The sequence below is a fragment of the Patella vulgata genome, chromosome 6 (genome assembly GCF_932274485.2).
Source record: "Patella vulgata chromosome 6, xgPatVulg1.2, whole genome shotgun sequence".
NCBI classification, from domain to species: Eukaryota; Metazoa; Mollusca; class Gastropoda; family Patellidae; genus Patella; species Patella vulgata.
Window position 1 is genome coordinate 7654017 of NC_065884.2, and position 138187 is coordinate 7792203.

The 138187-nt window shown below is 37.8% G+C and overlaps 3 protein-coding genes across 3 annotated transcripts in view; 2 read left to right on the plus strand and 1 right to left on the minus strand.

Annotated features, from left to right (window-relative positions):
- Positions 1-17647, minus strand: part of LOC126824951 (ephrin-B2) — a 303899-nt gene extending 286252 nt beyond the window's left edge. Inside the window, exon 1 of the mRNA XM_050554414.2 lies at positions 17122-17647. Within this exon, the coding sequence (XP_050410371.1) occupies positions 17122-17252 (131 nt within the window). The 5' untranslated portion in view covers positions 17253-17647. The remainder of the gene's footprint in view (positions 1-17121) is intronic.
- A 37797-nt stretch (positions 17648-55444) lies between these two features.
- LOC126824928 (uncharacterized) lies at positions 55445-99723 on the plus strand. The gene is made up of 6 exons (XM_050554382.2): positions 55445-55970; positions 83810-84575; positions 85378-85487; positions 87042-87188; positions 89993-90203; positions 92787-99723. The coding sequence occupies exons 1-6, from the start codon at positions 55893-55895 to the stop codon at positions 93044-93046; spliced, it is 1572 nt and encodes a 523-aa protein (XP_050410339.2). The 5' UTR covers positions 55445-55892; the 3' UTR covers positions 93047-99723.
- A 4066-nt stretch (positions 99724-103789) lies between these two features.
- On the plus strand, positions 103790-121351 carry LOC126824210 (histone-lysine N-methyltransferase, H3 lysine-79 specific). Its single transcript, XM_056101687.1, has 12 exons — positions 103790-103875; positions 104294-104773; positions 106402-106515; positions 107686-107830; positions 109886-109995; positions 110767-110958; positions 112203-112330; positions 113972-114066; positions 116216-116270; positions 117928-118287; positions 119913-119979; positions 120358-121351. Exons 2-12 carry the CDS (start codon positions 104367-104369, stop codon positions 121349-121351), a joined length of 2667 nt encoding a protein of 888 aa, XP_055957662.1. The 5' UTR covers positions 103790-103875; positions 104294-104366.
- Positions 121352-138187: the final 16836 nt, after the last annotated feature.

The following is a 138187-nucleotide window of genomic DNA, read 5'->3' on the forward strand; positions in this document are numbered from 1 at the left end:
ATATTTCTCATAAACAGTGATTAAAAGTTAAGTAAATTCTTAAGGTAAGTTGGAGGATACTTTGTTAAACTGGGGCCTGTTTCACGAAATTTTAACTAAGATAATGTCCAAATTTTAGTAATTTGATTGGATAATATTAGACAAATTTCAGTGCTTAGCCAATCAAAATTGAAGTATCTCCTAAAACCTGGATTTTATCTTTAGTTAAGATTTCGAGAAACAGAGCCCTGGGTCCTGGTCCAAGAAACTATCACTAAATAGTGACAAGTGTCGTATGTGCTTACTGTTTCTTGAACACCTAATATCACATAGCTAATAAACGTTTACAATACTTTTGTATTCAATATAAAACATATGAAATCAGAGACATGGAATATTTATTGTACTGGGAAAATCTGAGATGTGGAATAGTTGTTATAGAATTAAATATTATATTTAATGTAAAACATGTGACAATGGGATAAAATCTGATAATCTGTTTATAACATATATACATACACCCTGTTAAATTACTCCCCATCCCCCACTAGATGGCGTTATATTTACACAAACTTAACGACATACCATAAACAAATCGTAACTCGAGGTGGCAAGAAAAATACATCTACTAATTATTCGCTAATTAACCTGACATTATAAAAACACTTGTAAAATTCGCCAGGTTATCTGTCAATATCGGCACCGAGTCCTGACATTTCACGCTACAGCCATTAAAATGGCAAGCCGTACAAGGTATCATGGGAAGGGAGATAAAATCGTTCAACATACTAGTATATATTTCTGTGGGGGTTAAGGTGCGGTCTGGTCGTTAGTGTCTATAATCAGTGGATATAGACTTAGGTCTGGTCATTACTATCTATAATATCAGTGGAGTACATGTAGGTTGAGGTCTGGTAGTTTCTGTCTAGTCATAAAAGAATGTTTTCACTCCCGAGTTGGACGCTCATTGTTAAAGGTCATCAGATAGGTCTGGGGTCTGTTTCACGAAATTTTAACTAAGATAAAATCCAAATTTTAGTTATTTGATTGGATAATATTAGACTGATTTTAGTGCTTAGCCAATCAAAATTGAAGTATCAACTAAAATTTGGAATTTATCTTTAGTTAGGGTTTCGAGTTGTACCATGTGTTAGTCCCGAAATGACTTGGTTTGTGTCATGTGGATCTAAGACCCATTTCTCTCTCTTTCTCACTGCCAAAGACCCATATAATATGCATATGCAAATTATTGAAACAAAATTGAACCATATCACTTAGTTGTGAATTCTCTCTCTCTCTCTGGATGGCTGCATCATAAGGTCTGTCATTGAGTCAACTGAGGTTTCGATTCCACGGTTATACGTGACAAGGAGTAGGGTAGCCTGTCCAACCTCGTGGGTTTTCTCCAGGTTCTCCGGTTTCCTCCCACTGCTAAAACCCCTACGCGCAAGAGAATTTTGAAATAAAATTGAACCATATGTTAGTCCCGAAATGACCTAGTTTGTGTCAAGTGGACGTTAATCTCTCTTTCTCTCATGTTACCAACCACTGATGACTAATAGGTTCAAGTTCAGAATGATTTTGACATGTAAAAGTCCAGAGTAATCCATCTAAAATATTCCTGAATTGATATTTTTCATTTCAATTTAAAAAATATGATAAAAATATCAAGAGGAGATTATCTCTAGGATTAGATTCAACTCCATTAAAAACAGACAAATCCAACATTTATAGGAGTTCCTGTTTTCTTGCAGAATGTACGGAAATTTCTAATTCATTTCTGAACCATTTTTTAACTGATATTCCTTTGGAAGATTAAAAAGAATTGAAATGAAATGGGCATAAGCCATACAGTGTGCTATGACGGAAATTTTGCCCGGGCAGCGGCACTATCGCCTACTCTTATATCGAATTCCAACTGCCAAGGGATCTTTTACGTGCATTCCAATGTATACACGGGTCCTCGGGTTTTTCATCTCATCCGAAGGACTAGACTTGGAAGATTAAACTTTCACAATATAGTAAAATAGAGTTTAACTTCCTATTTGTCTGCTACAACTGGGCTAACGAAGACGGGCAGAGTGTGCTATGAGGGAAATTTGTAGCACCATGGGTCGTCTGTCAGACGTGGAGAGCAGACAACTCATAAAAGCGGACACCACATCTGGCTTATAACCCATGCATCATTTCTTAATTCATATTTTATATTCGTCTAATACAATTTCGCATAAATTATCAAATAGTATTACAAATTTCGCTTCCTCTTACACAAGGCTCTTTTACCTGCACACTATAATAGACTTGCAGAAAGTATAACTTCCACAGAGCAGAAATAATGACAAACGTATAGATTTAGTAGCTAGTCTCCTGGAGCTAAAAACGTGTAGAAAACGTCACTCAACCTGACACATGGAGAAATAAGACCAGCAGTTTTACAGTGACTAGTGAATTATTAAACATATGATTGGTTACAGCTGATGGTGTATATTATCAATTTAAATATTTCTTTATAGATCTTTTAGCGGCTAGCTATTACTAAAACTACCGTCGGTTGGCCGAACTTGTCCATGTAATAATGTCTTGCAGGTAATTATTGCTTCGTCTGCCACACTATTACTCATGCGGCAACTCATTTGTCCAGAATTAACGAATAAATAATTCAGACATCTTTCGTACATCGTTTTGTCTAAGAGACAACTAATGTCAATGGGAAATACTTAAGTACAATTTGGTTGGCAAGCTTATTGAATGGGCTGAAATAGTCACAAGAGATTGAAATATAATCACATTGAAATTATTTCACACATTTTGTTAAGTGTTTTCTCAAATAAAACTGTATTCCTAAAGATAAAAGGTCATAAAAATAAAATTAAATATGTTTTAACATTTACATGACCTGATAAATTGTTTCAATGGCATTCAGAACTGTAATATACAGGACACAAGTGTATTTGAGAGAGAGAGAGAGAGAGAGAGAGAGAGAGAGAGAGAGGGAGGGTTTAACCTCCACTTAACACAAACTACTTCATTTCGGGACTAACACATGGTTCAATTTTATTGCAATAATTTGCTTGTGCGTCATATCTTTAGCACTAAATGTGGGGTAAACCAGAGAAAACCCACGAGGTTGGACAGGTGACCCTACTCCTTATCGCTTACAACCAGGGAATCGAAACCACGCCACTTGACTCAATGACAGACCAACCCCCTTGATTTCAATTCAAGTTAGCGTAGATATTAGATATTGTCGATAAAAAAAAAATACAAATACCGATTGGCTACTTTAAATCAGGGTTTATTTACAGTAACTAGAACAGCTTTGAACCTTTTTGATCCAATTAATCCTAAGTCAACGTAAGATTCTCTTTTAGGAATTGAACTTTCATAAATAAAATAAAACTCATCAACTTCTTTAGAAGGATTTCAAAACATTTGGCCAATTAATTCAATACTGTTTCCATCAAAGATAAAAGGTTCTTATCTTTCATGTGGATAGATTAATACACTACGAAAAACCCACAAATTCTTGACTCCTAAGTCTGTTTTTCTTTTATACAGAGAGTTTATTAAAGGAATCTTCAAAGCCGAGGTGATAACGATCGACTTGTGATAACATCTCAAATCAAAGTGTACAGCCGCAGACTGAAGTGTCATTTCTAAAAGAATCATTCAATTTGGTATTAAAGTGAGCTTATGTGCGATCAAATTATTATCAAATATCTGAGTAAATTTGAATTGACCTAAGAGTGGAGTTAATTATTAATGGTGTCATGACAGTTGGGAATATTAAGATTGTCTCGTCTCGTCTAGCCGAGAGTCTTTCTGTGGAGAGATATCCATAATTTACATAAGTGACAGACGTAAAGTCGAGATCAACATCTTAAAATAGATTTTATAATATACTTTATCAATTTGTTATTGTTCTTTTGGTTCTCAGATAGGAAATAAATCAATCTTTAAAAGAAAACTTTGTCGTGTTAATCCGGGTAACTCTAAATTTAATGTGGGTAAAATTAATGATTCAGAGAGAAACAGACAGACAGAAAGATGGAGAAAGAAAGAGGGACACATACTACATGTAGGTCATTTTGGGACTAACATATAGTTCAATTTTATTTCAATAAATCGCTTGCGGTAGGAAACAGGCGATGCTACTCCTTGTCACATACGAGCAGGGATTTGAAACCGCGCCGTTGACTCGATGACAGACCTTATGATCTAATGTGCAAGCCTCCACTAAAATTAATGATTCCTGCTTTGTTTCTTGTCAATGGTAAGAAACAGTATCTACTCATTCGGAAGGGACAAAAACCAAGGTCCCTTGTACACATTGGTATGCATATCATAGAACCCTTGACAGTTGGAATTTGACGAAGAGTATGTCAACATGCTCGCCTTCAATAATGCTTTCATTTTTTTTTTCCTCATAAAAAGCGTCATGGTTATAATTTTAAACAAAAAGTGTTTTTGGCATTAAGTAGGTTTTTTTCTTTTTTTGGTTCCTTTTTTTTTGTTGAAAGAAACTGAATTTTTTCAAAAATCAACAGCAAGCATCTAAGTTTGACAAGATATATATCCACTATTTATATCCCAAGAATGGCTTATAAATTATGACCATGACAATAATGTAGACTTAGTAATTTAAAGATTCTGATTTTAATCATGAAATAAAAATTACCTCCATTGTCCACCTTGTTTCTACTCGACAATAATTAATGTAAAATGTTTATACCTGTAATTACTAGGTAGGTATAATTAATGATGATTGTATTAGAACAGTCAATGTTTATATTGTCTTGTTGATGTCTTTATATTCATGTAATATTACATATACCTTGATGGCAGACACGAGGACACTACAGACAGAAGGACTAGCTGTTCTATAATTTACAGCCTTTTAATTTAACAATAATCTTTACTTTATAATTTACGACCTTTTAAATTAACGATAATCTTTACTTAAGTTGAAGAGAGTTTTGGTGAGGTATGGCAGAGATTGGATGTAGATTTTGATAGGTTAATCAAGGAGTAGTTATATTAATTTATGACCCCTCTTACATACAACAGCCCCCTTTAATAAATACAGGCTGTAATCTAGTCCTTCAATATATCTTACATTAATAGAGAGAGAGTGAGAGAGAGAGAGAGAGAGAGAGAGAGAGAGAGAGAGAGAGAGAGAGAGAGTCTAATCGGTCAATATATCATACCTCAAGATATCCTACCCTAACATAAATATCCACTGATTCTTTTAAAGAGCTGGACTTTTTGTTTCTAATTTCTATATACCAATTAAAAACCAAAATAATGTAGCAATCACATGCTCTATAGGGGTCTTTATAAAAAAAATTTAAAGAATAATAAAATCATTATTATTATATTTTTGGGTAACAAATGGGGTTTATCAATCATTTTAGTTAACTTTTTTAAATTTGTCATGTATTTTAAGGGCCGCCCTGCCCTGTATGTAAAGTTTTCACCCTCGCCAAATTCTCGGAGGGCTGGGATGGCCCAGTGGTCTAGATTCCAACGCTTCAACTTCTAGATGGCCAGTCATCTCTGGCTTGCTGTAGTGGTTTCGATCCCCGATGAGAGTATATGTGGTTTGGAGATAGGGGCAGTTTCTCAACCTCGTGGGTTTACTCCGGTTTCGTCCCACAGGAAAGACCCCTGCGCGTACGGTTAGATAATAAAAATGAAAAATAAGACAACTTGTTTGCGATATCACCTTCGGTGGAAGCGGACATTAAACACTAAGAACAACAAGCCAAATTCTCCTTTTTATAACACACAACTGATTTCATGTTCTCATCAAAAAATAATATATTTTTTCACCTAGTGACAGAATCCTAACTTGTATTGTTGCCTGTGTTTATTTATAAACTCAATATTGACGGTACAGTTTATTTGTGTAAAAGATTGCGCTATTTTCGGATCGTTATTTTTTAATCCCCTTTCTCCTCATGGCTCTTCATATAGATGTACCATGTACAAATAACAATTTTACCAAATTAACGTTAACTAGACGGTGTGGAGAGATGCAGAGTTAAACGGGGAAATTCATTTAAAAATAATCACCGAAAACCGTTTAAATATTAAGAACAGCTTGCTAGGGTAATTACGCTAACATGCTGTATATATGAAAACATTCTGTTTTAATCAAATTCCATGTAATTAGTTTTATTGGTTGTACTTGTAAATTTACAATCCGAGAGTTTCACGGCCGACAGGATGTTGTATTATTAAATTATCGTAAATTAACGAAAGATTCAAGGATGTTTTATGGAATTAGATCAAAATTAATATGAGCTTTATTTTGTAATATGTTCCATCTTTACTTGCTAGGTTGGTGTAGGATAAAACTTGTTTCATTTTTTAAAAATTTTATACGACTTCGGTTTACAGCAGACGTGAAAACCACCATCTTTATTTTGTAATATGTTCCGTCTTTATTTGCTAGGTTGGTGTAGGATAAAACTTGTTTTATAGTTTAAAATTTTTATATGACTTCTGTTTAAAGCAGACGTCAAAACCACCATCTTTGACTATTATACCCATTTCATCAATCTGATTCAAATACAGATATATATTTCGTTTTTTCTTTTTTATATGCTTTCGATGGCCTCTACTACATAAAAATCTGACCAGTTGTAATGGGAGGTCATGTCAGATGTCATACGAGCGGCTTTTGACCCTATGACATCAGACATTTGATTAACCAATCAGCGTTGATGTTTCTAATAGGATACCCACAGTTCCGTGCATCGCATGCCAAGAACTTGCTGCAACAGACCGTTTCATTGGCTAATCAGAGTACCATTTTATTTTCTGATACCCAGAAACTATAAGAAATATTTGATTGAAGTTTGTTTTCAATTCCAACTTTTCAAAATTTCTTAAATGTTTCTTAAATTAAATATTGAAATTTCAGAAATCAAGTCAAACCATCTCATTATCGTACAATCAAGGAACAGTTCAAGGTTTTCAAGGAAATAGATCTAAAATCATGTCAAGTAGATTAAGTGATATACAATTAAAATACGGAAATATTCTCAAGTTATTTTACATTTAAACTCATTAAAAATTGTTTAAATTTGCCGTAAAATGAACTTAGAAACTCCAGAAGCTCTGTAAACATTTTTACAAATTGTTTATAATTGCCTAAAATTAAATTTAAAAACATTTAAGTCAAGAATGTAATTAATATCAGCTTTGTTTATTGATAAATTGTTTCAGTGGCATTTAGTAATTCAACTGGAATACACAGGCCACAATTCTCTCCGGTTGGATGTGACAAGGAGAAGGGTCGCCTCTCCAACCTCGTGGGTTTCCCCGGGTCCTCCGGTTTCCTCCCACTGCTATACAAGAGAATTATTGAAATAAAATTGAACCATTATGTTAGTCCCGAAATCAACTAGTTTGTGTCGAGTGGATGTTAAACCCCATTTCTCTCTCTCTCTATCAAAACTAACACAGTTATATGGGACAACAATCACTGGTTCATTATACACAAGCGCGACATTTCGACAATTCTATCGAAGCCAAGTCAAAACGTCGCAGAGTAATAAGCAGTAATTGTATTCCATAGAATAATGATCAGTGTATTTGTTTTTTGAATAACCCATGCATACATTAAATTAGTTTATGGGAGAGAGAAATGGGGTTTGACGTCGACACAAACCAGGTGATTTTGAGACTAACATGGTTCAATTTTATTTCAATAATTCGCTTACGCATAGGGGTCTTTAGCAGTGGGAGAAACCCGGAGGACCAGGAGAAAACCCACGAGGTTGGACAGGCAACCCTACTCCTTGTCACATACAAGAGGGCAATTGAAAAACCACACCGCTTGACTCTGATCCAACGCGCACATGTTAACCATTTGGCCACCCGAACCCACTTAATTATTTAAATTTATATTCTGTACATTTGAATCTTATCAAACAGGCAAACAATGAAAATCCACAATTTTAATAAAAACATAATTCCTTCAAATCTTGAAAATAAATCTTGAATTTAAATATCCTATGAATCTTTTCAAGGGCCAGCATTAAATAGATTTCAAAAAGTCAATCATAAATCCAGGTGAAAAGTTCAAATTTCAATACAAATCTGTGTTTTCAATCAGAGAGAATTTCTGCACTTTCCTTTGGAGATTTCAAATCTACTATCTCTGTATCATGTGAAATTTGCCAGGTTTCTTTCATACATGCAAATACCAATCTAGCACATGCGCTCCAATCTAACTCTTAGTTCCGACTTCTTTTATAATTTTAAATCTCGAAATACGATCACATGTTAATTATTCATGTCCATCATATGTTAATGAAACTGGACGTTATCTATTTAATCTAGACTTGTACATCCAGTCCTCTACATCATGTCCATCATATGCTAATGAAACTACATGTAGATGTTATCTATTTAATCTAGACCTGTACATCCAGTCCTCTATATCATGTTCTTCATACATATATGTTAATGAAACTGGAGGTTATTAATTTAATCTAAACCTGTACATCCAGTCCTCTACACCATGTTCATTATATGTTAATGAAACTGGACGTTATCTGTTTAATCTAGATCTGTACATCCAGTCCGGTACATCATTTATAAATCTGAAAGCTCATTAAAACCAACAGGAGTCAATATCAAACCCGACAAACTTTCAGGAGTATATCATACCAATATCCTGGTATCCAATTACCGCTGTAAATTAAATCTCTCAAAACAAATTAATGTTAAGAAAATTAAAATTATTATCTAGTTAAAGTGTCAGAAACCAATAAACCTATTAAAGATGCTTATTTTAGATCTTTATTTTCCTAAAAGATTATCTTTCTTGTACTTAAAATAAAATGTTTATTCGCGGATTATTAATTTGTGATAATTTATATTTCTGAAGGATTATTTCAACATTTGGAATTTTAAATATTACCATATAAAAACTTGTCATGTAATTTTATAATTATTTTTATTATTTCAAGTAAGATATCTTTAAGACAGTGAAGGGCATCGAGCTCATCCTCTGTATCTTTTGTCAATACACATGTATTTAGCTCTCAATTTTTAAAGATACATTATTCAAGGGGTAATTTTGCCTATTGCAGGCCTTTCTTTAGGCCTTAAATATTTTAATATAAATTATTAAATAGACATTTATTAACATGAAACACCATAATTGACTCTTGATGACATCGGATGCTCAAGATTTTAACTAGATTAAAATGGTTGGGCCATTTAATGATTTCATTTAAAAATGGAGGAGCGAGTCTAAGCCTCAAATATACCAGTACCGTGGTTACGATAATGCACACATCTTCTCAAAACATACTACAAACTTGGCTCAGAATATTATAACAAGAACGACCACCTCTTTACCTAAATCTTACATAATGTATCTTTAATTGAAAATTAGCGGATATTTATCGATTTAACAGTTTTATCATCAGCACCCCTTCTGTTCGCTTAAGTTATTACACATTAAAACTCTCAAATTGTTGGGAAAACTTCTGACAGAAATCCTGAATACATAATTAATGTTAAACTTAAATAATGATGCCCTGTGTTAGTCTGTAAGAGGGTGCCGGGTACTGAGCCCACCCTCAAGTTATTACGCATTATAACTCTCAAAATTTAGAATAAACTTCTGACCAAAATCGAGAATACATTTTAATTGAAAATCTAATTAATTAAATATCAATGAATTTTATCAGAAGCTCATAACCTTATCTGCAATTAACTAAAATCAAAATGTACTCTAGAGATAATGTAAAAGTAGAGGTTATTATTAATTGATGTCCACATGGCTGCTAATTAATGTTTAATTGTTTAGTTAATTAATTAATTAGATATCTTACTATTAATTATTTACACATTTTGGTAGTAAGAAGGTCCCTATTATGGGTGTCTGTTTACATAATAAGGTCTTTAATGTTTTATAGGGAGAGTTACTCAAGGAGGAGGGGGGTCAATTAATCAAATGAGCTTGTTGTTGATTATATAATAACGACAAAAGATGTTGATATAGCGATAAGCTACTTATTAACGTAAGGGATATCAACCACAAGGTTTAAGGTGTTATATGGGGATTGTGCTAATACATACACTCTTATACTAATATAGCCTACCACACTTAAAGGGGCTAAACATTTTTTCAAAAGGATTTTACGAAAGGATAAAATGATTTTTTGAAAGAATAAAAAGATTTTTAGAAAGCATAAAATGATTTTTTAGAATAAATAAAATGATTTTTAGAATAAATAAAATGATTTTTAGAATGATTTTTAGAATAAAATGATTTTTAGAATAAAATGATTTTTAGAATAAAATGATTTTTAGAATAAAATGATTTTTAGAATAAAATGACTTTTAGAATAAATAAAATGATTTTTAGTATAAATAAAATGACTTTTAGAAAGCATAAAATGATTTTTAGAAAGCATAAAATGATTTTTAGAATAAATAAAATGATTTTTAGAATAAATAAAATGATTTTTAGAATAAATAAAATGACTTTTAGAAAGGATAAAATGATTTTTAGAAAGGATAAAATAATTTTTAGAAAGGATAAAATAATTTTTAGAAAGGATAAAATAATTTTTAGAAAGGATAAAATAATTTTTAAAAGATAATTGGGTTACTGAACTATGGTTTTATTGATTTATATTATATGCTATCTTTCTAAATTCAGCTAATACACACATAAAGCACATTCTTTGAATAACATTAAGTAATTGGAATATAATCAATTAAAACACTATTTATTATTGATAACAATTACTATAGTTTATTTCACTGCGATGTTTCAACAAGATTTCACAAGTCGTTATCAAGCATATACGAGCATAACAAAAAAAATTCATTTTTTGTGTTGATGTATGCTTGATAACGACTTGTGAAATCTTGTTGAAACATCGCAGTAAAATAAACGAAACTAATTGTTATTCCATAAAAGGTCCAAAAGTTTTATTTTAGAAAGAATCTATCTTTTTTTAAATTAATTTAAAATGATAATTGAACTACTAAAGTAAGGATTTACATCCGTCTAAATTATAGTTCATTTAAGGATCTTATCATGTTTATGTTTTTTTTTTAGAAAGGATCTATCTTTTTTTCTTAATAAGTTTGAAAAGACATTTGAATAACTACGAAAGCATGGATTGATTGATTTATAAATCTGATATCATCCTGAATTTATAATATTTGTACCTGAATTAAAACAAGAATAAAACAATCAAAGGTACTTTTATTAAAAGAACATTCCATTTCCAAAAGTAGTCAAATTGATAAAATCTGTATTTTTTGAAAAATAACAATTTCTGTATTCTAATGGTAATCTATTGAGGAATGTATGATGTTAAAACCTTCAAATAATATGACAAAAACTTGGATCTAATAATTTGGAAGAGACCCTTCAAATAGGAATTTCTTAAGTAAGTTATACTAAATATGCCAGTCAGACTTTGTGTATAAATCCAGTAAATCCCTTATATTAGTAATGGCCTGTAAACCCCCCTGTATATTACTATCAGCTTTATTTCTACTATGTAACATGATGTAATAAGTGAATATTAAGAATGACAAAGCTGGTATTATTATACAGTGAGAGTGGGATATAGAAGGTGACTAATATCATATCATAGTTATACTGACACAACACATCATGTCCAATAATATACCATGGTTTAAAACATTTTATACCATAGTTATTGGTACATGTTATAACTGATATATCACATTAATATACCATGGTTTCCAACATTTTATACCATAGTTATTTGAACATGTTATAACTGATACATCATATTAATATACCATGGGTTTCAAACCTTCTATTAGTAAATATACATTAATATACCATGGTTTTAAACATACATGTTATAACTGATATATCACATTAATTTACCATGGGTTTCAAACATATTAGTAAATATACATTAATATACCATGAGTTTCAAACACTTTATACCACAGCTTCATGTCCATGTTATAACTAATATATTACATTAATATACCATGGGTTTCAAACACTCTACTGGTAAATATACAATATACCATAGTTATTCAAAACAATACTATTTGAAGGATAACAGTTTTCTCATTTCTTTAGTAAGAGAGAAAGAGACAGAGAGTTTAACGTCCATGACACAAACTAGATCATTTCGGGACTAACATGGTTCAATTTTATTTCAATAATTTGCTTGCGCGTAGGGATCTTTAATAGTGGGAGGAAACCGGAGAAAACCCACGAGGTTGGATAGTAAAAGACCAAGTGTATTCAATATAAACCATGAATATACACGGCCCCATTGATTTGTTTTACAGGCAAATCTAATTACATATACTTTCAGAACTTTTCTTTTTCTCAAATTTTTATTTTTGTCAATTTTTATAGTGTTTTTGGTTTCAGATATGAGCGTAATGACATTCATACTATCCTTACTTTTCTTCTCTAGAAATTTTTTCTGTGTTTAAATTCAGTCAAAAAACAATATGAGATGATTTTATTTAAAATTAAAGATAAAACTGAACGCATCAAAATAAAATTACCGTCAGTTATAATCTGTCTGTTGATTTGTGTAATTTAATTATTTTTCTATATTTCAATCGAGTCGTATTAAAGAATTATAAGATTTAATTATCTGTAACAGGACATAAGCTCTCGTAATTTGTTTATCATCTCGTATGGGATATATAGAGTTTGTATATTCTCATCAGAACTAACCACAACGACGACGCGGTGCGGGGAGTACATCTAGTAATTAATTAACAATGCTTGATTAATTTACGAGTGTAATTTGATTGGTCTAATAAACTTTTTAAACGTTAATACGATTAAATTGTCGTTATATATAAAAGATTCAATTAAAGAAAATAAAGCTTCATCCGTACAGAAGTATGGTTCTTCGTTTAAATAAAGAGCTGGTGTATTTTCTTATGTAATTGTAATAGATAATGAAAAATGAATATATTAAAACTTTCATTCAAATTACTTTATTCTGAGTCAAGTTATGTATGTCTGAAGATGTGAAAAGAGAGAGAGAGAGAAAGAGAGAGAGAATTTTTAACATCTACTCTGACACAAACTAGGTCATTTCGAGACTAACATATGGTTCAATGTTATTTCAATAATTTGGAGGACGCTGAAAAAACCCACGAGGTTGGACAGGACAGTTGACTCAATGACAGACCGTGTGATCCAATGCACACAGTACACACCTTAACCATTCGGCCCCTGCCCCCCCTCTACAATAGAAAGATTAGCTATGTACATGTATAGTGGAAACCTCGCTCATTAATAAGCAGTCATTTTATTCCATAGTTTGACCTGTGTATACCATATATCACAGCACATTAAAATAGTTTATATTTTAGATTTAGCCTTTAATAAACTAATAAACAGTTCACGAACTGACAATAATTTAATATATCCATGGTTTCTCGATTTCGTAAAAAAAAAATTACAGATGTGACTGAATTCTTTGTTAATTATCAGCCTGGATATATTTATTGATCTATATTTTTCTAGTAAAATTTATTGATTTTGTCTTTTGTATTTTATTAATTTGTGTATATTTAGTTTATAAAATTACACAAACAGTCTTTAGTTTATAAAATTAATCTGTACTTTTCATTAACACATTTAACCTACAGTGGATTCTGACATCATCTTTATTAAGAGGGTTCTGTTCTGACCTCTCAACTGACCAATCAGAATGCTGATGTGTTGAACAGGAATGATTTAAGCCAATCAGAATGAATGAGCCAGACTTCAAATAGAACAGACAGGTAATAAGGAAGTATTGAGATCTTGGTGTAAATGTAGAGTTAACTTCCATTTACAATTTACAATGAAAACTGCATAACAAAAAAATAGACGGGACAAACTGTACAAGAATACAATTAAGTAAGGTACACAATCTCAGAGAGATGGGACAAACCATACAGGAATATATTTAAGTATGGTACACAATCTCAGAGATAGGGGATAAAAATTGAAAATATTAAATACACCGCCAAAAATAAATGAAATAAAATGGGGTTTAATGTCTTACTTTTCTGCACCGACTGGGCTAATGAATACGGGCAAAAATAAAGCTTACATCATGGCCATTCTATACCTTTATATTAAAGTGATAATTTCATATTTTCTAATAAAGTCAAAACATAATTATTTCTATGTCTTTTGCTCAATAGGTTGTCAACTCACCATTATGCGATCATAGGTGTCATTCTCACACTTAAAAATCATTGACACAGGAAATAATAACATGATCCCCCCTTGTTTTCCTATTCCCCGCATAGAATAGCTATTTTCAAACGTTTGAATTTAAGTTGGAAATGATATTTTTACCAATTTCTTAACTGGCAATAGTGAATTATAGGATTATTCTTTAACAAGGTAGGACTGTTTATAGATACCATCTATTTTAAGGCTTTATTTTAATAAATTTTAAAACTATAACTTAAAAATATGAAATTGTAACTTTAAAGTCCCTGACAATATCTAATTTTTTTACGGCTTAATTTTTACGCTAAAACTGAATAGTCAAAGATACATTATGTGAGATTTAGATAAAGAGCTAGCCATTCTTGCTACATGTACAATAGTTCAAAAATAGATAATGCAAAATGAATACATTGAAAATTTCATTAAAATTACTCTATTGCGGTTATTTATTATTCCCAGAGATGAGGAAAAAAAGAATATTACTTATACTATCAAAAATAGTGTTTATAAATATACATTTATTACACAGTAAATACTATGTATATATAATGTCTGTTAACCTATTAGATCTCACATTAAATCTATAATAAATTCAAACAGTTATTAAGATGCTCACTTAACCGTGAGTCAAATGAAATTGTCCTTTTTGACTTTCATCTATTATTTGTGGTGAATGAAGCATGGACAAATAATAAGTTTGCTTGAAAGGCTGACATCACATGACAAATATAATTTATGTTCCAGTTTTTGATTAGAGGCCTACAAACTATATTCAAAATGAAAAGTGAAGTTGAAGAGAAGACTTAATTCAAAACAGGATTTTATAAATAAATTATAAGAGCTATGAGAGAGAGAGAGAGAGAGAGAGAGAGAGAGAGAGAGAGAGAAAAGAAAGAAAGAGAGAGAGAAAGAGAGAGAGAGAGAGAGAGAGATGGAGAGAGATGGACTAGGTGATTTCGGGACTAAAGATGATAATAATAAATTGTTGAAACATTTATCTTATATTTAATAGAGAGAGAGAGAGAGAGAGAGAGAGATGGAGAGAAATGGGGTTTAACATCCACTCGACACAAACTAGGTCATTTCGGGACTAACATATGGTTTAATTTTATTTCAATAATTTGCTTGCGCGTAGGGGTCTTTAGCAGTGAGAGGAAACCTGAGGACCCGGAGAAAACCCATGAGGTTGGACAGGCGACCCTAAACCTTGTCACATACAACTGGGGATTCGAAACCACGCCAATTGACTCACGTGCTAACCATTCGGCCATCCAACCCCCCTATCTTATATAATAAACAAGTGATTGTGTCCAATAAAAGTTGTGTTCTGTTAAATGTGTTTCTCAATTGCTAAAGTCAATATATATTTAAACAATTTAAAAAAACTTTTGACTTAAAACTTTAAATTAAAGATTGCAGGTGACCATAATAATATTGTTTTAAACAAAAATAGTATCAAGTAAAAATAAATTGTACAATTCTTTTTTTTTTCAAAACATGTTAGTAAAGTATAAATAAGAATAATGACACTTTACTGGTAAATTTCTGATAGCATTAAGCAAATATTTATAACATAATTGTCGCAAGTTTCACTCTAAAATGATATTTAGAATAAATATGACTTCAATGTGAAACATCATTTTTTGAAGGAATATTTTTAATAAGACATGATTTGGAGGTACCTTAATTATTGCACCTCTATCTCTCAAAGAAGAAACAAATCAGACAATCTCAATGTTTTTAGTGAATCTTTTGTAGAGCTAGGTTTTGATACGATGTGACATTACCCTTATTACTATGAAATCACCTATGAAAGGTATTTCATAAAACTGGATTAGACATAATTTGAAATTAGTCAAAAACATTTAATTTTTTAACATGATTTTGAACTAAAAGATTTTTTGATTGTGCCACCACCTTGGTTCAAACAAGTTACGGCATTCATGTTTGATGTGATTCCCATTTTTGTGTTATAGGTTTTAATCTTAAATACCTGACCCTATAACCCTAACCCTAATTGAAAGTAGGAAGTTCCATGTGGACACAGTACGGACGTCTAACCGCTAGTTTTTCGGTGTAAAAGTGATGGAAATAGAAAAGGGAGTCGGATCAAACATGATCGTCCAAGTTACGAAGTATTACATAAAAAATCTCGCTGTTATTCCAGATACCTTTGTTGTTTTATTGTTTGTGATCATCAGGTTTGTCTGATGGGGTTTGTTTAAATTGTGTGCAGTGGGGTCCTCCTGCACTTGTGTATGACATACTATTAAAAATTATTAAAATTGAAACACATTGTTAAAGGTGTGTATTATATAGTTTACTGTGATATAGGAATCAATATACACCATGTATCCAGCTTATAATACACACTATCTCAAATAACTACCGGTCCAATATACGTATATACCGTTCAATAACTTCATATACCACAGTAAATATACCACGAGTGTTGAAATTACAAAGTTCTCCAAACCCCCTCGATGTGATTTTCTTTATTTCAACTAAGGGGTAATAAATAATCTTAAATATGTTGCTATGAAGGGTCGACACGCGAGGTCTTGTATACGATGTCAGATGTTATGCCATTATAATAGGGGGTGAATGAGTGAGATACGACATCGTCGACACGACTTCATCATTTCTTTCTCGCTCTCTCCTCGTTTCAAAATATTAAACATTGACTGGATGGAATTCTATTAAAATGTCAACAACGAAAGTCAATTAACGGAACATGATCCCATCCTATTGTTCATATATTTGGTCGTGTTTTCATATCGTCAGATGTGTAAACCTTCATTTTAGCATGTTTCTTTTATTATTTGGTCTTCAAAATCAATTCTATTACATGTTGGAATGTTCCGTGAAACCATGCGGAATTTATATATAAAAACATGTATCTATATACTTACATGGGGTTTGTTGCGTTCCAATATACTGTCAGATGTCTTGGTATTCGCTTTGAAACAACGTGTAAAGTTGGAGCTAAGATTGTTAGATATAAAAGAATCCACAAAGCTGCTAAATTCCAGTTCCAAGGCATTTTTGAAAAATGTTGTATGAAATCACCTCACTCAAGAAATTAAATTCACAAAATAATATATATAAAAAAAACAACAAACAGTCGGTTCACTTTTCGTTCACTATAATATTTTCCAGTGACACTCAAACCCTGTCGTAACAAAGTTGTTATAACATTCACACAGGACAAGTCTCGCTGCTTTCCTCGTTCGTGTATTAACTATGTTCCACACTGGTTTTCATTGACTGAACACACACAGAACGATAAGCCGGGCAAATCGCAACTGAAAAATCACGTGGGCAAATGTATTCAAGGGAGATAACCGCGTATTTCACTGGCTTTAATTTGTCGGTTTAAACAGTTTTTAAAAAACAATGACGTTGTTTAACGGCTTGAATAGAACCACAACAGCAGTCTTTTTTGACTTATAATTTTTTTTTTCTACGTTTACTTAGAAAATACAGAAAAACCAAAATGTCGGAGCAACGAGAAAATGTTTAAACGAAAAAAGGTCGTCGTCTTTGCTCCTGCTAGTAGTGTCGCCTCAAAGTCAGACGTAACACTAACTTGACCGCGACAGCTAGAAGGGTCGGTCGGGTATAATGTTAATCGCGACTACAAGGGTCAAGTGAAAAGTTAATCGGGGCTACCAGACGACAGGGTTTTATGTGTGTTTTCGTGACTTTTCGATGGATGGGAACTCGACATTAGTGTACGAGTTCAGCCAAACAGACATGATAGAATGACAATTTACCACATAATTGATTTGTTTAAAAAAAAAAACTTTTAAAAAAATCTTCTTGATTTAGGATTTAGTCCTGGATAAAATTAAATTTTAACTGCACACCTAGAGATACATCTACTTCATACTTGGAGAATAGATCTCTCCCCTAAATGGCCACCATATCCAAAAATTAGTATACGTGTTTTGTAAATGGCCACTATATCCAAAAATTAGTATACAGCCTTTTTTGTAAATGCGGTTCTACTCCGTTTCACATCTGTCATACACACAAAGACTAAATAACCTTTTTCAATTTTATTAAATGGAACAAAAACCCGAGGTCCCGTGTATAACGTTGTTGGGATGGGACAAAAACCAAAGGTCCCGTGTATAACGTTGTTGGGATGGGACAAAAATCAAAGTTTCCGTGTATAACGTTGGATGCCGGTTATACATCCCACATCCCGTTAAATTCCCTTGGTTTCGATTCCCTGGTTGTATGTGACTAGTAGCCCGTTCAGACGCTTATGTTGAACTGGTTTAAAACCCCCGGGGATCCTTAAACCAGTTTAACTTAAGCGTCTGAACGCAAATGTGGGGCAAATAAACCAGTTTAAAAAACCCCTGCTCGCGACCTGTCTTTGAGAAGGCTTTTTATTTTAAACTGGTTCATCTTAGCCGTCTGAACGGGTTGGCTTAAAAACCCCAGCTCCAGCTTGCTTCGAGCATGCGCAGTACGCAGTTAGTTACATTCCTGTGAAAATATTGGGGTCAGACAGTGCCAATGTTATCGAAAGCGTGCGAGAACCGAATAAAGAATATGAAGCTACCCATGCGCAGTTAACTCTAACCTCCGACCGAAGAGGTCAGAATACGATGCTGTCTTAAAAACCCCAGCGATTATGAACTGGTTTAAAAATAAGCGTCTGAACGGGCTAACGGAGAAGGGTCGCCTGTTCAACCTTGTGGGTTTTCCCCAGCGTCCTCAGGTTTCCTCACACGCCTAAAGACCCCTGCGCACAAGCGAATTATTGAAATAAAATTGAAGCATATGTTAGTACCGAAATGACCTAGTTTGTGTCGAGTGGACGTTAATCCCCCCCCCTCTCTCTCCCCCACCCCCGCCCCTTTAAACTCCCTTTATATTATAGCACACTCATTTGCATTAAAGATGCATTATGTAAGACTTAGACACAGAGATGATTGTTCTTGCTATAATAGTTCCAAAATAGACAAGAAAAATGAAAAATGAATATATTGAAAATTTCATTCAAATTAATTTTTTCTGAGCGAAGTTATTGGTGTTGGAAGATGTAGCACAGATTGTTTATTATCGTAGCTAGGTTACTTGTTAATCTAGCCTCAACCTCACCGCTCCATTTGTAAATTCAATCATTAAATGGCGATCGTATTTCAATCCGTTTAAATCTCGACCATCCGATGGTCTAGAGAGTTGATTATAGGCTTGCCATGTGAATAAATGTCTAACTAATAATTTATTTAACATTTGAAGCCAAAATAAAAACCTGCTTTAGGCAGATTTAGCTCTTACAAAATGCATCTTTAAGCAGGTTGGTACAGAAAAGGAAAATCTTTAAAGGGACAATAACACTCTTGCTAGCTTGACAGCTCCAGAAAATAAAAAATAGCCTTATTCTAAGTACTAGATGTGTTAGTGTCCTACCTGTTGTGTAAATTATCAATTAAATCCTATTTTACTTATCCAGAGGGTTCAAAAACATTTTTAAATCCAAGTAACATTTGAAAAGCTTTACGTCAGGCTTTTCAAATCATTTAGTTGGATTTTTCCAATTTTTTAAATTAGGTGTGTTAAGATGAAATTTGTATCATCAATTAATTGGAATATTTAAAATAGTAAAATTTGTTGACCAGAATAAAGATTGGGACATATTATTCAGTTACAACAAGAGTGGTATTGAGCCTTTAATAAAATGCTCGCTTGAGATAGGAAGTATTCCGACATTGTGTATCCCTGGCTAATTCCCCAGTGTATGATACAACAGTTATTACAAGGCGTAAATCCTATATCCTATATTGGATATGACATAATCTAAACATAAAAACAACTTGAAACATAAATATAAAAATATTGTAATTTATAAAAGACAACGCAAGATAAGACAACCATCAGATAAAACCACTAAAAAAATTAATTTCAATTTTATACATTTTTAAAAATAAATGATTCTTAGGTTTTAAAAACGAAAGCACAACAAAAAAATAAAACAACAAACGATTCAACCATAGGACTAAGGGGGGGGGGGGCGAAAGGTTGGCACGTGCGTGCTGTATCATACGGCTTGTCATTGAGTCAACCGGCGGGGTTTCGATTCCCCGGTTGTACGTGACAAGGAGTAGGGTCGTCTGTCCATCCTTGTGGGTTTTCCCCACTGCTAAAGACCCCTACGCGCAAAAGAATTATTGAAATAAAATTGAACCATGTGTTAGTCCCGAAATGACCTAGTTTGTGTCGAGTGGACGTTAAACCCCATTGCTCTCTCTCTCTCGCCATTGAACTCCGTCTAGATTAGCCCAGTCGGTGAGAATAGTTGGGCGTTAAACCCCATTTCATTTCAACCTAGGACTGTTTTTAATAACAAATGTAACTTTATTCCAAACCTTAAAAGCTTGATATTACGAAGAAAAACCTTTCTCTATAAGAAGAAAGATGTGTCGATTTATTAACTTTAAATATATATAGATGGTAGATAAACTGCGGAAGTTTCTTGAAGGTGTGTAAAACTTTTAAAACGTCAGATACAGATAGTCAATTTGTTTCTAAGAAATATTAAAAATTCATATTCCCTTTTTTATATACTATGAGCCCTGCACTTAAGATATTTAGCTGACTTCATAAATAAATAGCACATATTTTACAATATTGTAAGAGCCAATATCTTGTCAAAAGAGAAGCTGGGTGAACGGATGAGAGAATCAGCATTGTGTGAATTGAAAAGGAACCATTTTGGCGACGTGCTCATTTCTAATCAGGCGTGAACTAGGGAAATAATAATCACCATTAAGGCAGAAAGATGGCGAATTTATCGGGAGGATTCAACCCATCTAGTCAGACTACCTGCTGTTAATATTCAATTAACACAACCGTCAGCGGTTTCTTTGATGTTCACCTGTAATTATTAATCCTGTACGAGTATAAGAAGATATTTAACGCTCCGTATCGTATTCAATAGTGTGTATGTTGATAATTAGTTTATATTAAATTATAAAGATTACTACTCAAGCTTTTAACTTACTAATTAGATATTAATTAAATACTTAATATGGACAGGTAGGTGGCCGGATTCACCTGCTTTTAAACTCAGACTAAATTACTGTGTATTTAGGTAAAATGTACAATAATGTGAGCCGTGTAAACTGCCTCTGTATTGTTGTATATGGATTATAATTAAAAAGCGTTTCCCTGCACATTTGCACATGCTTCGATCCCGTCAAGTCCGCCCACTTAGTAGGGGATGGGTGGCCGAATGGTTAACGCGTGCGCGTTGGATCAGAAGGTCTTTCCTTGGGTTAAGTGGCGTAGTTTCGATTCCCCTCATGTACATGACAAGGAGTAGGGTCTCCTGTCCAACCTCGTGGGTTTTCTCCGGGTTCTCTGCCCCCACCCCCCTTCCCCACTGTTAAAGACCCATACGCACAAGCGATGGCATATTGAATATATGAAAATGGAGAAGTGGGATAGAAATAAAAAACATGTTAAATGAGAGAGAGAGAGAGAGAGAGAGAGAGAAGAGAGAGAGAGAGAGAGAGGGGAGGGGCTTATTATTGAATGAAAACCATAGTTGAATATTCGCAGCTATTAAGTGAAAACATTGATAATGGATTCGGATGACAGAAGTGTAAAATCATTTCGGGACTTACATATTGTACAATTTTATTTCCATAATTCTGGCAAGGAACATCATCTAGTATTTCGGATGGGACCAAGAACGTGCACGTAAAAAACCGTGACAGTTGGAATTCAATATAAGACAAGACAAAGTTTCCCTCACTATAGCACACTGTATGGAACATGGCCGTCTTCATTAGCCCAGTCGATGCGATTGAAAGTAGACAACTAAACCTCATTACATTTGGTTATCTCCACCATCTATGAATGTTGATTTATTAAAATTGTGATGAAAGGTCTGGTAGAGCTAACAGATGTTATGATATGATATGATCAGTTCAAGTTTGATTGATGGTCAATATCCGAGTGGTCAGCTGGGTGTAGGTTACACACCATACGAAACGTATGCTTTCTGTCTACAAGTATCTCCACTTAAAAACAGGCACGGAGCTAGTTGGCCGACATTGCAATTCCTACATCGAGAATTTTAGTCGAAAACACTATGTATTTTGCTTCCATTTTCATATTGAATGAAATCGAAAATGTATATTTAGCATTTGTGTGTATGAAAGATGTAAAACGAATTAGAACCGCATAACAAAATACTACCCTAAGTTTTCAATATGGACGTCATTCAAAACAGATATCAATTCGCAAAGTAGATAGTTGTATGTGTGCAGGATGGGTTATCCACTATATTGACTAGATATCTACTGTGAATTATCTTCAATAACGCCCACTTGTAAATATTATTAACCTGATACCCTCTTCATATCCTGGTCATCCGGCTGTTTACCGTGGAGATGATTCAGACGAGGAATTATGTCAATTTGACAAACAAGTACACAGGTCACTTATAGAAATATGAAACCAGGTATACACGTTAATGGAGGGAGATTTACACACCTGGTAATTCGATGAATGACTGAATGGAATATATATTTTCTCCTGTGGCGGATCGAGGGTGTGTGTGGCGGGTGGGTGTGTGTGTGTAGGGGGGAGGGGGCATGTTGTTGGCTGATGTGATGTAACTGATGACACTTAATGTTATATTCGGGTCATTGACACTCGACTTTTTAAAAAAAAAAATTTTGGGAGCGAACCACCCCACCCCGTCTCACTGCTCTAACCTGGCTAAATCTAATTGTTAAGGCCAGCTCAATTTTTGTCAGGTCGCTGAGATGTATATACGGTTAGGGTACGTGATCGTTGGCGATATTGTAGGTTAGGGTTAGGGTTAGGGTAAGCATCAATTGGGGATAAGCCCAGGGTTAGGTTTAAGAATGGGATTAGCGCTAGCCCTTTTTACATCTCGTGACCTATGACGAAAAATTGAGCTGGCCTTATCATTTAGCACTAACCCTCTAACCTGATATTTTTACCCGGAGCGACCCCCCCCCCACCAACACCCTTCCCTTTACCTAATATTTTCTAAAATCCCAGGGCCCCGTTTCTCGAAATCTTAACTAAAGATAAAATCCAAATTTTAGTAGATACTTCAATTTTGATTGGCTAAGCATTAAAATCATTCTAATATTATCCAATCAAATTACTAAAATCTGGATTTTACCTTTGTTAAATTCCATGAAACAGGCCCCTGGTTCCATTTGTCATCGTGTAAGTTCACATAGTTAAAGATAATTAATAGAACACGATTTCTATGGGAAAACAATCACTGATTTTAGGAGCCACGGTAGCTAGTTCGTTAAGACGCTGGATCGCTAGCCTGGAGATCGGGTGTTCGATCCCTGTATTGGCCGAGAAAGTTCATCGTGATTTTCAGACGTGGTTTCCCCTTGTAAGTGGTGCAGAACGGAGGGCCTGACAAGGACAGCTGTCTAGTCCTTCGGATGAGACGAAAAACCGAGGTCCCGTCCATAAATTGGAATGCACGTAAAAGATCCCTTGGCCGAATGGTTAGCACGTGCTCGGTGTATCATAACGTCTGAAATTGAGTCAACTAGCGTGGTTGCGAATCCCATGGCAAGGAGTCGGGTCTCCTGTCCAACCTCGTAGGTTTTATCCGGGTCCTCCGGTTTCCTCCCACTACTAAAGACCCCTACGCGCAAGCGAATTATTGAAATGAAATCGAACCATGTGTTAGTCCCGAAATGACCTAGTTGGACGTTAAATCCCATTCTCTCTCACTCTCTCTCTCTCTCTCTCCCCTTAAAGATAATTGTCGGTAAGATTTCAGGCTGACTGTTCAACGTTTCTCTCATGAATATTCATACATTATGAATATTCATACAGAAATATTATCCAGTGTATAACGACAAATAACAACATTACTCGCGCATAAAACATCCATTTCAATTTTTTTATTTTGTAAAAAAAAAAATAAAAAATACACACCACAACGCTAAGTCACCCGGACCCGCTAAAACCACAAACACGAAAAAAATAACACTGATTCAAAATTAGCACACTGATTGAATTTAGTGTCTTGAAGAAAAGATAATTAGTTTTTGTGCGAACTCGTGTTGAAGATCTACTTGAATATTCTGCTTTTGTCAGTTGGGTTTAGGTTGTCTTTGTCTTCGTAAATCATCCCCTCACCGAGGGCACGTGGCCTCCTGATTAGATCTCGTAACGAAGGCATAAAACCGCCATATTGTTAGAATATTATAATTTTTACACAATCAGCTTTATAAATTGTATAAGCCCTTTGCTCCCCTGGGTCGTTGGCCATCGTTCTTTAATCATGTTTTTAGTCAAATATTAATATGAGGTTAGGTCTGAAATATGAAAGAAAATGGGGTTTAACGTCCTACTTTTCTGCTAATTAGGACGGACATACGTCATGGAGTGAAGGAAATTATGCCCTGATAGCAGCCGTGCAATTCCGACTGTGAGGGGTTTTCGGTTTTTCGTCCCATCACATTGACTAGACACCGCTCTTGTCGGAACCCCCGTCCTGCACCGCTGACAAAGGGAAAATCACGCAGGAAACTCCCGAGGAACTCTCGGTCAACAATGAGATTAATTGAATAGTTAATTTGCTTTGTGAATGTTACTGAGAGATAGAGAGAAATGGAGTTTAACGACCACTCGACGTCCACACATCGTTCAATTTTATTTCAATAATTCGCTTACGGGTAGGGGTCTTTAGCAGTGGGAAGAAACCGGTAGAGCGAGAGAAAACCCATAAGGTTGGACAGGCGACCCTACTCCTTGTTACATACAACCGGGGAATCGAAACCACACCAGTTGACTCAATGACAGACCTCACGATACAGCGCGCTCGTGCTAACCATTCGGCCATCCAACCTCCCAATTCGGTTTGTGAATGTTGAATCTATCTGTACATAATTTAAATCATCTACTTAAAACAGGGGTCTAATTAATATATTGGGTAGTAAACATTCCAAACATATATTATTTAATTTTTCTTGACCTTTTTTTTCCTTTTGAAATTAATACTGGCCTTATAGTATGTATATATATAGGCCAAGGGGGACTACTCTATCTTCATCCGGCTCCGACGTCTCCGTTCCTGTTTCTCTCGAAAAATAGAAATGAAATGAAGAAGGCCCTACGCCATGCAGTGGTGTGCTATAAGAGAAATTCTGTTCGGACAGCGGCGCTACGGCCTACACTTATATCGAATTCCAACTGTTCTTTTACGTGCACGCCAATGTATCCCACTGCACCGAACGACTATACGTTGTCCTTTGTCAGGCCTTCTGTCCTACACCACTGGTAAGATGAACCACGCCGGAAAATCCCGTTTTACTTTTCTGGCCAACACCGGGATCGAACACGGGATCTCCTTCAGGTTAGAGTTCGTAGTATCCGAACGACTAGACAACCGTCCTTGTCAGGCCCTCCGTCCTGCATCCCTGACAAGAGAGAAACACGCCGGAAACCTGGATGAACTTTCTCGGCCAATGGACGGATCGAACACCCGACCTCCAGGTTACCGAGTCAACGTCTTATTCACTGAGCCACCGTGGCTAAAAGCAGTGTGTGCGACCACCTTGTAGCTATAACATAGTGAGTTACTGGCAGCATATTTAAAATGATAAGTTCTATTTGTAGAATATTGTAGTTGTTGTAATCACGTCTATAGATGTCTACATATAAAACCCATAATTCGTCTGTGTCTGTCGAGGTCACGATTTGATCGAGATTAGACTGATAAGCTTATAGAGAGATTGTATGGAGGGAACTAGGGGGAGATGATAGTCGGAGTAAGAGTTGATTGGTGTCGTGTGGTGAAAACATGGCCAGAGATTAGCTGTAAATAACCCCCCCCCCCCGACTAAACTCACGGGTTGCATATCTTCTTGTCTGTCTGTTAGTTGTTTTTCTTTTTAACCTACAAGTCGGATATTTCTCGTGTATCTCTGAAGTCATAACTAACTATATATAGGAATATTTTTAAACTTTCATTCAAATTATTTTATTCTGAGCGAAGTTATGACTGTTTGAAGATATAGCATATATTGTTTATTATCGTAGCAACGGTACATGACAACCAAGACTAAGACTCGATTGTCCATTTCGTCGTTAAATGTTTAAATCTCGCGGGTGTTCTAATCCATTTAAATCTCGACCATCAGATCATCTAGAGAGTTAATTATGGGCGTGTCATGTGACTAAATATCTAAATAACTATATAACATTTGAAGACCTGCAAAAGGCAGACGCAGCGCTTACATAATGCATCTTTAAGGACATGCGAGTATTTAAAAAAGGACTACAACTTGCAGGGAAATGAAAGCAGGATTATTATTACTTTAATTATTCAAGACACATAAAGATGGCAGTGTGAAATGGGGTATTGACCGGGATAATGAAGACGGGCAAATACTATACACTAGTGTTTGCCATGAAATTTGGCCCGTACACTGGCGGCCCCACCAACGCTTCGTCAAATTTCAACTTTCAGGGATATCTTTACATGCACACCAATGTCTTTACGGGACCTCGTTTTTTTTGTCCCGTCCGAAATACAATACGTTTTTCCTTGCCAGACCCTCGGTTCTGGTGTAGTCGCAGATAACTAGGGAGGTCATTGGATGACCACAATACAGTGTAGGAACTTTTTCATAGCCGAATGGTTTAACGCGTTTGCGCTAGATCATAAGGTCTGTAAATGAGTAAAGTGGCGTGGTTTCGATTCCCCGCTTGTACGTCGAAGATAATCAGTAAGGTCACTGGATGATCACTGTGCATTGTAGAAACTTTTCCGTCTATAAGAGAGAGAGAGAGATCGAGAGAGAGAGAGAGAGAGAGAGAGAGAGAGAGAGATGGGGTTTAACGTCCACTCGACACAAACTAGGTCATTTCGGAACTAACATGGTACAATTTTATTTCAATAATTCGCTTGCGCGTAGGGGTCTTTAGCAGTGGAAGGAAACCGGAGGACTCGGAGAAAACCCACGAGGTTGGACAGGTGGCCCTACTCCTTGTCACGTACAACCGGGGAATCGCCAGTTGACTCAATGGTATAGCTTATGATACAACACGCACGTGCTACCGTCTATAAGAGAATGCGAACACTTATGCACATAAGTTAGGATTGTAAACTAAAGGGCATTAATTCCCCCGTGTCCTCTTATACATACAGTGCCATGCCGACCTTTAAAACGTCTCCATGACGATCCAGCAAAAACAACCATTTCACAAACACATTAACACTAAACAAGACAGACGTTAAATTGATGAAGCAGACGTGAATAGTTCGTCATCGTTGTTAGTTTCAATAATTAGAAGACGTGTGAAAGATATAAATTAACTATCATATATGACCGTCTGCACGACATACATTGTATAACAAATATCAAATATGGCCAACGTGACGACATAAAACAAAATCTTTTTTTAAAGGCCCCATATACGTACGCATATGTAAGTCCCGAAATGACATAGTTTGTGTCGAATGGACGTTACCCCCCCCCCTCTCCCCCACTCTCTCTCTCTCTCTCTCTCTCTTTCTCACTATATTAATGTAGGATATATTGCCGGACTAGATTACAGCTTTGACTATCAATATATTAAAGGCTCTGAACAAAGTTTTCATTTAGGCCGACTAAGGGCATAAAGGCATACCTGCTAATTACAGGCCTACTAATTAAATACATAAAGGTAGGACTACTAATGATATAAAGGTAGGCCTTACTAATGAAATAAAGGTAGGACGACTAATGATTTAAAAGCAGACCTAGTAAATACATAAAGGCAGGACGACTAATGACATAAAGGTAGACCTAATAATTATATAAAGGTAGAAATGCTAATGACATAAAGGTAGACCTAATAATTATATAAAGGTAGAAATGCTAATGACATAAAGGTAGACCTAGTAAATACATAAAGTGACAAATTAGTTGTAAAATGTCGCATTTCCTCTCCATTTCCAACATAATTATCAAGCGTCCACGATTCTGAAAGGGTGAAATGTGAACTTTTACTAAATCATTTAGCAATATAATAATATTTTCGCACTGTTGATACGGGCTCGACAACGTTCATTAGCTGGCTTTTGTCTGATTTATAAAATGGCCGCCAATACAGCGGAAATAATCCACTGGATATTTTATTAATACGATAATAACCATGACGGTCAGGACTGATTAACTCCACATTAAAACTAGATGAGAGATATTGTATATCTCGGTCGCTTGTCTCATTTCAAACCAATTAAACAGCTTTTTAGGTAGGCCTTATCATTTCGCTAATACATTAAGTATTAAATTCGCTGATTGTTATATGAATTTTATCGGGCAACATCTAATGTTTCACGACTTAATCCCTACTAAAATATGCTCAAATTGGTTATTCAACATTTAATTCAGAAAATAAAATCAGGGATTACGGTGGCTAAGAGGGTAAGACGCTGGCTCGCTAGTCTGGAGGTCGGGTGTTCGATCCCTGGCCGAGAAAGTTCATCCGGATTTTCCGACGTGGTTACTCCTTGTCAGTGGTGCAGGAAGGAGGGCCCGACAAGGACAGTTGGAATTCGATATAAGAGTAAGTCGTTGTGCCGCCGTCCGGGCACAATTTCCCTCATAGCACAGTTCGGAGCAGAACAATAGGACGTTAAACCCAATTTCATTTCAGAAAACAAAAGCAAAATACCAACGTTAGATAACGTCCCAGCTTGGATTCACTAATTTGCACGTAAAGGATCCCTTGGCAGTTGGAATTCCATATAAAAGTTGGCTATAGCAAAAATTCCCTCATAGCACACTGTAAGGCGTATGCCCGTCTTCATTATCCCGGTAGGACGTTAAACCCAATTTCATTTCACCTCTTCGAAAATGTTCCGATGAAAGCTTTCTGGGACCTTATTTTGGCTCGGGCCGCTGGCAGTCCAACCAATATAAACTTTTCTCCGTTCAGCATGAACGGTTATAAAACTAGAATTAGAACGATTCGATGAGATAAAATCATTAGGTTTGACATACTTCTTCTCGTGTACAAGCAGGGATCGAAACCACGCCACCTGACTCAACGACAGAACTTATGATCTAAACGCGTAGGCGTTAAACTTTTCGACCACCCAACCCCTTGATATATAACACGCAGACCATAAACACAATCACAACAAATTATAACACATTGAAAGTGCACTTTCCCAGAGTTCGAACTAAATTTATTAAGGAAGGAAACGAAAAAATATTAAACACGAAAGCTTAGTATCCATTATATGTAGAGATGTCTAGCTGTTTCAGTAAGTAATAATGGTGTTTATGTCTCATATCAAGACCCCTGGGCGCCATTAACACAATCACACTCAATTATCATGATATCAAACAGAATACTGTTTATATATAGATGAGGAGCTGTGGTGAATCAGTGGGTAAGACGTTGGTTCGCTGGGGAGGGGGGGAGGGGGATAGTCGAGTGGATGAGCATTGAATTAAAGGTCTGTTATTGAGTCAACTGGCGTGGTTTTGATTCCCCGGTTGTAAGTGACAAGAAGTAGTGTCGCCTGTCCAGCCTCGTGGGTTTTCTCCGGGTCCTTTGGTTTCCCCCCACTGCTAAAAAGAACCCTATAACCATATGACCTATAGTTTGTGTCGAGTGACCGTTACCCCCCCCCCCCTCTCTTTCCCCCCACCCCTCTATCTCTCTCTCTCTGTCTGTCAAAGGACGATAAGAGCAGAACAGAAGGACGGTAAATTCAATTTCATGTCGTTTCGTTTTTGAACCGTACCTCAAAAATGAGTCAGCGGCTTAAAACTAAGAGTGGAATGGAAATATTACGCATGCAACTTTTATTAGTCATATCAATGGAGAGGTAATAATTTGTAATGCAGGCGTTTTTCATTCGACAAATGAACTTGAAAATGTTTTAATTTACAATTTCACAAAAATCGAAAAGTGTGAACTTGAAACTGGCAATACGACGAGAGAGAGAGAGAGAGAGAGAGGGAGAGAGAGAGAGAGAGAGGGGTGAAATAAAATGGGGTTTGATGAAGACGGGCATACGCCATACAGTGTACAATGAGGGAAATTTTGCCCGAACAGCTTCGCTACAGCCTACTCTTATATCGAATTGCTACTGTCAAGGGATCTTTTACGTGCACGCCAATGTGTACACGGGACCTCGGTTTTCCGTCCCGTCCGAACGACTGACAGCTGTCTTTGTCAGACCCTCATCCTGCATCACTGACCATGTGAAATCAATGCAGGGATCGAACACCCGACCTCCAGGCTAGCGAGCCAGCGTCTTACCCACTTAGCCACCGTGATCCCCAGAGAGAGATAGAGAGAGAGAGAGAGAGAGAGAGAAGGGGAGAGAAAGAGATGAGGTTTAACGTCCACTCGACACAAAGTAGATCATTTCGGGTTAGCTTTTTCAATATTTTGCTTGCGCGTAGGGGTATTTAGCAGTTGGTTAGAAACCGAGTGACCCGGAGAAAACCCACGAGGTCGGACAGACGAACCTACATACAACCGGGGAATCGAAACCACGCCAGTTGACTCAATGACAGACCTTATGATACATTCGGCCATCCAACCCAACCAACACGACAAGAGCCATCAGTTGATTCAAAACGACTCACTTGTTAAATGTTTCAGACAGATTGAATAGATCTCGCATGATTAAATAAATAACTCGAATAACGCAGAGATTAAAATCTCGCCGGCTTACGTACATTTTATCTTAGAACAATTCGTGACTAATTTAACTGTAAAAATAAAAGCAACACGCAATCTTGACGCCAAATGATAAAACACTAATAAATAAACAATATACAAGGTAGGCCAGTGTATGTTATAAAATGTAAAAAAATACGAAAGTTCTATATGAATCAGGAAGCGGACATGACGTCATCGCAGCCATCTTGAAATTGGTGTCGTCATATCAAAAATTAAAATCCGTCAATCAATTTAATGATTTATAAATTTAAATATTTTATTTGATGATTTGTGGACATCTTATTGACTAGACTGATTCATAGACTGTAAAAAATTACAAGCGGTCTGTATGAAACCAGAACGGGCCATGATGTCATCACAGACAACTTGGAATTGTGACGTCATATCAAAAAAAAAAAAAGTCCGTTAATCGGTGCTGACAATTTTTTTTATTTTTTATTTGACCATTTATCATCATAATTTTGTGTTGTATTCAATGTGGTGGGTACCATTACAATTATCAACGCCCAAGAAAAGAAATGAACGTGGCGTCTTGTTCTGTGCCAACCAGACTAATGAAGACGGGTATACGCCATGCAGTGTGCTCTGAGACGAATTTTGCCCAGACAATGACGTGTCCACCTACTCTTATTATGATTTCCTACGGTCAGTGACCTCGTGGGTTATTGAAATAAAATTGGACCATGTTAGTCCCGAAATGACCTACATGTAGTTTGTGTCGAGTGGACATTAAGCCCCCCTCTCTCTCTCTCTCTCCCTCTCTCTCTCTCGATCTCTCTCACGTAACAACAAGAGACTATATTTATATTATATCTTGAATTAAGCCCCATCTCTCTCTCTCCTCTCTTTCTCTCCCTCTCTCTCTCTCGCTCTCTCTCACGTAACAATAGAGACTATATTTATATTATATCTTGAATTAAGCCCTCTCTCTCTATCACGTAACAACAAGAGACTATATTTATATTATATCTTGAAAAAAAACCAACATTTCACTGCCGAAAAAAACTGTTTCTGAAAGGTGAGTCTCACCAGTATCGGATATCGTACACGAGACAGGGTCTGGACACCCCCCCCCCCTTCCTTCCCTCCATCATTGATATTATTAATCCAAACACCAAACAACAAGAGACTATAATATTATTTATATTATTTATACGTCAATATGTTTAACGCTGAATTATTCCACATATTCAATTCATTTGTTTGATTAATCTGGGAGTTTACACTTGGTGGTTACCCCCAGTTCTTCAAGTTTGTCACGATAACTAAGAAATAATGTAATGAAAGGTATTTATTTCTAGCCATCTCACTATAGAGTTAATTGTCTTCATCTGTTTTTTTACATTCCTCCACCATCAGCATAAATTTAGAGAAGAAGAAAAACAAATTAAAATTTTAAATAATTAATCGACAACTGAATGTGATGGAGTTCAACAATCCACAGTTAATATTGGCGGTTGGTTCTAATTTGAATTAGGGCGAACTATGATTCTAAGTTAAAGTAGAGTAAACTGTGAGTCAAATTATTAGGTAAAGGCTCAATACCACTCTTGTTGTAACAGAATAATATGTCCCAATCTTTATTCTGGTCAACAAATTGCACTATTTTACAATATTCCAATTAATTGATGATACAAATTTCATCTTAACACACCTAATTTAAAAAATTGGAAAAATTCAACTAAATGATTTGAAAAGCCTGACGTAAAGCTTTTCAAATGTGACTTGGATTTAAAAATATTTTTGAACCCTCTGGACAAGTAAAATAGGATTTAATGGATAATTTACACAACAGGTAGGACACTAACACATCTAGTACTTAGAATAAGGCTATTTTTTTATTTTCTGGAGCTGTCAAGCCAGCAAGAGTGTTATTGTTCCTTTAAAGTAGGATAAACTGTGAGTCAGATTCTAAGTTAAAATAGAACAAAATGTGAGTCGGATTATTGGACGTATTTCCATGTTGGCTTTTCTATTTCTTTTCATTTCACCTTTAGATTCGGACACTTCGTGGGGAAGCCGTGGTGACTCAGTGCGTAGGGTGCTTGTTCAATAACCAAGCCGTGGTGACTCAGTTAGAAGGGTGCTTGTTCAATAACCAAGCCGTGGTGACTCAGTGAGTAGGGTGCTTGTTCAATAACCAAGCCGTGGTGACTCAGTTAGTAGGGTGCTTGTTCAATAACCAAGCCGTGGTGACTCAGTGAGTAGGGTGCTTGTTCAATAACCAAGCCGTGGTGACTCAGTGAGTAGGGTGCTTGTTCAATAACCAAGCCGTGGTGACTCAGTGAGTAGGGTGCTTGTTCAATAACCCGGAGGTCCAGTGTTCTATGCTGGTATTGACCGAGAAAGAACCTTGTGATTTTTCACCATGGTTTCCCTCCATGTTAGAGATATATAGGGGCTAGTAAGTATCAGAGTTTAGTCGTCTCAGACCTTTCGTTTCCCCGGTTTTACGTGACAAGTAGTAGGGTCGCCTGTCCAACCCCATGGGTTTTCTCTGGGTCCCTCCGGTTTCTTCCCACTACTAAAGACCCCTACGCGCAAGCGAAGTATTGAAATAAAATTGAACCATGTAGGCCGGAGCGCCGCTGCCTGGGCAAAAATTCCCCCATAGCACACTGTATGGCGTATGCCCGTCTTCATTAGCCCCATGAGTCGGAGCAGAACAGTAGGACGTTAAACCCAATTTCATTTCATTTTTTTTATTTTCATTGAAAATACCTACCTGTATATTTAATCTGTCAAGTATATGAAGATATTACAGGTATTTCTGTTACCTGTGTTAATGAGATTATCTAGCAGGTAAATACCTATTGTTTAAATTATCTACATAGTGTGATATAGGTGCAGTATATTAGTCGATTAGCTGACGGTACATCCTCTGTTTGTTCACATCTGACATTTCCACCAGCGACGATCAAATCTCTTGATGTCAATGGGTACAAACTGCATGTTTAAACATTCTATCTTATTGACCAAATCACTTCAGATGGCGTTAGATTCAAACATAGAAATTTGTTTATTTGAAATGGGGTTTAACGTCTTACTGTTCTACCCCGACTGGGCTAATGTAGACGGGCATGCGCCATACAGTGTGTTATGAGTCACACTTTGTACGAACATCCGCCTACTCTTATTTCGAATTCCAACTGTCTAGGGTTCTTTTATTTGCACGCCAATGTGTACACGGGACCTCGGTTTTTCGTCCCATCCGAGCGACTACAGGGATCTCCAGGTTGGCGAGCCAATGCCTTTGATTCGCACATTGATACAGGTTATGTTTACTCGTCCTAGAACACCGGATAACACTTCTCATATTTAAGATCCCAGTGATTGTTGTGTATGAGGCATGGTATGCTTACACAATATAGTAAGTAGTTATTGTGATTTGGTCGTGTGAAACGCTTTCCTGTTTTTCACACTGGGATAATGATATTCCAGGGAGGAAGATGGTTAGTGGACAATAAGAAGGAATTATTACAAACAAATTAAAAACAAATTCAAAACAATATACACACAAATTAAAAACAAATTACAAACAAATTACACACAAATCAAAAACAACATACACACAAATTACATACAAATTAAAAACAACATATTCACAAATTACAAACAAATTAAAAACAACATACACACAAATTACACACAAATCAAAAACAACATACACACAAATTACATACAAATTAAAAACAACATACACACAAATTAAAAACAATATACACACAAACTGCACACAAATTAAAAACAATATACACACTAATTACATAACATTTAAATATCAAGAACTTTTATATAATACAGCAATGTAGAATATTTATAAACGGATAGATATAAAAATATAGAACTGTTATACGAATAGACAGCCGGTCAGTGGCGCTTAACGCCCGCTTCCACCTAGGTTGATATCGCCGACAAAGCGAACAGACATTCGTTCGTTCCGGGAGTTTTACGTCCACTTCCACCGGGGGTGATAGGAGCACGTGGCTAAATGGGTAAGACGCTGGCTCGCTAGCCTGGAGGTCGGGTGTTTGATCCCTGCATTGGCCGAGGAAGTTCATTCAAATTTTCCGGCGTGGTTTGGAATTCGATATAAGAGTAGGCCGTGGCGCCGCTGCCCGGGCAAATTTTCACTCATTGTACACTGTATGGCGTATGCCCGTCTTCATTTCCACTGAGGGTGATATCGCAGGCAAGGCGAACCGACATTACAAGCGTCGTATATATTATAGTAGGTTAAGTGGTAGATATAAGTCTATCAGGTGTTAACACACAACAAAATTCTATGGAATACAAGCTATTTGAAGGGGGTGAGGGGGTTGGATGGCTGAATGGTTAGCATATCATAAAGTCTGTCATTGAGTCGACTGGCGTGGTTTCGAATCCCCGGTTGTACGTGGCAAGGAGTAGGGTCGCTTGTCCAACCTCGTGGGTTTTCTCCGGGCCCTCCGGTTTCCCCCCACTGATAAAGACCCCTACGCGCAAGCGTATTATGAAAATAAAATTGAACCATATGTTAGTCCCGAAATGACCTAGTTTGTGTCGAGTGGACGTTAAACCCCATTTCTCTCTCTCTCTCTATTTGAAAGGTTTATTTCAGCCACGTTTCGACGAGGGTTCTCCCGTCTGCATCAAGCAAAGAACTTTCACGTATCGCGTGTTGTTATTGAATGTTTCATCAATAGATATGAACATGTTGAAATGTTTATCTAATATCAATCACTGTAAGTATAGCTAAACATCCTATGATTGAACGATATTGAGAGAGAGAGAGAGAGAGAGAGAGAGAGAGATGTTTAAATATTTATCTAATATCAATCACAGTAAGTAGTTAATCATCCAATGATTGAACGGTATTAATGATTTATTTGCTAACGGAAATGAAGCAAGGTGCCGCACTGTGTACAATCATACCGCCCAGTCAGTTTAACGTTCAATAATTAGCCGGGGAAGGTGCGTTACTTTTAGAGAATTTCTGTCCGTCTTACCGGTTCAGTCGTAGATTTATCTCAAAAGAGGATTTATCGCCAACGACAAACGGGTATTAAGAACGGAATGAAGTAATTCTTGGACCAGTAGTTATTTTTGCCGAGTCCTCGTGGGTTAGAGGGGATAATGGAGAAAACTTTGCAAGGGCTCCGGCGTTTCTGGCTACATTGAAAGTAAATTTATATCTGTTAACAACATAGATAATTCAATTAAATAAAATGTTTTAATCTTCTAAATTGTTAAATAAATACATCATAAGTACATAAAGCCAGCGGATTCTTTTTCCTCGCGGTTTTTTTTTCTATCCTTACTGATGACGCCAAACATCAGTCAGTTGGACCTCCTGTTTTAACTTTATTATGACAAAGGGAGAAGATGACCCGCCCTCTCTTCTCACGACAGCGAGTTTATAAATGTGCTTTAAGGAACTTTTGGTATCCGAGGACCTTTTTTTTTTAATTTGTGTTTTTAACAATTTTCAAGTGTAAATAATTTAATTAAATCAACCTGTCCATAATATAATATTTAATGTATTGGACGTTAAATCTTTAACAAACAACAACAACAACACAGATCTATATTTCGTTTCGTTTTTTTTTATACTTTCAATGGCCTTCACTACATGAAGTAGTAAAGACAAGTAAAACGAAATTTTGAACTATAAAAAACGAAACGAAAAAGGACCCGTGTTTTAATCAGATTGATTAAAAATTCGTTAGTTTTTGATCCACGTTTTTATTTTATTTAAATATGAAAAAAGTTTTAAAGGTCCCCTAGCCATCGCTATTAACGAATAAGAAGGTGCGAGGGCAGTGTCCGTGAAGCGGTATAGCTGCCCGGGTAAAATTTCCCTCGGAGCACACTGTATGGCGTATACCCGTCATCATTAGCCCAGTCGGAGCAGAACAGTAGGATGTTAAACCCAATTTCGTTTCGTTTCATTTTAAAGCCCCCGGTTGAACTTGACAAGGAGTTGGATCGTCAGTCCAACCTCGTGGGTTTTCTCCGGGTCTTCCGGTTTCCTCCCACTGCTAAAATCCCCTGCGCGCAAGCGAATTATTGAAATAAAATTGAACCATATGTTAGTCCCGACATGACAGGGTTTGTGTCGACTGGACGTTTAACCTCACCATCTCTCTCTCTCTCTCTTTTTTACCATTGATAATAATATGGTCTTCATACAATAATAAGTCCCCCCCCCCCTCTGTCTGTCTCTGTCTCTGTCTGTCTGTCTGTCTCCCCCTCTCTCTCTCTCTGTCTCTCTCTCTCTCTGTCTCTCTCTCTCTCTTATTTTAAAGCGGTATAATATCTCGCAAGCCGTCTTGTAATGCCCATGTTGACATCGGTATGTTGTTGAAAGACACAAGCATTCTAATAATGTGAAACACGCCTCAATCCTTCTAGTACATTATAACATGTTGTATTATGATCGTGTTGACAAAATCCTTCTAGTACATAACTAACTATATGTTGTATTATGATCGTGTTGACTATTAGCTAGGGGATTAAGGGTTAATAAGTACCGACTATTAACTAGGGGATTAAACAAGGGATTAAATATGAATCATTGAAGAGACTACATCTAACACATTACAAACAAATGACTGTTTATTTAAACTGACCAACAGGCTATCTAGGTAGTACACTAGTACAGGGCTAGCATGCAGTAGGTTTATATACCGTACATCAAATGAAATCAACCTCCCACGTTTCTGCCCCGACTGGGCTAATGAAAACAGTAGATTTATCCACCGTACATGGAATGAAATGGGGTTTAACGTCATACGTTTCGGCACCGACTGGGCTAATGAAGACGGGACAAATGCCATTTCGTCTGCACAGCGGCGCTACGGCCTTCTTTCGAAATCAAACTGTCAAGGGTTATTGTACGTGCACGTGTACGTGCCAGAGTAGCTTTCCCAACAACCAAGCTCTTCACCACACAGATCCCCACTTCTTCCCGACTCCGACAAGAAAATCCGATCGCCTACCAAAACATCACCAGCTACAACCAATTGATCTCCACGACACCTTCACCAAACGCCACAACATTACCAACCTTCAAGGGCAAAATAGAACTGAAGGGTAACGACGCCATCCACTGGAGCCCAGACACGGCCAGAGAGATCATCAACTGCTGGATGAGGAATTTAAACTAGGATTAGGGAAAAGGAATGAGACGCCGTCTTTAGGACAGACAGTTGTCAATTTGAGCGACAGACTTCGCAGCCCCCTAGAAATTAACATTCTTGATAAAGGCCTTAAATTCATCCCAACCCCCACAATAACACCCATAGACCCCATCACCCAGGCAACCGATCGCTTCCAAAGAACACTTTCATTGACGTTTTTTTGCAGGAACAAACCCGGCAGAGGTAAAAAATTATTAACAGAAAAATCCACATGGAAACCACCTAAAAAGTCATTATCACCAGCCATCCTAAAAACTTTCGACGAAATGAACACAGAAATATCATCCCTTCAACCACAATCACAAAAACCAAACCTCAACCGATCAACTAAAACAGCATTAAAGGCCCTCAAAAAAGACAAAAACATAATAATAAAGAAAAGCGACAAAGGCTCGTGTTGTGTCATAATGAATCGCGCAGACTATATCTCAGAGGCAGAAAAACAATTAAGTAAGCCTATACATTACACTAAATTAGACCAACCCATCTTTAAGGACACCGCAACTTTAATAAACAACATCTTACATGAATTGCAAGACAAGGAATACATAACAGCAAAACAATATGATTATCTATCTGCTAAATCCGACAAAGATATCTCTATACACTACCAAAAATACATAAAAATCCAGAAACAGCGAATCATACAACGTATCACAATATATAGACCATTTCTTATTACCCCTAGCATGCCAACACCCATCCTACCTAAAAGACACTAACGATTTCATTCACAAAATCAAACAGTTAAGAGTCCCCGAACACACTATTTTAATATCCATCGACGCACAGAGCATGAACACGAACATCGATAATAACACGGGTATTGAAGCAGTTAGGAAAGCATTTCTTAGGAACCCGCAAGCATCCAGGCCGGACGAAGAAATCCTCAAACTACTCGACATTTGTCTGACGAGGAATGACTTCGCTTTCAACGAACAAGTATACCTCCAGTCTTCCGGAACTGCGATGGGAAAACGATTTGCCCCGAGTTATCCAACCTCTTCATGGCGTAGTGGGAAAGGGAAGTTCTGCCGCTCTGCCTATTAAAACCGGATTTTTCTATGGGCGCTTTCTAGATGACGTTTTCATAGTCTGGACGTACACACTAGACGAATTTTGGACGTTTTTCAACATTCTGAACAATCATCATCCATCTGTCAAATTAACCGCAAATGTAAGTCATAACAGCATAGATTTTCTTGACACCACCGTCATTAAAAGTGGCAACACCAAAAACACCGGCCAACTGGAAACTAAAGTATTTTTCAAAGAAACCGATACACATCGATTATTGTTCAAGAGCTCCTTTCACCCCAAACATACCTTCTCTGTCATCATAAAATCACAGATTTTCCGTTTTCATAGGATATGTACTCCGAAGACCGACTTTGAGTCAGCATGTACGCTGGTATTTAGCAAACTAAAAGAAAGGGGATACTTCAAACGCTATCTACGTCGTATTAAAAACAACTCTCTAGCTGAACTTGCCGCTAAAGAAACAAATAATATGCAATCAGCAGTTACAACCAAAACTTGTGGCCATCCAAGATGTCAAACATGCAAAATCTTAAACATATCCGACCATTTCCATAACAAAACATCTGGCACACAATTCCCAATATTAGACCAACTTTCATGCAGTAGTTCAAATATAATTTATCTAATTTCATGCAGACAGTGTGACAAGCAATACGTATACAGGGGAGACTCAAAATTCACTTAGGGAAAGAATTAACGGCCAGCGATCAGACATAGTCACCAAAAAAGACAAACCGGTCTCAATTCATTTCAACCAACCAAATCATGACATTTCTGATCTCATTGTCACGCCAATAGAAAAGACCAAGAGCGACTTTGAAACTACAGAAGAAATTAAAACGTTTAGGCTAACAAGAGAAAAATTCTGGATTGACAAATTGAAAACAACAGCTCCCCTAGGTTTGAATATTCATACGGCTAGCGCAATAGCCCCTTTTGTAGTTCCATTTAGCGCAACAGCAGCAAGTGCATCCAAAATCATCAGAAAACACTATACTGATCTCCAAGAAAATCACCCGAAAATATTCACACAGAAACTTATAATTGCATATTCTAAACATAAAAATCTGAACGATATCCTAGTGCACAGTAAATTAGATTAAATAAGACCAGTCACCACCCTAACCCAAAACAAACCACATATCAAATCCTATCCCTAACCGTTAGTAAATAAAATCAACTAGATATAAAAATCCCTAGTCCTAACCCGGTAATGTGGAACAAGCACGATTTTTTAAAGAAAAAATCCAATTCGTAGTAGGAAACACACTAATGTGGCTCTCCCCCGAGAGCCTCAAATTTATTATTTTTTTTCTTCAGAAACAAAAATACCAGAATACCAGAAGTACCATCCAAGGAAGACCATCAGCGCTACCAACACCAAAAACAGTGAAATCACTTTTGTAAATTAATCTAATGTATTGTATGTATTTTTAATAAAACTAGGAAATATCGCGAACTAACTTTTCATCATCCTAGGTCAGTGCTTATGTGGAGACTTAACCGCTCCCCCAAATTCTTAAACCTAACCTACAATCTCGCCAACAATCACGTGCCCTAGCCTTATTTAAATCTCAGCGACCTTGACAAAATTTGAGCTGGCCTTAATAAATAGATTAAGCCGTAAAGAATTATTTTGATCTAGAGGAATTTGATGTATAACTGAAGTATCGCCCACGTGGATATTAAATAGCATAGTAATATCGATTATAGAGTATAGTAGATCATTATACTTACTGGCCTGTTAATCTACATATAGGGATTAACTCATACCAGTCACTAGGCTTTATACTAATAATCTTTAAGTAGCATTTAGCGATCGGGAAGCACATTAACAAAACACAGTTTTTATGGGAAACAATCACTGGTTTATTCTAAAAGCACAACGTTTCGACAAGACTTAGTATCCTCTTGTCGTTATCAAGCCCGAAACGTCGTGCTTTTAGAATAAAACCAGTGATTGTTTCCCATAAAAACTGTGTTCTGTCTATACTAATAACAGAATATTATATTAATGGCTTGAGAGAGAGAGAGAGAGAGAGAGAGGAGAGAGAGAGGGAGGTGGGTAGGAGAAGGGAGGGTTATTATTGTATAAAGAACATAGCTGAATATTCCACACGTATTAAGTTAAAACATTGATAATGGGTTCTGATGACAGAATAAGTGTAAAATCTGTTGATGCTGTGGACGATTATAGTTTTATAAATAATATTTATATAAGTCTGGAAGTAGTTTTATATAAGTTGCTTGTTACTGTATCCAATCTATTCATATTATTCCATCTATGATTGTATATACAAATTCTGAATAGATACTTTTTAAATCATATAAGTCTGTAGGCTAAATGATGGCGGGTAACCGCATATTTAGAGCCGTATTCCCCTTCCTACCCCCTTTTCTGATAGAGAGAGATGTGGTTTAATTTTATTTTAATAATTCGCTTGCGCGTAGGGGTCTTTAGCAGTGGGAAGAAACCGTAGGACCCGGAGAAAATCCACGAGGTTGGACAGGCGACTAACGAGGTGATGAATTTTAATCCAAATAGACATTTATTTAATGGCCAGGGAAGCGAAATCGTCGGGATAAACAAAACGTTTTCCGAAACTTGTCAGACATGAGTTAATAATTGATCAAAAACTCTCAAATGTCCAGCCAAATATAGAATCATAAGCTTTGAATCGTGATACTGTATATCTGTAAAGGCGCTGAGGTGTTTTCCTTTAATACATAATTCATATAACTTTACAAATTTTATAGACTGCTTTATTTTCTTGACATGAACATAAAGGAAATTTCATAAAATATTGACGTAGTTAGCTCCCAATAGCTTCGTGTCTCGGTCGGTTTGATGCAGGAAGCCAGAATACCTAAACCTGAAATCTCATTGGTGCACAGATTGGGGGGCATGGAGGGTTCGTATATGAAGGTCGATAAGGATTGTCCGTGGAGGACGAGAAGGGCTAGTCAGTGGAGGTCGATGAGGGTTTGTCCGTGGAGTTCGATAAGGGTTTGTCCTTGGAGGTCGATAAGGGTTTGTCCGTGGAGGACGAGAAGGGCTAGTCCGTGGAGGTCGATAAGGGTTTGTCCGTGGAGGACGATAAGGGTTTGTCCGTGGAGGACGAGAAGGGCTAGTCCGTGAAGGTCGATAAGGGTTTGTCCGTGGAGGGCAATAAAGGTTTGTCAGTGGAGGGCAATAAGGGTTTGTCCGTGGAGGGCAATAAGGGTTTGTCCGTGGAGGGCGAGGAGGGCGACATTTTAACTCCTGAATCGACGATTTTAGTCGAAAACACAAAGTATACTTCGAGAATTTTGTTAAGTATTTATTCTGCTTCCATGTAATAAAATTGAACAAGTTTATTTAGTTTGTGTGTGTATGACAGATGTGGAACGGAGTTAGAACCACATTACAAAACAGTATACTAATGTTTTTAATATGGCGGCCATTTAGGGCAGACATCTATTCTCGAAATATGAATGATCTCTGTGTGCAGAATGAGTCCATCCCTGATCCCTGAATGTCTCACTCGACCAGACTAATAGATATATCGTGATGGGGGGGGGGGGGTTGATGGTCGAATGGTTAGCACGCGCGCGCTGTATCATAAGGCCTGCCATTGAGTCAACTGGCGAGGTTTCGAATCCCCGGTTGTAAGTGACGAGGAGTAGGGTTGCCTGTCCAACCTCGTTGGTTTTCTCCGGGTCCTCCGGTTTCCCCCCACTGCTAAAGACCCCTATGCGCAAGCGAATTATTGAAATAAATATAAACCATATGTTAGTCCCGAAATGACCTAGTCTGTGTCGAGTGGACGTTAAACTCCATTTCTCTCTCCCCCCCTCTCTCTCTCTCTCTATATATATATATATATATATCGTGATGGGCCGTTTAGTTTCGGATGTCCAAACATCTCTTGTAAACACGAAAAACGATACCCATTCGGATGTCCAAACATCTCTTGTAAACACGAAAAACGATACCCATTTATTTTCTGGGCTAACAAATTATCACTCGGCAAACCTCGGCAGATTCCGGCACCCTTCATTCGTAGAATCATCCGCGGTTTGCCGAATGACAAATTATTTCATGGGAAAATCTATATTGATAATTTTAATATGGCTAAACAGCAAATCAAATTATTTTATTTGGTAAAGTTAGCAGACGTGATGAAGTAACGTGATACGTCACGATCACACTAATACCATGACAACAAACAATGTTTTATTGGTCCGTTTGTCAGGCCTTTTAATAAAAAAATCATCTCCATTTTAATGTCTCGGGTGTGATAAAACACAAATAGATTATGTGCTAGTCTTTTCTAAACATCGAACTAATTAAAAGTCTAATATTTCATAATTCCCGATAAATACCCTTTGATAAATCACTCTTCTAAATGTTTTGGTTTATAAATTAATGACGTTATTGAATTTCGTCACGAAAGCCTTATATAGACCTATATCTATATACGGCATTGTTAGTCATTTTGTGTAACTTTACACAGGGGCGTGTGCAGAGAAATGAGCAGGGGAGGGGTGGGGTGGGGTCCTTGTTCCGGTGGGTTACCCCCCCCCCCCCCTTTGAAAATTTTGAAAGTTTAAAGTCTGAAGGAAATGTACTGTTTTAAATGTATAGGCTCTCCCCCATGCACTTTTCTAGGTCTCTCTTGTATAGGCTCCACATGCCCCCCCCCACCTCCTTGACAGGCGCCTGTTACATTTATCGATTTTGAATTCGATTGCCCTTTGGGACTATATTGTATGATTGGTACTATATACCATACCATACTAAACTTAGGCTGTCAGTTTACAGTCAGCTCCGCTCGAGAACAGACACTAAGCTAGTTGACCGACATTTTAAGTCATAAATCGACGATTTTAGTCGAAAATACTGAGAATTTTGAGAAGTATATATTCTGCTTCCATTTAATAAAATTGCAAAGATTTAATAAGTATACTTCGAGAATTTTGTTAAAGGCTCAATACCACTCTTGTTGTAACTGAATAATATGCCCCAATCTTTATTCTGGTCAACAAATTGTACTATTTTACAATATTTCAATTAATTGATGATACAAATTTCATCTTAACACACCTTATTTAAAAATTTTGAAAAATTCAACATAATGGTTTGAAACGTCTAACGTAAACCTTTTCAAGTGAAACTTCGATTTAAAAATATTTTCGAACCCTCTGGACAAATAAAATAGAATGTAATGGATAATTTACACAACAGGTAGGACACTTAAACATCTAGTACTTAGATAGAGATATTATTTTTTGTCTGGAGCTTTCAAGCCAGCAAGAGTGTTATTTACCCTGCTTCCATTTAATAAAATTGAAAAAGTCTAATTTAGTCTTTGTGTGTATGACAGATGTGAAACGGAGTAGAACCGCATTACAAAACAGTAAACTAACTTTTCCATATGGCGGCCATTTAGGGCAGAGATCTATTCTCAAAGTACGAAGTAGATGGATGCCTCTGTGTGATGAATGATCGAGAACGGGTCAGCTTTCAGGAATTTAATGTTATGAATGAGTAACAAAAATGAAATTGCAAGATCACAACACATGGGAGACAACTCTTATCGTGTAATTTCGCACGGGCGAAGGAGAAAACTGAGTTAAATAAAAAATTAAATTATTCATATTTTTAAATGAATAAATTTTTAGAGCTACCAACACATTTAATAGTTAAATCCTAAAATACAACCAAAGATGGTCTTTTTTACTGGTTCTTGATCTATTGCAGGGAGATAACTCCAATTGGGGAATGACATCAGGATGCAGACCACCATTAATGAAACTGGGCTAATGAAGACGGCCATACGCCATACAGTGTGCTATGAGAGAATTTTTGCCCGGACAGCGGCACTACGGACAGCGGCACTACGGCCTGCTCTTCTATCGAATTCCAACTGTCAAGTGATCTTTTACGTGCACGCCAATGTGTACACGGGACCTCGTTTTTTTTGTACCACCCGAACGACTAGACCGCTGTCCTTGTCAGGCCCTCCGTCCTGCTTCACTGACAAGGGGGAATCACGCCGGAAACCACCATTAATTTCCCCATTGACTTCAATGTTAATTCTGGCCTCTTTGCCCACCTCCAACTTTTCCCCAAATTTTCGTTGGGTCGAATGCTTTTCACTACAGACAGGGGAACAAATGGTCACGTCTTTGCACTACAATTTGTATGAGGTTGACCATAAAATTTTTGAGATACACAAACTTGAAGAAGCATATTAAAACCATGCAACTAGTTGCCGTAGGTATCACTGTAACTAACCTGATAACTCTGGTATCCTTCCGCCTCAAAATCATGAATATTTACCAAAACCTGGCAGAAAATGTTAATTCAAACCCTCTACGTTCATTCTAGACCCAAAAATCAACAAAAATGGGCATGCAAAAGGGGAGAGAAAAAGACAGAGAGAGAATTGCTATAAATAGACGAACTAGTGAAATTAAATGGTGGGTACCGAGATAGTGAAATTTAATGGGGGTCTGCCTCCTATATCAGGCAAATAAAACTTTTAAAAATACTGGTTAACAAAATGTTTCCTTTCTAATTCATACTAAAAACTTCATAACTGTAAAAGAAAATGAAAACGAAAGCTCAGGCTACAAAAACAGCGTTTGTTTAAATAGTATTAACAACGTTCAAATAAAATCTTGGACAAACAACATACAAGAAATTGTAACAAATACCGAGACACCATATGTAACGAAAGTCACCACGTAAATACTACCACACCAATCGAAAAAACGCGAGCGCGACGCTTGTATCTCGTGTAAATTATGTCGAGTTTAAACAGAGTTATCTTTCTTTATTTGTTTTTAGCTGAACATACCTGAAAGGTGAAATAATCCTTTTATTATCAATGGTAAAAGAAAGATACAATTAAACATGCATTATGGAAGAGCTAAATTTGCCTATTGCCGATCTTTCTTTAGGCCTTAAAATTGTTATCTGAATTATTAATTAGACATTAATTAACTTACCAAGACCATAATCAACTGTCTGTACCATCGGATGCATGTGATGTATAATGGGTTTGAATCCATTTTGTGGTGGATGACATAACCGTAAAAATGGATAATCAAGACTTTCTTTATTATCGTAACAACGGTAGTAATGACACTTGAAGCTAGCCTAAAATTAAATCGCTAATATCCAGGGGCCTGTTTTACGAAATTTTAACTAAGATAAAATCCAAATTTTAGTAATTTGATTGGATAATATTAGACTGGTTTTAGTGCTTAGCCAATCAAAATTAAAGTATCTACTAAAATTTGGATTTTATCTTTAGTTAAAATTTCGTGAAACAGGGCCCAGGTTCAGGGCGAAGCAATTTGAATGAGATTTTCAGCATATTCTCTTTTCATTATCTATTTATTAACTATTGTAGCGAGAACTGTCAACTCTTTATCCAATCTTACCTAATGTCCCTTTGGTATAGCCCTTCATATACTCCCCATTGTCTACTCGATCATAGCCTTATGTCACTGCCTGTCTTCAGTAGCCCGGATGGGGCGGAAAAATAAAACCTCATCCAAGAAAATGTCATTCAGCACACACTATATATGTTTTTGCAGCATTCAACCGTGGACACGATCGACCAGGCTTAAAGGAGCTAAATCGCCAATATTTGGGACCTAGAAATTGACACAAATGGGTCGCAACGCATATAATAATGTAATATGAATGTATATATAAACTAATCAGTATGTTCGGCGAAACACGCCAGAAGTCTCAATCGAATGACAATCTCTAGCGTCTATTTATTCCAATCTACACCGATAGTATTTATTGGGCATGCTCTCCAGATAAGAATATGGTGTCTCCGTTTGACATGTCTTTGTGGAATATGTCTAGCCTCGTTCTTCGAGTCCTTTGTTAAAAATGGCGCTGAAACGCATTATAGAAAACGATTCGTGTACCAATGGTTAAATGTTTATTTTGTTTTAAATATTGAATATCAGAAGTCCATCTTTTCATGTTTTCAATGTCGAAGAGTTTGGATGATGTTGAGTTAGAGACTTAGCTACTTTAAGACTATATATCTCGAATGTCACCTGGTGAAGAGAAGAAGGGGGGGGGGGCGTGTTGGGGGGGGGGGGGTGATGTTATACAGTACCACGAGGTTAGAGCCTGGATCTTGTGTAGATCTGATAACGCTTTACGTCACTGTCCCCGTCACTGTCCTTCCTCTGATCCAAGACCTACGTTATTAACATGTTCTCGTAGCTAGGGCATGGTAGATAAAAAAATTACTAAAATGTATATTGAGGTCTGATTATTTAGGGAGGTTGTGTGTTTGTTCAATTATGATGAATCGAGACTTGAAACATTCCAAATTGGTGGGGAGAGAGAGAGAGAGAGAAATGAGGTTTAACGTCCACTCGACACACACCAGGTCGTTTCGGGACTAACACATGATTCAATGTTATTTCTATAATTCGCTTGCGCGTAGGGGTGTTTAGCAGTGGGAGGAAACCGGAGGACCCGGAGAAAACCCACGAAGTCGGACAGGCGACCCTACTCCTTGCCTCGTACAACGAATCGATGGGATACGAACACTTGACGTTCTGATTGGACTAAGTCTCCAGCGTCAACCACAAACGTAACTAAACTAATGCAAATGGTCGGTTTGCCGCAGTAAAAGTTCACATTGGCCATATATACCCCCCCCCCCCCCACACACACACAGGAGAAGTTTTATTTTCTATAGTCCATGTTTGTCGAAAGTGTTAAGTTATGCTAGATTTCCACTATCACGATTCGCGCTACGATTGAAATGGTGGAGTAGTCGTGGGGATCCTATCAGGTCTTATCATGGGTCAGTCGTAGCAATCGAGTTGATCATGATCGTATCGAAACGCATCCGAACGAATCGTGGACGCAATAGGGACAACCCTATTGTAACGCATCACCCTTTTTCCTAGACCACTGACAAAAGTAAACTACGCTTGAAATTCCCGAGGAACTTTCTCGGCTAACACGGAATCGAATAAAGGATCGCCAGGTTAGTAAGCCAGTGTATTACTCGTGCTTATCCACTTATAAAGTGATCTAAATAGTAGACCAAGGTCAATTATGTCAATTTTTGTAGTAGATAGGAACCGATTATCCGGTTATTAGTGGAAATACAATTCCTAAGGGCAAAGCCAATGAAGTCCCCGCAGTCCTAACGACATATCAAACCAGTAGCCGCCATTGACGTAAGGATTTTCTAGCCTTAAATCATAATCTTAAATAATAACCCCTCCTATATTCCATATTACAGATTGCTCCCGAAAGAAGACCGAGTATTAATCCACAATGACCGGAATTTATGGCGGAATGTTGATTGTATTATTAGTAAGAATGAAGGTTATAACTTGTCGACATAAGGCCTATATGAAGATCGTGGTAAAACTGGTTATATGATTAGCCTAGGACTAGAAATAGTACGGGAGATTGTCATCAATTGTAAACACGTGGGTATATAATTAGCCCAGGACTAGAAGTAGCACGGGAGATTGTCATCCATTGTGTACACGTGGGATTTAATCTTGAGTCTTTAATAACACAATAATGTATGTTGTATAAACCATTTAACGTGGTATTTGTATCAAAATATTCGATTGGTCTTGTTATCAACCTTGACCTCGTCCTATATATGGTAAGTTATTCCAAAGAAGAATGAAAAGAAAATCGTTTCTAAAGTAAAAGCATGGATCAACCTAATTACACTTTGTTCCGTTTTTTAAAATCTGATTAAAATACAGATCTATATTTCGTTTTTTTTTTTATATAATTTCGATGGCCTCAACTACATGAAGATCTGACCAGTTGTAGTGGGGGTCGCCTCAGGGGTCATACGAGCGACTTTGACCATACATACGTTCGATGGCCTCTACTGCATGAAGATCTGACCAGTTGTAGTGGGGGGGGGGGCTTTTGACCTTATGACGTCAGAGATTTGATTAACCAATCAGCATTGGCGTTTCTAGTAGGATACCCACAGTTCCGTACACGGTTCGCCAAAAACTCGCTGCAACAGACCGTATCATTGGCTAATCCCTCACATCAACCAGAACGCAGGTTATATAACAACTCTTCCAGAGACTAGTGTAGTAATGACAAGTAAAACGAAATTTTGAACTATAAAAAAAAGAAACGAAATAGGATCTGTGTTTTAATCAGATTGGTATATTTATTTTTCCATACTACATTTTAATTTATAGGTTTTGTGATAGTTCATTGGTACTGGCCACTTTGAAGCGACAGGGGCCGTTGTGAATTCGTTCGATTGTTGTTGATTGCATGGAGAAAGTTAGAAAACAGAGCAGTGCTTTCTGTGAAAGATTCTGGCGTTGCCCTTCCCATCCCTAACCCTAAACCCACTAGATTCACTCTTCGGTGTACACAATTCCAATGATTCATCACAAAAGGCAGCATGTAGATGAATACGGGCAATTTGATCAGTCAGTAAGTTCACGTGATTTGACGCGGACTCAAAAGAAATTTAATTAGGTGTCAGTGTAACATAAGAAATAAAACGAAACGAAATTGACGGCTGGTTTTCACCAGAATGAGAAATAGAGTAGCGAAGGAAGAGAGAGGGGGAGAGAGAGAGGGGGGATGGGGTTTAACGTCCACTCGACACAAACTAAGTCATCTCGGTACTGACACATGGTTCAGTTTTATTTCAATAATTCGCTTGCGTGTAGGGGTCTTTAGCAGTGGGAGGAAACTGGAGGACCCGGAGAAAACCTACGAGGTTGAACGAAGACCCTACTAGTGGTCACGTACAACCGGGGAATCGAAACTATGCCAGTTGACTCAATGACAGACCTTATGATACAGCGCCCACGTGCTAACCATTCTGTTATCTACCCCACCTTACTAGCTTTAGAATTTATTGCTAAGTCACATATTTTTTGTTGGTTTAGTGACCTGAATAACAAATATAACCATGAACACCCCTCTCCCAAAAGACTCGACCGGTTTTCATTATTCATGCTGATGCATAAAGGTAGGATGTTAAACCCCATGTCATTTTGAATGTCATATCCTCTTTAGAGTTGACTAGATCATTATTCACAAGTCTGTGTTTTGTCCACGTTTTTTTTTATAATTAAAGGGACATATTTATGAGAGTAAATAATAATTAAAATTTTAACTTATTTTAATGCTCAGTGGTCGAGTTGGTGGCAACTGTCTCAGCGCCCTCCTAGACATACATAACTTGATAACCGAGCGTTACGGTTGTAGACCAAGAGTTCCTGGGTCATATTTCCGATCATCAAGTCTCTTTGGATGCTAATGGTAGATTAATGCTCTAAATTTGCCTCATTTAAATCGTCTTGGTGGTTGGAAAGTGAAAAACTGTAACCGGAAACGCCACTCTCCGACCAAATTCTCCTTCCTCACGTTGCCAATATAACCCCGTAATAAACAAATACGAGCGTACGGTGGGAATGCAAACGAAGATGACGTCATCGCAGTACACATTGGCGTGCATGTAAAAGATCCATTGACAGTTGGAATTCTATATAAGAGTAGGCCGAAGCGCCGCTGTCCGGGCAATATTTCCCTCATAGCACACTGTATGGCGTATGTCCGTCTTCACTATCCCGGTCAGGAGCAGAACAATAGGACGTTAAACCCCATTTCATTTCATTTCATTTCATTCCCTTTAAACCAAATACAAGAATTGATAATATATTTACGTCTTACTTCTGACATGAATCATTTTTAACACTTATGAATTGATAACGTCCTGTTGTCGTCATATTGAGTACAAAAAACCCCCATACAACAATTGATGATGCTAGAGCAATGTGGACATTAACAAGTGTCGTTGTTTTTAACAAAATTTTTTTTTTTTTTTTCAAATAAATCCATTTTTAAAAGATTTATTCCTTTTTTATCATTTTATTATTTTTATCGCAGTATAATATGTCAATCTTATTGTTCTGGTCTAAAAATATCCAAAAATACAATTTTTAGCAGATTTTGAAATGGCACTTGTTCACCTTCTTGCACTAGTATCCTCAACTTATCATACAAATGAAATGGGGTTTAACGTCCTGCAACTTATACAAATGCAATGGTGTTTAACGTCCTACAACTTATCATACAAACGCAATGGTGTTTAACGTCCTACAACTTATCATACAAACGAAATGGGGTTTAACGTCCTACAACTTATCATACAAATGCAATGGGGTTTAATGTCCTACAACTTATCATACAAATGAAATGGGGTTTAACGTCCTACAACTTATACAAATGCAATGGTGTTTAACGTCCAACAACTTATCATACAAACGCAATGGTGTTTAACGTCCTACAACTTATACAAATGAAATGGGGTTTAACGACCTACAACTTATCATACAAATGAAATGGTGTTTAACGTTCTACAACTTACACAAACGAAATGGTGTTTAACGTCCTACAACTTATCATACAAATGAAATGGGGTTTAACGTCCTACAACTTATCATACAAATGAAATGGGGTTTAACGTCCTACAACTTATACAAATGAAATGGGGTTTAACGTCCTACAACTTATCATACAAATGAAATGGGGTTTAACGTCCTACAACATATCATACAAACGAAATGGGGTTTAACGTCCTACAACTTATCATACAAACGAAATGGTGTTTAACGTCCTACAACTTATCATACAAACGAAATGGGGTTTAACGTCCTACAACTTATCATACAAACGAAATGGGGTTTAACGTCCTACAACTTACCATACAAACGGAATGAAATGGGGTTTAACGTCCTACTGTTCTGCTCCTAACCTGGGCTAATAAAGACGGGCATATGCCATACAGTGTGCTATGAGGTAATTTATTGCCCGAACACCGGCGCTACGATCTACTCTAATATCGAATTCCATCTGTCAAGGGTTATTTTACGTACATGCGAATGTGTACACGGGAAATCGGTATTTCGTCCTGTCCGAACGACTAGACAGCTGTCCTTGTCAGGCTTTCCAGCCTGTACCACTGACAAAGGGCGAAACCATGCAGGAAAATCTCGAGTAAATTTCTTGGCCAATATCCGGGCATCGAGTTTTCGTCCGACCAGAAAAAATAGATATTATTCCTTTTTAGGCCCTCCAGCCTGCACTATTGACAGGGGGAAACCACACCGGAAAACCCCGTGGAAATACATTCGATTTATCATACTGCATTTGGTGCCATGGAAAACAAAAACGACACTGTTATAGTATTGTTAAATTTAATATGGACAAATAAAATCTTTAGCTACTGCCAATTATGGATTCATCATTCTCTCTCTAGCTAATAGTATTCTAGTATTTGTATTGTTCCATTTTGCTTCAAAATTTAACTGTATTAACGTTAAATTTACTAACGTTACAGTAAGTTGGTGTTCAGTTGAAATGAAATGAAATGGGGTTTAACTACGACCTTCTTCTCTTTACCAATACGCATTGTTTAATTGACATGCGTACTAGCTATGAATGGTTTAAAGTGTTAGCCCAATCATAATGGCCAAACTTACTATTAAAAGAAAGCTCACAAGGAAGTAATTAGATACTCTCGAAGAAAACAATAAAAATTAAATTATAAGAGATCTTATTTTATAAATGAATTGATGTGTACATGTCTTGTCTTTTAATATACGTGAAAAAACGACGGACGTAAAACCCCATTCTATTTCAATTCATTTCATATACAATTACAGAATTTAATAAAATAACAATTACATTAAATATAATTATGTCCGCTTTTCTTATCTTTATCCAGCTTTATCTAAATAAAATATAACAACAAGGTGAATTTCAGTACTGTTTGAATGTGTGTATGTGTTTGAATGTATATACGTCTTGTTGTTGGGACGCTTTAAATGATTTGTATACAGAAACTGTTTTCTGGTCTTTTATTGTTATAACAAAAGTTATGAATAAAGATATGTTTATAACGTTTACGCACATGTTAACATGTCAAAAATAACAACAAAAAAATGTTTTACAAAAAATCCATGAAATGAAGTAGGATTTTACGTCCTATTGTTCTGCTTGGTCTTGGCTTATGATGGCGGACAGCTGCGTTGAGGCCTACTCTGATATCAAATTCCAACTGTCAAGGGTTCAAATGTTTATAAATTAAATTTTAATTTGACATGCATATATTATATCGTCTGAATCCTAAACCAACTCATCACATCATTCAGTTATAAGTAATAGCAAGTGTCGTGCGGGATCTAGTGTATGCTTACTCGTGATATTCCAATTGTCGGGGGATCTTTAACGTACTGCCAGTAGTATAAAAGGGTCCACAACTGGCGTATTATACTAACCAAATGCAAGTTTGATTCGGGTAAACCGTGACCAGCACTTTTGTATAGTTCATCTTCTTGGTAAAAGCTCCTCTCCGTAACAACTCCCTCGGTAACAACTGCCCTTTGTAACAATTGCCCTTGGTAACAGCTCTTCTCGGTAACAACTGCCCTTGGTAATAAATCCACTTGGTAACAACTCCCGTTGGGAACAGCGCTTCTTGGTAACAACTTTTCTTAGTAATAAGATTCCTTGGCAGTTGAAATTCGATATAAGAGTAAGCCCCGATGCCGCTGTCCGGGCAAAAGTTCCCTCATAGCATACTGTATGGTGTATGCCCGTCTTCATTAGTCCAGTCGGAGCAGAACAGTAGGACGTTAAACTCAATTTCATTTCTATTACGAATAATGACCAAGGAACGTTAGTTACATGGTAAATCGATTTACCGTACAGTCCAGGCTTAGCACTAAATGATAAGGTCAGCTCAATTTTACGTTATAGGTTAGGTCTCGGGATCTAAACAGGTCCAGTGTTAATCCCAACCCCTAGCCCTGGACCTATCCTCAATGCTTACTATAACCCTAACCCTAACCCTGACCAACAATCTCGCCTACAATCATGTGCCCTAACCTTATTAACATCTAGGCGACCATGACGAAAATTGAGCTGGCCTTAACAAATAGATTTAGCCGACTAAGGAACGGTTACATGGTAAATCAATTTACCGTATAGTCCAGTTATCTGTACCATATTGATTAGATCACGTGACTAGAACATACAGCAAACACCTGATAAAAAACCTTATCTTACAATGGCCGTCGTGTTTTTTATCAACGTATTAAAGGGATACTTCACCGACAAGAGAGAGAGAGAGAGAGAGAGAGAGTGAGAGAGAGAGAGAGCGAGAGAGAGATAATACGAAAAAACCGAGGTCTCGTGTACCCATTGGCGTGCTCGTAAAAGAACCCTTGGCAGTTGGAATTCGATCTAAGATTAGACCGTAGTGCCGCTGTCCGGGCAAAATTTCCCTCATAGCACACTGTATGGCCATCTTCAATAGCCCAATTCAGAGCAGAACAGTAGAATGTTAAACACCATTTCATTTACCAGAAAGGTAATATAGATAATATCCAACTGCAGTGTTCAGCTCATTCATAAAGTTGCAAGGGATCCAATTTAAAGCATCTTCAGCAGTAAAATTGTCCAAAAAGCCCATATGTCAACATCCCATTCCGAAATCTGTAAAACCATTCGTTCAAACGTCTTCTGTAAAACCATTCGTTCATTCGTTCAAACGTTTTCTGTAAAACCATTCGTTCAAACGTCTTCTGTAAACCATTCGTACAAACGGCTTTTTACTTTTGCTTATGTTTATGTAATTAGGATGACATATTTTAAAACCCTAAAAAAATTGGTGCGTTTTATTCCGACCTCATTTTGATTGATTTCCAGTTTGTCTTTAGCACACAATGGTAATTGCAGAAAATTGTCAAACTTGATTAGAATTCTAGAAAATCGTCAGATTGAGTAGAATTATAGAAAATTTTGAATAACATAAAGACATGAATTATAGAAATTCGTGAATTATAGAAATTCGTGAATTATAAAAATTCGTAGATTATATAGAAATTCATAGAAAGTCGTTAATAATAGAAAGTCGTGAATTATAGAAAATTCGAGAATTATAGAAATTCGTGATTTGAATGATAAAAAAATTTAATTGGAATTACAGAAAATCTTTAAACATAAATCCGAATTTGTGTAGAAATACTGACGATACACCTGTTATATGAGCGGACTGACTCTTTACTGATCATTTAAAATCTTGTATGGTTGTAATTTTATTGTTTATGATAAGGTGTTAGAAATAGGTGATACAGTTATACAATGACATTATAGTCAACAGACTGGTACAATAATAACTCCACATAAAACAGTGCAAGAAACATTTATCATTTCATCCGTTAGAAACTAACCAACTATATAGCGACAAGAGACTCGTGTGTAATATATATCCTACAGCAACGACAGGGAAATGTTCATCGAGACTTTTTACCTAACCGTTTAGCCGATAGACGTAACACCATCGTGACCTGTGCACGGTGCGCATATAACTACCTTAACGGTGGAACGTGCAGTGGCAAAGTGCGTGTTCAATCAGCACTGTCCGCATGACGGAATAACAGAGAGATATATACAAGTTTATTTCACCGTAGAACAAACTCTTGTTAATTTATCTCTTGTGTTTAAATCATCCAGTGCCGTGTAGTGTGGTGTATGCTGACCTGTGTGTAAGGAATAACTCCTCAATCCTGACTACCTTGTAATGTTTATGTTAAGTGCCGGCCAATCGTTTTCTGCGTTTAAAAATCTACTTTGAAGCGAACAGATACGTAGATAAAATATAGATAGGTATCTAGCAATGGAGTGTAAAAGTGCGCGTATAAAAATGTGGTCTCTAGTGTGGATAAGTTTTCTAATATTTTTAATCAAAGTTCAGGTAAGTTTCAATTTAACTTTCACCCAGACATCCATTTTGTAACCTTGGCTTGACATTAACCCATCACCTTTCGGCAATCGATAATTTTATTTGATTTGGAAATAAATCAAATGAACTGGACGTGGATCAAAATGACGTAATTTATATCTAGGCCTACTTTAATTAATATCGATTAGATGATCTATTAAGAGTATTCTATACATTTGCTATTTTTCAATAATGTCGCGTCAGACATTATATATCGAGACCTGAAATTGAAAATGTTAAATTTGCGGGTTTTTCATTGCTAGCTAGTTGTTGTATTTGGCAACGTTCCACAACGGTAACCTTGCACCATTTGTCACCTAAGAGATGCAGTCGTTTAGATATTTTTTTATTTTGTCATCAGCTCTGTTCAAAGTGAACATGTTTAAGATCGAAATCCTCGAGTTGATAAGAAATTTCTTAACTGGGTTAAAAGAATGGAGAGAGTCTAACAGTCTGAAAAAACAGACTTGACAAAATATAACATCGCGAAGAAAGGCGTGAAGAATGATAAAAAGAAACGAAACGAATTACGGTTGAACATCTCATTAAGAAATTACTTTATTATGAGACTAATTAAACTTCTATTATGCAAGAGCTAAATCTGCTGGTCTTTCTATGAGCCTTAAATGTTATATAAATTATTAATTAGACATTAATTAACACGACAAGAACATAATCAACGCTCCATGCCTTAGGATGGCTCCGATTTTAAGTTAAGTAGATTAGAATGGTTCGGTCATTTAATGATTCAATTTAAATATGGAGAAACGAGGCTAAGACTACAATGACCAGTGCGGTGGTTACGATCAATACACACATCGTGTGAAAACTACAACCGTTGATTACGTAACTTAAAATAAAGTAATTGGAATGAAATTTTCAATATATCCATTTTGCATTTTCTTTTTTTAAAATATTATTGCGAGAACGGTCAATTCTTTATCCAAATCTTACATAATGCCCCCTTGATTTATTAATTGAAAATGAAATGGTGTTTAGCGTCCTAGCTTTCGACTAAACTAACGAAGACCGGCGTTACTACCTACTCTTATATCGAATTCCAACTGCCAGGTGCTCATTTAGGCGCATGTCAATATGCACACGGCACCTCAGGTTTTCGTCCCATCTGAACGACTAAACACTATCCTTGACACTGGTTCCTCCCACTGCTAAAGAGCCCTACGCGCAAGCGAATTATTGAAATAAATTGAACCATATGTTAGTCCTGTCCAACCTCGTGGGGTTTCTTCACACCCCCCTCCCTCTCTCTCTCTCTCTCTCTCGCTCTCTCTCTCTCTCTCTCTCAGAATGATCAAAGTTCAATAAAACCAGACCTTTAACACCACCTTTATCTTTATCAGGTTTAACGGCATGGAATTTTTTAATCCACTTCTGTTAACAACCCAAACAAAGCTTGAAATTTACAAAAATCAATTCACAAAATTTGTGCTCAGAGGAAAAACATGTATAATTAAAATGATTTTATGTTGAAGTAAAGGTTTCAGCGTATAAAAACATTTAGATTTTATGTTTATTCACTTGCCGCAACATATTTTAAAAACAACAGAAAAGATAAATTTATGGAGAATATCCCGAATGATCTTTTTCTGGACCATATGCACCAGCTATGATTTTGTTTGTTCGCTGTTGTTTGTGGTGTGGTCCACCTGAACATGTGAAGTAGACAATAAATAGTGTTGATTATTATTGTGGTACGTGTGTGGTCCTCGGTCTACTAGTTTGCTGTTGTGTGTAGGGCCCCCCCCCCCCCCTGTAATGTTATGTGTTGTGCGGTCCTCCTGTAGAGTGTTTTGTGTAATGTGGTCCTCCTATACCAACTAATCTACTAGTCTGTTGTGTGTAGTGTGGTCCTCCTGTTGTTGTGTGTAGTGTGGTCCTCCAGTAGTTTGTTGTTATGTGTAGTGTGATCCTCCTTTTGTTGTTATGTGTAGTGTGGTCCTCCTGTACCAATTACTCCACTAGTCTGTTGTGTGTAGTGTGGTCCTCCTGTTGTTATGTGTGGTGTGGTCCTCCTCTAGTTTGTTGTGTGAGGGCGGTCCCCCTGTTCCTACTAATCTGTTGTTATGTGTAGTGTGGTCCTCCTGTACCAATTACTCTACTAGTCTGTTGTGTGTAGTGTGGTCCTCCTGTTGTTATGTGTGGTGCGGTCCTCCTCTAGTTTGTTGTGTGAGGGCGGTCCCCCTGTTCCTACTAATCTGTTGTTATGTGTAGTGTGGTCCTCCTGTACCAATTACTCTACTAGTCTGTTGTGTGTAGTGTGGTCCTCCTGTTGTTATGTGTGGTGTGGTCCTCCTCTAGTTTGTTGTGTGAGGGCGGTCCCCCTGTTCCTACTAATCTGTTGTTATGTGTAGTGTGGTCCTCCTGTACCAATTACTCTACTAGTCTGTTGTGTGTAGTGTGGTCCTCCTGTTGTTATGTGTGGTGTGGTCCTCCTCTAGTTTGTTGTGTGAGGGCGGTCCCCCTGTTCCTACTAATCTGTTGTTGTGTTGTAGTGTGGTCCTCCTGTACTCATTTATTAGTTTGTTATGTATACTGTGGTCCCCCTGTACTTACTAATCCACGTGTTTGTGTTAAGTGGACATTAAACTATATTTCCCTCTCTATCGTGTCAATATGTTATTATTTGTAATAAAATCACTATATCTAACACTTGTTATAATAAAACTTCTAGATATTTACATGAAACATCTCTTAGTTTTAAGATAATCCCTAGTAGTGTAGATATACAGCTCAGATAAGATAATCTTAACACCAACAACTGACTCAGAGAGAGAGAGAGAGAGAGAGAGAGAGGGAGTTTAACATCCACTCGACGTCAGTTCGGGACTAACAAATGGTTCAATTCTATTTCAATAATTCGCTTGCGCGTAGGGGTCTTTATTTAGCAGTGGGATGAATGAAACCAGAGGAACCCGGAGAAAACCCACGAGGTTAGACAGGCGACGCTACGCCTTGTCGCGTACAACCGGGGAATCGAAACCACGCCAGTTGACTCAATGACAGACCTTATGATACAGCGCGCACGTGCTAACCATTTGCCCCTCCCCCCCCCCCCCCGACTGACGTTTAATCCAGAACAAACTACAATAATGTGAAAGTTGATTCTCTAAAGGAATATCAGTCCATCCCACAAATGATCCATTTTTCTTCAGTAATGATAAAGGTATGGTGAATTGAAAATTTATCAACCCCTGACGGCCACCAGACGATATATAGGATATAGTCACAACAAACCAGCGCCACTGTAGATTTTCAACGTTCTCATTATAATCCGGTTTAATCCAAGCCGAGAGATTATCTTCCGTTGATATTATGATTGTGTTTTCTATTTTAAATTTCAATCTGGTTAAAACACAGATCCTATTTCGTTTCGTTTTTTTATAGTTCAAAATTTCGTTTTACTTGTCTTCACTACACTAGGATATAGAAGAGTTGTTGTATAACCCCATGTTCTGGTTGAAGTGAGGGATTAGCCAATGAAATGGTCTGTTACGGAGAGTTCTTGGCGTGCGAACTGTGGGTAAACTACCAGAAACGTCAACGCTGATTGATTAATCAATGTCTGACGTTATAGGGTCAAAAGCCGCTTGTACGACCCCTGACGCGACCTTCCCCCACAACCGGTCAGATCTTCATGTAGTGTAGGCCATCGAAAGTATAAAAAACGAAACGAAATATAGATCTGTATTTTAATCAAATTGTCAAAAAAGCAAATGACGCACGGAGACCTTTAGCATCAAAATTGAGCGTTCATTTGTGTTTTGTATTAAAGACGGAGTTTAAAAGAAATAATAGACTGATTTATTGGTTACTGGGTGTAATCCTAAACACAGATAATTTATGAATGTCACCAGTTTTAATGTTTTTTTAAAAATAATGATTGCTGATAAATTGAATACTCTCGTAATTTATAACTGAAACTGATAACGAAAATAGCCTTTTATAAAATTAAAAATACATTATGCAGGAGCTAAATCTGTCTATTGCAGGTCTTTTCTTTAGGCTTGAAATGTTATCTAAATTATTAATTAGACATTAATGAACTTATCCAGGCCATAATCAACTCTAGATGGCATCGCTAGCCTGTGATATTTACTGGATTAGTATCCGATTTAGTGCTAAATTTTCATTCATGATTTAATCATGAAATGGATAATCGAGACTATGTTTTTACCGTACCGAATTTAGTAATGAAGCTAGGCCGAAAATCTCGGTTCAGAGTGGATCAATTTTACTGAAATTTTCAGCAAATTCAATTTACAGTATCTAGTTTTTAACTATTATAGTGAGAACTGTCAGCTCTTTATCTAATCTCCCATAATGTATCTTTAAATATAAATCAGCCACATTAAAACACGAATCCACGTTCTCTCATATGTATCTTTAAGTATCGTTAGCTCCTAAGATGTCAATGATGTCGGACCCATAGCTAAAAGTTTTTCGGGTATCGTATACGAGGCATGGTATTCTTACTGTTTCGAGCACACCGGATGCTGAATTGTACAGGATTGACTTATATAGTTAACGCCTTGATTCACATTGGCTCAGTGTTGGCCGAGCCGAGAAAGTACCTGGATATTTCTTCAGCGTGGATTCCCCTTGTCCGTGGTTCAGATGGGAGGGTCTAGCTATGGAACAGTGCCTGGTCATTCGTAGGGTACAAAAAAACCTAGGTCCCGTGTATACGTAATCGAATCCTCGACACATGGTATTCGATTACGAGTGGACGGAGAGTCCGCTTTACCCCATAGCAAACTGCATGGCATATGTCTGTCTTAATTATCACGCAGGGGGGGGGGGTGAACGGCTTATCACGTGATCGTTAGATCACCAGGGCTGTTATTAAGTCAAGTGTCGTGGTTCCGATTCCCCGCTTGTACGTGACAAGGAACAAGGTAGCCTGTTCAACTTCGTGGGCTTCCTCTGGATCCTCCGGCTTCCTCCCGCAGCAAAAGACCCCTACGCTCAAGCGATTTATTGAAATAAAATTGAACCATATGTCAATTTGGTTAATCTCTCTCTCTCTCTCTCTCTCTCTCATAAGGGTGACAAGGAGTAGGGTCACCTGTCAAACCTCGTAGGTTTTCTCCGAGTCCTCCGGTTCCCTCCCACTGCTAAAGACCCCTACGCGCAAGCGAATTATTGAAATAAATTTGACACATTGTGTTAGTCCCGAAATGACCTAGTCTCTCTCTCCTCTCTCTCTTTCTCTATCTCTCTCTCCTATTGTGCCAGTTGGTGCAGAAAAACAGAAGGACGTTAAACATCATGTTATTTCATTTCCTGTTATAACATACTGTTTTTATATCTACATTATAACACCACCAGTAAAAATATTCAAAATGAAATCTGTGAAATATGTATTAACTGTGTATATCTGTTGTATATAAAAACAGCCCAGTCTCATCATCTGTTGTTGTATATCTAAGTCAAAGTTTTATTGTTTAAACTAAACTATAGATAAACTCAACTGGAACTAAACTTCTCCTAAAACTTGAGAAAACTCGCCGTTTGTTTATAAACATTAACTTACCGGTGCGTGGTTATATTTTAATTAATTTAAAAATCGGAACATCTGAAACATATATTCTTTCAGTATGTTATCAGTGGTTGCTGGTCTGTAGAGTACTAGCGTCGGTAGTGTATCTTTCTTCTAAAGTACCCGACCCCCGCTAACCCTCTCCTCCTACCCTTCCAAGTCATTTAACCTTGAAGATTTGTTGATAAACATTCTGAAGATCACAGACCAGCTTGAAAGGTCATGTACCCCCAATTTGACCAGCTTGAAAGGTCATTTACCCCCAATTTGACCAGCTTGAAAGGCCATGGGCCCCCAATTCGACCAGCTTGAAAGGCCATTTACCCCCAATTCAACCAGCTTGAGAGGTCATGGGCCCCCAATTCGACCAGCTTGTGAGGTCATGTACCCCCAATTTAACCAGCTTGTAAAACGACTTGGTTATATTTCTAACCACAGTAGCCACAGGGGGAACCACGCTGGTAAATCGGGGCGTACACTAGAATCGAACATGGGGCCTCCAGGTTAGCGAAGCCAACGTACATTGTTTAATAGTACAATTGTTAAGAACAAGAAAAAAAAAGAGCGATATAAATTAAATAATAAATAGTTAAAAATCGCATTATAGAAAAATTCTTAAACATACATTATGCAAGAGATAAATCTGCCTATTGCAGGTTTTTATTTAAGCCTGAAATGTTATATAAATTATTAATTAGACATTTTTTAACAAAACAAGACCATAATTGACTCTCGATGGCATCGAATTCTCGAGATTTTAACTAGATTAAAACGGTTCGCCATAAAATTTAATTTAAAAATGTGCACACATCTTGCCAAAACTACAAACAGTGATAACTTGGCTGAGAATGAAGTAATTTAATGAAATTTTCAATATTTTCTTTTTTTTATCATCTATTTTTGAATTATTATAGCAAGAATGACCAACTCTTTATTAAACTCTTAACTAATGTATCTTTAAATGTTTGATTGATGAAAGTAATTTGTTTTAAAACATGCCCAAATACTCTCACTGGAGTCTTCTTTTGAATTTCAATATGAGTACTCATCCTTATGAATAAAAAATCGAAATGGAAAGAAAGTTAGTCCAATCCTATACAGAAACCCCGTCTTCATTCATTACTCCAGTCAGTTAAAAAAAAAGGGTGGGTCATTAAACACCATTTCATTTCATTTCCAATGCAGAAAAGTGTAAAAAAGAATGCTTGCTTGTCTTGTGTCTTAAGTTCAGTAAGGACAAAAATAGCCCGTCTCGTGCATGTCACCAAATTTTAATACGGTGATAAATGATGGCGGAAACAATCGACCGCAGAAGAGAAAGATATTGGCTGAACTTAAAGGCCAAACATATCCTGCCACGTGAATGTCACCCAAAGTTATAAAATATTCTGACGGAAATATTGAAAATATTATGTTGACTGAAATACATGTAGTACCAAAAGAGAAAATCATCACAGAATATTTTTTAAAATGAAATGAAATGAAATGGGGTTTAACATCCAACTGTTCTGCTCCGAACTGGGCTAACGAAGACGGGCGGTTACACGGAACCTAGTTTTGGTCGACGGGTCTTGACAGTGGCGAGACGATTTACCCAATACTACCCAATGCTACCCAATACCACCCCAATACTACCCAATACTATCCAATGCTACAATATAGATATGCACACTTTGCATCATTATGTTGTAGTATTGGGTAGTATGTGGTGATATCGGGGTGGTATTGAGGGGTACTGGTAGTATTGGGTAGAACTGGGTAAATCCCTCCGCCGCCTTGACAGCAGCGCTATGGATCACTCTTTAATTCTATTTCCAACTTCCCAGAGATCTTTGGCGTTAAACCAATGGTATAAACAGGATGATATCTGTATTTTTCTGAAAATCTAACGTGTCTTTAAACTGTAAGGATTGGGTGGTCGATTGGTTTAACGCATACACTTGGGTCCTCCGGTTTCCTCCCACTGCTAAAGACCCCTTCGCGCAAGCGAATTATTGAAATAAAATTAAACCATATGTTAGTCCCGAAATGACCTAGTTTGTGTTGAGTGGACGTTAAACCCCATCTCTCTCTCTCTCTCTCTCTCTCTCTCTCACTTGAGTATATAAGGTCTGTCATTCAGTTAAGTGGTTTCAAATCCTCGGTTTCTCCTGGCATAATTTGTGTCCAGTAGACGCCCCCTCCCCCCCCCCCACGCTCGCTCTCTCTCTCTCTCTCCTCTCTCTCTCTCTCTCTCTGTATTTAATAATAATTACAGGCCTATCCTTTAAGAACATCGACTTCCAGATAAATTAATTTATATGACAAGCTATAAAGCCTGTATAAAAATATCACATGATTCACCTACATTGGCTGAATTTGACAAATTCAAAAGTTAAACTCGTCTTTTATATAACAGTAAATTAAAATGTGGGAAGATTTACACCAGAAACGTCATCATGAATGGTAAGATTTGTCTGACATGGTTTTTATAAGATAAGTTTTATGTCAAAGTCAAGTAATGTCACACGATTTTAACAATCGCACGTATAGGTATATATATGTAAATTACTTTCAGTTCAAAGTCAAAACTCAAATTCATTTTAAAGGCAGAGTTTTAGACCATACAGAATCAAAAGGAGATTTTGGTCCAAACATTATTCAGATAGATGAAATCAAAATTAAGTTTACATTGTTTACACTGCCATCTTTAAGTGTCTTGGATAAAAAAGTAATAATAATTAAGTTATGACAATGTAAAATTTAAAGTTTACGTTGATTTTACGCTGCCATCTTTAGGTGTCTTAGATAAATAAAGTAATAATAATTTTGCCAGCCCACTCATCATAAATACTTCGCTATATTACGAATATATGTGTCAGCAACAACAACAACACAACACAACAGCAACAACAACAACATCAATAACACAACAACAACACAACGACAACAATAACACACCAGCAACACAACGACAACAATAACACAACAACAACACAACAACGATAACAACAACAATAACACAACGACAACAACAACAGCAGCAACAACAACAACAACAAGTATAACAACAACAGAAACAAGAATTCTATACGTGATGTAATCACATAATTACATGGTTTTATTATAAAATAGTATTATATAATAACAAAAGTCTTTATATTAAAATATAAGGGGGTTAGGTGGTCGAATGGTTTAAAGCGTGTCCTTTAGATCGCATGTTCTGTCATTCAGCTTATTTATTCCTCGCATGTATGTGACAAGGAGTAGGGTCGCCTGTCCAACCTCCCGGTTTTTTTCTGGGTCCTACGGTTTCCTCCCACTGCTACCCGCAAGCGAATTATTGAAATAAAACAACCATATGTTAGCCCCGAAATAAACTAGTTTGTGAGGAATGTATATTAAACACCATTTTCCTCTCTCTATATATATATATATATAGGGAGGTTGTGCGGTCTAGTGGTTTAACGCGTGCGCGTGAAATCACAAGGTCTGTCATTGTATTCCCCGCGTGTACGTGTCAAGGAGTAGTTTCCTCTGGTCCCCCCGGTTTTCTCCAAATGCTAAAGACCCCTACCTACAAGCGAATTATTGAAATAAATTTGAACTATATGTTAGTCCCAAAATGACCTAGTTTGTGACAAATGCACACTAAACCCTCTCATATGGTCATTCGGTTTTCTCACACTGCACAAATGAATAATTGAAATAGAGTTGTACCATGTGTTAGTCCAAAATTATCTAGTTTGTGTCAAGTGGATCTGGAACCCCATTTCTCTCTCTTTAATTCTCACTGCCAAAGACCCATATGCACATGCAAATTATTGAATCTCTCTCTCTCTCTCTCTCTCTTCAACATGTCTTAAATTAGTCTGGGAAGTGTTATCATGTGTTCTATCCTATCTGAAGCTGAATATCCTGATTATATTAGCCCTCATTATCCTGTATAGAATTTTCTTCTGTGTCTACTTTTATACATCAGAATTTTGATAATGTCGAAGAAAGTTGGAATGATAACCTAGTTTGACCTGATACACGATAACGACCACTATGGTTGGTTTGCACGGTGTTCACAAGCTACATTGAGATTAATTAAGCTGTAAAATGAAGTCGGCTATTGCCTAAAGACCATGTCGGTGACAGAAATGCGCCGATGCGACTAATAAAGATGGGAATGTGCCATACGGTGAGCTACGAGGCGTTTCCATCTGCTCCGAATCGAATCCCGATTGTCAAAGTTTCTATTATAAGCACAGGACCGCGGTGTAATTCGTCTCATACGCGAGAAACTAGGCTCCTTTCCTTTCCAGATCCTACATGCTTCATGTGAACGACCAGGCGTCTTTCCTTGCCATATCCTCCATGCTTCATGTGAACGACCAGGCGTCTTTCCTTGCCAGATCCTCCATGTCTTATGGGAACGACCAGGTACCTTTCCTTGCCAGATCTTCTGCCATTCTCCACGGATAAGTGGAAACCGGACTGGGAAATCTTTAGGAAATATCTGAGCCATTCCCACTATCGAATCAAGGACAGGCCTTTATGAGATATGTATGATAATGATAAAAATGTTAACGATTTGACATTCGTAGAATTATTTTAGAGTAACACTATCCCTAAAAAATAGACTTTATTTAAAACAAATCAGCTTATTGTCTGAAGACCATAGTTGAATATTCACACGTATTGACGTAACAACATAGTTGAATAATATATCTGATAGAATTGAACGGAGTGACAGAAAGAAATCGGTTTATAATCACTCGACACAAACAAGGTCATTTCGCAACTAACATATGGTACAATTTTACTTCAATATTTCGCTTGCGCTTAGGGGTCTTTAACAGTGGAGGGAACCGGAAGACCCGGACTAAACCCATGATGTTAGGAAGGTGAGCCTACTCCTTGTGACGTACAAGCCTGGGATCAAAACCACGCACCCGGACTCAATAACAGCCCTTGGGATCTAAAGTGCAGCCCTTAGCCCCCCCCCCCCATCCAGAATTGAACGAAATATTTCCAAGGATTTGTTATGTCCATATTTAGTGTATCGTATAAGACACATTACAAGGTTTTTGGTGTACTGCATTAAAACGTTTTTCTGTTGAGAGAGTAGAAAAATACAGTTGTTTGATTAACAGATTAATGACATGCATTCTCGTGATGAGCTTGGGGCATTGCAAGGACCGAACGGCACATGCACTAGCTTCCGTATCTTTCAACTAGCGTTATGATTGCAATAAAATGTAACTTCCCTCTTGTCACTATCTTTATATTCTTAGAGAAGGAGACAGGTACAATAATTTATATCTGTTTGTATCGATCCGTTCTCGTCAATGTCATATAAGGTCATTAGTTACAGATACTGTCACGTAGCTATATTGATAACAAATCAGTACGATAAACTAACTTTTATTTTCTTACTTTCAATATGTAAACAATAAAAATAAAAAAACAACAACATCAATCCTCTTTTCCTTTTTCCATATCTTTTTTAATCGACCTTGAACTATAGTTAAAATACAAAGTCCATGGGGTTTAACGTCCTACTGTTCTGTCCCGACTGGGTTAAAGTCCAATAGACGAATACGTCAAAATAGAACAAAACCTAAGTGACGGGAAGTGCTAACGTTGTATTCAAAGCCGCTGATTATTTTTTGCAATTTTTCCACAGTAAACATGAGAGAGAAATGAGGTTTAACCTCCACTTACCACAAAATAGGTCATTTCGGGAATAACGCATGGTACAATTTTATTTCAATAATTCTCTTGTGCGCTGAGGTTTTTAACAGTGCGTAGATTCAGGACGACCAGGAGAACATCTGCGAGGTTGGGCAGGCGACCCCTACGCCGTATCACGTTCAGGCTTGCAATCGAAACCATGCCACTTGACTCAGTTCCTCTGCTATTAAATGTTTTAAATTTAACTAAACCATGTATTATGATCCTGGGTCATGAAGACTGTAAAGTGGTCATTGTGAACTAAGAGATCCGCTACCTGCGTTAGACGACAGCTAGCTTTTGTTTAGTTTTAGAGCGATAATTGATTTAACCATCTATATATATATGTGTGTGTGACATAAAACAAGGAAATGGAGTTAAAATTATTTGACTTGAAGACATTTTTATTGGTCTCAAGTCAAATTCAGCCGAAAATTAAATAAACAACAAACACAACATATCGATAGACATGCCTTAAAGGAGATGGTCCACCGATTTCTACGTCACACAACATATCGACAGAAATGTTTTAAAGGAGATGGTCCACCGATTTCTACGTCACACAATATATCGACAGAATTATTTTAAAGGAGATGGTCCAGCGATTTCTACGTCACACAATATAACGACAGAATATTTTTAAAGGATATCAACGTCTACGTCACACTAGACTAAATAATATCTTTAAGCAATTATCATGATCAGTTTGTGAGAGTACATGTAATGATTTGGGATTTAACGTTTTGCTTATCTGGGGAAACCTTCTCGGCCATCGAACCTGGGACGTCATGGTTAATGGGCCATCAACATAACCACTGAGAATATGTTAGGGTACGACTTACAGTTCAACCTGATACATAGAAACAAACAAATGGACCGATTAATTAAAATTATCGCAATTTTTAAACATGGACGCTGTACGAAGACGTCATTTCGGGACTAACATAAAACTAGGACATAAACTCTATTTCATTTAATTCTATTTTAGAATATGAAAAAATGTGGGTCATCTCCTTTAACATAAAACAAACACAACCAATGTTGGATATACATGTAAATAACAACAGAAAAATATCCTCTCATGTTGCTGTAAAGCGATTTATTTATCTGTGTATTTGTTTGTTTACTATTTAAATTAATTTATCACAAGCTCATAAACAAATCAAACTTCCCTCAAAATAAAACCTACCCAACTTAACAGGGTGTGGTGTACGCTTGATGGTCGTTAAAAGTAGGAGTTGATCGTCAAGGGCCTTCAAATAGAGAAAACGTCTGGATAAGCAAATAGACTGGACAACCTGCTCTAATACGTCAGACTAGCTCTTACGTCATATAGCCGTATATGGTCAGAATAGTTAGTTATGAAATGACCTAGTTTGTGTTCAGTAGACATTAAACCCCATTTCTCACTCTTTAAAGATTTAACCAAAATTATTTCAAAATGCCAGACATAAAGATAAACTAGTTTTTTTATGAAATGACCTGGTTTATGTTGAATGGACATTAAACCTCATTTCTTTCAATCTTATTTTGATCAGTCTGTGTAATTAATAATGAATGGATTTATGTTATACTTATGGCGGTAATAAGTCTGGAGCCCAGAATAATATGTCGCTATAAATCAGTTTTAATCATATAAAATATTTATAACAATTTAAACTCTGGTATTTATAATCTTCTTCAATAATGCTTGATGTTTATCCCTCTTTTACGTTAATTTCTATAAACTATGTCAAACTTTAAACACTCATAACTTTGCACAAAAAATGTAATTTGAATGAAATTTTCAATGTATTCACTTTTCATTATCTATTGTTGAATTATTCTAGCAGGAACGGACAACTCTTTAATGCCCTTTGTTTATCTTTCTATTATATTATTTACTATAAACTATGGACGCTGGGGGGGTTGGATGGCTGAATGGTTAGCGAGCGCGCGCTGTATCATAAAGTCTGTCATTGAGTCGACTGGCGTGGTTTCGAATCCCCAGTTGTACGTGGCAAGGAGTAGGGTCGCCTGTCCAACCTCGTGGGTTTTCTCCGGGGCCTCCGGTTTCCTCCCACTGCTAAAGACCCTACGCGCAAGCGAATTATGTAAATAAAATTAATCCATATTATGTTAGTCCCGAAATGACCTAGTTTGTGTCGATTGGACGTTAAACCCCATTTCTCTCTCTCCCTCTATGGACGCTACATTTAGTCAAAACTTCAAACACTCATAACTTTGGACAGAATAAAGTGATTTGACTGAAATTTTCAATGTATTCACTTTTAATTATCTTTTGTTGAACTATTATAGCAAGAACGACAAGCTCTTTATTCACAATATATTCATTTTGTATTATCTATTGTTGAACTATTATAGCAATAATGGCTAGCTCTTTATCTAAACCTTACATAATGCATCTTTAATTCACAATATATTCATTTTGCAGTATCTACTTTTAAACTACATGTATTATAGCAAGAACGACCAGCTCTTTATCTAAATCTTACATGACGCTTCTTTAAATCCCAATCTATTCATTTTCTTTTTTAAACTATTATATCAAAAATGGCTAGCTTTTTTTTTTGTTATCTAAATGTTACATAAGTATCTTTAATTCACAATTATAGCAAGAACGATCAACCCTTAATCCAATTCTTACATAATGCATCTTGAAGAATTAGAGTTTTCAAGCGTTGTATTTGAGAAATATGGATGTTTGTAAAGATTTAAAAACTTTGTAGATGATAAAAACATAGTATGTTGTAACCTTGAAGAGGTTTTTTTTCCGGATCCTCCGGTTTCCTCCCACTGCTAAAGACCCCTACGAGCAAGCAAATTATTGAAATAAAATTGAACCATATGTTAGTCCCGAAATGACCTAGTTTGTGTCGAGTGGACGTTAAACCCCATTTCTCTTTCTCTCTCTTTGTTTTTTATTAATTTATAAGGATATTGGTACTTTGAGGGAATTGTACTTACTTTTACCACCCATGTATTGAGTATGTCGACTTCAGTTATAAAGAATGTTTTTATAATGGAGAATATTGGTATGACTAATCGCTTCAAAATATAAAAAAATAGTTCAAGTTAGTTGTCTAAAAATAGCGTTATAATAGGTTCGCCTGGTCATAAACTGACTGACCGTGATAATAAACTGGACAAGGCAGCGATAAACATTCGGTGCCTGGTACAGAGTGTGTTTATATAGTCCACCATGTCTGTCAGATAGTCTACAGTCAGGATGTAAACTTAAAACAAGCCATTATTTATATTATCTGTAGATTTCAGTAGCCAGTGTGATGGTTGTATATATTATATTGTCAACAATTCTAGCATCATTCTATACACCTGTTTACGCCCGAATTGATGACTGGATGGTCCAAGTCTTAGTATTATTAACAACCGTTTATCATAATGGACATTGGACTTTATCCTCACGTCTGTACTAATAGTGTTTAGTGGTCAATTTCATTTTGAAATGAAATGGAATGATATGAAATGGGGTTTAACGTCCTACTATTCTGCTCCGGTTGGGCTAATGTAGACAGGCATACGCCATACAGTGTGCCATGAGGTAAATTTTGCCCGGACAACGGCACTACGACCTACTCTTATATCGAATTCCAACTGCCAAGGGATCTTTTATGTGCACGCCAATGTGTACACGGGAACTCCGTAGCGATGACATCGAGAGTTGATTATGGTCTGGATAAGTTAATTAATGTCTAATTAATAGTTTATATGACATTTCAGGCCTAAAGAAAGACCTGCAATAGGCAGATTTAACTCTTGAATAATGCCACTTTAAGCATACTAAATGTTAAAGATGCATATTATTATAAAATTAGGAATTCCAACAGTGTAAGTAGTGGTGCGTGTATTAGTCAATTTGATTGTAGTTATTAACATGACACACAGACACTGAGACCACCACGACGCAGTTTATATTAAATAAAGGTTTAAGAAGTTTGGGTTTAATTGACCTGAACTGACCTAACCTGACCTCTCATCCTGCAAATTTAAGACGCTATTCGTTATTTGTATTATCGACGAATATGTTAAGCTTATTGGAGATGTTGTTAGACTGTGGTCTAAATGTAAAACACTAGAAGTGCTTTCCAGTGTTTGAAAACTAGATAAGGTCTGTGATCGGTTTGTTTAACTACATGTACTTCCGGTATTAAATTGACTTAGAACCAGTTTTTTTCCATTTACTCTATCATCGACTCTATCATTTAATCTATCATTGACTCTGTCATTTACTCTGTCATTTACTCTATCATTGACTCTGTCATTTACTCTAAGATTTCATCTATCATTGACTCTGTCATTTACTCTATCATTGACTCTATCATTGACTACATCATTTACGATATCATTGACTCTGTCATTTACTCTACCATTGACTCTGTCGTTGACTACATCATTGACTTAATTATTGACTCTGTCATTGACTACATCATTGATACTGCTATTTACTGTATCATTGACTCTATCATTTACTGTATCATTGACTATTATTTACTCTATCATTGACTCTATCATTTACTGTATCATTGACTCTATTACCAGAGAAACAAGGGGTAATTCGGTACCACAGATAGTTAAATAATAAAACGTTTGGTTTTTGAGCGATCTTAATGCCAGAGATGCACCCCCGAGTGTGTACACAGCCCCAATGTCTAAAATGTGATTTTGATGAACAATATCCTTAGTGATGGCAATTCCCAACAAAAACCGAGAGATACTTCAAAGGGGCAGTCAAGTAAAGTAGACCATTTTTTTCTATTTTTGTGGGGATCACGGTGGCTAAGTGGGTAAGACGCTAGCTCGCTAGCCTGGGGGTCCGGTGTTCGATCCCGGCGTGGTTCCCCCTTGTCAGTGATGCAGGACGGAGGGCCTGACAAGGACAGCTGTCTAGTCGTGCGGATGTGACGAAAACCTTGGTCCCGTGGGCAAAATTTAACTCATAGCTCACTGTTTGCCCGTCTTCATTAGCCCAGTTCGGAGCAGAACAGTTGGACGTTAAACTAAAACTTCATTTCATTGTCTATTTTTCTTGAAGATTTTAATACTAGGAATACCCCTCCTGTCTCTCCAGCGTCTAAGATGTCCCAGGCCTGTTGTCTAGTGGTGTGTAATCATAATATTACAATCTAATGTATTGTAGGACTATAGTTCGGTATTTTATGATGAACCATATGCTTAGTAATGGTATAGCGTATAATATTTACAGCACTTTGTGTATTTATTACGTTATCAATCTGTTATCATTACCGTATGGTTCGATTCAACAACAGAATAAACAAATTATAAACATGTAATATCTGTATTGTCTAGTGCAATGTGAAGACTGGGTGCTAAATGATACGGCCAGCTCAATTTTTCAAATTATATACATGTAATATCTGTATTGTCTAGTGCAATATGACGACTGGGTGCTAAATGATAAGGCCAGCTCAATTTTTCAAATTATATACATATTATGTAATATCTGTATTGTCTAGTGCAATGTGAAGACTGGGTGGTTCTTTGGTTAGTGCTAAATGATAAGGCCAGGTCAATTTGTCGTCATAGGTCACAAGATGTAAACAGGGCTAGCGCTAATCCCAACCCTGGACCTATCCCCAATGCTTACGCTAACTCTAACCCACAATCTCGCCAACAATACCAAGCCCTAACCATATTTACATCTCAGCGACCTTGACAAAAATTGAGTTGGCCTTAACAAATAGATGACTAGACTCTGTTCCTGGCCAGATCCTCTGTCCTGCTTTGACAGTGGGAAATCCAGGCTGGAAAATCCCGTGGAACTTTATCGGCCATCATCGGGCTAGAACTCGGGAAAAGGACGGAGGGCCTCGACCTGGCAAAGAACTGGTTCCAATCGTTCAAATGGGACGAAAACAGGGGCCTCACGTGTAACACTGACAACACGTTAAAGCTCTTTTCCGGTAACACAGGAGCGTAATTGAAAATGTCACCCACAGACTGTTGATTAAAAAAAATTTCAGACCGGAACCGGATACACTGGGCAAAACAGGTAATGCGCGTGTCAACTTACCAAATCTCGCTCGAGCGAGATCACGTAACTAACAAAAATAATTCTACCCACCAAATCTCGCCCAAGCGGGATTACGCGCCTCATAGAACTATTTCTATGACGCGTCTAATCAATGACGTCACATATTATTTAGTCAATGAAAATAATTCACACACATTTTTGTTCTTTTTTTAAAAACAAAATTTATGTATAAAATTTAGATCTAAATAAAAATCAATTTTGGAAAACTAAATTATTTAACATTGTTTGTATCACTTGAGAAAATTAATTATGAAGGTTTTATATTTGACAATAATCAGCTTCGCTCAATGCCTGTTATTATTCTGCTCCGACTGGACTAAAAATGCAGACGGAACACGTTAAAGATGCCCTGAAAGTTGGTGCAGGAATGAAAGATGTAAAACTCCATTTCATTTTTGTCCAGCCAGATTTTTTGATTAAACATCCCGCTAACCGCCGTGTCACTTACCAACCTGTTGAGTGTAGACGACCTTCAAAATTTTGACGAGAGTCTACAAACGAATGCTTTTCAATTAATAAAATGTGTAGCCTGTATACATGTAGTAAAATATTTGACATTAAAACTCCGGTTCATGTCAGTTTGTAGTATAACCAAGTTAGATAATTTAACATGTCTGAGATATGTTTGACCTGGTCGACTGGGAAACACCACGGCGTACAGTTCTAATCACACCAATTACAAATGTCATGTCGTCAGTGCAGGGTCATTTAACACCCCAGATAAAAATCACCTAGTTTAATGCATCACATCTATAGAGCAATCAACTGTTCATTGCTCGTTTTGATGGTGGTTTGTAAGTATGGTTTAATGGTCGAGAGCAAGACATTAAGTAATAATTATATTGATAATTCACGAGGCGTTAGCCGAGTGTTGTTTTAATATATTACGCAATGTCTTTAGCTCGAGACCATTAAACAACTTAAAATACAGACACTATCCCGCGCGTGCTTTTCAATGAAATACGTCACACGATATTTCATCTAGTATAGATAATGTACGATTGGCAAGTTGCCCGTACATTATTGGAAATAATGGTACGCCAACATCAAAGGAGAGAGAGAGAGAAATGGGGTTTAACGTCCACTTGACACAAACTAGGTTATTTCGGGACCAACATATGGTTTAATTTTATTTTAATAATTCGCTTGCGCATAGGGGAGGAAACAGGAGGACCCGGAGAAAAGCCACGAGGTTGGACAGGCGACCCTACTCCTTGTCACGTACAACCGGGGATTCGAAACCACGCCAGTCGATTCAATGACAGACTTTATGATACAGCGCGCGCACGCTAACCATTCAGTCATCCAACCCCCCCAACATCAAAGGATGACGTCACATCTGTATTTTAAAAATAGATAATTCTCATACGAAGTTATAACGATTATAAGGATTAAACGTTGTACTTTGAGGGAAATTCTTCATGGACGGCAGCGTTATTTCCGCCAACCTATCGTTGAATTGCAACTGTCATGGGTTCTTTTACGTGCACGCCAAGGTGTACACGCGGGGCCCTCGCTGTTCTTTTCCATCCAGCACCATTGACAAGGGGAAATCAAGCTGGCGAAAACCCGAGAAACTTTCTCAAATCTTCTGTCTGACCTCGTGGGTTTCCACCCACTGTTAAAGACCTAAGCTTTTGTTTCAAGTTTGCCTGTCCAATCGCGTGGGGTTTCTTCCACTGCTAAAGACCCCTACGTGCAAGCGAATTATTGAAATGCCCTAGTTTGTGTCAAGTGGACGTTAAAACCCATCTCTCTCTCTCTCCCTCTCTCTCTCTCTGTCTCTCTGTCTCTCTCTCTTTGTGTTTAAAGTGACTTTGCTATGTATTATTAATTACTTCATTGACTTTGACTTTGACTAAATGTCTACGATCTATTAGTCTAATGTCTTATTTCTTCACGTAACTAACTATCTTGTATTCACATCAATGGTCCTATTGTCATCCCTTAAGAGAATTCAAGTTCATTATTATGTTATGAAACAATAGCACAGCATCTATTTCCTCGTGCTTTTCATCTTCATCTGTGAAAACATTTTTACGAACAGTACTTGAAAAAATGTCTTTATTGTTTGTACATCGAAAACAAAACAACTGCCTTGAACACTTCCGTTTAAAACGCGTACAAAATATACACATGTTCATTACTTTGTTTAAATGTGCAATTTAATTTCAAAATTTTATTTAAACATTAAAAACAACATTACATTGGATATAATAGACCACTCAGTCCAACAAAACATGAAACGGAGAAAGAATACTACATCAACTATCGCAATACAGTGTCAAGGTCAAAGAATTGAAATGAAATGAAATGGGGTTTAACGTCCTACTGTTCTGCTCCTATACTGGGCTAATTAAGACGGGCAAACGCCATACAGTGTGCTATGAGGGAAATTTTGCCCGGGCAGCGGCACTATCGCCTACTCTTATATCGAATTCCAACTGCCAAGGGATCTTTTACGTGCATTCTAATGTATACACGGGACCTCGGTTTTTCGTCTCATCCGAAGGACTAGACAGCTGTCCGTGTCAGGCCCGCCGTTCTGCACCACTGACAAGGGGAAACCACGTCGGAAAACAAGGTTAAAGAACGACACGGACCTTGACGTCCACATCACAGACAAAAACAACAATTAGGCCCTAATTGGACGCCAACAATTAAACATACATTATGCAAGAGCTAAATCTGCCCATTGCAGGTCTTTCTTTAGGCCTGAAATATTATCTAAATTATTAATTAGACATTAATTAACTTATCCAGACCATAATCGATATCATCGCTAGTCTGTGATATTTACTGGATTAGGATCATGAAATGGATAATCGAGACTATGTTTTTTGTTATCGTACCGACTTTAGTAATGATGATCGAGACTAGGCCGAAAATTCAATAACTAAATTCTCGGTTCAGAGATGATCAATCTTGACTGAAATTTTCAGCACAGTCCCTTTACATTATCTAGTTTTTATCTATTATAGTGAGAACTGCCAGGTCTTTGTCTAATCTCCCATAATGTATCTTTAAAAAACGACACGGATCTTTACGTCCAAAACAACAATTAAATGGACGTCCACAATTACAGAACGACACGGACCTGTACGTCAACATTGTAGACAAAAACAACAGTTAACTGGACGTCCACAATTAACATAAATCAACTTCCAAAATCTCTATTTTTTAATTCTTTAAACATGTCCAGTTTTATTCTTAGTTTCTGTTTGTCTTTAAATCATGTCGTGAAAGGGTGTGCATTGTACCAAATATATTCTTTTTATGTTTTTAACTGTGTCTAAATTTAATTTTAATATTCCCTCTGACACCAGTATTCATAAAATTGTTAGATTTTCTTTTGAATTATTAAAGTCGTTCGTGTGTGTATAAAGAACGAGCATAACGGTGGCTTTGTTCTAAATCAGAATGATATGAGATCACGTGATTACATGTAACGTCACAATGAATTCAATTAAAACCCGTAAAACACTGTATAATTTGTATACAGTACGATCTGGTATCTGTCGCTGTAAATGTCAGCTAATTCGTTCCGTCAGTTTGTGACGACATTGTTTTTTTATTAATAGGTTACAATGTGAAATTAAAAAGGATTTATGTATATATGTTTGACCTTTTTGGGATTGTTATACTAGTGTGAATGGTCGAGTGTTGGACACATCGTTAGTGCACACGAAAGATCCATTCCATAATGGAATTCGAAGATAAGTTAGTTGAAATGGCACTGTCCCGGTGAAATTCTCCTTCTACATAGAAAAACAATTAACACGATGTTAGTTTCGTATTATTCCTGAACAAGATGTTGTTCCAGATTTCCTCTAAATTCCATTATATTGTCCCCTCTCATGATAACGACAGAAATGAATCCTCTTCTGATAAAAACAGAAATAAAATGAAATGGGGGTTTAACGTCCAACTATTCTGCTTCAACAGGGCTAATGAAGTCGGGGGGGGGGGGGGTTAAAGCGTGCGCGTTGCATCATAAGGTCTACCATTGCAGAGCCTCGTTTAACATGGTGACTCTGCGCCGCGCACTGGCCAAACTGTGCCGCCTACTATATCATGGTGCGTAGGTTTACAAAATCGTCTTTCTGATTGTTTTATGTATATTTCTGTCTGCGGGTCAGCCGCAGCAGTGTTTTGATCTCGATTTTACAGGGTATTAATCAATCCATGGTTTAACAAGATGACAAAACTAATAACGTATCAAATCTCCGAAACTATTTTTAAGTGCTCAGAAATCGAGTCTAAGGGAGTCAATTTTCAAATTGTACCTACGGTGCACGCGGGTCGGGCTTCGCCCGACATTGCCGTGCACGACCAAATCCTTAGACGAGGCTATGTACCATTGAGTCAAGTGGCGTGGTTTCGATTCCCCAGTTGTATGTGACAATGAATAAGGTCGCCTGCCCAACCTCATGGGTTTTCTCCGGGTCCTCCAGTTTTCTCCCAATGCTAATGACTCCTACGAGCAAGTGAATTAATTAAATAAAATTGAACCATATGTTAGTCCCTAAATGACCCAGTTTCTGTCAAGTGGACGTTAAACCCCATTCTCTCTCGCTCGCTAATGAAGACGGTGATATGCCATACAGTGTGCTGGCTATGAAGGAGATGTTGCCTTATCGTTATCGAATTCCAACTCAGGGGATCTTTGACGTCCACGCCAATATGTAAGCCAAACTGGACCTCGGTTTAGCTTCCCATCCGAAGGACTAGACGCTGTTTTTTGCTACGCCCTCCGTCTTGCACCACTGACGAAGGAAAACCACACCAGAAAATTGATAAATATGGTGATGTGTAATACTTTGAAATGATCAGTTGTCGCTCACGGGCAGGTTTATAAACAATCATTTCAACTTTAGTAATTATATTATCATAGTTTTATTATCTGATTTATCAATGGCCTTTGATCTGGGGTGACTAGGTTATGCCAGGGGCGACAACTAGGTCATAAATAGATAATTCATTGAACACGTTAAATTGATTGTCTTTATTGAGGTTTCATTCATTCATTATTTGAATATCAGATAAACTATTGCTTTAGCTTTGACATACATTTATAATCTGATGATGAAAGGGGGTGGGTGGATGGCCGAATAGTTAGCACGTGCGCGCTGTATCATAAATTTTGTCACTGAGTAAACTGGCATGGTTTCGATTTCTCGCCTTATACGTGACAAGGAGTAGGGTCGCCTGTCCAGCCTCGTGGGTTTTCTCCGGATCCTTCGGTTTCCTCCCATTGCTAAAGACCCTACGCTTAAGCGAATTATTGAAATAAAATTGAACCATATGTTAGTCCCGAAATTACCTAGTTTGTGTCGAGTGGACGTTAAACCACATATCTCTTCCTTTCATGCTAAGCCTATGCGCATGTCAGTCATGCAGGACGGGGGGTCTGACAAGGACAGCTGTCTAGTTCTTCGGATGAGACGAAAAAACGAGGTCCCGTGTAAACATTGAAATGCGCGTAAAAGATCCCTTGGCAGTTGGAATTCGATATAAGAGTAGACGATAGTGCCGCTGTCCGGGCAAAATTTCCCTCATAGCACACTGTATGGCGTATGCCCGTCTTCATTAGCCCAGTATAGGAGCAGAACAGTAGGACATTAAACCCCATTTCATTTCATTTTCATTTTGTATCGGGACAATAAACACCGGACTAACCATGGTCGTCCGACTAATGACCATTGTGAACTCATCAATAAGCAGTTGCCTGTGATCACGCAGGAAAGAGAGAGAGAGAGAAATTGGGGTTAAAGTCCACTCGACACAAACTAGGTCATTTCGGGACTAAAATATGGTTCAATTTTATTTCAATAATTCGCTTGCGCGTGGGAGTCTTTGGTAGTGGGAGGAAACCCCCGAGGTTGGACAGGCGACCCTACTCTTTGTCACGTACAACCGGGGAATCTAAACCACGCCAGTTGACTCAATGACAGGCCTTATGATACAGCGCGCGTGCTAACCATTCGGCCATTCCCCCCTCCCCCCACGCAGGACGGAGCGGGTTTAACGCCACTGCCGTAGCATAGTGCATCAATCATTTAATATAAAATTATTCTGACGAAATGTTACTTGACAGTTTAATAACTCTAAGAATAGACTAAAATATTAAATAAAACACGTCATAAACGGCTATAAGAAGTGTGTTTCTTGTCAGGTTAATTGATTTACCTGTGTCGGCAACTTCCTTTGATCTTTACAACAGTAACACACCTTATGTTATAAACTGTCATGTCTTTACCTGTCATATTTACAGCTGTAGCAGACGACAGTTATTACGGCAGACAGACTGCAACCCAATTTCTAAAACGATGTGGAAAAAAAACACGTTTGTAACCAGTTTGTTTAACTAAATGTTAATGCTGATCACCATTTTGTAATATAACCCACGAAAGCTTGCTTAGATTTGGTTAGAAATTTTTTAAAATTTACGTTTACACACCCCTTTCAATTTGCCTGTACATGCCCCTTTTCATTTACCTTTACACAATCATTTTCATTTACCTTTGTACACCCCCTTTTCATTTACCTTTACATACCCCTGTTCATTTACCTTTACATACCCCTTTTCATTTACCTTTGTACACACCCCTTTTCATTTACCTTTACATACCCCTGTTCATTTACCTTCAAATACCCCTTCCCATTTACCTTTACAAAAGCCTTTTCATTTACCTTTACACACCCCTTTTCACCCCTTTACCCTATCATTTACCCTTTCGGTTACCCTTTTTCGTTTAACTATTTAGATGGAAGTTCATAGTAACTGTTAGTTTTTATATTATACTAGAAGAATGCCCGGCTTCGCTCGGGGATCATAACTCCGAAACCGGAAGTGGTAGACTAACGCCACCTGGCCTATGTTACTCCCCGGTCCGAGCTTCCCTAAACCCCAAATTTCGGACTCGGGGCAGACCTAATGTAGCCGCCAACCCCGAACAGACAGACAGACAGACAGACAAACAAACAAACAGACAGACAAACGACAGTCACAAATATTAGTATAGATAGATAGATATTTCGTAAAGACAACGACAAAAAGAGAACGAATAGGATGATAAAAATCTCAGCTGCTATGGAAAAGGTACCTTATGAAAACGTAACCGTAGACATATTCTCCCGTGTCTCATGTGGAAGGAACCAAACCGGTTCATTTTACCGATTTTTGATTATTACCATGATTTATAATATAAACAAAATGCTGGGTACATTAAAACTGAATCTTTATATTGAGTTTATAATATAACCAAACAAAATGGAAAAAAAAAGTTTAAAGGCCCAACCTCTCAGCATAAAGATTAAATATATGAACATACATACACAATCAACAGTACTTGTATCAAAACGAAATGAAATGGGGTTTAACGTCCTATTGTTCTGCTCCGACTGTGTTAATGAAGACGGGCATACGCCAAACAGGGTGCTATGAGGGTAACTTTGCCCGGACAGCTGCGCTATGGCCTACTCTCATATCGAATTCCAACTGTTAAGAAATCTTTTACGTGCACGCCAATGAAATGACCTAGTTTGTGTCGAGTAGACGTTATCCCCACCCCTTCTCTCTCTTCTCTGTCTTTTATCGCGTTCAAGCTTGGGGTTGACACCACGTCACATACCACAACGACAGCTCTCTCTCTCTCCCCCCCCCTCTCTCTCTCTCTCTCTCTCCACCTATGATTAATTACACAGTAACAATCTTTACTTTAAGATATTAGAGATTTTGTTTTTAGTGTAGTGGAGTGTATGAACAATCAGGGTGTTTGTGCCTTTAGATAAACATGGAAGTGGGTATGAAGTACACGATATATAGTTGATGTTAATAATTCCCTCTAGCTAATTGTCCTTCCTTTCTAAACAACATGATCTAAATCACATGCTTTATAGAATGTAATCATTTCTGGGGTCAGATGTGGTACATCCATAGGATCAGAATAACACAGCGGGAGTATTTTATATAGCTAGCATTTATATAGGGTGCATTCGCTTCATGGCGAGAGAGAGAGAGAGAGAGAGAGAGAGAGAGAGAGAGAGAGAGAGATTTAACGTCCACTCGACGCTGACTAGGTCATTTCGGGACTAACATATGATCCAATTTCAGTTCAATAATTCGCTTGCGAGTAGGGGTCTTTAGCAGTGGGAGGAAACCAGAGGAACCGGCGAAAACCCACGAGGTTGGACAGGGGACCGTACTCCTTTTCGTGTAATGAAGACGAACACGCATCATGCAGTGTGTTATGATGCAGATTTTGCACGGTCAGCGATATTTCAGCTTGTTCCAACGTGTACGCTAACGTTTTGTTTTTAAGTTGTACTTTTAATATTTTTTTTTATAGAAATGATATTCATATTCAGTTAACTGTATTCTGATGGCTATGTTTAAGTTCTTTCTCTAACATATTGTTAATGTCTCATTAAATATTCCTGATGTCTCACTAAAATGTTGTTGATGTCTCACTAAATATTCCTGATGTCTCACTAACATGCTGTTGATGTCTCACTAAATATTCCTGATGTCTCACTAACATGCTGTTGATGTCTCCCTAAAATAGTGTTGATGGGTGTCTCCCTATTACATTGCTGATGTCTCACTAAAATGCTGTTGGTGTCTCCCTAAAATATTGTTGATGTCTCCCTAAAATAGTGTTGATGTCCCCCTAAAATATTACTGATGTTTCCCTAAAATAGTGTTGATGTCTCCCTAAAATATTTTGGATGTTTCCCTAAATATTGTTGATGGGTGTCTCCCTAAAATATTGTTGATGTCTCCCTAAAATATTGTTGATGGATGTCTCACTAAAATACTATTGATGGATGTCTCCCTAAAATATTGTTGATGTCTCCCTAAAATATTGTTGATGGATGTCTCACTAAATTACTGTTAATGGATGTCTCCCTAAAATAATTGTGATGCCCCCCCCTAAAAGATTGTTGATGTCTAAAATATTGCCGATGTGTCTCCCTAAAATATCTGAATGTGGAGTGACAACCCCTCTTCCTAACATATTGTTTATGTCTCCCCCAAACAGTGTGTGGGGATCACGGTGGCTAAGTGGGTAAGACGCTGGCTCGCGAGCCTGGAGGTCGGGTGTTCGATTCCTGCATTGCCCGAGAAAGTTCATCCAGATTTACATGCGTTGTTCCCCCTTGTCAGTGATGCAGGACGGAGGGCCTGACAAGGACAGCTGTCTAGTCGTTCGGATGGGACGAAAAACCGAGGTCCCGTGTACACATTGGCGTGCACGTAAAATATCCCTTGACAGTTGGAATTCGATATAAGACTAGGCCGTAGTGCCGCTGTCTGGGCAAAATTTTCCTCATAGTACACTGTATGACGTATGCCAATCTTCATTTAGCCCAGTTCGGAGCAGAACAGTAGGACGTTAAACCCCATTTCATTTCATTTCTCTCCCTTTCTCTCTCTTGTCGGTGAAATATCCCTTTAATACGTTGATAAAAAACACTGTACTACGTATGCTCGTCTTCATTAGCCCAGTATAGGAACAGAACAGTAGGACGTTAAACCTCGTTTCATTTCATTTCATTTGATTTTCAAACACTGTGGATGTAAGATGCAAGAGACATAAACCTCATTAATCAGGTCAACGTAAACTGTTCAATCGAAGACTTTCCATGTTCCAGGCGTTTAATCTTCACACCAAACGTCGAACGTACATGTCGTCTGCTTGTCAACACAGTGCAGTAATCAAACATCGTGTTTAACTGAAATGCTGTTGACAAACAACGGTCTCAACTACAATATTGTCCTAAGACACGTCTCAGTCAAACGCAAATAAAACGAAAACAGATTTTTTTTACAGTAGAAATTTTACCGTTTGCTCTCCAGCGTAGCAGTTACTTTGTGTGTTTTTTTTTTACAAACTTGAATGAAATTTTTCCTTTGATCGTCCTACTTTTCCTGGGGGTTGATGGCCGAATGGTTAGCGCGTGCTCGTTGCATCATAAGGGTGACACGGGGTAGGGTCGCCTGTCCAACCTCGTGGGTTTTTTCCAGGTACTCTGGTTTCATCCCAATCCTAAAAGACCCTCTACACACAAGCGAATTATTGAAATAAATTTGAACCATATGTTAGTCCCGAAATGACCTAGTTTGTGTCGAGTGGACGTTAAAACCCATCTCTCCAATAACTTTTAACACATAACTTTTACTCCTCCTTTTCCATCTGCAATTTAAATTTTAGAACATTTTTTTTTTAAAGTATTAGAAAAATAAATAAAAGTGTTTGAAGTATATTTAAATAAAACATATTTCCTATTTAGTGTAAATGGGCAAAGAATATTGCGAGCTCATTAAGTCTCACCGATGTCATCCCTATCAGTGATTGTAGCGGCCTAGCGAATATTCACTTCTGATCAGTGTGTGAATGTGCCATGGTTCCAGTGCCGGATTTACCTATAGCTGTTCTAAATAACCTACTAATATAATATTTGTCTTTGTTTCAGGCACGTCCGACCCAGTTGCCCAATACAAATGAACCAAAATGTTCTACTTGTCAGCCAGGATATTTCGTCCATAAAAACTGTAGCCGTGAAAGTGACACGATATGTAAGCCGTGTCCACACGGTATGTTTAATCACCAATACAATCTAAGAACCGAGTGTAACCCTTGTTCTAAATGTGGACCAGGTCTGTTCGAATTAAAACAATGTACGCAAAACTCGGACGTGTTTTGTGAGTCGTGTGCCTCCAAACTTCACAAAAATTTAAAAATTTATTTGGAATTTTGTTTGGGTTATGATGAGGATGTGGCGGGAATGCAAGCAGACGAGGGTTTTACAAACAAAGATGGCGGCGCTTCTGATGAAACGGATGTAAACAATGTCAAGGACAAAGACGCCAAAAATAAAAATGATGAAAAGGTTGAAATCACGGACGAAGGAAGTGGCGAAGTGATAGAAAACTTTTTTGATCTGGAAATAACATTGCCGCCAGCAGAGGTCGCCGAAGACGAGTTGCTTCCCTTTCATTCAAATCAAAATGAAGATTCTAACGAGTTATTGAAGGATTCCGTTGAATTAAAACCCGATGATATATTGGAAGGGAGTGGTGGGGAGATCAACGTCCTGTTAACGCCGACGACATATCCGTTCCTTGAAGATCTAGCGTCATCTGGAGAAGGGGAGGTAATCGATACAGACTACCCGGAAGTCAATGATACAGTGGATACCGTAATTATTGGATCAGATAAATACAGAACACATCCACCAGGTAAGACATGCAAATAATTAATTATTCGTATCTCTTGAAGGGAAAGAGAGAGAGAGAGAGAGAGAGAGAGAGAGAGAACTGGGGTAACGTCCGCTTGACACAAATTAGGTCATTTCTGGACTAACACGTGGTTCAATTTTATTTCAATAATGCGTTTGCCCGTAGGGGTCTTTAGCAGTTGGGAGAAAACAGAGGACCCGGCGAAAACCCACGGGGTTTAACAGGCGACCCTATTCCTTATCACCTACAACCGGGAAATCGAAACCACGTCAGTTGTCCAATGACAGACCTTATGATACAACGCGCACGCGCTAACCATTCGGCCATCCAACCCCCTTCTTTAAATTAGAAGACACAATTTCAAAAACAAATCCAGAAAAATTGAGTAACGACAACAAATGGATTCTCTGGCCGGACGCAAGCTGCCCCTGTGATACGCGCTATCATCGTGGAACATGACAAAAATATCTTTTGGCTATATGGGTGGGTTTTATGGGCCTAACGCGGGCGCTTAAAACTATAAGGCAAGTGTCATTGAGACAAGTCGTGCAGTGTTGATCCCAAGCTTGAAAGTGACAAGGAATAGGGTTGTCTTCGGCTTCGTGCCAATTGAAATAAATTGGTCAATATGTTAGTCCTGAAATGACATAGCTTGTGTCGACTGGACGTAAATGACATAGTTTGTGTCGACTGGACGTAACACCCCATTTCTATCTCCACATTGCCGTATGGAAACCAACTATACAAAATAAATAATTTCTACTTTTGAATAATATCATGTTTATATTATACTATTTATCAGGTGGCAAGAGGAGAGGTGGTGACGGAGATAGTGAAGTGGTTGTTCTATTTCCACTTGAAGAAGAAGACGATGATGATGATGATGATGATGGTGATGATGAAATGACTAAAGTAAGTTATATGGGGAGATAACGGTAGATGTCGAAACAACTGAAAATTGAGAAATTTGCAGTAAAATCACAATTTTTCTCCAAACTTTGATTTTTTAAAATTGAACTTCTTTTTTTTTTTCTGTAGTCAAAATATTTTCTACATATTTTCTGAGAATTTAGTCTTCATATTTTCAAAACTAAGGCATATAAGTCACAGCCTTGTCACACACACAGACAAGACACAGATCACTAATGCTTTCCCCATTGACTTTAATGTTAATTCTCGTCTCTCAGACCGGCTCTAACTTTTTCCCAAAGTTTTGTTGGGTAGCTTTATTCCACCGATGGAGCAACATGTGGAAACCGCTTGCCCAAAATCACGTATGAGGTTCATCATTAATAAAAACCTAAGATACACAAGCTGGAAGTAAAGTCCAATAAACATGCAATTTTCGGCCCTACATTTCAACCTAACCAACCTCTCAACTCTCGTATCCTCCCGCCTCAAAATCATGAATATTCACCAAAACCTGACAGAAAATCTATTTTCAAACCATTTTCTTCGATTCTACACCAAAAAGTCAACAAAAATCGCCATGCAAAAGGAGCAAAAAGGAAAAGGGAGAGAAAGGCTAAACATAGCTTTGGCCCTTGTTTCGTGGGTGACGTAGGAATATTTGATGAGCGGTGTCCAAACGGCAAGACAGAGATCGTACTGTGGCTGACCCCAATCATGTTTAGTACGATAGTATAACAATGGAAGGATACCCGGACTAGGGTTGGGATGGCCTAGTGATCCCGAGTGTCGTGCTTCGACCTCTAACTGGTCGGTCACCTATGGCTTGCGGTCGTGATTTCAATCCCTGGTATGACCGTATGTGGCTTGGAGATAGGAGCGTCTCCCCAACCTCGTGGATTTACTCCGGGTACTCCGGGTATCTCTGACAGGAAAGACCCCTACGCGTGCGCTAACCATAATGAATTAAGACAACTTTCCTTCGATATCACCATCGATGGAAGCGGACGTTAATCACTAATATAAGAAGACGGAGGACTATTTGGTAGGTCTATGGGTCACATCCTCGGTTGAAAATCAGGACATATAAGTTGGGGTGTGAAGGATGCCCCCCTTGGCTGTCACTCAGTCTAATTAAACTTGCACGATTTCTGTATCCGTACTTGATACTGTATTTACCTTTATCTTTTCGTCGTTTACCGTGAAACAAAGTGGTACAGCTTTACGGTTGTGCTAATATTTTTGGATATCATAATATATATACGTACTCGACGAACGTATCCGTACATTATGCTGTTTTTTGCGAGGTCCATATTTGCACCCGGTACTGTATTTTACGAGGCCCATATTGGTACTTTATCCTGTATTACCCTATTTTACGAAGCCCATATTGGTACTTTATCTTGTATTACCCTGCTTTTATATAAGATATTGATTATTTCGATGTATATTATTAGATTCCTCCCACGGTTAATAGCTTTCTTTGCTTGATTACCCCAGATGATATATATCAAGTCCTTCTGAGGTGAGAATTTAGATATTATTTTATACTTTCAGGAAGAAGAGATCCACGCGGCAGGGGTAGATAATCGACAAAGAGCTATTATTATTATTGGTGTAGTAGTCGGTGCTGTAGCATTCTTTACGTTAAGTTTTGTAGCCAGTCGATATTACAGACGGAAACGTTCCTTTAAAATTATACAGGTAAGTTGTCGGATGGGTGTGGTTACAGGTGGGTCGTCGCGGGGGGTCAGTGCACTTGGCATCCGATTAAAATTTTCAAGATTAGTATCTCAGCTTGGGTCAAGATCGAACTTTGGGATTTCAATTCTGTCACAACTTGACGGGGTTAAAAGTAAGTCGGGGGGTTAGTAGTGTTAAATGATAAGGCCGGCTCAATTTTTCGTCATAGGTCACGAGATGTAAATAGGACTATCGCTAATCCCAACCCTAACCCGAACCCTGGACCTAGCCCCAATGCTTACCCCAATGTGACACAATTCAGCATTTATTAACGGGTTGTGGTGAAAATAAGTCAGTGCCGCCTATAATCTGCGTTTAAATCTTTTTTCTCTGATTGTCGATGTCCATCCTCCGTGACTGTTGCTATTTTGGGTAATACCGTGTAGGACTTATTTACCGTCATCCCGTCCTGAAGAAGCTAGGGGCCTTATTCGTGAAAATTTAAACTAAAATATATTAAACATGCTTAGAGTGAAGCAATTAAACTGAAATTTTCAGTATATTCCCTTTACATTATTTAGTTTTTAACTATTATAATCCGAACTGCCAGTTCTTTACCTTATCTCCCATAATGTACAGCTGCACTAAATACCAACAAAAACAGTTATAATGCTGGGTTCCCACTGTTTTGCGATGCGTTACGACGGGATTATCCCCATTTAGTCCACGATCTGGTACGTGCAAATACTTGCGGATACTTTTCGATACAATCAACGCGAATAAGGTCCCAGGTACAGGTGAACTAAATATCAACATAAACAGTTATAAATACTGTTTATAGTGACCTTGAGACAGGTGAGATTTACCTGTAATGGACCTAGACGTGACATATACATCGTCTGTCTCATATCACCCAGGGTGATAGGAACTGAACGACACGTCTCTAATCCATATTTTATTAAACATATCTAATTGGCAACAAAACAAATATTACTTCCACTTGAATTTGTCAAAAACAGCAGATTGTTGCCCGGCTTTTATTTGGACTAGGTTTAGTGGAAAGCAGTGGATCATTCGGAAATGTCATAAAGGCTCAGCGGGGTTGGATGGCCGAATGGTTAGCACGTGTGCGGTATATCATAATGTCTGTCATTGAGTCAACTGGCGTGGTTTCGAATCCTCGGTAGGGTCGCCTGTCCAACCTCGTGGGTTTTCTCCAGGTCCTCCGGTTTCCTCCCACTGCTAAAGACCCCTACTCGCAAGCGAATATGTTAGTCCCGAAATGACCTAGTTTGTGTGGAGTGGACATTAAACCCCATCTCTCTCTCTCTCTCATAAAGGGCGATAAAGGTAGGCCTACATGACGATTTTCATATTAAACTTACCCGTTTATGTTGCAATCTGGTTAAAACACCGATCCTATTTCGTTTCGTTTTTTATAGTTCAGAATTTCGTTTTGCTTGGCTTTACTACACTAGAATCTGGATGAGTTGTAATATAATCCACATACTGGTTGAAGTGAGGAATTAGCCAATGAAACGGTCGGTCTGTTACGGCGAGTTATTGGCGTTAGATGCACGGAACTGTGGGTAAACCACTAGAAACGTCGACTCTGATTGATTAATCAATGTCTGACGTCACAGGGTCAAAAACCAATCGTACGCCCCCTGACCCGACCTTCGAGTACAACTTGTCAGATCTTCATGTAGTGTAGGCCATCGAAAGTATAAAAAAACGAAACGAAGTATAGATCTGTGTTTTAATCAGATTGTTTATGATCATAAATAGTTACGAAACTTTCTATTCATAAATATGAGAGAGAGAGAGAGAGAGAGAGAGAGAGAGAGGGAGAGAGAGAGAGAGGGGGGTTAACGTCCACTCGACACAAACTAGGTCATTTCGGGACTAACACATGGTTTTTAATTTTATTTCAATAATTCGCTTGCGCGTAGGGGTCTTTAGCAGTGGGAGGAAACCGGAGGACCCGGAGGAAACCCACAAGGTTGGACAGGCGACTCTACTCCTTTCCACGTACAACCGGGGATTCGAAACCACGCCAGTTGACTCAATGACAGACTTTATGGTACAGCGCGCACGTGCTAACCATTCAGCCACCCAACCCCCCTTATTCATAAATGTGAAATCGCCAAAAATACGAAAAGGGAAATCGTTTTTTAGTGTTAAGGTCTGAAAATAACAGTGAGGGTTGTAAAATATATTTTTATTAAATAAGGTCCTTGCCGCAAGGTAGATTTTCAATAAATCTATATTTCGAATGTTGCTGTACAAAATTGTAATTATGTAGAATATGGTAGAAGCAGCAGCATTGGTTGATTTTCAACCGGAAATCAAACGAATTGAAGAACTGTTTTGCTCCTATACTGGGCTAATGAAGACGGGCAGTGTGCTATGAGGGAAATTTTGCCCGGGCAGCGGCACTATGGCCTTCACTTACATCGAAGTCCAACTGCCAAGGGATCTTTTACGTGCACGCCAATGTATACACGACTTTTCGTCCCATCCGAACGACTAGACAGCTGGCCTTGTCAGACCCTCCGTCTTGCACCACTGACAAGAAGAAACCACGTCGGAAAATTTCGATGCACTTTCCCGGCCAATGCAGAGAGAAGCAACACCAGTAGTTTATATTGATAACATATACCTGACGTTAAACGAACTGAAGATCTCGAGATAACAGAATTCTATTTTTCTACATAATTATCGTCTTAAACCGTCTACTACGTTTAACACGAATTAGGTGTTTACGTCACAGTGTAAATTATCGATTTGAATTATACACCGTGTTGATTCTGTGTGTATTATAGGACGACGGTGATAATAAGGACTTAGAAGTTAACGGAAGTAAAGAAGCCATAGAATTTGACGACATGAGTACAGCCAACACCAGAAGTTACGATGAACCAGATACAAATGGTCGATATATCAAAACACTTGATTTGGAACCTAATGGAACCAACAAGACGGCAGACGATTCGAAAAAGTCAGCGAGACCTCGGAGTGGCTCTACTGAACTAGGTACGTAGATAAACAGTTGTGTTGCTTTTGATAGGAATTACTCTTGGCCCGTTCACTTCAATCTTCTTCTCTTGTCGTCCTAGTCCGGTCGTTTGTCTATTGTGAATAATCATTTTGCGACTGTTAAAATAGATGTACTACATCACTAATAGTAATCAAAAACAGAGTAGACATTCGAGAATCTTCTCCATTGTGTCATGTGTTGAAACTGACAAAAGAAATGGGATTTTACGTCCTTCTGTTCTATCGAACTGGGTTAATGAAGACGAGCATGCGCCATACAGTGTGCTGTGAGGGAAATTTTGCCAGGACAAGCGGCGCTACGGCCTACCTTCTCTTATATCGAATTCCAACCGTCAAAGGATCTTTTTCGTGCATGCAAATGTGTACACGGGACCTCACTTTTTCGTCCCATCCGAACGACTAGACAGCTGTCCCTGTCAGGTCCTCCGTCCTCCGCACCACTGACAAGGGGAGACTGACAAATTAAATGGTGTTTAACATCCTACTGTTCTGCCCCAACTGGGCTAATGAAGACAGGCATATGCCATACGTGTATACGGGACCTCATTTATTCGTTCCATCCAAATGACCAGGCACTGCTCTGTGCCAGGCCCATCGTCCTGCACTGCTCACAAGGTGTAATCCTCGCTGGAAAATCACAAGGTACTCTCTCTGTCCAAAACCGCGAGGTCCTTGTTAGTGAGCCAGGACCTTATCGACTGAGCCAACGTGGGGCACGGATAGTGTCGGATCTAGGTAGGGTCCTGGCTCCCCTACCCCAACCGCCACCCCCAACCCTACACCGATATATAACAGCGTAAAAAATTATCTTAATACTATGTTTCTATGAAACATGTTATTGTTTGTTAGTTGGGGGGTGATGGGAGGGGGGAAGCTTCTCACACCACCGGGTGGCGGCTTTATGAGCGCTTGGGGAGTCCACTCATGATCCAAAGTTCACCAAGTTTTAGCTGCTGAAATTGAATGTTACATTCGGGTCTAGATATGCGCCACAAACTACCTTTGACCACCCGATTTTTCGAAATTTTCTTCGAGGAGTACACCACTCACACCTAACCAGTCCCGGACACCGACTAACCTCGGGTGGTTGAATGGCGGAAGGGTTAGCGCGTACGCGATGTATCATGGGATCTGTCATTGAGTCAACTGGCGTGGTTTCGATTCTCCGGTTGTACGTGACAAGGAGTAGGGTCGCCTGTGCAGCCTCGTGGGTTATCTCCGGGCCCTCCGGTTTCCTCCCACTGCTAAAGACCCCTACGCACAAGCGAATTATTGAAAAAAAATTGAACCATATGTTAGTCCCGAAATGACCTGGTTTGTGTCGAGTGAACGTTACCCCCCCCTCTCTCTCTCTCTCTCTCTCTCTCTCTCTCTGACAACCCTCTGCCATGAGATATTATGTTTCATTACGTAACCATTAAATGATTGATTAGACGTACACAAATGTTAACACAGTGGTTATTAACAACAAAACACATACTTATGAAAAACAGCTACTAGTGTATTTAAGGCGACGTTTCGTAGAGTATTCTCTCAACGTTATCAAGCTAATACAGTAAAACAGGTATGAGGCAAATATATATAGACAAAATACAACAACATACACTAGTAGCTGTTTTCCATAAGTATGTGTTTTGTTGTTACTCTATCCAGTTACTAAATGCCATTTAAAGAACACAGTGGTTATTGATCGTTTTATTATATTTCTTAATATGTTTTATCTTGTATAGCCTAACGTCCATGATAAACATATTGATTCTTCATTTTTCTAATTAACGTTGTCTATTATTTCTTTGACGACATCAATCAGAGTTTGGTCTGGCTAATGATAAATAAATGAAATGGGGTTTAACGTCCTACTGTTCTGCTCCGATCATAATGATAAATAGTTGGCGATATATTTAAATATAATGGGGTTTAACGTCCTACTGTTTTTCTCTGACTGGGTTAATGAAGACGGTTATACTCCATACAGTGAAATTTTGCCCGGACAACGGCGCTATGCCCTATTCTAATATCGAAATCCAATTGTCAGCGGATCTTTTATATGCACACCAATATGTAGATCTGCATGGAACTTCGATTTTTCGTACCATCCGGACGACTAGACAGCTGCACCACTGACAAGGGGAATCCACTCCGAAAAATTCCAATAGACTTTCTAGGCCAACACCGTGGGACCGAACCCGCGATCAACATGGCTCCGGTATATTTAAAAGTAGCTTATCCGAGAAAATGAAATGAAATAGGGTTTAACATCCTACGTTTCTGCTTCATCTGGGCTAATGAAGACGGACTCTCCGGCCAGCAGAACACGCGAGTGTTTACACGGTATAAAATCATAGCTAGCCTACTGGCCATACGCTATATGGAACGGGATTATCACTGACCTGTGCCAGATTTTCATATTGATATCCAGGTTACTTTTGTCACATTGTGCATTATATTTTTCATGTGGTTGTAGGCTGTTGTTCTGTGGTTTTTGTAGGGCAATAATTTGTAGGACTGTTTATTAGAATATTATCAACCTATCTAACTACAGAAACATTTCCATTTCAGATAAACACGTAAATGGTATTGATAGAATGAAATATATGGACGAGACGGACGCGGAAGTATCGGAAGATGAGGCTGCTTCGGCAAAGCTTCTGCCTAAACAAGATGGTGCCCAAGATGGCGCTCAAGACGCAGCAGCAGGCGGTCAAACGACGTCACTGACTGACGTCGTTCTTGATAAATTGGATCAGCGTTTATCGCCTATAGAAGAAGAACGCGCACCCATGTTACCGAAATCGGGCAAAGGTGCGAATGGAAAGTAAAATGAATAAAAAGTGAACAGTTGTTTATAGTGTGTAAACAAATAAGAAACAGACTATTTCACGCGTTAGTGTTGAATTTCTGAACAAAAGAACTTTTGGAACATTTTAAACTAAGCCTACATAAAACTAATGCTTACCATATAGGCCTGTTAAGGATATTTAGGCCTAATAATAGTCAATGGTACAAACATATCGTCAGCATTTTGTCTACTTGAGGTACCATTTTGTATTATATTTCTTGTGAATTAAAGATGCATTATGTAAGATTTAGAGAAGGAGCTGACCGTTCTTGCTATAATACTTCAAGGATCCACGGTGTCTCAGTGAGTAGGATTTTGGCTGGAGGTCCCGTGTTCGACCCCTGCGTTGGCCGAGAAAGTACATCGGGATTTTCTGGTGTGGTTCCCTGTTGTAGAACGGAGAGTTTGGCAAGGGACAACATATAGTCGTTCGAATGGGACGAAAAACCGAGGTCCCGTGTACATATTGGCGTTCACATAAAAGTACCATTGACAGTTGAATTTCGAAATAAGAGTAGGCCACAGTGCCGCTCTCCGGGCAAAATTTCCCTCATAGCACACGGCTCCCAGTAGGAGCAGAACAGAAGGACGTTAAACTCCATTTCATTTCATTTTATAGTACTTTAAAAATAGATACGGAAAAATGAATATAATGAAAATTTCAGTCAAATTAATTTATTCTGAGCGAAGTTATGAGTATGTGAAGTTTTGACAAGAAATAGCCGATGTTGAATGACGCCCATTTTAACGTTAACCGCTTATATGGCGTGGATGGTCTAAACCATTCAATATCTAAACCATCCTATGGTCTAGAGGGCTGATTATGAGATTTTCATGTGAATAAATGTCTAGATAATATAACATTTAAAAGCTAGAAAAAAGATTTAGTTTTTACATAATGCATCTTTAAATTCATTCACATGACAAGCCTATGATAAACCCGCTGGATCATCGGATGGCCGAGATATAAATGGATTTGAAAACCCGTGAGATTTAAAAAATTAGCGATAAAATGAATAAATATCTTAGTCTCGGTTATCAAATAAACGATTTACGCCACATCTTCAAACAGTCATAACTTCGCTCAGAATAAAGTAATTTGAATGAAATTTTCAATTTATTCATTTTTGAACTATTATAGCAAATTTATCTATTTTTGAACTATTATAGCAAGAACGGTCAACTTGTTATCCAAATCTTACATAATGCATCCTTAAATATTTTTGCAATCTGATTAAAACACAGATCCTATTTCGTTTTTATAGTTCAAAATTTCGTTTTACTTGTCTTTAGTACACTAGGATCTGGAAGGTTTGTTATATTACCGGCGTTTTAGTTCATATGAGGGATAAGCCAATGAAACAGTCTGTTACGGCGGCTTCTTAGCGTGCTATACACGGACCTGTGGGTAAACCACTAGAAACGTCAACGTTGATTGATTAATCAATGTCTGACGTCATAGGGTGAAAGGCCGCTCATATGACCCCTGACGTGACCTTCCAGTACAACTGGTCAGATCTTCATGTAGTGTAGGCCATAGAAAGTATAAAAAAAAGCGAAACGAAATATAGATCTGTATTCTAATCAGATTTATATTTTTTGTTTTTTATTAAGGATGATTGAGTATAGTTTAGTTGCATGTACGATCTGTGAATTTCATTGTGTTTTTGGATGATGAAATATGTTTAACAATTTATTTATACCAGTTAATTGTTCTGAATGATGTTTATAATTTTAATGTGTGAGCCATCAGTTTTAATCTCATAGGCCTACTACTTCTTCTAGAACATCTGATACCACTTGTAGAACACATGATACTACTTATCATGTTTTTGAGAAATTCGCATGGCTAAAATGTATTTTGTTGCCTATGTTTTTACAATCTGATTAAAACACAGATCCTATTTCGTTTCGTTTTTTTGATAGTTCAAAATTTCATTTTACTTGTCTTTACTACACTAGGATCTAGATTGTTATATTACTGGGGTTGTGGTTGAAGTGAGGGATTAGCCAATGAAACGACGAGCTCTTGGCGTGTCATGCACGGAACTGTGGGTAAACCACTAGAAACGCCAACGCTGGTTGATTAATCAATGTCTAACGTCATAGGGTCAAAAGCCGGTCGTTTAACCCTGACACGACATCCCACTGCAACTGGTCAGATCATCTTGTAGTGTAGGCCATCGAAAGTATAAAAAAAACGAAACGAAATATAGATCTGTATTATAATCAGATTGATGCTTTAAAACCAAAGTTTTGTATGTGAGCTTTTGTCATTAGCGAAGCTTTATAATTATTGCTTCTTAAACAGTCATGTTTAGCATTACAAATATGGTTTGTAGAGAAAGGGAGAAATAGGGTTTAACGTCCACTCGACACAAACTAGGTCATTTGGGAACTAACATAAGTGTTGAATTTCATTTAAATAATTCGCTTGTGCGTAGGGATATTTAGCTGTGGGAGGAAACCCAAGAACCCGGAGAAAACCCACGAGGCTGGACAGGCTACCCTACTCCTTGTCTCGTACAAGAGGAGAATGGAAACCACGCCAGTTGACTCAATGACAAACGATTCGGCTACCCCAGTTTGGTTTATAACCTATTACTAACTAGGCTGATATAAAGAACGTATTTAAGGCCTTTATTTATAGGCACTATGCCATTTTACTTTGCTTTGCTTATATCCTTGGTTATAGCTTCCGGTTCTATTGGCATCCATTGATAAATTTTACACCTGGAATCCCTGGTCGTCATTTTCATTTTTCGGAAAATTAAAAACACGTTAAGATTACTTAAAGATGCATGCTGTAAGATTTAGATAAAGAACGGGTAGTTCTTGCTATAATACATGTAGTTCAAAAATAGATAATGACAAATTAATATATTGTGAATTAAAGATGCATTGTGTAAGATTTAGATAAAGAGTAGACCATTCTAGCTATAATAGTTTAAAAATACATAATGCAAAATGATTATATTGAAAATTTCATTCAAATTACTTCATTCTCAGCCAAGTTATCATTGTTGATTGTTTATTATCGTAACCATGGTATTGGTTATTCGAGACATAGCCGCGCGCCTCTCTATTTTTATATTAAATCATTAAATGTTCGAACTATTCTAAATTACTTAAATTCGAAACCACCCGATGGTCTAGAGGATTGATTATGGTCTTGTCATGTTAATAAATATCTAATTAATAATTTATATAACATTTAAGGCCTAAAGAAAGGTCTGCAGTAGGCAGATTTAGCTATTTAATGCTAGGTTCTCACTGTCGTGCGATGCGTTATCCCTGTTTAGTCCACGATCTTGTACGTGCAGAAACGTTCGGATACGTTTCGATGCGATCAACACGACTGCTAGGACTGACCACAATATATGACAAGACGTGATAGGGTCACCACGATTACTCCACGATTAAAAACCACGATTTCAATCGTAGCTCGAATCTTAATAGTGAGAACGTAGCATAAGAAAGTCGGCCGGAACGTAGCATAAGAAAGTCGGCCGTGTGTAGGGGTCTTGAGTGAGAGAGAGGGTGTATCGCGTCCAATATTCTCATCAATCATTTAGTATTGTAACATTATCATTAAGTCAATTCAAAACTCTTACAAACACGCATGAAACGGGCATTTCTTTTCATTCATAGCCCACCCAACTGATGCGTCATCGTTTGAATATACAATATATATATATCATTGGACATAATCTTGTTTCCTAGTAACAACTCTTGCCAGATTACCTATCTTTTTAATTAAACATTTATCTTAGGTTTAGTGTGACATTTGCGTTATGTGTGATAAAACAAATGTATGGACCTTTAAAAAAATATATCTTATATAATATATACATTATAAATGAAGTCCCCCATTTTGTGTAGCTTGCGACAAACCAGTAGCGAACTAGGTCTTAATGGACGTACAACACTATTCCTTGTAACCTTCAAATAAAGGAAAATGTATCACCATTTACCGGAAGTAACCGAGATAACGCAGGGTATTGAGGAAGTGAGTTGCTTTCGTTTATAAAAATAAAATCCAAGACGGCAGGGTCGGATCCAGAGGAATGGTTTGCCCCCCCTCTCCCCCAGCCAGCTACATAAAAATAACTGTAAAACAACACCTTTTATGAGAAAAGTCTAACGGTCGTGTGCTTTATCCTTTATCTTCAGATCGTGGGATGGAATAGGCATTCAAAGTGCGAGATAATGATATAGACATCATTATGTGAAATTCATTATAAAAATTGACGTCAAACGTGGTGTTGGGTTTCTCTCTTTAAAAAGCTCAGTGTGTATGTCAATGTATGCCTACGTAATTTTGAGGCGGTGATGGCATCAAGCATTGTCAACTGTCAAATTTCCTTAACAGGAACCTGCCAAACCCCTTCCAACAAATATTCCTGGATTCGTCCCTGGACGGACGATCACTGGATCGGGCTGTATTGAAATAGTTACTTTGAATAAGCCACACCGATGATATAGGAGCTTAAAGAATAAATTCAGAAGCTTATTGGATAGCAATAATTATGTTTCTTGGCAATAGGTATTTTATTTTGTTGCAATAAATCCAGGTAGCGAAAACATTACGGTTTCATTGGGTATTATATTCACTTTGTTGTTCACCTATTCCTTGTAAAGTGAACTTAATGACGTGTCTATGTTTTAGTCTCTGGCAAACTACAATATTGCAATCTGATTAAAATACAGATCTATAGTGAGTGAGTGAAATAGCTTTATTTAACGTCCGCTTCCGCCGATGTGATATCGCGCCGACAATACAGATCTATATTTCGTTTCGTTTTTTTTATACTTTCGATGGCCTTCACAAAATTTTGAACTATAAAAAACGAAACGAAATAGGATCTGTGTTTTAATTAGATTGACAATATTGTGAACGTTGAATCTCTAAAAGGAATGCCAATCGAAAATTCGTTCGATACCTTTCAATAGGCTTATTTAAAAAATACAGGGCGTACTCGATTGAACGTTCCGGAATTGAATTCTCTCAATCCCAAAAATAATGACAATCGAGTGAAAATGGGTACTTCGGGCTACAACGCATGCGTCGGCTGGATATATAAATATCTCATCCAACCATGCAGCCGAAACCTGTTCGTCGTGTTTAATTACGTCACAATTCTACTCACACCACCTCCGTCGTCGGGACTGACAGAACTGTGACAGGACTGAATTCCGCGTCACTCGATTGCAATTTTGTCAATTCGGGACGTTCCGGGCTGTGAATCGAGCATCCCCACAAAAATATGATGAATTGAAATATCTATCGTTGTTATTTTGATTTATGTTTTTTTTTAAATTAAATGTGGAGTAATCAATCTGAATTTGATAATGTGGGAATAATGCAAACGATGATCCGCGACTTTAAGGAAACTCAGAATTGCAAGGGTGGAACTGTGACCCGTATATCCGGGAACCACTTCTCTGTTGGGCGGTTCCCACAAAATAAAGCTGGGCTATTCTTCTTGGTCTATTTTAACTGCATCAGGGATATTAAGGACATCTTGAATCGCAAGGGACGAACTGTGACCTGGATCTCCTGTTCTAATGGGCGTAAAATTGAGTTAGTCTGAGTGGCATTGTCATACTTTACAGCATTTTTATGTTATAACTCTAGGTCGGCGACTGTTGGGACACTTTGCGGGTGCTCGATTGTCAATCTGGAACGTCCCGAATTGACGGAATTGCCCTGTCACAGTTCTGCCAATCCCTGCCACGGAGGTGGTGTGAGTAGAATTGTGACGTAATTAAACGCAACGAATATGTTTCGGCTGCATGGTTGGTTGAGATATTTTCTTATTCAGCCGACGCATGCGTTGTAGTCCGAAATACCTCTTTTCACTCGATTGTCACTATTTTGGGGATTGAGAGAATTCAACTCCGGAACGTTCAATTGAGTACCCCCAATGGGTGTGCTCGATTGTCAATCCGGAATGTTCCGAATTGACAGAATTGCAATCAAGTGATACGGAATTCTGCCATGTCACAGTTCTGCCAGTCCTAACAGAGGAGGTGGTGTGAGTAGAATATGTTTCAGCTGTCATGATTGGTTGAGATATTTTTTATGCAGTCAGCACATGCGTTGTAGGCCTACTCCGAAATTCTCCTTTTCACTCGATTGACACTATTTTTGGAATTGAGAGAATTTAATTCTGGAACGTTCAATCGAGTATCTTCATTGAATCGCAAGTATAGAATCGTTACCTTGATCTCTGAGAACTGCTGTTCTAAAGGACGTAAAAGTGAGTTACTCGTCCGGGTATTGATTGTCATACTGTTCAGCATTTTGACACTAAATCAGCCACTTTAATGACGCTTTGAATCGCAAGGGGAGAAATGTTGCCTGGATCTCTCAGAACTATTGTTCTATAGTTCGTAAACTGCAGTTACTCTGAGGGACTTTGCCATATTTTACAGCATTTGTGTTTTTTCTCTATATATTTCTTGTATCATAAAACATGTTAATAATGTGAATAATTTTGCATAATTTGGTGCTTTTTTTAAAACTATAACTTTTACTCTATATATTATATTAATTATGTAAATGAAACTTTATGATTGCTAGAAAGTTGTACATGTTTGTCAAGTGTAGTAATGTTATAAATTGAACTTTCAGTATATAATCGCCTATTTAAACTCTTGACTTGTCTTGTTTGAGAGGGAGAGAGAGAGAAATGGGGTTTAATGTCCACTCGACACAAACTATGTCATTTCGGGACTAGCATGAGGTTCAATTTTACTTCGCTTTTGCGTAGGAGTCTTTAGCAGTGGAAGGAAACTGGGGACCCGAAGAACACCAACTAGGTTGGAAAGGCGGGGAATCGAAATCACGCCACTTGTCTTAATGATAGACCTTATGATCTAATGCGTGCGCGTTATACCATTCGGCCACCCGACCCCTCTGTCTTGCTTGCTAGCGTTTTAATTTGGGGCCTTACATATGTCCAGCCATACGGGATAGGATTGTTGACACTCCCATTTAAAGGGTATAAGTTGGGGTTTTGTTTCTGAGCCTGCGTGTGAGAAATCTGTATTGATTACGTATTGGAAAATCCAAACGGAACAGATCGATTGGTTTTTCAGATATTCAGTCGGAACCTGAAGTCTTAGTGGTCAAGTACAAGATTAGCCTATCAACTGGGAACCAAGCATGACGTCATCGCAGCCATCTTGGAATTCTAGATTCTGAAAAGGAAACCCGAAGTCATTCATTCGATGTTGACCATACTTGAATTGGCGAAGACTAAAGCCTAGTTCACAAACCGCCGTACGTGCTACTACGGGCAGTCTACGGCGTCACTTGTGTGTGTTCAGCACCGTTGATTATCGCAGACTGGCCGTAGAGACTTTTAGTCCTGGGCTCTTATTCACGAAAACTTAAACTAAGATACAAGCGAAATTTTAAGAAATACTTCAATTCGATTGGCTGACCAATATGCAAATTGGATTAAGGCAAATTGATTTTACTGGTCAGCCAATCGAATTGCAGTATTTCTTAAAATTTCGATTGTATCTTAGTTTAAGTTTTCGTGAATAAGGGCCCTGCACATAAAAAAAATTCAACCGGTTTCTTGCGGCTGGTCTGTGAGCTACCAAACCCTAGTCGTACGACGGGTTGCGGGCTCGGCTTTAGGCTTTTTCTTTAGCAGGGTATCACCGCAAAACAAATAGAAGCTCAAGAAAAAGAAGAGGGTTACCATATATATACAACCAGTTCCTAGTTTAACAATATAATGCTTGGCGTTCAACCTAAAGCTGTCTATATATATTTACTATGACGTTGCATGAATCTCCGTGACTTCAAATGTTGGTCAACAATTCTAGTGGTTATTACCTGTCTAGCTTCTACCAGTCGTCTAGACCATGTCTATATTTCTATATGTCTAGACGTCTGCAGATCATCATTAACAAACAAAAAATGGTGCAACGTGTTTTATCCCAATCAAAATAAACCCACATCAATTTAATTTGAACTTTATGAATCTGATATAGTCCATTACAATCTGATTCAAAATTTATATAAATCTATATTTCGTTTCGTTTTTTTATACTTTCGATGGTCTACACTACATGAAGATCTGACAAGTTATAGAGAGAGGTTCACGTCAGGGGTCAAACGAGCGACATTTGGCCCTAGGACGTCAGACATTGATTAATCTTTGGTTTACCCAAAGTTCCGTGCACAAAAAGGCCAAGAATTAACTCGCCTTAACAGACCATTTCACTGGCTAATTCCTCACATCAAGAAGAACGCTTGTTACATAACAACTCTTTCAGATCCTAGTGTAGTAAAGACAAGTTAAAGGAAATTTGGAACTATAAAAAACGAAACGAATTAGGATCTGTTTTAATCAGATTGGATCCATTAACAGGGAAAAGGTGAAATGAAATGGGTTTTTAACGAAATGAAATGGGGTTTAACGTCCTACTGTTTTGCTCCTAAACTGGGCTAATGAAGACGGGCATACGCCATACAGTGTGCTATGAGGGAAATTTTGCCCGGGCAGCGGCGCTACGGCCTACTCTTATATCGAATTCCAACTGCCAAGGGATCTTTTACGCGCACGCCAATTTGTACACGGGACCTCGACCTCGGTTTTTCGTCCCATCCGAACGACCAGAGTGCTGTCCTTCTCAGGCCCCCCGTCCCGCAGCACTGACAAGGGGAAACCACGCCGGAAAATCTGGATGAACTTTCTCAGCAAATGTAGGGATCGAACACCCGACCTCCAGGCTAGAAAGCCAGCGTCTTACAGACCTAGCCACCGTGATCCCCGGTTTTTAACGACTTAATTATCTGCACATACCGGAATTGGATGGTCGAGTGATCTTACCCATAAGATATGCCATTAGGACAAATGGCGTTGTTTTAATTCAAATCCCAGTCTATACGTAACAAGGGAGTGGGGGCCTCTGGTTTTCCCCCGTTGCTAAAGACCCCTACGCAGAAGCGAATTATTGCAATAAAATTGTACCATATGTTAGTCCCAAAATGACCTAGTTTGTATCGCGTGGACGTTAAATTCTCATTTCCTATCCATAAACACATGCACGATATTGTATCGAATTGCGCTGGATGTAGCGTGACCTATACGTGCTCCCATCGTCCATATAAATATACTAGATATGTACAGATTAGTTGAGAAAGTTATTCAACTCACCAGGTCGTTTCACATGATTATCCGGTATTTAAACTGCAATGTGTGAGTATTTCCCACGCAATAAGTTTGAGGAAATGCGAAAAGTCAAAGTTTATTTCATTAGCTTCTGTAACCAAGTGTAATTATTTATATCAGCTGAAAGGGAGGGAGATAGAGGGAAAAAAACCCATTAATATAGTACCGTATTTTTTCAAGGGGGTCTTTGGCAGTGGGGGAGGGAGACCCACAGATAACCAACGAGGTTAGGCAGGTGACCTCACTCCTTGTCATGTACATACCTTGCATCAACTCCACTTGACAAAATGACAGAGCTTCCCCCCCCCCCACCATTATATCTATTTAATAATTGAAATGAAATGAAATGGGGTAAAAAGTCCTACTGTTCTGCTCCGACTGGACTAATAAAGACGAGCAGATGCCATGCAGTGTACTATGGGGGGAATTTTGTCCGGATGATGGCGCTACGGCCTACTCTTCATTCGAATTCCAACTGCCAAGGAGGCTCTGTTACGTGCATCCGAACGTATGGTGAGCGGCCATTGGTATAATTTTATTTCAATGATTCGCTTGTGGTTTGGGCTCTTTAGCATTGGGAGGAATCCGGAAGACCCAGAGGAATTCAACGAGATTGGACCAATCTGATTAAAATACAGATCTATATTTCGTTTCGTTTTTTATACTGTCGGGTGAAGACAAGTAAAAAAAACCATAAGAAACGAAACGAAATAGGATCTGTGTTTTAATCAGATTTGACAGGTGATCTTACTTCTTGTCTAAAGCTCATCTCGACCACTCCGTCTATTAAAAAAGTAGTCCAGTAGTCGAAATTACGTTGTATAGAGCCCAGTAGAGAGAGAGAGAGAGAGAGAGAGAGACTAACATATGGTTTAATTTTATTTCAATAATTCGCTTGCGCGTGGGGATCTTTAGCAGTGGGAGGAAATCGGAGAACCCGGAGAAAACCCACGAGGTTGAACAGGCGACCCTACTCCTTGTCACGTACAACAGGGGATTCGAAACCACGCCAGTTGACTCAATGACCATTGGCCCAGTAGGCTATGAGCAGAACAGTAGGACGTTAAACTCCATTTCATTTCATTTCGTATTGCCCGCGCGCATATTGCTCCCATAGTTCTTCTGAACGGACTTCCATTACCATTATAAGGAAAAGTGCAACTACAATATGAGTAGATCTAGGCCTATTTATTTAATTTTTTTATTTTTTTAAATTTGGTTTGTTTAGAAAATTTAATTAGATGGATCTCATTCGTCGCAGTCCTAACCATCATTTTTTTTCTGGAATTCCATATCTCGCTATGGGAAAATGGCTAGGAAATATTTGATTAATAAAAAAACAAAGTAATCAATTTTTCTTCAAAGTGTTACTACTCAGTGGTCATCGAAAAAAAAACGCCCTTTCGCATTGGGCCGATGGGATTTCTTTGGAATAAATGTTATATAAGGGAAGCAACTCTTAACCAAAGTACGCTAAATTTTACAAATAGGTCGGAAAATAGATCACCGCTTACTCTGTCTCTTGACCGGAAGTCAAGTATAATGGTAGAAAAACGTGATGTTTGACAGATTTATTTTCATATTTCAGATAAAAAAATGATTCCCTGTAAATGTAAGATGGCATTTCGTTAATTTCAAAGAATGTCTGGCTAACTCGATTTTTGTTGGGGTTGGACTTTACAGACATGGCCGCCAAAATAACGGGTGTGTGTCAATGTTTGACATTTTCATTTTGTTATGACTGAGATTTGGGCCACATTTCGATAAAATCACCCTTCAATTTTATTTGATTTGATGAAATAGGACTATTATCATTTCAATTTTTTTTTTGATTTGTTGTTGGAATGTGCCTACTTTGAGTCAATCTCTTCAGATCCTTTACACACAACAAATGTGTATTTCATTTTCATTCGATTCATGATTTGGATAATTTCCCATTCTGTCAGTCAGAGTGATGATGAAATGTACTGACATCACTGTTTACATATATACCGGTATATATACCTTCATACTATATATTTTTATTTCAGACACAGCATTACTCCAATGGTATAGTTAATTGATAAAGTTTTATCCAGTGTTTTATCACATTTATACATAATAATGGCGACCAGACGTTCTAGACTTCAGATAAAGCCAAATATTGGTCCAAAGATAACCAAAACTCCAGCCAAAACACCAGTAAATGTTCCAAAGGCCTCAGAAACCGAAAAATCCGAAACTGACAAACTTGTTACTGTATTAAAAGATAAAACGGTTCCACTTCTTCAGAATTCTAATAATAGTGAAATAAAAAGCACAGAGGAACTACAAGAAAAGATAGCCATAAATTCACCCTCAAGAGATGTATCAGAAACTGAACCAGTTAAAAACTCTGTCAATAAAAGTCCGACTCCTGCTGAGAATGCTGTCAAGCCGTTATTCAAACCTGACCCTGGGCCTCTCGCTCGGGGAATAAGAAACCGTTTTGCAAAACCTAAACCAAATATTGGATTAAGAGGTGTTGCAAGGTAAGTTCTATTTAGTTTAATTTTAAGCTGATATATGTGACATCCAATACTGGTAATGGGTTTGGATGGCTGAATGCTTAGCACGTGCGCGCGTTGTATCATAAGGTCTGTCATTGAGTTGTACATGCCACGGAGTAGGGTCGCTTGTCCAACCTCGTGGGTTTTCAGTAGGTCCTCCGGTTTCCTCCCATCTCTCTCTGTCTCTCCCACCAATACTAGTACAGTACATGTAGTAGTGGTTCAAGTTTGAAATACAGTGGACTCTGTCACATCCAACATCGTACGGGATCGTTACAATAATTCGGACGACAAAGCATTTCGGAATACCGAGTTTTCTCCAAAACCGGAAATACTGTAACTTCTAAAACCGGAAGTATTTTTATATTGTAGCTTCGAATCACCAGAATGCTATTCCCTTTATAAATGATAAACTTTTCTGTATTTTCAAAATTTTAGTACATTATATAATTAACAATAACAATGCATGCGTACAATATATTCATAAAGTCATTTACATGTAATATCAATGGCACCTGTCATCCAACCTTTGCGATTGGCCGACCAATTGACTGGCAGGTTGATCTTGTCCACTGCCTTAAAACATCTTGTGTTCACTGCTTTACCATTCAAAGTAATCAACACAGACCGGCGCTTGCGAGTTTTAATCTCACCGATAATTGATTGGTGATTACTTGTTAATCTTTTCTGGCTTCACACCCATTGAGTTTTAATTTCACCGATAATTGGATGCTTCATACCCACCGTTTGAAGTACGGATTATGCGGTGTCGATTCAATGGAAATTATGTGACAGGACGGCTGATTGATGTCGGAATCCGGAACATACAGAATTCGGATTTACCAGCGATTTTTTGGCTGAAGTAATAAGGAAATAAATCAGGACATGAAAATCATGTCGGATGTCACAGCAATCCGGAGTGATCAGAGATCGGATGTGACAGAGTCCACTGTATATTGATTGATTGATGTTGTAGCCTACATTTATTACAAGACTAAGAATAATTCCATTTCAATTTGAAGTGGTTGGTGTCTCAAAAATTAATTCCCGGTCAGATGATTTTTAAAAAAAATTTTTATTAAGAATTCTAAGGTTCAAAATTGCCTCTTGGACAATAAGCTGATTATTCAAGCAAATATATTAAAATCACAAGAGATGACCTTTAGCGGTGTAATATGAATATTATTTATTAAAGATACATTATGGGAGATTAGATAAAGAGTTTGCTGTTCTCACTATAATTGTTAAAAACTAGATCCAAATAGAATATGTTAAAACTTAAGTCAAACTGCTCTTCTCTGAACCAAGATATTAGCTTTTGAATTTTATGCTAGCCTTGATCATCATTACTAAAGTCGGTACGATAAAAAACATAGTCTTGATTATCCATTTTTGAATTTAATCATCAATGAGCGTTGAGCAGCAGATCGGATTCAAATCCAGTAAACATATGATACATAAGATGACATCAAGAATTGATTATGGTTTGGATAAGTTAATTAATGTCTAATTAATAGTTTATATAATATTTCAGGCCTAAAGAAAGACCTGCAATAGGCAGATTTAGCTCTTGCATAATGTATGTTTAAATGCCAAATTATGTATTCCAGGCCGAATTCTGCTAAACCAACTAGTCCTGTTAAAGTTTTCTCACCTGAACGATCACCTATCAAATCGCCGATTAAATCACCTGTTAGACTTTCCCTTTCTAATGAAGATTCCAGGTAATATATATTTTATACTGATTGGACAGAGTTTAATTTTTGTGTTGACAAATCTAAAGCCCTGTGCTCGTATATTGTTATCACCCTAGTCTGTTAGCCCATCTGTCCACTCTAGATCTAGAGAGTTAACTTCTTAAAGGACAATATTGGTGTCAGTCATTATCACATATGTCATAACTCATAGAACTTGTTAAACACGTTCCAAATATACTTTTAACACAGAGATCATTGCTATGATAGCTGCGTTATTAAGATTTCAAGAAAGGGAAATGGCGAATGCAAAAGGAAAACCCAAGTTATCCTTCTATATGACTGACTGAAGTGATGAGTGATAACAGATACACGGGCGAATTTCTTCTCACTAATAATTCCTTCCAAGACCAAAAGTTGTTACATGACACTGTATCACATATGTGATAATGACTTGACACCAATATTGTCCTCTAACCAATTGTGATCAAATGTAAGCAATAGTTACAATCAGAGTAAAGATGGTCCCCATTGATTTAGAACATTTCCCAAAAAATGGTTATTGTCCCTGACGGATACAGTTTATCATTACCATACTTGTAATCATTCTGCAGGGTTCATTTCTTGCCAAATTTACATCATTTAGAATCGGGATAAATATGGCCCGGAATTATTGCTCTTGACTTGTGAGCAGAACAAAAGGACGTTAAATTTCATTTTTATAGGGGGGGGGGGGGTATGGCCAAATGTATCATACGGCCTGTCATTGAGTCAACTGGCGTGGTTTCGAATCCCCGGTTGTACGTGACGAGGAGTAGGGTTGCCTGTCCAATCTCGTGGGTTTTCTCCGGGTCCTCCGGTTTCCTCCCACTGCTAAAGACCCCTACGCGCAAGCGAATTATTGAAATAAAATTAAAACCATATGTTAGTCCCGAAATGACCTGGTTTGTGTCGAGTGGATTTTAAACCCCATTTCTCTCTCCCATTTCTATAGACCTGTACATGCGTGTGAAATCTTGACGTCAAGTTGTATCATATGTTAGTCCATATTCCTGAAGCAACGACTGAGTGAACAGTGAACCCCATTTCTCTCTGTGTAAAATTATATTTTATATTTTGATGAAATAATTCAGTACTCAGCAGTGAACCCCATCTCTCTCTGTGTAGAATTATATTTTATATTTTGATGAAATATTTCAGTACCCAGCAATCTAGTATATCGTGTGTAGATACATGTGAACAAGATGAGAATAGTCCTGTTGTTAATGTAGATCAAACAATATCAACATCAACTATAGACAAAAGATCCACTCAACAAAAAACAGAAAAAATCAAAACTTCACGGGTAAATTATATAGATTATTATACAGTCTGATTGAAATACAGATCTATACTTTCGATAGCGTAGACTACATCAAGATCAGATAAGTTGTACTATAAGGTCATGCCAGGGGTCATACATGTACGCGCAGCTTTTGACCATATGACGTCAGACATTGATTAATCAGCCAGTGTTGGTGTTTCTAGTGGTTTACCCACAGTTCCGTGCATGGCACGTCAAGAAGTCGCAGGCGGAACAGACTGTTTCTTTGGCTTATCCCTCACATCAACCAAAACACCGGTAATATAACAACTCTTCCAGATCCTAGTGTAGTAAAGACAAGTAAAACGAAATTTGGAACTATAAAAAACGAAACGAAATAGGATCTGTACTTTTAATCAGATAGCTTATTATTTCTATGTCAGATTGATGATAGTTTAGAAATGCACTGATAACATCATATATTATCGAATGATGTTTCAACATTATGTCAGGCATTTATATTTAAAGGAGCTAAATCGCTAATATTCGGGACCTAGAAATGGACACAAATGAGTTGCAATGCATATAATAATGTAATATGAATGTATATAAACTGATTTACATTCAATCGTTTCTGTTTTTACTCTTGATTTCAAATCAATTATGTTCAGAGAAATACGTCAGCAGTCTCAATCGAATGGCCATCTCTAGCGTTTGGTTATTCCAGTCTACACCGATAGTATTTATTGCACATGCTCTCCAGATAAGAATATGGTGTCACCGTTTGACTTGACATGTTGAATAATGTCTAGCCTCGCTCTTCGCGTCCCTTGTTACAAATGGCGCTAAAACGCATTATGGTACGAGATTCGTGTACCAAAGGTAAAATGTTTATTTTGTCTTAAATATTGGATATCAGAAGCCCATCTTTTCCCGGTAAGACCACAACATCAAATTAATGTTGATATAAATGGACAAATAATTCGTGTTTTCAATGTGTAAGACTTTGGATGATAATGAGTTAAGAGACTAAGCTACTTTAAAGGAATCAAGTCTTTAACTTAATATCATTCACAGTCTTCAGCATTGCAAACACGACTTGTTGGTCAATTTAAATTGACATTGATGTTGTTATCTTACCGTAAAAAGATAGGTTTCTAATATCCAACTGAAAATTTTAAAATTGGAACACGGATCACCAATACCGGGATCATATCCTGAACCTTCTGTTCAGTGTAATGAAATGAAATGGGAGTATCCTACTGTTCTGCTTCAACTGGGCTATTGAAGATGGGCATACAGCCCGGAAAGCAGCGCTACGGTCTACTCTTATATCAAATTCCAAGTGCCAAGTTATCTTTTACGGGAACTTGTTTTCCGTAAAATCCGACTGACTAGACAACTGGCGTAGTTTCGATTCCCCGGTTGTACGTGACCAGGAGTAGGGTTGCCTGTCCAACCTTGTTGGTTTTCTCTGGGTCCTCCGGTTTCCTCCCACTGCTAAAGACCCCTACGTGCAAGTGAATTGTGGAAATATAATTGAAATATATGTTAGTCCCGAAATGACCTAGTTTGTGTTGAGTGGACGTTAAACCCCATTTCTCTCTCTCTCCTTATCAGGCCTTCCATCCTGCACCACTGACAAGGAGAAACTATGCCGGAAAATCCTGATAAACTTTCTCGGTCAACACCGGGAGTGAACCAGCGACCTCCAGGCTAGCGAGCCAACACCCTACTCCCTTAGCCACTGTGGCTCCCCTCTCCTGTTTAGTGATCCAGCACCTTGCTTACTGTGGCTACCTCCTGTATATATCAGGTGTTGGATGGACGAACGGTTAGCGCTGTATCATAAGGTCTGTCATTGAGTTAACTGGCATGGTTTTGATTCACCGGCTCGGTCTCCTCCCACTGCTAAAGAGCCTAAGGCGAAAGCAAATTATTGAAATAAAATTGAACCATGTGTTAGTCCCAGAAACTCCATTTCTCTCTCTCACTGTGGCTACCTCCTGTAATAATAAAACAAATACGTTTTACTTCCAGATGAAATATTGTGGATGTCAGACATAATGAATTATATTTTATTTGTAAATATTACAGAGACAGAGAGCTATTAATATTCGTCAGTTTCCTGAAGATGAACCACCAGATCGACAGAAGATGAAAATGAGTGATCTAATTTACTGGAATCCTTCTAAAAATCCAATGAAGTAAGTTCAATGCCTAAAGAGGGCTGATAAAACATTTTCTTTGTTTAAATTTTACAAGCAAATAAAGGGTCTCTTGTTCAAGTGACTATAGATAAGCTGTTTCAATGGCATTTAGTAATTGAACTAGAGTATACAGGCCACAATTCTATGGAATACAATTACTGCTTATTACTGAGCGACGTTTCGACTAGGCTTCTCTAATCATTATCATAGCTTGATAATGACTAGAGAAGCCTAGTCGAAATGTCGCTCAGTAACAAGCAGTAATTGTATTCCATAGAATTGTGACTATTGATAAGGATTGAATTTTGGAGGTTTCACTATTGTGAAGTTTATCCACCCATTAACCTTAAACATTTAATTATCCACCCTTAAAAAACTTGGGGGGTTGGATGGCCGAATGGCTAGCACATGCACGCTGTATCATAAGGTCTGTCATTGAGTCAATTGGCATGGTTTTGATTGCCCGGTTGTACGTGACAAGTAGTAGGGTCGCCTGTCCAACCTTATGGGTTTTCTCCAGGTCCTCCGGTTACCTCCCACTGCTAAAGACCCCTACGCGCAAGTGAATTATTGTAAAATAAAATTAAACCATATGTTTGTTCCAAAATGACCTAGTTTGTGTCGAGTGGACGTTAAACCCTATTTCTTTCTCTCTTTTATCTCTCCCCCCCTCCCCCCAAGGAGGTAAAAGGTTTATATATCTATAAATGATGAGTTAATAAACTGTAGAGATACAAGAATTATATACAATTATAAATTTATTTTCAGACAATCGAGTGAGAAGATAAGAAAGCGTAGTAATAGTATAACAGTAGAAAGTAGTTCTACATCAGATAATGTCGACAATAGTTTTACTACTGAACCTGATAAACAAGACGATTCATCCATGAGTAGTGATGCCATGTTAGTCCCACAAGTCACCATCGGTCCAGACGGCAGCATGATTATAAACGAACAGAGGTAATAAACTTCCTGCTAATTTACACTTATTCAGAGTTATTGCCCTTTTGTTATAAGGAATTGTTGTCAAAAATAATTTTATAAATGATAGTGTTTTAAATACAGCAATGCAACTAATTCTTAGTTATGTGACCTTCCTTAATAGAAAATAGTATGAGGTGTTCTTCCCTTTAGTTTACTAGAAAAATGTACAAATGAACTGCTAATTTGTGTATATTTTGAACTGATTAGAAAGGGTATAACATGGCAGTATGCTTACACTGTAACCCGGGTATTATTTAATCTTGTGTATCTAGCATTAATTTCTTTCACATTCATTCAATATCAAATCTTTGTTTAAAAATTCGTAAAAATCGTTTAAAATCACTAAAAATCATTCAGTTTTTACTTGTGTCAAGTTAAAAGCTGACCATTCAGTTTTGATAATGAGTGTCCAATTTACAAGCATTTAATTTCTCGATTACTGTGAAAAAATAAACAAACCAATTGATTATTGATGTATAATGATTAATTTTTGAACAGTGGTCAGGAAATTAAATACTTGTAAATTGGACACTCATTATCAAAATCAATCAGTAAGCTTTAAACTGGACAAATTGGATGATTTTTGGTGATTTTAGATGATTTTTTTTACCAATTTTTAAACAAAGATTTGATACTGAATGAATGTTAAATAAATTAATGCTAAATACACAAGATTAAATGATATCCAGATTACAGTGTTAGAAAGGGTATAATATGGCAGTAGGTCTACATGCTCACAGTTTGATGTATCATCATCAGCAGATCAACTGTCAGCAGAATGGAGTTTATGGGGATTTTGATTATCAGTCCATAACCTTCCAAATCTACCGATCTCTATGTGGTGTGAACAGAATTGGGATGTACATGTAGTCAAATGTTTCTATTTATCCTGTAACCAAGCATTAGTTATTTTTTATCCTGCTCTGTAAGCAAGCATTACATAGTTCTATTTATCCTGCTCTGTAACCATGTATCAGTTCTATTTATCCTGCTCTGTAACCATGCATCAGTTCTATTTATCCTGCTCTGTAACCATGTATCATTTCTATTTAACATGCTCTGTAACCATGTACCAGTTCTATTTATCCTGCTCTGTAACCATGTATCATTTCTATTTAACATGCTCTGTAACCATGTACCAGTTCTATTTATCCTGCTCTGAACCAAGCATCAGTTCTATTTATCCTGCTCTGTAACCATATATTATTTGTATTGTCTAGTTTGGTAGTTGAAGCTGAACATGAGAAGGAAGTTTTATCACCAACTGAGATTGTTGAGGAGGATGATGTATACGTTAATTATAATAGTTTCAGAAATAAAGGAACAACTAAATGTTGGCTAGATAATGGTACGTTTAATTCAAGTTGTCTTCTTAATAATTTGGCTAAGTTCCAATCCTTTTGGAGATTTAGCCAACAATAGCTTAGTTAGTTTAGCAGAATACTATTTACTTTCACTGAATAGAGTCAATTGCAATTAAGAATGAAAAAGCTGTTGTTGGAGTCCACTGATTTAACCTGTGTTATAATTATAATCTTTAAGATGCATTTAGTAACTGGATAGAGCAATAAACTATAACACATACTTATGGAAAAACAGCTACTTATTATTTGAGCGATGTTTCTAAGAGTATTCTCTCAACGTTAACAAGCTAATACAGTAATACAAAAATTATGAGGCTAATTTATCCAGAAAATTATAACAACAATTCCTGAAACCACACAGGACAATAAGTGGGAGTTGGGTGGCCGAATGGTTAACGCGTGACAAGGTGTAGGGTCGCCTGTCCAACCTTGTGGGTTTCTCCGGTTTACTCCCACTGCTAAAGACCCCTACCCACAAGTGAATTATTGAAATAAAAATTGAACCATATGTTAGTCCAGAAATGACCTAGTTTGTGCCGAGTGGATGTTAAACTCCATTTCTCTTTCTCCCTTCCATACCGAAGATATGTTGGGTGCCATATTGACCTCCGCAGACTCATATTATAGTGAATAACAATTAGCTCACTTACTGTTGTTTGGTTTCGTTAAATATACTATTCAAAAAAAGTAGGGGATATTTGATTTTGGGGGCATAATACTAAAATATGCAAATGACCACGAAAAAATTCACTATAGAACCTAACAGAAGAAACATTTCCAGTTACACGTGACGCCCAAACGCACCAATAGCTACCGCATGGAATGCAGGTGATGCTTGGGATCATCATGGGGGTCCAACCCAAGATTTGCACGACTCTGACTTTGAATGTTACAGTCATTGTGGCATTGAATTCCAGGGTGGAAACATCAGTTTAATTGTTTTAGTGACCAGAAAACAAATTTTGATATGCGTCTTGGCAGTCCATGTTGTGCCGTTCGCACGACGTCATGGCCGCCGTTTCATCTTCCAGGATGACAACGCAAGATGTCACAGGGCCAGGATCGTTACAGGTTACCTCCAACAACAGAACATCACCACATTACCTTGGCCAGCACTGAGTCCCGACCTCTCCCCCATCGAGCATGTCTGGGACATGCTTGGACAGAGGTTACGTCAACGTCAACAACGTCCTGCCAATGTCCAAGAACTTGCTGCTGCGTTGCAACAGGAATGGGACAATCTGGACCAAAATGACCTTAGACGTCTCATTAGGAGTATGCCACGTCGGATCAATGCTTGTTTGGCAAACAGAGGAGGATTTACCCGTTACTGACTTGGTTGTGATGCTGTGGTAACTTTGCTGTTTGACCCCGGGTATCATTTTACCCTTATAATGGTCAGTCTGTGCCTTACTTAGTCTAACGATCATTTGGAATAAATCGATGAATGTGAACTTCACTTCATTTTGTCATTTGTTTCTTCGTCAGTTTCATTAGGTGACTTTAATAACAATTAAAAATCAAATATCCCCTACTTTTTTTGAATAGTATATGTCAGTTGGACTTTTGACTACATTTTAGGATTAAAGAACTTGATTTTGATTTTTAAAACATTTTTATTATAGAAACAGCCAGATTCTACAGAGCTCTAAGTGCACTAGGAACAGATTTTTCACTGATGAGCAGCCTTTTCCCTCACAGAACCAGGAGAGAACTTAAGGTTGGTACATTCAGATTTCAAATCAATATCTTTGCTTATCAGGACAACAGCATGACCTGTTTTGCTTATCAGGACCAACAGCATGACATGTTTTGCTTATCAGGACCAACAGCATGACCTCTTTTTCTTATCAGGACAACAGCAGGACCTCTTTTTCTTATCAGGACAACAGCATGGCATGTTTTGCCTATCAGGACCAACAGCATGACCTGTTTTTCTTATCAGGACAACAGCATGGCATGTTTTGCCTATCAGGACCAACAGCATGACCTGTTTTTCTTATCAGGACCAGCAGCATGACCTGTTTTTCTTATCAGGACCAACAGCATGACCTGTTTTTCTTATCAGGACCAACAGCGTGACCCGTTTTTCTTATCAGGACCAACAGCATAACCTGTTTTTCTTATCAGGACCAGCAGCATGACATGTTTTGCCTATCAGGACCAACAGCATGACCTGTTTTTCTTATCAGGACAACAGCATGACCTATTTTGCCTATCAGGACCAACATCATAACCTGTTTTTCTTATCGGGATCAACAGCATGACATGTTTTGCTTTGATTCGTGCTGTAATTGTTACATCTCATAAATAAAGTTTTGTGAGCCATGCTGACTCAGTATAGTGTGGTGTTGGCTTGATGGTACTCAGGATTTTCCACCATGATTTCCCTTGTCAGAGGTGCAGAAGATAGGACCTAGCATTGCGATGGAATTCAAAACTAACATCCCATGTATTCCATTAGGAGCATGATAATGATGGGGGGTTGGATGGCTGAATGGTTAGCATGCGCGTGCTGTATCATAAAGTCTCATTGAGTCGACTGGCGTGGTTTCGATTCCCCGGTTGCACGTGACAAGGAGTAGAGTCACCTCTGTCCAACCTCGTGGGTTTTCTCCGGGTCGTCCGGTTTCCTCCCACTGCTAAAGACCCCTACGCGCAAGCAAATTATGTAAATAAAATTAAACGATATGTTAGTCCCGAAATGACCTAGTTTGTGTCGAGATGACGTTAAACCCCATTTCTCTCTCTCTCTATGATAATGATCGTCTTGAAATCGAATTAAGGGTTGACTGTAGGTGCCTTTGCCATGGGAATTTTGCCATGCCAATGGAAATGAAATGAAATGGGGTTTAACCTTCCACTGTTCTACTCCGACTGGGCTAATGAATTCCAATCATCCTTTACCAAAGCTGCCTGTCTAACCTCCTGGGTTTTCTCTGGGTCCTCCAGTTTCCCCCCACTGCTAAAGACCCTTATGCGCAATAAAATTGAACCATATTTTAGTCCCGATATGACCTAGTTTGTGTCGTGAACATTAAACCCCCATTTTTCTCTCTCTTTCATTAGCCCAGTTGGAGCAGAACAGTAGGACGTTAAACCCTATTTCATTTCCATTGCCATGGCAAAATGTCCCTCATCGCTCACTTTATGTATGCCTGTCAAAACTAGCCTAGTTGGTTCAGTAAAATAGTATGTTAAACAACTCCATTTGAATTCAAACAGTGTTCATGATTTGAAATGTCCTGCATACAAAATGGTGGTATTCTTTGTTAAAGGGGCAGGGATATTAGATAAAGAGCAATCGGATTAAACCACAGATCCTATTTCGTTTCGTTTTTATAGTTCAAAATTTCGTTTTTACTTGTCTTTACTACCCTTGGATCTTGATTAAACGATTAAATGGATAATCGAGACTATGCTGTTTATCGTACTGACTTTAGTAATGATGACCGAGGCTAGGCAGAAATTTCATTCGCTTAGTTCTCGGTTCATAGTGGATCAATTTGAATGAAATTTTCAGCAAATTGCCTTTACGTTATCTAGTTTTTAATTATTATAGTGAGAACTGCCAACTCATTTTCGTATCTCCCATAATATATCTTTAACAATTTAGATAATATTTCAGGCCTAAAGCAAGACCTGCAATAGGCAGATTTACCTCTTGCATAATGTCTGTTTAAATGTTGCAAACACACATTCTTAAAATTCAATAGTAGGATAGAATTATTGTACGATAGAAATTTTGCAGGATAGAAATTTTGTATGATAGTGATAGAATTTTTGTTGATATACACGTGTAAAAATTAAGTTTTTGATATCATATAAAGATATTTGTGATAGTAATGTCTGTGATAATTTTATTTCAGAATAAATTTAAGAGAGAAGAGAGATATAATCGTCAGATGGTTGACATGGCAATCAGTAAGTAATGACATAAAACACTCTACATTGTGACACTGACATTGTTAATCTAGTTGATATGGCAATCAGTAAGTAATCATATAAAACTCTCCACACGGTTTCCCCTTGTCAGTGGTGCAGGACAGCTGTCTAGTTGTTTGGATGCACCGAAAAAGAGTTGGAATTCGATAAGAAAGTAAGCTGTAGTGCTGCTGTGTGGGTAAAACCTCCTTCATAGCATACCGAATGATGTGTGTCTGTCTTCATTAGCCCAGTCGGTGCAGGGAAGTAGGATGTTAAAGCCCGTTTCATCTTCAGATCAAAAAGATGGGTGTCTAACGCGTTCAAAATGGATCATAAGGTCTGTCATAAACTCAAACTCGTGGGGTTTCACATACTAGTTCACTAGTGTCTGTCATTTTGTCAAGTATAAATGATATCGTTATTATGACGACAAGGTCATAATTAAAGTAACTAAGTCTCTAACTCAGTATCATCCAAAGTCTTTGACATTGAAAACACGAATTATTTGTCAATTTAAATCAACATTGGTGTTGTTATCGTATCGTGAGAAGATGGGCTTCTGATATCCAATATTTAAGACAAAATAAACATTTTACCATTGGTACACAGATCGTGCACCATAATGCTTTTCAGTGCCATTTGTAATAAGGGACTCGAAGGAGGAGGCTGGACATATTCCACAAGTCATGTCAAACAGTGACGGCATATTCTTGTCTGGAGAGCATGCACAATAAATACTATCAGTGTAGACTGGAATAACCAGACGCTAGAGATTGCCATTCGATTGAGACTTTTGGCGTATTTCGCTGAACATAACTGATTAAAAATTACAGTAAAAACAGAAATGATTGAATGTAAATCAGTTTATGTACATTCATATAACATTATTATATGCGTTGCGACCCATTTGTATCAATTTCTAGGTCCCAAATATTAGCGATTTATCTCCTTTAAGCTCTTGATGTGTTTATAACTATTGTGAATCATTTTTCCATTCCTATTTAATTGAGGGGGGTTGGATGGCTGAATGGTTAGCGTGCGCGCGCTGTATCATACAGTCTGTCATTGAGTCGACTGGCGTGGTTTCGAATCCCCGGTTGTACGTGGCAAAGAGTAGGGTCGCCTGTCCAACCTCGTGGGTTTTCTACGGGTCCTCCGGTTTCCTCCCACTGCTAAAGACCCCTACGCGCAAGCGAATTATGTAAATAAAATTAAACCATATGTTAGTCCCGAAATGACCTAGTTTGTTTGAGTGGACGTTAAACCCCATTTCTCTCTCTTTCTCCTATTTAATTGCTCGCTAGCCTGGAGGTCGGGTGTTCGATCCCTGCATTGGCCGAGAAAGTTATCCAGATTTTCCGGCGTGGTTCCCCCTTGTCAGTGATGCAGGACAGAGGGCCTGACAAGGACAGCTGTCTAGTCCTTCGGATGAGACGAAAAACCGAGGTCCTGTGTATACATTGGAATGCACGTAAAAGATCCCTTGGCAGTTGGAATTCGATATAAGAGTAGGCGATGGTGCCGCTGCCCGGGCAAAATTTCCCTCATAGCACACTGTATGGCGTATGCCCGTCTCCATTAACCCAGTATAGAAGCAGAACAGTAGGACGTTAAACCCCAGTTCATTTCATTTCATTTCCTATTTAATTTATAGAAATGAGGACACCATTAAGTCTAGAAAGTTTTGAAAGCATCGAATCCGTTCTAGAGAAAGATAAACATGAGAGAGAAAATAAACGTAAGGCATCCATTAAAAGAAAGAAAGAAGAGAAACAGGCGAGTAATCCTGAATATAAACCAAAAAAGTCCAGACCTACCAAGGAAATTAAAAATACCAAGAAATCCGTGGAAGAGGAAGAAGCTGTCGCGTCGTCGCCCGAGGCTAATAATAATAAAACGAGCAGACCGTCAAGACCTAAAAAACCTAAAATAACCAAGGAGAAGACAACTCCGGATAAACTCAGTATAAAAAGACAAGATGGAGATCAGGTTCAACCAGAGATAATCAGAAAAAGTAAGTAAATCTTGTGTTAAAATTCCAGACCTTTTTTCTTAAACCGTTCATCCCTTTCAGTCTTGGGGGATTGGATGGATGAATGGTTAGTGCGCGCGCGTTGTATCATAACGTCTGTCATTGAGTCAATTGGCGTTGTTTAGATTCCCCTATTGTACGTGACAAGGAGTAGGGTCGTCTGTTCAACCGTGTGGGTTTTCTCAGGGTCCTCTGGTATCCTCCCACTGCTAAAGACCCCTACGCACAAGCGAAATATTGAAATAAAATTGATCCACATGTTAGTCCCAAAATGACCTAGTTTATGTCAAGTGGACGTTAAACCCCATTTCTCTGTCTCTCTCTTTTCAGTCTTGTTTTTCAACTATTCCTCTCCACTTGCAGCCCAGCATCACCATAATCAAATAACGACCTTGATACTTTGACTTCCATTGATTGGTTATTACAATGAGAGGTCATCTTCAGGCCTACAATGTACGCACTTATTCAACACAAGTTCGCATTTTTGTTGACAAAAACAAGAAATAATATTTTTTTTCCAAACTTTTGTTTCTTTTTTACAGATTTTGCAAAATTTTCAAAATTAAAGGACAATATTGGTGCCGGTCATTATCACATATGTGTTAGAGCTGGTTAAACACATTCCAAATATATTTTTAACACAGAGATCATTACTACGATAGCTGAATAATACAGGTTTCCCATATCGGAAGTGACGAACGCCAAAGGAAAACATGAATCCCCGCTCTATATAACTGACTGATGTGACGAGTGATAACGGATATACTACTACTCATGTTTTCCTTTGGCGTTCGTCACTTCCGATACGGGAAACCTGTATTATTCAGCTATCGTGATAATGACTGGCACCAATATTGTCCTTTAAGTCTTTGAATGAGGCTGCTCTTTCACAATTTTCATATTATTTTGATATTTTCCATACCCTGATAATATTGTTTTTTGTTGTTTATAAGTAAACCATTAGAATATGATAATATTGTTCTGGTTGTTTAACTGTTGTTGTCAATATATAAACCGATGTTTTTTTAGGTAAATCTTGGTTGTTTTTAGGTAAACCGTTGTTGTTTATATATACATGTAAACTGTTGTTTACATGTAAACCATTGTTGTTTATATCTAAACTGTTGTTGTTTATATGTAACCTTTTGTTGTTTATATGTAAACCTTTGTTGTTTGGATGTAAACCATTGCTGTTTATATGTAAAGCATTGCTGTTTAAGGTAAACCATTGCTGTTTATAGGTAACCGTTGTTGTTTATAGGTAACCGTTGTTGTTTATAAGTAAACCATTGCTGTTTATAGGTAAACCATTGCTGTTTATAGGTAACCGTTGTTGTTTATAGGTAAACCATTGCTGTTTATACGTAAACTGTTGTTGTTTATAGGTAAACCGTTGTTTACAGGTAAACCATTGTTTACAGGTAAACCATTGTTTACAGGTAAACCATTGTTTATAGGTAAACTGTTGTTTATAGATAAACCGATGTTGTTTATATGTAAACTGCTGATGTTTTAGGTAAACCATTGTTGTTTATTATAAGTAAATCATTGCTGTTTATAGATAAACTGTTGTTGTTTATATGTAAACCAACCATTCTTGTTTTTAGGTAAACCATTAGAATATGAAGAGTTTGAATTTGAATCAAGTGATGAAGAGGACAAATTACCAGCAAGGTTTGTTTTTTCCATTCCTCCAGGTACTCGGGTTTCCTCCCACTTCTTAAGAATCCTGTTTGTGCATGGCCGAATGGTTAGCATGTGCATGTTGTATAATAAGGTCTGTCATTGAGTCAACTGGTGTGATTTCGATTCCCTGGTTGTACGTGACAAGGAGTAGGGTCGCCTGTCCAACCTCGTGGGTTTTCTCCACTGCTAAAGACCCTTAAGGGCAAGCGAATTATAGAAATAAAATTGAACCATATGTTAGTCCTGAAATGATCTAGTTTGTGTCGAGTGGCAAATTCTGCTGGCGTGGATTACACTGGTAACCATAAAAATAAAGATAGTAAGCCTCATTCCATGAAACATGTAATTGATTTTGTCTTATTTCAGGCTTCCAAAACTACAAAAATCATCCAAATTCACCGAATTTCAAAATACAGCTTCTAAGAAATTACAGGTGATATGTGCTAGTCGGCCTGTATCAGATGATTCGGATGATGATGATAACGAAGATGATGATGTCGATGTCCTGGCTAGTGACAGTGATATTGATGAAGATGTAACGTCTAATTCGAACATTGCGATCAATCATACACAAGAAAATGTAACATCTAATTTGAACATCGTGATCGATCATACACAAGAAAATGTAATGTCTAATTCGAACATTGTGATCGATCATACACAAGAAAATGTAACGCCTTATTCGAACATCGTAATTGATGATACACAAGAAAATGATTTAACGAATGCTAATAATGACTTGCTTGAGAGTGCTGGTGAAAATACGCCTATAAACGATAGTAGTGAAATCCTCAATTCAGAAAATATTGAAGAAAATTTATGTAATATCACCGAAGATATTAATAATAGTTCTGGTTACATGACTTTCAATAACGTGGAAGGTGAAACAAATTTTGATGTGACCGATGATATCTTGCCAGTCGAAAATCAGCCGGAGGGAAACGTGCCGGTCGTAGAAAACGAGACACCATCACCCATCGTCGTAACAACACCCGAAGACGATGTTCCAATGACTAAGATCAAACAAAAGTCAGAGAAACTAGTGGAAAATAAAACTAAATTAACGTCGGATAATATTCAAGCAAACACAGACTTCAAGAAATCTCCGATAAATAAATCAAAAACGACAATTTCAAATGTTGAACATACAACCTCCACGACCTCCTCAACTACAACAGGTAAAAATCAGACGTCGAAAACTGTGCCGAGACGAATAAAGAAATTCCAACCTAATTTAAATCTTGCCCGTAAAAAGGATGCTTCTCCTGTCGGTAATGTTAAGAATTTACCTGTTTCAAGTGGAGCTGTTGCTAAGGAACAAGAAAAAGGTGAGCTCCCTGATATTTTTGCTTTAGCTTGAGGCATCAAGGTTTTTTTATGCCTACATTGAAATGTGGTGAAACCTGGCGGGGCCTGCCCCTCCCCCCTAAATAACAGTAAAAAGATTCACTTACTTTTAAATTCCATTCACTATAGTGAGGTCCATATATATGCCCCACATCACTATTGAGGCCCCGATTTTTCAACATTTTCCCAGGGGTCCGTACCCCCCAGGCCCCACCCAGTCAATTATATAGCCTGCATTCACCACTGAATGTGGTCATCATATATTCTAATCTTACATCTCTGTATATTTGAGGGGAGCCACATTGGCTCAGTGAGTAAGACATTGGCTCACTGACCTTGAGGTTATGTGTTCGATCCCATTGTTGGTGTAGAAATTCATCCAGATTTTCCGGTGCGGTTCCCCCTTGTCAGTGGCAAGGAACAACATATAGTCGTTTGAATGGGACAAAAACCGAGCCATGTACTAATTGGCGTGCACGTAAAATAACCCTTGATATTTGAAATTTGATATGTAAGAGTAAGCCATAGTTCCGTTGTCAGGGCAAGATTTCCCTCATACCACACTGCATGGCAGTAGGACATTAAAGCCCATTTTATTTGATTTGTATATCTTTGATATAGGTAATATTCCATCTATGGTAAGTCTAGTAAACAGACAATGAGTTGTCACTCAGTTATATTCTATTCATTCACATTATGCTGTTTAGAATTTTCTATGCTGCACAAATATTTTTTTCTTGCATAATTTTTTTTTTACGATAAAACAATTAAATGTCACATTGTTATGTTTTGTATTGTGGAAGATTAAAGCACACAGATTAATGATAAAACAGCACAGTCATTAAACACTAGTTTTTATAACACAGTCATTAAAAACAAGTTTATATAACACAGTCATTAACAACTAGTTTATAAATCACAGTCATTAAACACTAGTTTATATACCACAGGAATTAAACACTAGTTTATAACCCACAGTCATTAAACACTAGTTTATATACCACAGTCATTAAACACTAGTTTATATACTACAGTCATTAACACTAGTTTATACATGTATACTACAGTCATTAAACACTAGTTTATATACTACAGTCATTAAACACTAGTCTATATAATACAGTCATTAAACACTAGCTTATTTACCAATCATTAAACAATAGCTTATTTACCACAGTCATTAAACACTAGTTTATATACAGGGTGACCCCAAAAAAATGCCACTCATGAAAACGTCAATTACATGCAAAGTCCTTTTTGCATTTTATTCATGTTTGGTACAAATAAACTTTAGTCTATGCCTGACATTTAAACTCAATTTACCAAATAGTCAGTAAAACTAGTTTATATGCCCCAGGCACTAAAAAACTATAAAACTATTGTAAAATATTTACCTACATGTATCAGTCAGTAAAACTAGTTTATTTGCCAGGGGCGCTAAAAAACTAATGTAAAATATTTTAATCAGTTTTGACATTCTTCTTCATGTTAATTACAACTTCCTTCCCATTTTACTGTCACTGGTCACAAATAATGATATGTCTTATAATAGGCAAATAATAATATGTCTTACAATAAATATCAATTCATACATTTTGCTGTCACCGGTCACAAAAAATGACAAATAACAATTCATAAATTGACAAATAATAATGTCTTACAATAAATATCAATTCATACATTTTGCTGTCACCGGTCACAAAAAATGACAAATAACAATTCATAAATTGACAAATAATAATGTCTTACAATAAATAATAATTCATCCATTTGCTGTCACTGGTCACAAAAAAAGACAAATAACATTTAATAAATTTCACATTAATTAATGACTTAGTTACACTGAATTAAGGGGGGTTGGATGGCCGAATGGTTAGCACGTGTGCAAGCTGTATCATACGGTCTGTCATTGAGTCAACTAGCAGGGTTTCGAAAGGTGACAAGGAGTAGGGTCGCCTGTCCAATCTCATGGGTTTTCTCTGGGTCCTGTGGTTTCCTCCCACTGCTAAAGACCCCTACGCGCAAGCAAATTATTGAAATAAAATGAACCATGTGTTAGTCCCGAAATGACTTAGTTTTGTCTCGAGTGGACGTTAAACCCCATTCTCTCTCTCTCACACTGAATTTATGACTTATTTACACTGAATTATTGACTTAATTACACTGAATTATTGACTTATTTACACTGAATTATTGACTTAATTACACTGAATTATTGACTTATTTACACTGAATTATTGACTTATTTACACTGAATTATTGACTTAATTACACTAAACATTTTCTAATAAAACTGATCTTATTTATGTAGCAATCATTGGATGTAAATATTTTGTATTATGCTAACCTAGGATGAATGTATGGGGTAAGAATTGACCATGTACTCTAGAAATAACGGTACATCTTTTAAACATACATTACATGTATGTAAGAGTTGAATTGGCCTATCACAGGTCTGTTGTCTGTCTTCAAATATAATATTTAGACATTTATTCACATGGCAAGCTCATAAGATCTGACATTGAGGCAAGTGGTTTCAATTCCATGCTTGTACATGACAAGGAGTAGGGTCACCTGTCTAGCATTGTGATTTTCTCAGGGACCTCACTGCTAATATCCCTACAGGCAAGGGAATTACTCTCTCTCTCTCTCTCTCTCTCTCTCTCTCTATGTCAGGATCTATGTCTGTAAATTGTGGCATTATTTTACACCTGTTTGACATAGTCTCTCTCTCTCTCTCACACCTAGAGATTTTAAAAACTGCTCAGGATCTTTTGTCTGTATATTGTGATATATTATTTTACACCTGTTTCACCTGTTATTTAAATTATTTATGTTGATGTGTTTCAGGTAAACAAATAAACAAGAAGTTACAGATTGTCACAAATAAGAAAGATTCTGTTGTAATCAGGTAGGTTATTATTGTATTTGTTTCAATCTGATTAAAACACAGATCCTATTTCATTCCTCGCCTGTCCAACCTCGTGGGTTTTCTCCGGGTCCTCTGGTTTCCTTCCACTGCTAAAGATCCCTTCGCGCAAGCGAATTATTGAAATAAAAAATTAAACCCTATGTTAGTCCCAAAATGACCTAATTTGTGTCGAGTAGACGTTAAACCCAATTTCTCTCTCTCTCTCTCTCTATTTGGTTTCGTTATTTATAGTTCAAAATTTCATTTTACTGGTCTTCACAACACTAGGATCGTTCGTTCGTTTCTGGTGTTTTACGTCCACTTCCACCTAAGGTGATATCGTAGACAAGAACACTAGGATCTGGAAGAGTTGTTATACAACCCGCGTTCTGGTTAATGTGAGGGATTAGCCAATGAAACGTCTGTTATGGCTTGTTGATTAATCAATGTCACAGAGTCAAAATCCGCACGCATAACCTCTGACGCAACCTCACACTACAACCGGTCAGATTTTCATGTAGTGCAGGCCATCGACAGTGTCAAAAAGTATTAAAAAAATCGAAACGAAATATAGATCTGTGTTTTAATCAGATTGTTTTAGAACATTCAGTCAGATTGACTGCTCTGTGGCACCTTACAAAGGATATAACAAGCGCAATTAAAACAAAATATAACACAATTTAATTTTAATATTTTGATTTAGATTAATTCTGTGTCTGTTTGGGTAGATCGTTTGATTTAAAGGGGAACTATGTCATTAAAATATTTTCTATCGGACCATTTTTGAGTGTTTGGTTTTATTGTCCAGTGATTGAAAATAATTATGTTGATGGTTGTTTTTAGTTGGACAAACAGAAGACCTATCCTATTTGCTAAGTGAGCGGGGTTGGATGGCCGAATGGTTAGCATGTGTATGCTGTATCATAAGGTCTGTCATTGAGTCAAGTGGCGTGGTTTCAATTCCCCAGTTGTACATGTGTTTTCTCCGGGTCCTCCGGTTTCCTCCCACTGCTAAAGATCCCTACACGCAAGGGAATTATTGAAGTAAAATTGAACCATGTGACGTTAAACCCCATTTCTCTGTCTTTTTGCTGATTGCCGGCCATTGTTACCAGAAATATAGTCTCTTTGCATTAGTTTAAAAAGATTTCCCCCTGTCTGATGTGGAGGACTCCGCGAAGGAAAAGCATCTTGTTGTTCGGATGACACAAAAAACCTAGGTCCCATGTATATCATTGATATCATCTCCTGACCATAGCTCCACTGTGACGGGGTGGCGGGGATGGCCAAATGGTTCGCACATGCACGTTGTATCATAAGGTCTGTCATTGAGTTAACTGGTGTCCTCTGAAGACCCCTTATGCGCAAGCGAATTATTGAAATAAAATTGAACCATATGTTAATCCCGAAATGATATAGTTTGTGTCAAGTAGACATTAAACCCCATCTCTCTCTCTCTCTCTCTCTCTCTCTCTCGGTCAGTGTTGCACTAGGTCTAGTCTAACCTATTAAATTTAGTAGATGAAAATGTAGGGTAAATTTGTCTTAAAGCTATTTAACAAACGAAATGTTTATCTTACTGCGACGGTTTATCTCTTACTGGGACGGTCTTACAAAATGTTATTTGTTGATCGAGAAAAGGGCCTAGTTTGTGTCAAATGAGTTGTTACATATTTCGATGAAATGTAGCCATCTCCACTGTGCCAACTGTATGTATGTCATTTGATTTGAATTTTATTTGCAGGGAACACGAGGCAAAGAAATCCAGTTCCGCCAAAAATCTACACACTCCTCCTGAAAGTTGCTCTGTGTTGAACAGCGAGAACGAAGATAATGACATTGAAATTGTTGAAGATGACAAAAAAATGACCTCAAAGAATCAGGCGACCATTTCAACAAATAACCAAAATTTAGCTTCAGATGTTGAAATGACGTCAGACAGTGAAGAAACTTCGACATGTAATGGAGTTGTGCAAAATTTAAATTTTACAAATATATCCCTTTCAAAACCCATTCAAGAAAAAATGCAAAAATCAGCCAGTGCTAGTGTTATCGATGTCAATATGGAGGTTGTTGCGTCAGATGTGGACATAAGTTACGTGGAAGAATCGGTCGTCTCAGATGACACAGCGCCGATACATTCTGTTAAAGTTCTAAACAAAGACAATACGAATCATTTCGTTTTACCAGCGAGTGTGTTCCCCAATCTGCCGTTCTCACAAGAACAGGATAAAATGCAGATGGTGTTAGTCCCGGAAACGATGGACGGAGATACAATATATCATGTTTATATGTTACCTGAAACTGAGGACAATACGACATCGTCACAACCATCCGACACTAAGGATACCTCCTAGCGTTAAAATAATAATAATAATAATCATGTTTTTAATGTGAAATCACATTTATTTTGCCCATTTTTATTTGCAGCTTGATGTTGTACAAGAGTTGAATTAACACTAGACCAACATCGTATTTTGAATTTACTAGGTCTACATGAAAATGGCTTTGTTTAACACTAGGCCTACATGGTCATGTCTTGATTGATCACTAGGCCTACATGATGTCTTGATTGATCACTAGGCCTATATGATCATGTCTTGATTGAACACTAGGCCTACGTGATGTCTTGATTGATCACTAGGCCTACATGATCATGTCTTGATTGAACACTAGGCCTATATGATCATGTCTTGATTGATCACTAGGCCTGCATGATGTCTTGATTGATCACTAGGCCTATATGATCATGTCTTGATTGAACACTAGGCCTATGTGATGTCTTGATTGATCACTAGGCCTACATGATCATGTCTTGATTGATCACTAGGCCTACATGATTATTTCTTGATTAAACACTTGGCCTACACGATCATTTCAATGTTGATTCCAACTGTATACAGACCCTATAACAATCATCGTCTTAATGTAGTGCCTGGAATTTCAAACACGAGACTGCTCAAAGGCACAAATTACAAAGTCACAAAAAAGTCATTAGCAATATATCTGCCCAATAATTTATGTTTTTAAATCCCGTTTAAAGACTTGTTGTTTTCAACACTTTATTGTAAAGAGTTCTATTTCAGGGGACAGCCGTGGAAAACAAACAATCACCAAGGTTTTGGGGTTGTTGCAGTTATTTTTACTAGGTTTTTGTATGAAATGATCTTACATGGTGGGAAGGACGGAAATTTATTGAAAGTTCCTTCAACTAAAATGGCTGGCGGGAAGGGGAGTGGGTAATTTATTAAAAGTTCCTTTAAATGAAAGTCACATTTGTAGATAACTACAGATAATTTAAACAGGCATTATTCAAGAGCTAAACCTGCCTATTACAGGTCTTTCTTTAGGTCTGAAATGTTTTCTGAATTATTAATTAGACATTAACTAACATGACAAGACTATATAATCTTTGAATGGCATTTAGTGATTGAACATAAGATAACACAACACAGTTGTATGGATAACAATCACTATATTATATACACACGACATTTCGACAAGAATTCACTGGTCGCTATCAAGCATACAAATTACAAATGAGGAAAAAAAATTGTGACAGTGTTATATATAGGTACATTGGACAATAATAACAGAAACTATAAGTTAACACTCTTGAAACCCTATCAAAGTGAGTATACTAAGATGTACCTATAGCCATATTGTTAGCCATAGAACTATGCTGTGTTATATGACAAGACCATAATTAACTCTCAATGCCATCAGATGTCTCCAATTTTAAGTGGATTAGAACTGTTCGACCATTTAATGATTAAATTTAAAAATGGAGAAGTGAGGCTAAGACTCGAATGACCATTAGAGTGGTTACGATCACTGCACACATCTTGTCAAAACTACGACCATTGATAACTTTGCTCAAAATAAAGTAATTTGAATGATATTTTCAACATATTCATTTTGCATTATCTATTTTTAAACTATTATAGCGAGAACGGTCAGCTTTTTATCTAAATCTTTAATTACACTATATATCATTGAATCTGATTTGCAAAGCTGACCTGATTATTAGAATTCAGCTCAATCTGATTAAAATACAGATCTATATTTCGTTGCGTTTTTTTTTTATTTACTGTATATACTTTCTATGGCCTACACTACATGAAGATCTGACCAGTTGTACTAGGAGGTCAAATCAGTGTTCATACGAGTGTCTTTGACCGTATGATGCCATCAGCGTTGATGTTTCTAGGAGTTTACAGGTGGCCAAATGGTTAATATATGTGCGTTCTATCATAAGGTCGGTCATTGAGTCAACTGGCGTGGTTTCGATTCCCCGGTTGTACTAAAGACCCCTACGCACAAGCAAATTATTGAAATAAAAATTGAACCATACATTAGTCCCGAAATGACCTGGTTTGTGTTGAGTGGGTGTTAAACCCCCATCTCTCTCTCTCTCTCTCTCTCTCTCTCTCTCAAAAACAAAATATTCACTATTTTAACCAAATCAAAATATTGATCCGATCTCTTGTATCAGGGGCATTAGATTTAAATATTTAATTTATTTTATTTAAATAGAAGTGTACTAGTATACATTTATAGGGGTATATTTGAAATAAAGTATATGTGTCAACATGCAAATAGTTTTTGAATCTATTTTAATCTAAACATGTATGTATGCATTTATTTTTGTCGCCCCCGTCCGTTCGTCTGTCGACCGCGGGCTCTGATGGCCGAATGAGTCAACAGGCGTGCTTTCGATTCTCCGGTTATACGTGACAGGGAGTAGGGTCGCCTGTTTAACCGCGTAGGTTTTCTCTGGGTCCTCTGGTTTCCTCCCACTGCTAAAGACCGCTACGCGCAAGTGAATTATTGAAAAAAAATTGAGCCATATGTTAGTCGCGAAATGACCTAGTTTGTGTCGAGTGGACGTTAAACCCCATTTATCTATCCCTCCGTTGGTTGGTCCGGCGTCCACAATTGCTTATGGGTGCTCTATATGCTAAAGTTAAAGGGGCTAAATCGCTGATATTTGGGACCTAGAAATTGACAAAAATTGGTCGCAACGCTTATAATAATGTAATATGAATGTATATAAACTGATTTACATTCAATCTTTTCTGTTTTCACTGTAATTTCTAATCATTTATGTTTGGCGAAATACGTCAGCAGTCTCAATTCAATGGCAATCTCTAGCGCCTGGTTATTCCGGTCTACACTGATAATATTTATTGCACATGCTCTACAGATAAGAATATGATGTCACCGTTTGATTTGACTTTTGGAATATGCCTAGCCTCGTTTTTCAAGTCCCATGACGCTGAAATGCATTATGGTACACGATTCGTGTACCAATGGTAAAATGTTTATTTTGTCTTAAATATTGGACATCAGAAGCCCATCTCTTCCCGGTTCGATCACAACATCAATGTTGATTTAAATTGAAAAATAAAATGTGTGTTTTCAATGTTGAAGATTTTGGATGATATTAAGTTAGAGACTTAGCTACTTTAATATCCAATTGCCTTTGAATTTGTACACAGTGTTTAAGGTCACTAGACGAAGAGGACTATTGGTTTTGAACTATTTTTTATAATTACTGCCAGAGTTATGGCCCTTGATCTCTTTGAGGCTAAAGTTAATATCCGACTGGCTCTAAAATTATACACAGTGTTTAAGGTCATGTGACGAAGAAGTCTATTGATTTTCAACAATTTCCGATAATTACAACCAGAAACGGTCATAACACGAAGAATCCTATTACTCTTCAATGATTTCCAATAATTACTGCCAGAGTTATGGCCCTTAATATGAATTTATACACAGTGTTTGAGGTCACGAGACAAATAATCAAAACAAATTCTAATGATTTCTGATTATTAATGGGTTGTTACTCGTAATTAGATTTAAGCGTGTTATAAAAGTTTTCATTTCTGACAAAAGAAAAAAAATTATGTGATAACCCTTGTTGACAGCCGACAAAAGAACTGACAAGGACAGCTGTCTAGTCGTTTGGATGGGACGGAAAACCGAGGTCCCGTGTACACATTGGCGTGCACGTAAAAGATTCCTTAACAGTCGGAATTCAATATAAGAGTAGGCCGTAGTGCCGCTGTTCGAGCAAAATTACCCCCACAGCACACTGTATGGCGTATGCCCGTCTTCATTAGCCAATTAGGAGCAGTGTGGTAGGACGTTAAACCACATTTCTTTTCATTTTATACGCCCACATTTTTCTGTGGACGTATATTGTCGTTGACCTTGTCCACAATAGGTCACAATTGTCCCATTTTGATTGAACTTGAAATATAGGTTTTATCTCCCAAAGATCTCGGCCCATTTCGATATTGCCATTTATTGGACAGTAACTTCATGTATTATGACCTCTGATTGACGAAAAATCACGTTTTTAGCTTGTGGGCACTATATAGAGGTCTATCTGAAATAGCTCATTTTTCCCATATCTAATTAAAATACAGATCTATATTTGGTTTCGTTCTTTTTTATACTTTCGATGGCCTACACTACATGACTGGTTGTAGCGATAGGTCGCGTCAGAGGTCATACAAGCTGCTTTTGACCCTATGATGTTAGATATTTGATTAACCAATCAGCATTGATGTTACTAGTGAATTACACACAGTTCCGTGCAAAACACGCCTAACGCTCGCCGTAACAGACCGCTGCATTGGCTAATCCCTTATATCATTCATAACACGTCAATGATAACAACTCTGCCGATCCTAGTGTAGTAATGACAAGTGAAACGAAATTTTGAACCATAAAAACGAAACGAAATAGGATCTGTGTGTAGTAATGACAAGTAAAACGAAATTTTGAACTATAAAAAAGAAACGAAATAGGACAGCCGAGGGGACCAAGCCAAGTGTATGGAATCTTTAATCATAGGAAGGGAGGGGGAGGGGATGGCCGAATGGTTAGCGCGTGCGCGTTGTATCATAAGGTTTGGCATTGAGTCAGCTGTCATGGTTTCAATTCCCCGATTGTAGGTAGCAAGGAGTAGGGTTGCCTGTCCAGCATCGTGGGTTTTCTCCGGGAGCTCCGGTTTCCTACCACTGCTAAGGACCCCTATTGAAATAAAATTGAACCATGCGTTAACACCCCCCCCCCTCTATCTCTCTCTTTCTCTCACTCTCTCTTTCGTAGTCAGTGTTGCACTAAGACTAGCCTAACCTATTAAATTTACTAGATGAAAATGTAGGGTAAATTTGAGAATACTCATTTGTCTTAAAGCTACATGTATTTAAGAAACCAGATGTTTATCTTACTGCGACTCTTTTACAAAATGTTATTTGTTGATCGAGAAAATGGCTTAGTTTGTGTCTAATGAGCCGTTACAGATTTTGATGAAATGTGGTCTGAAACAAAATTGAAGAATAAAAAAAAGTTTACTACCAATAAATTATAAACAAATATGAAAACAAATTCTGCCAAATATATTTTTGAAATGAAAGTGCTAAGTGGGTAAGACGCTTACTCGCTAGCCTGGAGGTCGGGTGTTCGATCCCTGCTCTGGCCGAGAAAGTTCATCCAGATTTTACGGCGTGGTTCCCCATTGTCAGTAATGTAGGACGGAGGGTCTGACAAGGACAGCTGTCTAGTAGTTCGGATGGGACGAAAAACCGAGGTCCCGTGTACACATTGGCGTGCACGTAAAAGATCCCTTGACAGATGTAATTCGATATAAGAGTAGGCCGTAGTGCCGCTGTCCGGGCAAAATTTCCCTCATAGCACACTGTATGGCGTATGCCCGTCTTCATTATCCCAGTCGGAGCAGAACAGTAGGACGTTAAACCCCATTTCATTTCATTTCTTTAGCAGTGGGAGGAAACCGAAATGCTAGTCCCGAAATGACCTGGTTTGTGACCTTTACACGCAAGCAAATTAAGGAAATATGGATTTCAACCGCATGGTAGTCTCTCTCAGTGAACGGTGCAAGATATCAGTTTAGGAAACAGACTTTTCAATAAAACAGGAATTTAGATTAAAGGAGGTAAATCGCTAATATTTGGCATATAGAAATTGACCCAAATGGGTCGCAACACATATAATAATGTAATCTGATTGTATATAAACTGATTTACATTCAATTGTTTCCGTTTTGTCTTTACTTTCAAATCAGTTAGGTCCAGCGAAATGCGGCATGATTCTCAACCGAGTAGAAATGTCTAGCGTCTGGTTATTCCAGTCTATTGCGCATGTTCTCCAGATAAGTTATGGCGTCGCCGTCTGACATGAGTTGTGGAATATGTCTAGCCTCGTTCTTTCTGGTCACTTGTTGCAAATGACGATGAAACGCACTCATCATCATCATCATCATCATCATCAGTGAGGTCTTTAAATAGGTCAGCGACCTTTTGGCCTATCAGATTTTCTAAACAGGAATTCACAGCATTTATTAGGGCGGTACTGTTACATTGTGAGTTCAGTGCGGGGCTAAATTAGACTAACTGGGCGTGGCATGGTGGTGCGCTAATGGGATGTATAGTATGATAAGTATCTGCGGGGGCTCCATGGTGGTGCGCTAATGGGATGTATAGTATGATAAGTATCTGCGGGGGCTCCAGGCTTTGTCGAGACGACATTTAAACTGATTTAGTGCCGTTGAGGAAATCACGTCGGTCGGAAGATTTTTCCAGTCGTTATAGACTCTGTTACAGAAAAAATTTGCTCTTACTCTTGTGTTACTTCGTTACTTCGTTGCTTCTTTAGCCTATAGCCAACACCGCGACCTCTAGTGCGACTGCAAGTCTCCGTCGTATAAGGTGCTGCAGTGGTATATTTACCGTTCATATATTTCCAGATTTCAATGACATCTCCCCGATCCTGTCTGTACTTCATACTTGGGATACCTAGCTTTTTAAGACGATCTTCGTATTCAAGTTTTTTGATACTCGGGATAATTCTTGTTGCACTGCGAAGTATTTGTTCTATCTGGCGTCTGTCTTCTAGTAATAGTGGGTAACGTACGGCATGGCAGTATTCCAGGTGGGGTCGGATAAGTGCAGTGAATAGTTGCTTCATTGATTCCTCGTCTATGTGCTTATATGTTCTGCGAATCATACACAGTATCTTAGCAGCTGTTGCTACCTTTTGTTTCACATGTCCACTGAAGGTCAGGTTAGGGTCTATATAGACGCCCAGATCTTTCTCAAGCTCAGTTGTTGCCGGCCTGGTCCCTTCCATATTGTAGGTGTGTCCCGGGTTGTTCTTGCCAATGTGGAGTACCTTACATTTACTGGCGTTAAAACGTAGTAACCATTTGTTGGACCATTCACTTAAGTTATTCAGGTTGTTCTGCAACTTTATTGTATCTGTTTTATCGTGGATCTCTGTGAAGACTTTCGTGTCGTCTGCAAACATCAGGCAGTTAGTGTTGATCATGTCTGGTAGGTCGTTGATGTAGCAAACAAAAAGAATCGGACCCAGTACACTCCCTTGAGGGATACCACTAGTCACATCGGAGCACTCTGAGGTGTTTGTGTTGACTCTGACACATTGTTCCCTGTCTGACAGAAAACTTGTAATCCATCGTAGGACATCACCTGTTATTCCAAGTCCTTTCAGTTTCCTTGTGAGACTCCAGTGAGGAACTGTATCGAAGGCTTTGGCGAAGTCAAGATATAGTACATCTGTTGGAATGCCATTCTCTAATGAAGAGGTCCACTTGTCTAGGGCAGTAAGCAAATTGGTTGAGCAAGACCTGCCGCTCGTGAAGCCATGCTGTTCCTTGCATATAAGGTTGTTCGTATTGAGGTGGTTCATTATAGCTGTACGTACCAGTTTCTCCATAATTTTGCATACAATGCTGGTGAGGCTCACTGGCCTGTAGTTACCTGGTTCAGACTTAATTCCCTTTTTGAAGATAGGGGTAACTACGGCCTGTTTCCACTGTCTTGGTACTTGGCCTGATTTAATGGAAGAGTTAAATATAAACACAAGGGGGTTGCTGATCTCATCTGCAGTTTCTGATAGTGTTCTTGGGTGGATGTTGTCCGGGCCTGGAGATTTGTTAGTTTTCAGAGCGCGGAGTTCTTTCAAGACATCTTCACGCGTTATTGTGAAGGTTAACAGTTCATTTAACACATGAGTCGGAGTTGGCTGAGGGGCATCAGACGTGTCTTCCTGGGTAAATACTTTACAAAAAAACTGGTTTAAGACATCGGCTTTGTCAGCATCTGAAGTTACTATGGCACCAGATGTGCCTTTAAGGTCACCTATTGATTCTCTCACCGTTGTCCTACTTCGGGCCTCTGATGCGATCATCTTTTCATATGCTTTGACCGCCTTCTCGTTGGTCCATTTGACTTGGTTTCTTGCATTGGCGTATCTCCTGTAGTTGTCAACTGTTCTGTTGTTTCTGTACCGCTGGAAGGTCAGGTTCTTCTGCTCTTTCTTCTTTACGGTTTCTTTGTTAGCCCAAGGGGGCTTAGATGGGGAGCCATCGCTATAATACGTTTTAACCGGTATAAAAGTAGCTACTGATTTTCTCATGATGTCATTGTAAATGTTCCAAGCTTCTTGGGTTGTTGAAGATTCATAGAGTTTTGTCCAATCAGTTGTCTGCAGGTGTGCACGTATACCATCGTAGTTACCTTTACTGTAGTTTGGTTTCTTTATCGGTTTACCCTTGGGAGGAGCACATAGTACATCGAACTGCAGCGTGGCGTGGTGGCTCTTTCCTAACGGAGGACCGTAGGTAATATCAGAGGTGAGATTGTCATCGTTAGTTAGGACTAAGTCTATGGTTAATGGTGTACAGTTGGGGCGGTAGTGAGTCGGTTCATATACAAGTTGAGCAAGAAAGGAGTCTTTGAACATATCTACAAAGTCTAGTGAGTTTCTGCTGATCGGTGCTGCGGGCAAGTCCGGTGATCTTGTGTTGCTTATGTTTAATTTCCTGAGGCAATCAAGGCTACATCAGCGACGCTGGGTCCTACATCTTCGACACCTTGCCGTGCAGCGCCGGGTACGATTTTCGTTGGCACCAAAATCAAATGCGAATGAGGATGATTACTCTTTTGGTAGCGTTTGCTATACATGAACACGTATGTACATGTACATGTACATGTACTTCACTCTTGACACTGTACTAGCGAAGATACATTTCATAATTGAAATGTTATAAAATGGGGGTTAAACTTCCTACTGTTCTGGCTCGACTGGGCTTATAAAGACGGGCATAGACCATTTTCCCAGGACAGCGGCGCTACGGCCTACGCTTTTATCGAATTCCAACTATCAAGGAATGTGTACACGGGAACTCTGTCTTTCGTCCCATCCGAACGACTAAACAGCTGTCCTTGTCAGCAGCCCCCCCCCCGAAAACAATTTGCCGACCATAGCTCTAAAATACCTACTGCAGACTGAGCCGGGTGTGCCACCCCTAAAAACCTCACTGCCCCCCCCCCCCGAAAAAAATTTGCCGACCATAGCTCTAAAATACCTATTGCAGACTGAGCCGGGTGTGCCACCCCTAAAAACCTCACTGCCCCTCCGAAGCTAGCAAGCTGGCTACGTGCCTGCTTGTCAGGCCTTCTGCCCTGCAACACTGACATAGGGAAACCACGCCGGAAAATCACGATGAGCGTTTTCGGTCAACACCGGGAGCGAACCCTCGACCACCAAACATACATAATATAAAGCAATAAATTTTGTTGTCATATGCAATACATGCTAGAAACTAGGCTCCACTAGACTCGAGACGAATAAAGCTTACCTGTCTTGCCCGCAAGGTCTAGACCGTGAATGGTCAGCTGTGATCTGAACACACCTATCTTTGTATTTGTCGTCGCCCCCGCCCGACGCGCTAGAACTAGAAAGAGAGAAATGGGGTTTAACGTCCACTCGACACAAACTAGGTCATTACGGGACTGACATATGGTTTAATTTTATTTCAATAATTCGCTTGCGCGTAGGGGTCTTTAGCAGTGGGAGGAAACCGGAGGACCCGGAGAAAACCCACGAGGTTGGACAGGCGACCTAGACAGGCTAGAGGCTAATGTTAATATCTGATTGACTTTAAATTTATGCACAGTGTTTAAGATCATGGATGAAGAATCAAATTGAATTTGAACGATTTACTTAATTAATTACAGAGTTATGGGCCATAACTTATGGCCCATGACATTAAATGTTAGTATAGGACAGAACTCGTAATCAGAATTTAGTGTGTTGTAAATGTTTAACGTCCACTCGACACAAACTAGGTCATTACGGGACTGACATATGGTTTAATTTTATTTCAATAATTCGCTTGCGCGTAGGGGTCTTTAGCAGTGGGAGGAAACCGGAGGACCCGGAGAAAACCCACGAGGTTGGACAGGCGACCTAGACAGGCTAGAGGCTAATGTTAATATCTGATTGACTTTAAATTTATGCACAGTGTTTAAGATCATGGATGAAGAATCAAATTGAATTTGAACGATTTACTTAATTAATTACAGAGTTATGGGCCATAACTTATGGCCCATGATATTAAATGTTAGTATAGGACAGAACTCGTAATCAGAATTTAGTGTGTTGTAAATGTTTGCATTACTAACAAAAGGACTTAGCTGCTGAGGGCGTATGTTTCGTTGCCTGACAACCTATTGTTAGCTGGTTATTTTAATGCAGCATTTGTTTCAGTGACGAGGGGCTGCAGCTATGTAAGCTACACCCAATCATGCGCGCAAAGTTATCGTTTCCGGTAAAACTGTTGATCTGAATCAAGTGTGTCACACTCAAATCTTGACTGCGAATAACCCGATTCGGAATAATTATTCCGAGTTGAATTCTGAAAAATATACGGATTCGTTAATTCAGATTCAATTCGGTTTTTATCGAATTGGGTGTGACGCCAAAGTCCGGAATAAGGCTTTATTCTGAATTAAATTCAGATTAAACCTCTAGTGTGAACGCAGCTTAAGATGGATGCGGTTGTCATTCATATTCGTGATCTTCTGTAGTTAATGTTTAATTTCCTGAGGCGACGCCAGGTCTTACATCTTCGGTTTCTTGCCATTCAGCGTCGGGCCCGATTTCGTCGGCATCAGAATCAAATATGGTCTCATTTGCTATACATCAACAAGTATTTACATGTACTTCACTCTCGACTCTGTACTAGCGAAGATACATTTCATACTTGAAATGTAGTGAAATGAAATGGCGTTTAACGTCCTACTGTTTGTATATAGTATTATTCGGTCTTTGAGCTTCACGTGGCCTTCACTTCCGTGACGAACATTATAAGTACAGTACAGGGGCCTGTTTTACGAAATTTTAACTACGATAAAATCCAAATTTTATTAATTTGATTGGATAATATTAGATTGATTTTAGTGCTTAGGCAATCAAAATTGAAGAATCTGCTAAAATTTGGATTTTATCTTTAGTTAAGATTTTGAGAAACAGGGCCCAGGTTTTGTTTATTTCTGTTTTTTATTTATATAAAAAAAAACTTTTAGCATTTTAGGCCTAGTCACAAATCTTCTTCGCTCTCAAATAAGTAACTGGCTGTTATGACCCCCCCCCCCCCCTCCACACACACACACATCGAGTAGTAGTAGTACATGTAGTTCTTGGTGTTTAACGTCTGCTTCCGCATAAGTGATATCGCAGACACACACTCACACTCTCTCTTTTATAGTGCCCACACACCGTAATTGGTTTGCGTCATAGACTGACCATGGTCCCAGTTTACAAATATGACGGCTACTGAAGACGGGTATACGCCGTACAGTGTGCTGTGAGGGACATTTTGCCTATCAAATTCCAACTATCAAGGGATCATTTACGTGCACGCCAATGTGTACACGGGAACTCTGTTTATCCTCGCTTCCGAACGACTAGACAGCTGTCCGTGTCAGGCCCTCTGTCCTGCATCACTGATAAAGGGAAACCACGCCGGAAAATCACGATGAACTTCCTAGGTCAACACCTGGGGCGAACCCGCGACCTCCAGACTAGCGAGCCAGC

Bases quoted from the DNA above. Each gene is read 5' to 3' on its own strand.
- LOC126824210 (XM_056101687.1), top strand. From the start codon at position 104,367: ATGGCGACCAGACGTTCTAGACTTCAGATAAAGCCAAATATTGGTCCA. The intron at 114,067-116,215 runs GTTGGTACATTC...ATTTTATTTCAG, and splicing joins GAACCAGGAGAGAACTTAAG to AATAAATTTAAGAGAGAAGA. The intron at 116,271-117,927 runs GTAAGTAATGAC...TTTAATTTATAG, and splicing joins GATGGTTGACATGGCAATCA to AAATGAGGACACCATTAAGT.
- LOC126824928 (XM_050554382.2), top strand. From the start codon at position 55,893: ATGGAGTGTAAAAGTGCGCGTATAAAAATGTGGTCTCTAGTGTGGATA. The intron at 87,189-89,992 runs GTAAGTTGTCGG...TGTGTATTATAG, and splicing joins GTTCCTTTAAAATTATACAG to GACGACGGTGATAATAAGGA. The intron at 90,204-92,786 runs GTACGTAGATAA...TTTCCATTTCAG, and splicing joins GAGTGGCTCTACTGAACTAG to ATAAACACGTAAATGGTATT.